The sequence below is a fragment of the Copadichromis virginalis genome, linkage group LG20 (assembly GCF_057382275.1).
Source record: "Copadichromis virginalis isolate Kocher_CV1m ecotype Utaka linkage group LG20, C_Virginalis_male_GT1.1, whole genome shotgun sequence".
NCBI lineage: Eukaryota > Metazoa > Chordata > Actinopteri > Cichliformes > Cichlidae > Copadichromis > Copadichromis virginalis.
This window is the reverse complement of record NC_140637.1, coordinates 21,266,357-21,400,105: the sequence shown is the minus strand read 5'-3', so window position 1 is coordinate 21,400,105 and position 133,749 is coordinate 21,266,357. Positions and strand designations below refer to the sequence as shown.

At 41.2% G+C, this 133,749-nt stretch overlaps 5 protein-coding genes and 1 long non-coding RNA gene across 11 annotated transcripts; 3 read left to right on the top strand and 3 right to left on the bottom strand.

The window, feature by feature from the left end:
• Nucleotides 1-13,411: 13,411 nt before the first annotated feature.
• On the bottom strand, nucleotides 13,412-66,385 carry fgd (faciogenital dysplasia). 3 transcript variants are annotated; one of them, XM_085443711.1, is made up of 19 exons: nucleotides 66,051-66,385; nucleotides 33,019-33,189; nucleotides 30,696-30,897; nucleotides 29,814-30,426; nucleotides 26,771-26,860; nucleotides 24,708-24,844; nucleotides 23,749-23,905; nucleotides 23,409-23,547; nucleotides 21,604-21,662; nucleotides 20,952-21,098; nucleotides 20,762-20,854; nucleotides 20,575-20,654; nucleotides 19,362-19,392; nucleotides 18,653-18,754; nucleotides 18,122-18,175; nucleotides 17,280-17,381; nucleotides 17,030-17,155; nucleotides 16,073-16,213; nucleotides 13,412-14,986 (listed from the first exon to the last, which is right to left on the bottom strand). In XM_085443711.1, exons 1-19 carry the CDS (start codon nucleotides 66,070-66,072, stop codon nucleotides 14,741-14,743), a joined length of 2,712 nt encoding a protein of 903 aa, XP_085299837.1. In that variant the 5' UTR covers nucleotides 66,073-66,385; the 3' UTR covers nucleotides 13,412-14,740. The 3 variants fall into 3 exon arrangements, with proteins under 3 accessions (XP_085299837.1, XP_085299835.1, XP_085299836.1); XM_085443709.1 differs by lacking the exon at nucleotides 66,051-66,385 and adding an exon at nucleotides 35,151-35,436; XM_085443710.1 differs by lacking the exon at nucleotides 66,051-66,385 and adding an exon at nucleotides 35,151-35,436 and having other exon boundaries at nucleotides 17,280-17,378.
• Nucleotides 66,386-71,029: 4,644 nt separating this feature from the next.
• Nucleotides 71,030-111,092, bottom strand: LOC146684743 (protein bicaudal D homolog 2-like). Of its 4 annotated transcripts, XM_085443142.1 has the most exons (12): nucleotides 110,853-111,092; nucleotides 95,134-95,346; nucleotides 86,590-86,742; nucleotides 85,536-85,750; nucleotides 85,207-85,453; nucleotides 83,202-83,459; nucleotides 82,857-83,060; nucleotides 82,179-82,727; nucleotides 81,551-81,702; nucleotides 76,786-77,041; nucleotides 75,061-75,129; nucleotides 71,030-73,348 (listed from the first exon to the last, which is right to left on the bottom strand). In XM_085443142.1, the coding sequence occupies exons 1-11, from the start codon at nucleotides 111,090-111,092 to the stop codon at nucleotides 75,082-75,084; spliced, it is 2,535 nt and encodes an 844-aa protein (XP_085299268.1). In that variant the 3' UTR covers nucleotides 71,030-73,348; nucleotides 75,061-75,081. The 4 variants fall into 4 exon arrangements, with proteins under 4 accessions (XP_085299268.1, XP_085299267.1, XP_085299269.1 ...); XM_085443141.1 differs by having other exon boundaries at nucleotides 71,030-75,129; XM_085443143.1 differs by lacking the exon at nucleotides 75,061-75,129.
• LOC146684744 (uncharacterized) lies at nucleotides 108,506-110,920 on the top strand. Its single transcript, XR_014917065.1, has 3 exons — nucleotides 108,506-109,394; nucleotides 109,479-110,657; nucleotides 110,862-110,920. It is a non-coding gene; the product is annotated as an uncharacterized LOC146684744 (long non-coding RNA).
• Nucleotides 111,093-115,333: 4,241 nt separating the features above from the next.
• Nucleotides 115,334-118,669, top strand: ptpdc1b (protein tyrosine phosphatase domain containing 1b). Its single transcript, XM_085442731.1, has 9 exons — nucleotides 115,334-115,385; nucleotides 115,821-115,986; nucleotides 116,133-116,213; nucleotides 116,325-116,443; nucleotides 116,520-116,657; nucleotides 116,759-117,762; nucleotides 118,027-118,209; nucleotides 118,305-118,415; nucleotides 118,525-118,669. The coding sequence occupies exons 1-9, from the start codon at nucleotides 115,340-115,342 to the stop codon at nucleotides 118,654-118,656; spliced, it is 1,980 nt and encodes a 659-aa protein (XP_085298857.1). The 5' UTR covers nucleotides 115,334-115,339; the 3' UTR covers nucleotides 118,657-118,669.
• A 51-nt stretch (nucleotides 118,670-118,720) lies between these two features.
• On the bottom strand, nucleotides 118,721-123,416 carry fbxw12 (F-box and WD repeat domain containing 12). The gene is made up of 10 exons (XM_085442729.1): nucleotides 123,188-123,416; nucleotides 123,069-123,106; nucleotides 122,796-122,962; nucleotides 121,548-121,672; nucleotides 120,916-121,122; nucleotides 120,666-120,830; nucleotides 120,287-120,497; nucleotides 119,619-119,800; nucleotides 119,349-119,479; nucleotides 118,721-119,205 (listed from the first exon to the last, which is right to left on the bottom strand). Exons 1-10 carry the CDS (start codon nucleotides 123,284-123,286, stop codon nucleotides 119,106-119,108), a joined length of 1,425 nt encoding a protein of 474 aa, XP_085298855.1. The 5' UTR covers nucleotides 123,287-123,416; the 3' UTR covers nucleotides 118,721-119,105.
• Nucleotides 123,417-124,078: 662 nt separating this feature from the next.
• LOC146684740 (protein Wnt-7a) lies at nucleotides 124,079-133,398 on the top strand. Its single transcript, XM_085442730.1, has 4 exons — nucleotides 124,079-124,419; nucleotides 125,020-125,246; nucleotides 127,751-128,022; nucleotides 131,408-133,398. Exons 1-4 carry the CDS (start codon nucleotides 124,349-124,351, stop codon nucleotides 131,888-131,890), a joined length of 1,053 nt encoding a protein of 350 aa, XP_085298856.1. The 5' UTR covers nucleotides 124,079-124,348; the 3' UTR covers nucleotides 131,891-133,398.
• The last annotated feature ends 351 nt before the right edge of the window (nucleotides 133,399-133,749 follow it).

Here is a 133,749-nt window from a genome sequence, read left to right as displayed (position 1 = left end):
TCTGCACAGGCTCACCAAAATTGGACAATAGAAGGACTGGAAAGATGTTGGCTGATGACTGTTGATTTCTGCTGCAACATTTGGATATTAGGGTCAGAATTTGGCATTAACCACATGAAAGCATGGATCCATCATATCCTTGTGCCAAGGTGTGGGTGTTATTTTCTTGGTACATTTTGGGTCCTTGGTTGAAAATTGAGCTAAAATTGAGCATTAGTTAAACACAACAACATACCCGAGTATTGTTGCTGACCATGTACATTCCTTTATGTCAACAGCATAAACATCTGCTGGCTGCTTCACTGTACTCACAGTTCACTGTACTCAAATGGCTTAAAGTGACCAGATCTCAATCCAATACAGCACCTTTGGGATATGGTGGAACAACACACACACACACACACACACACACACACACACACACACACACACACACACACACACACACAAAGCTGACCCACATCCTGTATTTAATTCTATAAACACCCTATAGAGGCTCAGAGTTTCACTTTGAATTGACATTTGAAAAAGCAGAACTGTTCTCTCTCGGTGTACTATCATTCAGAACTCTGATCATGCATCAGACTGTTTTGCTGTATTGGAACGTCCTTGTTTACTTGAGCACATCTCCTCAGACGCATTGAAAGTCTTTGTTCAGACAGCAGATTGCCGCATCATTCATGGATAATGCTGCAATTACTGAAAAACTTACCATGTAGAGAGGCCAAGATTCAGAAGAATCGGTCGTTATCTACCGATTTTCAGGTAAAGAATTTCTTGCCAGAAAGAATTTTTTTAAAAAGTGCAGTTCTTCTGGGGTTATTTTTGCTTTTCTTTTTTGTGCGTGCCTTTACATCCTTCATTGCTATCTGCACAATATTAGAAGCCTCCACCAAAAAAACAACGACAACTACTTTCTCTTTTAAGTTTTAAATAATTCTTTATACATGAGTGGAGTTCAGCCCCAAAATGTCACAGATGGTTACAGTGTTTGTTTGTGAGTACTGAATTTCAATAAGTAGATAGCTGACGGAAAGAGAACGTCTGAATATGTACTTCCACTTTAACAGGGACCAATTAAGCTTATTTTCAGCTTCGTGTTTTATATTCAGACTCTACGAGCAGGTTATGATTCACGTACTGACCCTGGACTGTCATCTAAGCCCTCTCCCTCCATTTAACTTCCTCAACTTCCTTCTGATTGGCAGCCTCTCACAAACAGAAGGGCCGAACAGCTGGTGGTGTGGCGGTTGGTGCTCACTGCGTGCCTGAGATGACTGAATCAAGGATATTTGCTCTCACTGACATCATACAGAGCCAAATGCAGAAAAATCAATCTGACACTCATTTTTCAGTGTTGTCTGAAGAGTGAGATTACTTAAAACTTTGTTCTTGTTTAATACAAGCATCCACCGCTGGACAAAAAAATAATCAAATGTATGGCAAAGCAGACTGGCACTTATATAGAACCTTTGTACTCAATTTGAGTACTCAAAGGACTTTCTACTACACTGCAATAAAAAATGCATTATTTATGTCTAAGAACTTTTATCTAGCTCTTGATTCACTCCAATGGATATAGCTGGGTTAACTTGAAGCTCTGTGTCTTACCCAAGGATATATAGACACAGACATGGATCAATCCGCCAACCTTCGGACTTGTAGTTGACCCGCTCTACCATCTGAGCTACCTCTAGTAACAGAAGCTTTGCAAAATGAAAACCATGGAGCGTCTATAGCTGAAACACTTATATTTTATATTCAATGGTGATTGAGGACATAGGAGGTGACAACAACACAGCAAATGAGAGCATTTTGAGAAACTGATCTGAAACATTTGCTACAGCAACAGTAAATTGTTCCTGTGTGCTCTTAGTTGGTACAATTTGGACACTCAGGGCCTTCGGCTTTTTTCTCCACACAGGCTTGTGTTTTCTGTACTCTGCAAAATCCAATAACCCAGCAGGAGACCTGCTAATGAAGCTTGGAACAGTCAATAATGCCTCCTTTTCTGCATTAAAAAGAATAAAGCTAATGATGCCAAGTGTCATCATTGCTGTCTGTGTGAAGAAGTGGAGCAAAGATATTTAAAAGAAAGAGTTGGGTGCAAAAAAGCGGTCTCACAAGAGTGATAGATAAAGATGAGGCAGGCGGGAGTGGTCAGCTCGATGTGTCTGCCCCGTCCCTGACACAGTGACTCTGCTAGGGGGTAACCACTCCATCATTGGAGGTAATTAAGTATAACAGGAGGGGCATCATCTCCCACTGCCAGCGGCCCCATCAACGCTGCTCCTCAAACCAGGCCACATATGGCTGGAGGTCTGGGCAGAGGAGACCAAAGGTGACCTCTCTGTGTGTCCTTGGTTAATTCCTACAAAATGCACCCAGTGAGGCACTAATGTGAGTTGCTTGGCTACCTGTGAATGCCCAAGATATAAGTGAGGCTTCATCTACACAGAGGATGAATGGCTTTGTTTGAGATGTCTGATATGCAAATCAAGCCCTCTAAAAGCATGAGTCATTATACAAAAACAGCAAAACAAGGTCTGTTTTGGAGAACTGCAACACAAGGCTTCTAAAGAGAAGGAAGAACTTGTTTAGAGGCCATCTAATATTAATGTCAGAGTCACGTTAAAGATGAACTTTTTTTCTACCCTGCTGTTAAAGCTATATGGCTGACTATCCTTATCAAACTAAGTAGCGACTACTTCTAAAAGGACATCTCTCTCTCGCACACACACACCAATAGTCTGTCCATAACATCATTAATGCTGCTCTCGCTGTCGTCTGTGTCTGTAATCTCTTAACAAATCACTTTTCCTGGCTGGACCGACGCCATCACTGACTGGGCAACACCATAAATCTGCACCTCTATACACTCGATGAAAGACAGAGGGGAAAATGGAAAGAAAAGGAGATGGGAAATGGGTGGCAGGTAAGAAGAATGACACTTTTGGAGGAAATTGAGTAGATCAAGCATTTCTTTCTTTCTTCAGACGTGCACAGCGTACTGCAAGGGATACACGTCCACGCTGTGTTTCTCAGACACCAAAGAAACGACAATATTTCTGTGCTAGATTTGAGAGACAAAATTCAGGGATTGTTATTATAGTAGGGGTGTTGACTCCTTTAAAACCTTTATACTTGCACTGCGCACTCTGCCATATCCAATGGTGATTGTATAAGTCCACAATATTAGACTTTGGAAACCAGCACTGAATGACAATCCAAACAGATTTGTTTTCTAGTGCACATGCAAAGTGCAGAAATGTGCAAAACACATTTCTGCACACAAAAACACATTTTTTCCTCAGTGATTCACTTATGACACATCAGTGCAATATAGCTGGTGTCATTTCTTAAACAGAATAACTTGTAGTTCCTTACTGTTGCTGCCCAGACTCTACCAGATGAGATTTAAGAGCCGGCAAGGATGACTTGAAGTTTGATGCCGACCACAGATGGAAACCAACTGGGAGGCAGTGGAGGAAAACAACAAAGAATAAAATCAAAAGGTGTAATTTCCTGTGAAATTTGAGCAACTGTGAAACAGAATGCTTATGATCATGGAATAACAACCCACACGAAAAAAAGGGGAAAAATTGTAAGAATTTACCTCTGCAAGTATTACAGATTTATAAGCTGTGAGTCATACTGTGATTTACTCAAAGTGTCCACTTTCCAGCTTCTCTCATGCAACACAGTGGATTTATTGAATTTCTGTTGTATATTTCCACAGGAGAAAAATACGAACAGGACCCACTTTCATGAGTAGACAGAATATCAGAGACATATAAGTCATACAAGAGAAGCATAAATATTTACTGTAAGTTTTCCCCAAATAGAGACGAGGCAAGCAAACTGAAAGAATTTCAGCAGACATTGAATATTTATATGTGTACTCCAGATCTATTTTTGCAGAACCACAACGTGGCCACATGGATTTTTATTGCCTTTATTGCCTTGAATGTTATGTTTTTTAATATAGTTTGTCGTACAGTCTGTGTATGTGATCTGAAAACAGTTTCATATTTAGACAAGAAGGACGTGACATTTACAGTTACACTCACATTGCTTGTTAGATTCATACATTCATTATATTTATCTTTCAATTGTAAGCTTATACATATAGGGACATAATAAACATAATTCTGTCCTTCACATGTCCTAAAAATAGGTAAATACATGATGATGAACAAGAACACATGATGTATTACACCATGTCATTACTGATTTCACAAAAAATTAGGCCAAAAGATGCAGAAACAATGTGGAAAAACACCCTTCCTCCTTCCAGAGGAGTCCACGGGGTAAGTAGCACAATTGATTGACTCTGCAAGCCTCGGTAGCACCTTAATTGTTAAAGTTGATGAAAGTACAATTAGAAAAGACTGAACAAGTATGGTTTGTTTGGAAGGGTTGCCAGAAAAAAAGCCTCTTCTCTCTATAAGAACATGGCAGTTTGGAGAAAACTAAGTACAGCATATCAGCACAAAAACCTCATAACTACTGTCCAGTGTGGTCGTGGAGTGGTAGATTTGGCCTGGTTTTGGAGCCACAGGACCTGGACACCTTGTCTAACCTGTAACATGTAAAACTTCAGAAACTAAAGAGGATAAACTTTAATTTTACCATAACTGCACATCTTCCTATAGCTCTAGAGTTACTGAACCTGAAAATCCAAACCCTCCCAAATCCCTTTCATCAAAGAAGGGGAGACCTAAATGAGACCTAAGTAGAGAAGAAGAAAGCATGAACTACATTTTATTTGTTTTGTCACTTTCCCTGCAAATTCTTAAAGTACTTGAACATCCATGTGTGCCAGACAGTGTTAATAAGACTGGTGCAGCCTGGGCTGATTCCCACTGAGCCATCAACAAGGAGCAAACAGCAGGGTAGCCCAACAGCGCTGAAGACATCAGATCAATGATTAGAAAGTGCAGTGAAGGTGACAGGAATGCATGTACTGACCAGAAAAACATCAGAGAAAGAAAAACGATAAAGTACTTTAAAAGAGCGTGAAAAATGGACATCAGGTTAAGTGAGGTGAAGTGTGCAGATGGTTAAGTGAGTTGAAGTGTGCAGATGCATCACTTTTTGTTTCATGAAGAAGGAACAAAACAGAAACCAAGCAGACAGGGCACTCAGTTTGATAACGGAGAAAAGCATTTGATACGAGGCAGTCCATGGCCTGATGGCTCCACTGGGAAATTTATTTACTTCTTATCTTAAATTTGGTTCAGTGAATGTTCATCTTCTTCCATTCACGAGGCAAATCACGATCGCTACACATTATTACCGGGGGCATTTTAGCAACATGGCCTCAGCAAACCTGTTATAATAATACATGATGTCCACACAGATTGCCAACCTGGGCATTGAGGATTCACAGTAGATACACAGCTTTTGTAAAAAGGCCTTCATACTGAATGTCCTCTTCAGGTTGATAATTGCTAAAGTATTTCCTGGAAGCGGTTCTGAAATACCATTTTTATTTATTTTAAATAAACACAGTACAATACACTATTATATCTGAGGACATGTAGGTATTTTGTTTAGCAGCATCTCACTTGACCCGTTCTCAAAATGATCCATCCTGGAATGATTGCTGCCTTTTTTAAATACTTCTTTATTTCTTTTAGTGATATTTAGATGCTATTAAGCTTCATGTCACTTCACAATGACATGTTCTGGGAAATGTATAAATAGGATATTCAGGTCTATTGGCTTACATCATTATTTATCTGACAGCGAAGAGCAGACACTGTTATGGAAGGAGGTCAGATGGGTTGGACCCTTCATTAAATGTGCTCATTTAGGCTGCGGTATAGTGTTTGCTCAAGGCAACACACATTTACATGTTGCAGTCAGATTTGTTTTAAAACTGCAAAACCTGGGAGAATAAAATAGATATCAAGTTTGCTTATTAATGAATATACAAAGAGTGTACGGTACAATACTGTGCAAAAGTCTTGAGCCACCCTTCCTAATAGGAAAGTTCTTACTGAAAGAAAATTGGGGTGATTGTGGCTCAAGAGTTGGGAGTTCGCCTTGTAATCGGAAGGTTGCCAGTTCGAGCCCCGGCTTGGACAGTCTCGGTCATTGTGTCTCTAACAACTTGGAAAGTCAATGGCACTTATCCCTTTTATTCTTCAACACGGCCTGAATTATATAATTTCTTTCAGTCATCTTCGGGAATAGTTCTCCTGGCGTCTTCTTTCTGTGCTTTGTCAAAATGACACTAGTTACACAGAACTACCCTCACTAGCTCAATAATATTGAGGTGTGGACTCTGGAGAGGCCAACCCCTGACTGATAGCATTTCCATTCTGTGTTTTTTACTGCTCTGGGGTGTGTCTGAGATCATTGTCATGCTAAAAGATAAAGTAGCTGCCAATCAGATGCTTTCCAAATTGTATTGCATGGTGGATGAAAATCTGATGGCACTTTTTTTCTTCATAATTACATCAATTTTGACTAAATCCACAGCACCACTGGCTGTTTTACAGATGGCTGTGACACTCACTGTTCTACCTCTGTCCTGACCTCCTCCATTCATAATGTACGTACAAATTTCAAACTTGGACTCATCACTCCATCAGATCTGTTCCCATGGATTGTCGGGGCAGTTCTTATGTAGTTTGGCACATCTTAGCCTTTTCTCCCTGTTTCCTTTGCTTAAAAATGGCTTCTTGACAGCCGCCCTTCCACTGAGACCGTTTCTGTTGAATCTTTGGTGACCAGTAAATGGATAAAATTAAGGGCCAGATGTGTCTCTCAGGTCCTGTGTCAAGTCTTTGCTGGATTTTGTCCCGTTTCTTAAGGATATGACTTTTAGATACGGTTCATTTGCTGTAGATAGATTTTTAGGCCTGCCTCTTCTTCTTTTGTCCTCCATTTGTCCATTTGTCTTCAGATGTTTTTTGGGATACACAGCACAGCATACTGAGATATGCCAGGATTTCAGCTGACAGCTCTTTGGGAATCACTTTCTTAATGTAAAAATACAATTTCAAAAACTGCAATTTTGTAAATCGCCTAAAGATAGAATTTATGATCTGCTCTTTGCTAAATTATTTACTGTGTGTAGATTCAACACTGATTCAGGTCAGTGTTAGATGGTTTAACAAACAAACAAACAAACAAACAAACAAAAAACAACAATAAATGAGTGAAAAAGTAGCCCCTGTCCAAAGAAAAACTCAGAATGACCTTGAAAAAACCTGGAGAACTATTAGACGAAACACCTTTTTCTCCTTGGAAGCAAAATATAAAGAAACTAAGAGTGTCTCAAGTCTTTTGAACAGTACTATGAGTTATGGTACCTTATAATGGAACACTATAGATCATGCAGTTACTCTGAGGCTATTCTGGTTATTCACTTGAATAGAACTCAAATTTTTATCATCAAATCCATTTAATGGCTTCTAATTAAACTATAATAGTAGGATGACTAACCCTCTCCAGTGCTTTTAAATCTGAACAGATTCCTTTTATCACCCACCTCCACTCAGGGTGTGAATAACACAAAGAAAGATGTTAGGTGATGTACTGTTACTATTATGAAGGTCTCTTCAATCCTTATCACGAACCTTGCGTCATTTCAGTTTCGTTGATTAAAAGCAGGTCATTTCCTCAGGACACCTGGATTTTTAATTCAGAGAGGATGCCAGGGTGTGTTGTGCTCAGGTCAAGACTAATGGTTATGAGATTCTACTTTAACAACATCAAACTTCCAGAAGATTATTTGTCTGGCTGGTTGTTAAAAAAATGTCCAGCATGCATCAAGTGACTTTATTAAAGAAAGACCAAAATATGGACACAAGCAACGAAACTGGAGTAAAGCAAAAGTGCACATAAAGTTTCTTGCAACAGTCGCAACCATTTCCTTTACGGGAACTGAGAGCTGTCTACTTCCTTTACTTCAGATAGAAGAAAGTTTCAGTATTTGCATTGTACGTGGGTGGCTCTGCAGAGAGCGATGGATGGTACAGTGCAGCATGTTGCAAAACATGGGTGTGTCGAGGCTCAGTCTTACCCTAACCTTATCAAGATACAATCAAAATAGAATACAGAATGATTTGAGTGGAAAATAGAAATCAAAGACAGAGAAATTTGGCTTCCCCCCCCCCCCCCCCATATTACTGTAAAGTTTGAATATGACACCAACAGATGCACCTACATATTCGTGAAATCCAAAGATGTTACCACAGTACAGTCGCTAGTTTAGCATGCCAAACTGAAGTCCGGCAGTACAGCTAGTGATGCATCGTCTGTCATTGGCTGAAACTATGGCTGCAACTGCTATATTTACAGTAGCAATAAATCAAATAACAATATGGAAACAATTTCTCTATGTAGAGTTGAAGGGGTTGGAGTTATGGACCTACTGAGCATCAACACCTGAATCTGTTGCTGGCTTAGCAAGTTTGTGCTTATTATTGAGATGCACTGTCTGCAACTTCACTTTTTTTTCATTCACTCTCACAACTCACTGTGTTATTTTTGCTTGCAGCAGGTAAATGCTTCGGCTTGAAAGCCCTGAAAACCTACTATACCCTACAAGCTCAGATGGCAGACAAACACAGTTAGAAAGTGGATGATGAACAAAATGTAGTATTTAAATCACAAAGTGAAACGAGAGTGAGTACTGCACAAACAATCATCAGGTGGATGATAACGCCGATAACGTTCTTACATACTTTATATATATGTACTCTAATTTTAGAGCTTTGCTAACAAATCACATTTTAACAAGATGTTTCCCAATGTGACACATATGGTCATCTGCTCTTCACACAGGCTCCAAATACAAAACAAAACTAATTAAATTATGAAAAATAAGAATCATTCTCATAGATTTTGGACTAAAGTGTTGGAAACACATGCTGATCAATCACATTTGACGATGCTACCACCTCTGCTAAAAAGAGAAGAGGAGAAAAAAGAAAAGAGAAGTAAAGAGAATTGAGACATGTCATCATTTCTATGTGAAAAGCAGGTGTTAATTTGTTCTTGTTGTTCTTTCCCCAAATAGCTGGTTCAGAAGGAGCGTGCATTCAGAGGTTTGATGGTACAACATGCAAATGTTTCTGGGCCACGCAGATGCATGTTCACACACATGCTCATGCACACTCACACAAACAGCTGGTAAGAGGCTTACGCTCCAGTGGCGTATAACAGCTTTCCCATTAAATTCATTCTCTTCAGCTGTGATGGAAGAGGAACAAACCTCAAAAATCTGTGGTCACAACCTGAAACCTTGAAAAAAAAAAAGTCTCTCTTTGAAATGTTCAGATTCTATTTGCTCTCAACTATTACATTTCGTTTTTATACTTTTATACAGCAACAATGGCTCCGATCAACCAACCTTGTCTTTTGTGTTCAGTCAAAGAGGTCTGTGCCCTTGATGAATAGAGCCATTAAGAGAAGCCTTGGGGCTTCTGTTAGAGGTCAATTCGACATGTTAAAGTTCCACTACAACCTTGGCAGAGTCAGCTGTTTCTGGCCAACGCAGATAAAGAAGTGCGAGAAGGAAACAGAAAAAAAAAAAGTCAATTGTCAATTAGGGTGGTTTGTCATCCACAAACAAATTGAATCAAACTTAGGCTGTAATCAGCCATAACCTCACATTGTATAGCTGAGAAAAGAGCAGTTAAAATAGGTTTTCAAAGAACAAAAAGTTTAGCTGGAAAGAAAAACAACACACAGAGCAGGAGAGAGGCCTCTGGAGGGATGATGAGAGCTTATCTCAGCATGGTCTCCGTCCTGCAGCACACTCAGTACCCACCCTGCTCCGGTCTGTTCTAGATGTACAGCATGTAAAACTATGACAGAAGGAGCAGTCAGCATTTTGCTCTCTATCTTTGCACCACAGCTCACGGCTCTACAGAGAAGCCAGCCTTCAAATTAATCATTTTGACACCTAGTGTTGACTTGCTAAATAAAGAAGTTATGGTTCATACCCTCATATCAATACCTGTCCTCTCGCCGTTTTTTGTGAATGCGCACATCAATAAATTTATGCTTATAAGAAACGCTGGAACTAGTGTGGTGGCTTCAAAATAGAGACAAAAAAGAGGGGGGAGGGAGGTTAAAACTGAATCAAATCAAGATGTAGAAAAATGCACAAAGGCAGCTGCAACAGCTTTTCTACGCTCGTTCCACGCCTTCTTTTACACACACACACACACACACACACACACACACACACACACACACACACACACACATCTGAGAGTTGAAATCACATGCAGTCGAAGCACCCCGCTCTTTCAGAAAGTTAGATTTTCCCATATCCCTTTTGCTCTTTGCACTTTTGAGGCAGACATAAACAAACAGAAAAAGTATAACTTGCAGATGCTGAAAAGTTCTAACTCCCTGCATACTTCTTATTAAGAGCGAAGTCAACCATTAAACCAGATAAATGACAATAATCTGTGTGCTGATACTCAAACAATGATCACTCTGTACACGTTTAACTGATCTACACCAACTTGCAGCGAAATAAATCATTTTATCTTTTGCTTCTAGGTTATATTTTTGTTATTACTATAATTATTAGAGAGGGCACACCTTATGCATAGTTACAAGGACATAACCAGACACAATAATCTCACAGCTGCAAATGACAAAAAATACCTGCTATTAAAAACTCAGACGTGACATAAAATTAAAGGAAAAGGTACATGGTATTATTTGAAATAACTTGAATCATTTGTGCCACATGCACAAATGTGTGCAGCTTATGTCTCTTCAAGGTCACTCATGTTGTTGTTTCTGCTCTAAATGAAGTGAACCTGAATGCAAAACAAGCATATCTGAGTATTGAGAGACCGCAGATCTGTGTGGGTTAATCCCACACAAGCATCTGAAGAGTTTACAGAGTTCTCTGATTGTCTTGTTGATGCTAGAGTTCAGAAGAGAATGATTGGAAGGCAGCAGTAACCCAGATAACCATTCATTACAACCAAGGTGTGCAGAAGGTCATCTCTGAATGCAGAAAAGAACAGGAAAATTAGACAATAGTAGACTGGGAAAATATTGCCTGATCTGATGAGTCTGATGATTTTTAATTTCTGCTGTCAGAATTTGGTATAAACAACATTAAACCATAGGTCCATCTGGCTTTGTATAGCATCAGTTCAGGCTGTGGGTGGGAATATGTTCTTGGCACACTTTGGGCCCTTTAGTGCCAAATGAGGATTATTTAAATGCCACAGCCTACCTGGGTTTTGTTGCAGACCATGTTCATCCCATAATTACCACAGTGTATCCATCTTCAGATCTTGCAGCAGTATAATGCGCCAGCTCAAATCGTCGCAAAGCTGATTCGTGAACATGACAATGAGTTCACTGGACTCAAATGGCCTCGATGTTCACCAGATCTCAATCAAACGTTGATCCTTTGGGATGCAATAGAACACGATATGCAGACATCTGAGGAATGTTTTCAGATCCTTTTGAAAGATTAAGGTAGTTCTGGCTACTAAACTTGCCAACTGATACAAGCAGGCGGCACTTGTGGGCAAAAAAGTGCAGTCTACTTGTCTGTAGATCTTTTTTTTTTTTTTTCTATCAATTTGAAACAAAAGTAATAAGATGACTCTAAGGTACTTGGATAGCTTTCCAAAGTGAGAAGATGCTACAGTAAAGAGAATTTAAGTGCTGTTATCATGCTGACAACTGAGTATATTACTGCACACAGCAGGCAAACTGGGGTTTTTATGTGGTGTGCTTGAATTCATGTGGATAGAGGCTTTTGTTCCACCAAATGACAGAGATGTGTCTTGTTTAACAGTCTGAATCCAAATGGAAACGCTCACAATAACTCTGTGCCAACAAGGAAATTCAAAGCAATCACAATAGAGCATGAAAAAAGTAAAGGGGGAGGTTGAAAAGCCTGAAACATTAACTTTGAATGTTTCATTAGGAAAGTAAAGTGCTTCGGGTATCCTGGCATGATCTTCGATGCGTTTCTAATTCAAAAGCAAAAATGCATTCACACACACAAAAAGCGAATCTGTTCTTTGCTTCTAAAGCAGAAAAAGAAATCCAATCAAATCATAGTTTGAATAGCTCAGTAATCTGGTCATGGATTACTGAGATATTCAATCTGTATGTTTAATCTGTGTTCCAGATAAATCCTATAGCATTTGACATTTCGATGAAATGTCAGAACTGTAAGACTGTAAGGGTTGGAGCTTTCTTTGCCACTAGAAATCCTAAACTCTTTCATCAAGGTGCTAAAAACATTGCTCTGAGATCTTGGGTCATATTGACATGATAGCACCACACAGTTGATTCACATCTATGATGTAAATCTCCTGTCCCACCACATCCCAGAGGTACCCTACAGGACTTACATGGTGGCTCTGGAGGCTAGTTAAATACAGTGAACTCACTGACAGTTTGAGATTATTTTGAGATCTTGTTGGAAGCAGTTATAACAAGATGAATACGCTGTGGTTATAAAGGAATGGACATGGAGAAGTAGGCTGTGGCGTTTAAATAATGCCAAATTTGTACTAAGGGGCCCAAACTGTAGCAAGAAAAGAACTTCCACTCCATTACAGCATCACTAGCAGCATAATCTGCAGCATCTTTGAAAAAAGACGGGATAGATTCATGCTTTCATGTTTTTTTTACACCAAATTCTGACCCTTACCGTCCAAATGTTGCAGTCGTAATCACGACTCATCATACTAGAAGTGGTTACAGTCTTTTACTTTCCAATTTTGGTGACCCCATGCAAACTGTAGCCTTAGTTTCTCTTTCTTATTACTTATCTGAGAGGAGTGGCACCCAGTCTGGTCCTCTGCCGCTGTAGCCCAAGCAGCCAAAGGTTCAAGGTGTTGCGCCTTCAGAGATGCTCTTCTGTATATCTTGATTGTAACAAGTGGTTATCTAAGTTACTATTGGTTTCCTTTCAGCTTCTGTCTGGACATTTTCTTTTGCCTTCTAGCATCACGAGGGCTTCTTTCCTCAGAGAACTGCAGCTGACTAGATATTGTCTCTTTTGTTTTGGACCATTCTCTGTAAACCTTAGAGACAGTTTTGTAGAAAAACAAAGATCCCAGGAGATCAGCAGTTCCTACATTGACCAGCCCATCTGGGACCAGCAATCACACCACGTTCAAAATCAGATTAAACCAGGTTGAACTTCAGCAGATTATCTAGACCATTTCTACTTAAATCAGTGCATTGAGTTGCTCACATGTAATTGGCTGATAGACATTTGTGTTAACAACCACTTAAACAGAGTACATAATAAAGTGGCCAGAAAGTGTATGTGCTAGCAGTATTTTGTGTGATATTCGTGTGTTATTGGTAACATTTGTAAACATATGTTTTTCATATATGTTTTTTTCTCCCCCCTTTTTAAAAAAGAAATAACACAATACTCAGGACATTAATATCTTACTGGACAGTGTGGTACTGAATTAACCACGTCTGTTTATTGATGATGCTTTTCCACTGTGCACAAACCATGTTTTTAAAACACTCAATGCTGACTCTGCTTACTTACAGTACTACAAGAACAAATTCTGGAGCATAAAAAGAGGGGCAAGGGCAAGATTTCATAGCAAGGTACATAAATATGAGTGAGTTTACATGCAGAAAGAGATCCGATGTTGCTTTTCTTTTCTTTTCTTTTTTTTTTTTTTGCTACTTTTGCTTAAAGGCTGGTGCTGATAGGAGCGGGGTACGGGGGACAAGGCAGAAGAAACAGTTTTACAGTACAGTACTTGGTTTTCATCACATCACCAAAAAGGGAGAGAAGCAGGCAAATGGTTGCAGTGTTGAGAAAGAGAGACCTACACATAAAGGGTTTATTTAGTACGTGTACAAGTGGAGTTATCGAGACACTGAACCTGCAGCACAGTGTCAGAACTGAAGCCCTGTAACTACTCTTTCATCTAGACGAGTCACGAAGATAAGAGAAGTGAAATGTGGTCACTCAGGCTGAGATTAAAGGTCACAGAGTCCCACGATAATGACGGAGAGGGAATTTTACCAATGCATAAGAGACGAAAGGGTCTGTAAGACAGTGGGAGCATCAGGTGGCCAGCCACAAATGTACATATTTCTGTGCCTTTTAAGTTAAAATGTCTATTTTTTTCTTTTTTTTCCTTACATCACACTATAGTATACATATTGTACAATACCCAATAACCCACCACTGCTGGAGACAATAGAGAGGTGACATGGGTCCTTACACTAACATTCAATACTTAATAAACACTGGAAGGGACTCACGCTCAAAGACACGCATACATACATACATACACACACACACACACACGTCCGAACAAATGGAAAGACAGAGGTATAAATGTTAATGCTTCACAACACTATTGAATGATATACAAGGAACTTCATCTTTAAAAAAAAACATGTTTTTTTCAGCTATATTACAAATCAAGGTTCTTCAAAGCTGTTAAAAACACTGAGAAATAAAATGTACTAACCAGTGGCATTGGTTGCTTGGTAGGATAGTCCTTACTTGTGTGTGGGTGCGTGTTTGGGAAATACATAAGGATGGAGAGAGGGGAAAAAAAGTAGCTGTGTGGTAAGAAAGATAAGTTTGAAGTGGCAAAGGACTCAGTGGTCTTTATAAAGAAAAAAAATAAGGAAAAATAAAAAAGTGCCAAGGTAAAGTGATTTCAAGTAATGTGTGCTCTATACACAGGAGAGGGAGGGAGGAGAGTTGGGGAGTCCCGTGTCTCCAACGTGTCCACTACTGGCTCTTCCTGTGTTCAGTCAGGCTCGTCGATGCCTCAGCGGAAGCTTCTCCACGGGCAGCTTTGGAGAGGAAGTCCACCCACTTGGCCTGAAGTTCTTCATCTTGGGCACTTAAGAGCAAAGTTTGCTGAGTGTTGCTGAGCCGGATTATGTGTTTGACCTCCGTTTTCTCAGCAGCTGCAGAAGGTGCTGGGCTCACCTCAAACCCAGGGAGAGGTACTGGCCGCGACCCCTTTGAGTCCTGCAAAAAAATCGTAAAAAATGAATATAAAACATGTCAGTCAGAGAAAAATTGTATTTCAAAGTTGGTTTCTCTTGGGCAAGCCTTCCTTTGAGGTAAGCGAACCATACTAGAAATAATGAAAATGACAGCTTGTCTCTTCAGCTGTAAAATTTTCCAACAGGCATGTACAGTAAACCCAGCCCTCCTCTCTCCCTTCCCCCTTTTTCTTTCTGTATAATCAGGAAATGCTCATCCAACTCCTATTAATCCTAATCTTTGGAATGGCCGCTTTCTGCGGTCAGATTGGGATATTAGTCTTGGAAATGAAACCCTGGAAGGCTTTAACAGGCTGACTCCTTCTCTGCCATTATGAATGACAAAAAAATAACATTTTACAGCAAATCCTTAAACTTAAAAAAAAAAATTTAACATCTGAACTGAATTCTCTCAGTTAATTATTTTTAAACAATATATAAATATATGGACATGGATGATGTGTACAGAGATAGAATGCTTGGGTAATCTTTTTCAAAGCAGTCATGTACACCACTTGTTTTACACATCTCATTGGGATGTTATAAGGAGATTTATTGCTCCACCCACAGCCAAGATTTCAAGGAACTGCAGCAACTCTGAGAGCTGAGAGACTTCATCTGCTCAGCGCCAACTAACACCCACTTGCACATCTGACAGCAGTTATACCTGAGGTCAGATTCAGGATAACCAAATCCCCTGGCCCAAATCTACACAGCACAGACAGTGACAGGGACAGCCTGGCACATGCAGGATTGGACAGATTTGACTTGCACACAGTCAGTGATATATCCTGGTGCTACACTCTGCAGATGTCCCGCTCCAATCCGAGGAAGGAGACAGGATATATAGCCAGATGGGCGTAGCAGGAGGATTAGCAGATATATAGGACGTGACTAAAGCACTCAGGTTATGTGTCTATGTAGATGAACTTTTGCAATTTACTGTCCTCTATTTATACGATGCCTATCTATGAAAAATGTGCAAAATTATTTCTAACGAGGGGAAAAAGAAAAGTTAATCAAATATTTTTTTATAATTCAAAGCATGTTGAATGTATCCAACTCCTACCTGTCCGCTGCTTTGTAAGTACAGCACCAGTGGCTCAGCCTTGGTCACAGCAACCCACATTTTCATCCAGCTCTTCCCTTTCTCCTGTACTTGGAGGTGGCCACACAACAGGCAGTTCTCTGCCGTTAGAGAAACCTGTCTCTGAAACACACACGAGACCAATCATCAAGGACTTCCTCATTTTACTACTGAGCTAATTATTGAACTAAACAGAAAAAGATGCGCTTTAAAAAACACGTGTAAAAGACGTATTTATTATATTTTGGACACTTAATCTGATGAGGAATGACAGTGCAGTTCTTCTACTGTTCATCCTTATGTAACAGCAATGTAGGACACAGTGAGATTTGTACAGGGACAGGTGTTAAAGCTTCTGCTGCCCCTTGTCTAACCTTTGTACAGCCTACAGCTCCCTCATGTGGTGACTAATCTCACTACAGATGATTCCCCACTGGGATCCTTCAACAGAGACACGAGAGGGAATGAACCTGAATCACAATACTGTTTCACAGTTTCGTCATCGCTATAAGTGGTTAATGTCCTGTCAGCTTTAAGGTGCAAATACTCCATCCGACTGTACATCTATCCACAGACGGACAGTGGGACAGGGATACAGACACCTGAAGCCGCCAGACTGCGGAGTCAGCAGAGACGACAGATTCGCCTTAAGCCGAGATCTCATTATCATATTAGTCATCAAAAAGGGATTAGCTGATCTTTCAGTGTGAATGTCTTTGCACATGTACGTGTGCAACGTGTGTAGCGGTGTGTGCATACAGCACAGTAACTTAAAGACAACAGTACAGGAGTAAAAAGGCACTGCAGCGCTTTCTACTCTTTGTTGCCAGCAGCACAGTGTGGCTCCTGCCAACACTGAGCAATAACCTATTGGCATGAGCAAATGCAGCAAAAAAACTATTATTCATTATGTGTGTGTCTGTATTTTTTTGTTCTAACCTCAGGTGCAGTTTTTCTTCTGTGTTCACCAGTACCAAGGTTCTCTATGCTGAGGCTGGCTTCGAAACATTCAGGACACACTCGGCTCGTTTTGTTGTCCATCTTTGAACACTTTGCACAGATGGCCTGCAGAAGGACAGAGAGCGAACAGCAGACAGTTATTTGTCTAAAATTTCCACTTGTTCCACCACTTTTCTCTCCATCCCACCAAAAACAACGCCCAAATTTGTCTCGTTCCATCTGTGCTCACCGCTCCGCAGGACTTGCAGTGATGTTTGCGCTTGGTGAAATTGAAGCTCTCGCTGCAGCCTTTACATGTCTGCTTCTCCTTCTCCTTTTTCTTGGAACTCTTCTGGAAAAAAAAGGATTGTGTGTAAAGGCCTTCAGCCTGCTCAGTTTCAGCACAGGCGAAGCAAAAGGAATGTCTGACAGCTTGTCCTGCTACATCCCGTGTTTGTTTGGCTTTCTGTCTCCCTTTTCTCCCTTCTATTAACAAAGATAGGGGGCATACACCCACTCAGACACACGAAAATATCCACACAGATTGTTGTTATAGATACTACATATGTGGGATGAGGAGTAAAATAAATCTCTCCCTGTTTGTATAGATAACAGAAAAACTTTTGATTTTTGAGATTAGCATCATCACATTTGCTCAGCCTAACTGTAATGTATGCTTTAGCATAACAAAAAACACTTTGAAAAACAAACACAGCTAACGAGACTATTGTTATATCTAGCAGCATTTCTTTAAGGACATTCTTCGACTAATTTTCCCTTTTAGTAAACATGAATTTACTAAAGCTCAGAGACGCTTGTTGCCTTTTTGGAAATGTAGTTTTACTCTAAAAACTACAAAAAAACATTGTTCACTGGAACTAGTGTTTGACTTTGTTTGACTCATCCTCTTGGAGTCTGCCCAAAGTCAGTCTCACTCCCTTTTGCATTCACTAGACAACCATCGACAATGTCCTGAATAAGAGGCAACTACTTTTCTCTCTCTCTGGCTTCTTACAGGAATGAGCTATGCAGCACACTCAGGAGCTCATAGAGGGATCAGGACTGTGTTACTTTTCTGTAAGAGCATCTTACCCTTTCTTGTAGTCTTTCGCCATCAGAGTCGATGGATGTGTTCGACCAGAAACCCTGAGGAGGAGGACATGCACAGTGAGCAACAGTAGTTTAACCTTGCAGTCAGCCATCTCTACCACTAGGTGTCAGTCTGGACCTTCTGAATCTGGTCCTCTGGCTCGTGTCACTACATTTGGCTTGGGTCCAGCTAAGGCCAACTCAAAGTGGGTCAAAGCACATCTATGATAGTTTTGTATATACTTTGAGTTGGGCTTTCCCTATTAGGTCATGAGAGATCTCTGTGAGAGGAGACTTGCAGACTCTACACGCGGAAATGGCGAGAGCTGTATGTACCCGAACATGACAGGAAGGTTAAGTGAGCGTATTGTCTGTATGATACTACCACATCCATAGAAGGAGAGCTATTCAGGCAGACAAAGGCCAGACTATGACAAGCTTGTTTGGTGTACCACTAGTCTCCCATGATTCATTGCCAAGGATGACCGACTGACTGATCAATGAAGTGCCTGATGAAGGCGGAGTGAGACTGACCGGTGACTCCGGCACGTGGTCGTCTTCCCGGGAGAAGGAGCTGTTGAAGGCTTTGAACGTCTTGCTGTTTTGTTTGTGTCGTTCAATCGTGGCCTGGATAACCTGAGAGTCAGAAGAGATTTACAGGAAAGAGGAGGAATAATTATGAGTTGAAAGAGGGAAGGAGGAAAGCCGTCTTTCTTTCTCCTGCCTAACTGAAGAACAAAGAAAGCATGTGTGGTATGCTGACTACCCTGACTGTGCTTCAAACAAGTGACAGCGGCAATGACATCAGAGCTTAAAAAGTATCACGGTCCTAATGCTGGAGTCTCAAGATAACTAGTTGGCTAGTAGTGTGCGAAAACCTTTGCTTCTTTTTGCTTTCCACTGTCTGTAAACTTTTGGAGTGGTACCAAAGCCCCTCCTTAATCTTCACATACTGAAAAAAAACCCTCTGCAGTTTCTCCAGTTGCCCATTCCCTGTTACAGCCTGCAAGATGTATTAATCAGCTTTACTCTGCTGTAATAGGCTAAATGAGCAATAATGAGGGGCTTTATTAGAGAACATAATTCCCAAACACTGCATGAGTTTGTAGAGGAAATCTCTTCTAATTCTTCTTTAATAAAACACAACGACCAAAGGCACAGACCAAAAATGCTGCAGGTACATGAGAGGCACAGACAGTTTCATATGCATGCAAGTGTTCTACTTCAAGTGGGTGAAATTTACCTGAATCCAGTCTTCCTTCTCCTCAGCCGTCCTGTAAAGTTAAAGCAAAATATGATTCGATGATTTCACCCGACTAGAAAATTCAGGCCATCACAATGACTGAATAAATATTCCCAAATAAGCGCAATTCATTGTGCACACAGAGCCCCAAAGAGTGGAAACATGAGAAAATAACAAGTAAATAGGGCATTAAATAATAATAAGCTAAGTTCCCAAAAGAGTTTTGTTCACTGGCTAATTTAAATACTTGTAAAGAAAAATACAAATAATTTTAGTTACAGTTACATTAAGGCTAATGATAAGTTAGCAGTCAGAGTTAGCTGGCCACAAGCTAACCAGCTAAGTCTGTTGTTTTTCTTCAAAATCAAAGAAAAGTGTTAAAGGTAAATGCTGGTATGTAAGCCTAACCCACTGATAGGGTTAGATAAGTGACTAAAACAGTATGCAAATGATCCCAGCAGAGAAAGATGTGTATTTAACATGTATATGTCTCAAAAGTCTAGTTTAGCCTATAAAAAGATCAGTTATCAAAAGGCAAGGTAACTGCAAGCTAGTTTCTGGTTATCCAATTGCAATACAATCCCTGCAAGGTTTTCAGAAACAAACCTCTGGGGACAGTGGCGTGCTTATGTTGTGGCTTTTTTGCTACATATGGATGATAATAAAAACCTTTTTGGGCCATAAAAACCATTTTGATCAGGATGACTATTAATCAAATAGGAGAAGAAATCATACATCGATAAAAGTGCACTTTGAAGTCGGACAAGAACTGCTGCAGACAGAGTGGATGACATTATTGGTTTAAGCAATTCTGCTTAAGTGAAATTATGACTGAGTAACAACAAAATCACAGTGTACCATTCTGAAATGGACAACTGCGATGGGATTACATTTGATCCATTTTGCGGTTGATGGTTGTAACATTCTTGTTTAACATTTGATCCGTTCCAGACTTTTTTGTATTTATTAACAATTTAAATCCCAATAGAGGAGAAAATGGTGCCTAGGCTAAAAACACTGGATTTTTCCTTTAACATCAGCAGCTATTGATTTTGATTGGTTGAAAGATTATATTTTTGAGACTTGTTACTCATGTAAGTAATAATAACACAGTTTTGCATTCTAAAACCATATGAAGTGCTTTATTTACAGAATAACATCTTCATTTTTGTTTAATATTATGTGGCTCTGAGGCTGTTTCGCATATATTTACCTGGCTTGCAGCTCCAGCGAACGTCGCTTACCGATGATGGCAAACGTGTGAGGAAGGTTCTGCTTCACATTCTCCTGCACCTGGGGTCAAAAAGCAGAAGAATGCCACTTGCAGTTGGTGCAACAAGTGAACAGTCACGGGAGAAAAAAACAAAAGCTAGAGAATAGGCTGAAAAGCAACATTATACCTCCATGCCAGCAATGTCAATCCTCTCTCTGACACTGAACTTCTGCCCCATAAGTCGGAGTTTAGGCACACAGTATAGCACCATATTGTTGAACTAGATCAGAGACAGAAATAATGAAGTTGATGAAGAGGACAGATCAAATAAAAATCTTCCTTTATTTGATATTTGTCAAACTTAACAGGGATCTCACCAAATAGAGGTATCGGTCTTGCGCTGTCCCGTTTTTGGCTGACATCTTCTTGATATGTCCTTCTTTTATGAGCTCATTGGCTGGGTTAACTATGTCCTCCTCTCCTCCAAGCCTCTCATAAACCTCCAACAGTTTGTGCATCTTTTCCTAAAAACACAGAGCAACAGGAGGAAGCAGAAAAGCTGAGAAGATACTCGACAGCGAGAGGATAGATGGAGCTCAGCACAAACATTTAAAGGGTAATATATTGTTATCACATACAGTTCTTACTCATTCTTTTTCAGCAAGGTGGAAAGTATATATTACAATTCTTTATTGATTCACAGATGCATGTGTCTGCTTGAGCTGTTTAAAGAACATGAAAGACATCACGACAAGACAGAGGAAAAATACGAGGAGGTTGGGTGTTAAAAAAGTCAGTCAGACTTCCGCGAGCTATGAACAAGAAGGCAGGAAACAGCAGCTTCCTGTCTGTACCAATGCAATGCTGCTGACTGACTGTACCACATCAGCTACTCTCTTATTGGGCAACACATTATCTAGTTCCTAATCAGCCAAGTGGTAGAGTACTGGAAAGAGTTGATGCATAGAAGAGAAGATAGCAAAAACATAAAAATAAAAGAATGACTCAGAGCATCGAGCAAAGCCTTACCATTTTCCTGATTGCTGCATTGGAGTGGTTAGCTGCGGTAGAAATGAGCTCCAGTGCTTCTGTAATACACATACGTGAGTAACAAGAATTAATAAAAACAAATCATCTTATTAATATGCTAAGACTATCAGAGAAACTGATATAAATCTCTAACAAACACAATTGCGCGGCTGTTCCAGTACTACCACCTTAAAAAAAACACATACTCTTAACATTAACCACACAGTGTGTTCTAGGCTGGCTTCCAGCCAGTCAAGAGTCTAGTACTAATGCCTGCGAGTACCTGAGTCAGCCATCTTAATCATAACCTACATAAACAGAAGAGACACACAGGCGGGGGAAATGAGGCCAAAACAACTGTGATAAATTGCTGTTCAGCTGGAGAGGATGAGAGAAACCTTTCCACAGACTCCAAACAACGCCGTGTGGTGACGTTAGGGATTAGGTAAATGGATACAGGGATGTAGGAGGACATGAGATAATGTAATATATGTAATCGGTTTCTGCCAGGCTGTAGTTGAAACAGCATGAGGAGCACTCTGACCTTTGTGAAGTATTGTGGTATCATACTAACATCTATGCAGAGACGTAGGAGGCCTATGTCCTACCTTTAGCTTCATAACACATTCATTTAACTAGTTATTCTAATGATTGTCATCATATAAGATCTGGTTATTTTGTACAAGGACTTTTTTTTGCTATACATGTATACCGATCATCTCAGAAGACCATCAAACACTTAAAGTGTACAAATCATCACAGTGTTGATAAATTATAGCAAAAAGCCCCCTCCATAGTTTTATCCTAATCTAACCCTACATATGTAACGCAATAGTGTTCAATATGACGGAAATTAAGTGCAACACTTCGTAATTCTAAAACTGTGATAACACTAAGATATTCATTCTGCGCCATAAGTGGGTTTTAGCTGCGCAGAGTAAAACTAGAAAAACACAGAGGGATGTCTTCAGAGCGCCCGTGGTCTCAAACAGCTTGTTTTCACATTTACCACAAGGTGAAGTGAATTTTGGCTCCTTTTGATCAGTCGAGTGGTTTTGCAGTTTGTGCAGTCGACAGTCGAGGGAAAAGAAGACATTTGCTGTGAAAACAGATACTGGCCAGTTCCTCTCACCTTCCCTCCTGTCCTTGTACAGTTATGGAGTCGAATAACTCCCAAGTGTTCACTGCTGTATGAACTGGACAGGACATATTTTTGCTTTATCTGCACTTTTTTTGTTTAATCTGCTCATGTTCTTTTCGTTTTTTTCCCTAGTGACCTTTAATGATTTCATGGGCTTTAGCTGAATGGTACTTTCTTGTGTTATTTATTTATTCTTCTGTTCTGAATCCATATTTCTGAGTAAAGTTAAACTGTGTCTGCCTTGAGCTGAATACTCATCAATGGGTGGCGTATTTCATACAACAAGCGCATCTTTAAAATGTGTTTTACATGAAGCTTTAGATTACTGAGGAAAGCAAAGACACAGCTGGGTGGATTTCTCTGTGACCTGGAGTTTATCAGTCGTGAAGCGTAAACGTGCGAGTCAGCAGCAATAATAATGGTTTGCATTTATACAGCGCTTTTCGAGACCCTCAAAGCACTTTACAATTCCACTATTCATTCACTCTCACATTCACACACTGATGGAGGCAGCTACAGTTGTAGCCACAGCTGCCCTGGAGCAGACTGACAGAAGTGAGGCTGCCAGGGACACAACGACCAAGACAGACAGAGCAGGGGATCGAACCGGTAACCTTCCGGTTACATGATGAGCTTCCCAACCCCCTGAACCCCGGCAACTCACTTTCAGCATCTTTTCTGTCGAGAGCATCATCGGGCAACTTCTTCAGGTAGTCTTTGAGCAAGAGCTCATAGCGAGGAATCCTTTGGACTGGCTCTAACATGTGGTGCTGCAACGTCAGATTCCCACACACATCCTGTTTCTGTTGGTTGAAACAAAAAAACAAAACTTTAACTGATTAATTCAGAAAGAAGACTTGTTAAATTTTGGCTAAAACTCCCAAAATTCCTGACAAAACTATATAAAACCCAAATAATCTTTAGATATGTGTGATTGGATGTTCTTTTCCAATACATGCTGTTGAAAAAATGTAAAAACAGAAAAAAAAGGAGCAGAGAGAAACCTGTATATTCTGAACGACACTCTTAAATTGTGACGATCGCTGCGTCCAGGTGTTGACCAAGTCCATGGCCCGGTCAAAATTCTTCACATACTCTCCATACATCTTCATGAATGGAGCCAGTTTCTGGAGGATGTCTCCGATGCGTGGTTTGTTTTCCCTAAAGCAAGAACATGCAAACAAACGGATGATTCCAAAACAAATTTCCACGCCAAGGTTTATATCAAAAGATTGTTGCAGTGTTTTAATTAAATGCAGATTAGTTACTTCTTCATGCAAATGTATAGACAGCTCTACAGATGCAAATACATCAAGTTGCAGCTTTGAGGGAAAATTCCCAAAGCCTATTGGGAAAAAGATCACACAGTTTCCTACTAAAGCAGGGAGGAGGTAATTAAAGGGTTGCTTTAGCAGATTCATTTCACAGATCCATGTTAGAACCAAGAGAGGCTGCACAAGCATAAATACTATAATACTGGGGGCAATTACATCACTCATAAAGAGACACAAACAAAGGCTCATAACTAATGAGAGTAATCTCAAGAATTTTATTGGGGCATTACAGAAATTAATCCTCCTTATGAATTTTCTTCCTAAGGTGCACTTTTCTGACTTGATGTCCTTTGTTTTGTTTGTTTTTTTTCAAGTTTATTTCAGCCAATAAATTTTAATGAGTTAATGTGAGGGGAGCCATTATGTGACAGGTCTCCAGAGGAGTCATTATCTACCAAGGGTGGCTGATGTTGGCATAATATCACAGACTGGAAGCAGATTTCCTGCTTATTGTGGGAAAAAAGGAGAAAAAAAATACCCTCAACCTGTAAGTCTTTATGAGACGCATAAATACACACAAGCTAAAATCAGACACCGCTGAAAACCTGACAATAATGACCCCCAACGGCTCATCTCTTCACACCGATACTTAAGGAAAGCCACCGAAATGCCGAGTGTTTAGTCCTCACCATTCATCAGTAATCCGTGTCTTGAGCTCAGGGAGCAGGAACTTATCGTGAAAGCAGTAGATAGAAGAGATGTTGGAGAAGATCCCAGTAATGACGTCCTGAGGGATTCCAGCCTCGGTGAGCTTTGTGCAAAATACCTGCAGAGAAGATATTTGTATATAAAAACTCACGCTAAGAACACAACTCGACTCAGCTCGGCTCTGTTTAAGTAACAGGTATGTAAGCTCAGGCAGAAAAATGTCCGTGTTGTCATATGTATATCTAAGTGTGAATGACATCAAGCTAAGATTACTTTTCTGCAGATCTGCTAAAAACCAGATAAACTACACTATATAATCTAAACTTTACTGATGCTTTTTCACGCCTGGAGCACCAACTCGCTGAAGATGATTTAGTAGGCCAAGGTAAACGGCTATTAATGCGGTGGGTTTGTGGGTATTTAAATGTTTAGTATGTAGAAGGAAGGAAGGAAGAAGAAGAAATAAGGAACAAAAGGTCTAATGAATGATGTCATAGAATGCATGATGAGGAATGTAGTATTCAAAGGTTGGGGAGGTTGACTGTTGGTTGTACATAGACACGCGCTGTAAACTTCCAGGTTTGAGAAGTGAAGTTGATGTGGGAGTGCCAGCAGGCAACTGCATGCAAAATCTCAGGATATCTATATTGCGCTTATTCTCTTGTGTGTTTTTAAACTTTGTGGAAATGTGACACTCAATGACTGACGAATCAATAATTGACTATCAATACTGTTGGCTTAAAAATGTTTCTGTCCAATTAAGCACTATTACAGATCGACTGATTTCACTGGGGGAGCATCAGCGACAGATTCTTTATGTGCAGGTTCAGCTTAATAATCGAGCACATCATTCGCCATGACGCTTGTAATAAAGTCCAAATCACTGCATCCAGTTTTGCTTCCTTGACAATCGCAGTAACCGGTATGCACTGATGTATCCACGGAAACAAGTTTCATGTGAAAGTTGTAAGACAAAAACAGGAAGTTAACCATAAAAGCGTTCTGCCTTCAGTAACAAATAAACCATAGCTGCTCTGTGATAGGGCAGAGATCGTCAACTCTACCACATGAGCTCAACAAAGAGGAAGGCGACTTAACCACTGGCAGTGAGCACTCGTCATAGATGCGACACCACGCTGCAGGTAGAGAAAAAACTGCAGATACACAAAGAAGCCAAGAGTGTGAGGTCTAACTGGGTGATAAAAATTAAGAGCCGCAATGACTGGTTTGCGACTGAACATCAGCCAAGTATTTTGTGTTCCTGAGGTCCTTTCACTTCATTATTTTAAGTTACGTTAATATAGAACATCTCTGGGTTTTAGATTGGCCAGTGCAAACTGGCACAAAGGCTTATTTTATAGAGGAGATTGTCCAATAGATTAATCTAGAAAATAACCTTGTAAAATTAGAAGCTGGGCAGAAGTCAAGTAAGTAAGTAAGATCACTGAGTTCACATCTTTTTTTTTTTTTAACAGCGCGATTTATCAAAAGTCTCTTCTGAAGTTCTAAATGTTTTCTCTGAAAGAACACAAACTATATTCACTGGTAGATACAAAATATGATTTTTTTAAACGACCAAGGGTAGACAGCTATATCAAAAAATAGCTGTCTAGTCATAAATAGAGCCAAGGGTCAGGAAACACACGCTCTGTTCACAGAATCTAGACAGAAATATAGATCACTGCGTGGTTTGCAACACACGACAACCTACGTGCCTCCTTTAACAAACACACACACGATGCACACTCAGGCTTGCGGTGACGAAGCACTCTTTATGTTGGACATTCATAAATATAGTCCACATGCACACAAACAGAGGTGCATTACATCTTACAAGATAGCACTTAGAGCGCTCTAAGTAATCAAGCCAGCAGAGGGTTGGTGTATAGTGGATCTCAATCCCAGCATTAATCCAGATTAGCTGTAATCTCAATCGCTAGCAACACTAGCACTACTAGGCAACAGAAAATTGAACCGGATACAAGAAAAACCTCGCACAAAGCCAGTAACAGATAAAGAGACACATACGAAAGGAAAGCATTACCTGGTCGAGGAGATTGAGTCGTTTCACGTAGGCCTCTTCAGTTTGGAGAAGCTCTTTGGCAATATTCAGGAGTTTCTGAGCTTCTGAGCACTGAGGGGAAACAGAAAAGCAGCAAAAGATTACATCTAAGGCAAAAGAAGACAAACATACACGCCAACTCCACCATATTTGAGAAGTTTTCAGACAGTAGTCAGAGGTGAAAGAAAGCTGACACCTTGTGCTTTAAGTTATAAATAATAATGTGACAAAAACATACGTTCAAAGATCATTATCTATATTGATCTTTGCAATATAATGTGATATAATTCACCACAGCCACCCAACAGGTTACACTGCACAGCTACTGCCAGAGAAGCATTTTTATTCAGTGTTAAAGTAACCACTGTTACTACTTCCTACCTGAATAACCTTTATGTTACACTTTCTGTAAACACTAAACAACATTCGTAATATATAGTTGTATTTATTTATTCATTCTTACCCTTTTTTACCCCGCAGTTATTCACTGTGCTTTTTGTATGAAACCACTAACATGGGATAGCTGCTCTCTTTTTAGCACACAAACACGTGCATCGGCTTTATAACCAAACTGTGTGGCAGAGAGAGACCAATTATTGAGTTCCTTAAAATTCAAATATCTGTGTTACTTCTTCATTTAAAGTTTAACCTCACGTGAGTGTGACACTAGGATTCCATTTTCACATCCATGTGGTAAAGGGAGAAACATCCTTTGTGCTCACCTTTAGTATCAATTCGCGACATGTACATACACGATTATTTTGTCACATCACTGCCGCTTACGTCCCAACGTTCAAAACACTACTAGGCGATACGGAAACTCAAACCCCGTGTTTGTCTCACCATGTGTCACCCCTGTGATGACCGGTGAGGGTGTAACCCACCTCACACCCAGTTCCTGCTGGAGCTGTTGCAGCACCCCTACAGCCTTTGAAGCATCAACAGATAGAGCTCATGGCTGGCTTGATGAGAAGTAGCAGCAATGCTTGTAGGAAAAACAGAAGTGTCTGAAGGGGATCTTGGACTTATGTAAAAGCCCAAAATATTTATGCTTGTGGCTGAGGCAACTATCAGCAGCGTCTGCAGCAGATTACTGTAAACTGACATTCAGAATGTGTTATTTTAGTCACTGGTTTAGTTCAACAGCAGTAAATTATGAGATGTGCTAATAGCTGCTGCGGTGAAATTGAAGAGCCCGGTTTCCTCTCTCTTTCGCTTTGACTTGATGAGATGAAATGACATAAAAACACTGCAGTAGTTCATCCTTGTATCACTGGTTCAACACACACTGAGGTCACAAAACACTTAGCCTATTGCGACAATGCGGGTTTTGCAATAGCTGTCTTCAAATTAAAACAAGCAGCATCACATTCATTTAAGCCGAACCCAAACCTGACCTTAACCAAGTCTTGATGTAAAAATTATAGAATTTGTGCTATGGGGAGTCGTTTTTTGCCTCCCAGATTGTGACTGTGCAAAAAAACCTGAAACCTTGACCCTGCAGTAAAGGGATCTTAAAGCTTTGTTCTCGCTGATGGATGAAAATACTCCTACTCATAAAGCAGGAAGGAATACTGAATCGGTTAGTATAAAAATGATGTTGCACATGTGGTATGTCCTTCACAGTCACCATCAGAGCAGCTCCATCCTTCCAGCTGAGCTCCAGAGACATGGAGAATCAATACCAGTGTGCACTGAAGTTGTTTTGATGACCTAAGATCTCACTAAGATAATTCAGCTTGGGTTTTTCCATTAATATGTCACTCCTCTGTACTCTTACCCTGGCACAGATGGCAGGGGAAAACTCACCAGAGATTATGCTTTGTAAGGAAATCTAACAATGCCAAATATTACTATGTGAACAAAAGTGAAACTCAGTTTTCATTGTGTGCAAAGAAGAGGGCACACAAAGTCAGCAGAACTTGTTTTCAGTCACTCTTGCACCTCACATCACTAAAAAAAACCACATCCTCTGTCAAAAGGTTGTCATTATAGAGCCATCAGCATGTCAGCTGTGCTGTTAAGACACATTCATGTAGACACAGAAAGGCTAACAACCACACATGCACACACATAGATCAACACACCCTTCCTCTGCACAGCGATGCTGGGATCAGGAAGCGCTGAAGAGCACAGATACCTTTTCCCCAAAAGGCTGCGGGTGTGGGCAGATAGTTCATGTTTTACAGTACTGACAACAGCTGAGGGGAACAACTACTGCTGACATTCATGAGTGCAATGCCACATAAATCTACTGTCTTAAAACACTCCTATCGGTTCCTAATGTCTAACATTTCTGGACTTAGCCCGAGTAGGAGTCATTGGACAGCTTCGTCTGTCATCACCTTCACGATCACTTCTTCTTTTCCAATATTAGTATATTTCATGTCTGTGATACTGTTGTACTATGATACTTTCACAAGCTGCTGGATAGAACAGGAAGCACTGACCACACATTTAGACCACAAGGAAGGGTATGAGAACTATCTGAGGTACCTGTGTTGTTTACAATCGATACTGTACTGGGACACAAGTGAAGAAGAGGAGAAAGCTGAAATTTTAGATCAACTGTAGGAACACTCTGTCTGTGCAGTCTTTGATCTGGCAATCAAAACATGCTTTTGTTACTGCTCTTGGGCAGCTATTCAGCTTTTTTTTAAATATGTAACACAAGAGTCCCTTTTAGCTACAGCTCAAGTCATTTGTGACTGGCAAACTGAGGCTGTAATAGCATCTAACGTTTCATGCAGAAGTATTCTTTGAAAGTGTTCACCGAGGCTCAGATAATTATAGACACACGCTACTTTTTTCCATTACACGAACGGCAGGCTGAGATGAAGCTTTTAAACTCGTGGGACGTGTGCTTCGATTTCAACAAGCTATCAGAATTCCTCAAAATTACCACACATCACCTGAACTGAACGGTGGAGGCTGTAGCGAGCCGGTGTCTGTATTCAGACTTAAAGTTACGGTCTTTGGTACGTGTGTTTATGACCTGCTGATGGTGAGCGAGGGAGGTACTCACTTTCTGCGCCTCCGAGTGTGTATCTGTGAGATACCCGATCTGTGTGTCTGTCAGAGAGTGTATCTCCCCACTGCTCCCCTCATCTAAGTCACTGTCCTCATCCTGCGTTGAGTCTCGCTTGTTGTCCAGTGTAACGCAGCAGGACACACTCTCTGTCTCAGTGACGCTGTCGTAATTATCCTCCTCGTCAATGACATCCTCATTAGGGAACACCTCCCCTTCCACGGTGCACGACGGGCTGTCAATGCCACTGTCCCGGTTGGGAATCTTCCCGTTCTGCTCTGAGGAGTCCGGATTGTCCAGAAGTTTGTGGGATGAACCTTCATCCCGCCCCACGTCATTGAGGCAGCCATCGTTCTGTGTGATGTCATTCACTGCACAGCTATCCATCACAGGATCACCGGTGCCGTCGATGCGCATGGAAGCCAGACGCGAGAGATCAGTCTCGTCGTCAGTCCGTTCAAAGTTGCCAAGCGCAGGTTTATCCACAGGGAAGGAGTCTCCTGCAACCTTTGCCGTGGTGTCCTGGCTGCAGGAAGTGATATCTGGTGCACTGTCCATTCTCAGACACAGCTGCAGCTGTGAGCGTGGAAGCACCCCAAGGATGGGGACCCTGGAAAAATAAAAACAAAGAAAAACTTAGTATCACATCACCTTTACAGATGTGTATTACATCAAGGATCAATACTTGGGGCTGCACAGCAAAACTTTAATTTCTTGTTTCCTTGTATCTACGTCTCACTGAAAAACCAGCCCACATCTTAAACTGCTACAAAAAAAAAAAAAAAGGCTAACCTGAAACTTCTTTTAGAAGACAAACGATAAATCTGCCAAACTAACCGGTCTCAGTCTAAAGCCAACAGTCTACATTTCTCAGCTTACCTTGAATTTTCAAACCTCTCAATCAGCAGCCCAACTTTCTGTGCCTCTCTCTGCGGCTGTGCTCCCTGGCCAGGAGGGGTTAGCGTAGGCTTTGGTTTAGGTGGAAGAGGGGGTGCTGGCAGAGGCCTGGAGGGTGCCGGTGGGATCCTCTTAGGTTTCTTGTCTTGCCCAAGGGCGAGCAGGTGCGCAGGTTTAGGGGGCACTACAGATGCGCGAGTCCAGACAAAACAAGAAAAGCAGAGCAAAAGAGAAGCATGAGGCTCCAGACAAGAACAAAAGCAATCAGGTAACAGGAATAAATCCAAGGGAGAAAACCTCCATAGCTGTGTCGCTGGTTCACTTAGTAAAAACTTGAGATAAAACACAGAAAATACAAAAAAAAAAAGTCAGAAGAGACAGAAACGTAGCAGCGCAGTGGGGCAGGACGAAATCAACTCTGAGCGTCAGCGATCTGCAACTTCCTTATTTCTGAACAGGATGCTGAGAGCATGTGCGTAAGCCATTGTGGCTCAAGAAAGATGAGAAAAGAAGAAGGAAAAAAAAGCAAGTGCAAAAATGACAGTGCTCTCTTAAAAATATATGCTACACTTAATAAACACTTACATTATAGGCCAACTTTACTGACATATCTGAATTTTTTTTCATACATTTCATTTTAGGAAGCATTTTTGTCAGAAACCAGGAAATGTGCTGATATGTTACAGTTGTTAATTTCAGCACTTCCTCCATCTGTGTGGGCCACTGCTGATTAGAAAGGAGCAGACTTTTCTTTATGCAGTAGTAACAGTGCATGTGTTTATGTGCGGTGAGCTGTCTCCTGAGGATGATAACATATAAAGATGTTTCAGTTTCATCAGTTCATCAGAAAGGCAACAACTTTACTTTATATACTTCTTTTTCAGCCAATATTGAGTATGTTAAATAAAAGTAAGGAGTAAGCATTTTATGTATGAGTGGGAAACAGAGGATACAGCATCACCAACAAACAGTTGGACAACCAGTTAAACTGTAAATTAATGAATGTTTGCAAATTAAATTTTTAATTAATAGTTTAACTGATCCATTATTTTAAACCATTATTATTAATGTTGTTCACTGTAGCTGCAAAAAAACTCACAACGTTTGTAAAGAGCAATCCAATAAAAAAGGGCGAAAAAAGAAAAAAGGGAAAGTGCTACTTGCTTCTGCCATATAATTCATCAGTTAAGTGATTCAGCATGTTCTGCACCACCAAAGCTTTTAGGCCAGAGAGATCTACGTCCAGTTTTAGATTCTTCTCTGCTCAAAAACTGACAGAATTACGACTTCCCTTTCAATTCAATTCTCCCTCCCGTTGGATTAGCTCGGAGATGTCAGTGAGGAAGTTCATCCTGTCAGGTGGGAAGTACTGTATGCATTCAAATAGAGTACCAGAAACTGTAATTGTGCCCAAGTAGCTCATAAGTCAGGCGAATGACAGTCAAAGCACAGTACGACTAGTTCTATTTGCTAAACCTCTTTAATATCGCTTGCATTTTTAAAAAAACAAAACATGTATTATATTTACACTTTTATGTGCAGACAAGTACATGGAATAATATGTTTTGACTCTTCATCAGCTAACTGATATTTGATTTCAAACAGCTTTAAAGCAAGAATATGAAATGTAAACAGGTTTGAAACTCCTAGCCAGCAAATCTGGTGCTAACCCATGAACCTCTGAGCTGTGTGTGACTGTTTTCAGCACTGCAGTCCAAGTTCAGCCATTTTCAGCCAATGATCTTTACCACCAGTATCAATTCATGAAAAAATGAGAGGATCTTGAAATATCAAAGCTATTCTAAAGGGCGGCTGTGGCGCTTTATAAAACCTTGTTTTTTCCTTGATCAGAAATCTTTCCTGATAAAAATGCTAATCAAATGATCAATTTTAAATGATCAGCAAGAATTTCTCTTGCCAAAACTTTGAATAGTTCAGAGCATTTTTAAAATTGGGGACAGGTCTGTGGTGTGTCCTAGTATGTTTCCCAGCGACTCCCTAAACACAACACATGTTCATATTTAGCATTCTTCAAATGGTGCCCGATCACAAACACTTGGGAGACACTGCCCTGCTTTACAGCAGCAGCAGCAGCTCTTGCAGAGGTGACCTACTGAGCACAGTGAGTGGCAGAGTGAGGTCAGGCAGCTGACGCGTCCCATGTTATAGAAAAGTGTTTTGTCAGAGCAGAATAAATCACGGCTCGATAGCAGGGGTCCAACCTTGCAGCACCTTTCAATTATAATGACAGCACCGATGTCAAAACTGGCCTTCAAGGGGCTGTGGTGTGTCACTGGATTTTTACCTTGAGGTTTCTGAGCGGTTAGTGTTCTGGGCGAGGTGGGGGGCTGAGGCCGCGGTTTGATTGGAGGCTTGTCGTGACATGGTCTGGGGGTCGGACCTTTCTTTATGAGCCTTGGAGAACACAGGTAGTCCACTGATCCACACTGGTACTGCAGAGGGGAGGCAGGGAGATCTATATATAGAGGAAAAGAAGAAAGACAATCTTAGGTATTGATCAATATAATAACACACATCTAAACACAAGGAATAATCCTGCGACAGCGATGCAGTGGTGCGTGGTGACTACTGCGGGTGAATGACCTTGCGCTTGGTGTGCTCCACGGCGTCGCCCTCGGACAGATAGCATTGGGGCCAAAAGAAACTCTGCAGCATCAATCCTAATACAAGGCCTAAGGCAGCAGAGAGCTGCAGAGCCTGCAAATTGGTTTCTCTTCACACTCTCAGACCTGTAACTGACTGGATAAATCTAATTTTCTGTAGATGCTGACTGGACATACATTGTGCACTTTTTAAAGCAGCTAAGTGACTTCCAAGACCCTCAATGTTATCAGTTTTTGTTTATCTCAACAAAGTCAATCAAATCAAAAATGGAAGGATTTCATCTAAAGTTTTATATTTAAAAAAAAAAGTCACAAATATTTCTAAAATAGCTGGGCCCTGTGCGTGTTTAGCACTATGGTTACTTCAGCTGCAGGTTTTTGTGCAACAGTGCATTTTTAAGCCACAAGAGCAATGTATTTGGGTGCCACATCGACATGGTTTGAGTTCTGTGGTGCTCTGTGTGGCTTTAGCTATATAGGCATGTATTTTTACATTTACATATAGTTAACTGTTAACTGTCAGGTCGCTTTTGGCCTTTTGTTAGATGTGAAGAGCAAAATGTTTCCTTTACACTTTCACAAATCCATCGGGATCATCAATTTGCCTTTAAAACTTCAAAATGCAAAATACACGATGCAAAAAATCTTTAAAGGACGAGGTGGTAATGTTATCACACATACACACATATTTCCATTACATTTTGACAAAGATATGCTATGAATGCCAACTCTTTGAAGTCCAGTCAAGAGAGAAGAAACAGAGTGTTTGCACTGCTATTGTTTGCGAGCGTGCATTTGTCTGTACCATATGCACTCTACGAGGTTTCATTTGAACATACCACAACAGCCTTTTTTGCGCCGTTATTATCGGAAGGGGGACAAAAAGTGCAGCCCCAGAGTAGATTATGATAATAGCTATGCATACTACAGCCACACAGCTCTGTTCCTTCAGGCTCATGGATTCGATCAAGTCACACCAACTTTTGCTCGACTGGATTACAGCCTAAAATTGCACCGAGCCCCCACAAGAGCCTTGGCACATCTAATTTGGTGTTTTTCAGCTGCGCTTCAGGCAGTGGAAGGAAAAAAATTCTGTCAGTAATGAGTCCTGTTATGCTGTCTGCCTCATGTGGCACACTGCAGGTGTTCCCACCATCTTTGCACCAGTGGAATAAGAGCAGGGCAGGGGGAACAAAGCAAACAGCTCCCTCAGCTCCGTACAATAGATGGAGAACACGTTTTCCACACTGAGGACTGCGGATCAGTGCCTACAGTAGGTAGATTTTGAATTTAGTTAGACTATCTTTGCATCCGGTCCCTGGCAAAAGAAAAACTGCAGGCCCTTCACAGTGGTTTCACCTAATGCCATCTCTAAATCAGAGATGACTTGCGGGCTGAGTCAGAGGAAAAGTCCTTCAGCCAAATAACTGCCTGATGAAGAACACTTTGACCCAAGACTGGCTGTGGTCTTTGCTGGGAAAAATAAACAACAGTGCAAGACAGAGGCATAAGGGCCGGTGCCTATGGAAACTCAGTGTAGCTATGGTTACCTGAGAGCCAAACCTGGCCCTCATGTCAAACTGCTTAACACCGAAAGAAACTTGACAACACAGCAGAGCGAGTAAGGAGCTGACACTCACGTTTTTTTTCCTTAATTAAAATCTCACAAACCTCGCATGAGTACACAGGAAAATATGTAAGCAAATTCATTCAGTCTAATTATATCACACAACGGTGTTCAAGCCATTACTAAAACAAATACTTAGAATATAAAAGAACACACAAACAGCCAAGAGTGCCATAAATACATTACCTTGCGTCCTATCTTTCCGTGTCAGATATCCAAAGTCCAAAGAGCAACTGAATGTAAAAGTCATCCACACAGCAGTGTTTAAACCAAAATAAATCCTGCCCTCCCAGTTTTCCGGAGTGCCGTGTGTGTGTGTGTGCGCGCACGCAACTGAGACTACTCTTTGTGGCCAACAAACACAGACATACACACCCTAACCAGCCCTTTAAAAGCCCAAACCTGCATTATACCAAAACACGCACAGTCACCTGTCCTTTCCCAGTGGTGTTAGAGGACCTGCACCTGTTTGCTCACCTGACAAACCTGATACTAACAGCTCCTCCCGGGGCCAAAATGACATGATTATGTGTCACTGTGGAATCCCGGAATCTCAGCATATAATCTTACAGTTTGCCCACAACACAGGAAACTTTGCCCACAGCGCACAACTCGAAAGACAAGGGTTAGAGTTAGATAATCAACAAAATCGCCTTTTTGAGGCAGTCACCTAATTGATTTGGACTCAAGAGACAATATTAATAATGTATCTATCTAATTTAGTGAGAACTTTGTAAAAACACAAAGGAGAATAATGAGCTCATTAATTTCCTTTGCTCCCCACACAGTAACTGAAGAACAAATGAACAGCACGATTAGAAAGAAATTATATGAGAACATTATTACTGCTACACCCTGAAGGCTGTGCGTTAACATGGCAACCTCTCCCAGCAAAACCAACAATTAGTCACTGTAAATCTTACCTGTTCTTTCATGGTTGTGATGTAATGCAATCTCAGCTTAGGACTGTGAGGACTTTGAGTTGTAACTTCAAAATACTGCTTCACAGTATACACCTACACAAAGTTAATGGTTGCCGTGTACCTTATACACAGAAATATTCGGATACCTTTAGGTACGTATACTGACACTTTGATTTTAATCAGCAGGAAGCATGTAAGCGTGATAAACGTCCGGGATTGTGATGCTATCATGAGAGAAAAACCTAAGGAATGTATTTCTTGTATTAGCACGTCACAGCAATGTGTATCAGTCTTTGTTTGATTGCTTTTGCCTTTTGTGTAGTTAGATTGTCTCTGTTGTATGACAATTAATCAAATTATGAGTCTTAAGGTGTGTTTACAACGTTAAGTAAACAAGGTCAAGAATCAATGCAAGCTTTCAATATTTGCTTTTAATGCTCAATGCTGCAGACATATTTCTTTTCAATACCGAATAACATGGATACAAATCTGGTGACTGTTAAGTTACATACAGGAGATGTAGGTTGACCGTAGCACATGAAACAAATTCAAATGGAGACCGTAACATTGTATTCTCAGGTGGATGATGAAATGAACATAATGTATAAGAAAGTAACAGAAAATTGGGATTTAAAATAAATTAATAAAAAAAACATAGATGTTAATCATCGCTGTACATGCGACATTTCTAGTTTTTGTCACAATTTTCAGTTTAACTACCACCTTACAAGCAGTCGGGGGGTGTTTGCAGATAAGCTGGGATCTTCTGTGTAAACTACAGCCACTGTGACAATATGCTAGCAACTAAAACAATCAGGAGGATTGTAGCAGCCTCTTTGTGACCTTTTTTTACCTAGCAACTGCTAGCAAACTCCAGCAACCACTCAGCAAATTGTCTGTGGACAAACATTTTTATCCAACATCCAGTGGTTGCCACGGGGTAGCCGACAGGTCATTAGGCCTGTACGGCTGAAGCCTTAAACTTCCAAACTTTCTCTAAGTTCTAATTTTCAGACTTAAAAAGATAAAATAAAATTACATATCTAATCAGACTAGGCCACATCAGTAGAATGAGTTAGTATGCAAAGTGAGAAACAGTGGGGCAAAGATGGTTTAGCTGAGGGACACTACATTTTGCTATTTGCTTTGTTATCAACAACTGATGATGCGATGCTCTGAGCATTTTAAAAGTTGCATGGCAGCAAAATTTAATGATTTTGAGTTGGACTTGTACCTTTCAAGCTGTGTCTCTGTCTCCCTAGTTGGGTGTGAGCACAAACCGTAGTATAATGTGCTAGATGTGCTCATTTTCACCAGGGATACTGAGATTAGTACAGAAGCTTGTTTCCACCACTGAAAACAAAAAACAGAGCAAAACATTTTCTTTACTCTCCATAAATCAAACCTTCGAGATAGACATCTCAAATTTTCACCGTGCTAATTCAAAGTTCCGAGAAAATAACTCAGAACTCTCTCCTCTCTCCATTTTCCCCAAACCCCAAGACACCCAGGTTCAAAATATACACAAACACGCACAAGGAAAATGCACAGACGTAGCTACCCTGTCAATCACCTTCAGCCCCGAGGCGACCCCCACAGAGTCATTTATTACCCATCATCCCAGAGATGGATCGCTCACAGTCAGCAGAGTCTCCCCACTCAGACAGCTACTCAATCAGCTCTCCTGTCCACAAAGCAACCCTGGGTAAGGAAGAGCTGACAGCGCCACTCTGATAACTTCAACCAACCACCCGCCCAGTTCCCCACCAAGACGTGGCAAGACATCCAGTTTGGGTGGTGTACCTCATTATTTCCTATGTCACCATCACATTTCTTAGCTTTTCTGCCTTCATTATACCCACTCTCTTCCTTTCCTTCTGTCTGTGTCTGTATAACTTTCTTTCACTGTCTCATTCAGAATAATACTGGTTTTATTTCCACCGTGTTACCCTGAACGACTCAGCCAGAGAGCAGCAAGCTCTCATTAAACGACTCTTAGATTTATAATGAACTTTGAGCCACAGAGCCACTTAAATTCTTGGCTTGGACAGGAACACATTGTCTTGTAGAAAAATAGCAAGGCTAAGAAAACAAAGGAATTTTGCTTTGTCTCATTTCTCCCTCTGCCATACCAATATGTGCTATGACCTTGATCTACTTTTCAGAAATCAACTTAATCATTAAAAAAAAAAGAAACAAAGATAGATAGAAATGTATAGATGAAGACAGAATTTAAATACATGTTGCAGCTGGGACACAGAGGGACTGAAATAAAGAAGGTGACATGTTCAAAAAAGAAAATTAAAGCTATAAATAACTATAAAAAAAGTATTTACTTTTCTAGATATAAGAAACTGGTTGAAACGACACTATAAAAGGATAAAAACCCAAATGTACAAACCAGGAAATTAAAAAAAAAAGCAGAGAGAGAAAATACTGGTGTGAGTATAACAGCAGCTGCCCTGGGATCGACAGTAGGGCAGATCTCAGTCTCTGACAATCACACAGTAACGAGGGCCCAATTCTATTTTCACCACAGGCTTTATTAACCCACACACATCTCCACATGCACGCAGTCATACACACACAAAAGTACACAAGGATCAACAGCTATCCAATCATATACAGCAGCATCTGGCTACAGCTTAAAAATCTATATTCATCTTCTCCTCATCATGCTCTGTAATGAGAAACAATCACATTTTCTTTGTCAACCCATCAGTTTTTTTAACCTACTGTAGAAAATATTTATTGTTTAACAATTAGCGGCACCCCAAGTTTCACTGGTATGGCATTAGGCACTGAGCTGAATTAGGTCAGTGGGCATAGCAGGCACAATGGCATGTCTCCCACACTAAGTGGGAAGATTTCAGCAGCTCCCACAGATTGTGATTTTCTGGGATGAGAAGACAGAGAGGCTGAGAGGTTAGAAAAAGGTTCAGCAGGCAACGGATTGCTAGAAGGTGTTAAAGTCATAGCCTCATAATCTAAGAGTAAAACTCACAAAGCAGTAATGAATTGGTTCCTATATTGTGCTTTTCTAGTTGACCACTCAAGGCACTTTCATACAATACATCTTCTTTGCCCGAGTGCTATCTTTCTAAGATTCACACTCCAATGAATGAGGTCCAGTGTCTACCCGAAGGACAAGTTGGCATGCAGAGTAGAATGGCCAGGGATTGAACCACTAACCCCTAGCTAGTAGATGACCTGGGTCACCCTCATCCTGGGTGAGCAAGCCTCACTTCCACTATGAACATAGCCACTGGACTTGATTTGATGTCTTGAGAGACAATTTGATGTCTCTTAAACCAAAGCAGGGGGAAATATATATCTATATAGATATCTATATCTATATATATTAGGGCTGCCACGATTTGTCGACTAGTCACGATTACGTCGACTATCAAAATCGTCGACGACTGATTTAATAGTCGACGCGTCGTTTGAAACTTTGTACGATCACAAAAGACGCAGGAATAAGTGGCAGGATTTAAGAGTGTAATAACGGACTGAAACAGAAGATGGCAGCATTGCATGTACAAGGATGTCAGCTACCGTTAAACCCCGAAGAAGAAGAAGAAGAAGAAGCAGCTGTGTCCCAGAATTCATAGCGCGGCCCAGCGCAGTTTCCAACAATGGCGGCAGCTAGTTAGTTTTAATGTTACTCTTATTATTCTTTCTGGGTCACAAAATAAACGTTTAACATATTTTCAGGCGAGAATGTAGCTGTGTAAACCTCAAATATCTGCTCAGTTTATCAGGACACCACATATTTTCAAAAGCGCTCCGACGTTTTCGGAGACATCTGTTACCCACTAGCTCGTTAGCGAGCCGGGGGCTAGGCTCACTAGCGCCGTGAGAACACCGGACTCCCCGCAAATCGTTTTCAAACCCACCGCCGTCTTTCGCTACTCAGGTTAAATATATATGAGTCACTTAGATAACTTAAAATGTTATTGTTTGGCTTTTTTTTTTTTTTAGTATTTTATTTGTTCCTGAGTAAATCAGTTTGTCTGAGATTAAAGTTATAGTTTTTACACAGCTGAATAAACGTCAAGCAGACAGCTGATTATCAGAAGTGTGAGATGCTCCAGAATATACTCCAGTGTCCTGTTATATTTTAGATAGCAAGGAGTTTATTAAACTTCACCGAAACAATCTGCAAATTTCATTAAAATTTAATAAACTATCATCTTGTCTTTATTTTTAGTTAGCACAGACCTTAAACACTTAAAGCTGTAAGCTAATGATAGTTATATAAGAGCAGATGCTGCTGGTGCAATAAGCTGTAGTTTTACGTCTAATGGATGATGATCTGATTAGTCGACTAATCGCAAAAATAATCGGTGACTAGTCGACTATCAAAATAATCGTTTGTGGCAGCCCTAATATATATCTATATATATCTATATACCGGTAGATATATATAGATATAGATTAGTGCTGTCAAAATTATCGCGTTAATTGTTAAGATCAACGCGAAATGTTTAATGCATTAAAAAAATTTAACGCTGATTTTGTTTTTTTTATTAATTTCCTGTAATCTAAGACCTTTAAATTCATGAGCACCTCTGGAGGAGGGGGCAACAGTGTGCTATGCTGGCGTTTGGCCTGACAGAAATGATTAGAAGAAGAAGAAGAAGAAGTGACACCATGCTACTATCTAGCTAACACTAGCTAACACACGCAAGCATGGACGAGGGCGGACTTTTGGGTGGAAAGTTTCTCTTTAAGAAGTTGCCTGATGGCTTGTTGGACAAAACGAGAGTAAGATGCACAATTTGCAACGCTGAATTCAAGTACCACAGAAGCAGTTCATCACTGGCGTATCACCTGAGAGCAAAACACCCAACTGAATCCACCTCTACGGGACCTCGCCAGTCTACGCTTCAGGAGTATGGTGCTTGTGGACGAATAACAAAAAATGTGAGAGAAAAGGTAACCAATTCCTTGGTTGTTTGGATAGCTAAAAACTGCCGACCAGTTAGCATAGTAGAAGATGATGGACTGAGAGAAGTCATTCGTGCTGCATCAGGAGATGAGTGTTGCCCTCGAGAGGAACCATTGTGTCGAGACTGCACACTTTGTATGGGGACCAGAGGGCTCAGCAGTCCAGCAAGCTTGTGCAAGTAAGGAATGTCGCTCTCACCGGAGACCACTGGACTTCGGTGAACAACGATAATTACTTAAAATATAAAGAATAAAAAAATGTAATTGGAGCCAGGCTATTAATACAGTAATTGAGATTAATCGCAATTAATAACAGAAAATTGTGAGATTAGTTAGTTAATTTTTTTTAATCTATTGACAGCACTAATATATATATATATATATATATATATATATATATATATATATATATATATATATATAGATATATATATAGATATATATAAATAGAGAGAGAGAGAGAGAGAGAGATATGCCTCTCATCATGCTTTTTAAAAAAACAAAAAAAACAAACTAAAACCTGAAACTGGCAATTGAGACCCTAAACGAATCAGTGCAGTGTTCACCATTATAACACATCAACTATGAAGTACATATATTTCCTTCAGGACTTCTATGCTATCTGATGATCTTGTTTTTGCCACCAGTAGAGTTGCCCCCTGCTGGGCATTAGAAGGAGTGCAGATTATTTGCACTTGGTTTCACTTTTCAAATATGGAGGGTAAATCCTTTATTTATACATTCTGTGCAGCATGCACAGAGCACTCAGAGATGTAAATATACTAAGAAAACAGGCCCATCTGTTTCCAGTTCCTGTAATTATACACTGTCACCAAGTGGAAAAAGCTAAACATAAACAAAGACTGAAGACTTAATATCGAAGTGGCATCCCAAACTAAATCAATCGTGCTTCCGTGTACCCTGAGAAATAAAAGAAGAGGCAACTGCTATCCCAACAGTTGCCTTTATTATGGCTAATAATATCGCAAGATGGTCACAGTAAACTACTTGTGCTTTTAGTAGATGCACAGTTTTAATAAAGTGTTAATTTCTTTTTCAATTGGAAGGTGTTCTGTCGTCTACAGTTGCAAGCAGAAAGAAAGTAAAACACGAGCCAGAGCTCCAGTAGTCATATTATTATGTATAAACATGTGCCTGAGTCTAACAGCATCCTTCATTTCCTGTTGTGTCCTTGAGAGCCAGTCTGAAGAAATGCTGAGGGTGAGATATGACACACTGACCTTTTTTGAACCGTGTGACTCAAGGCCAGTACAATCAGCAGTCATCTGTACCGATACGTGATAGTCACTGGAGAGCACTCAGACTTTACAGTAAGTAGCACAATGATGTGAGGACGTGACAAAGGGATGGTTAAAATTTTTCATCAAACATGTGATTTGACAGGACGGTTGCACGCCGGCCTCTCCATTTCACAGCTACTCCATGCTACGGCAAACACTCTACACAGACTTTTATGAGGCAGGGTGCAGAGAAACAAGCCTCTGTCTGACTGGATGCAGTGTGCTACTGTAGCCCAGAGCATTGCTGCAAAGAAAACAGCTACAGATTGGCAATTAGGGCAACGCACACACAGGAGAACAAGGGGGTTTACAAACCTGCCTGTGGAGATGACTGCCTAACTGTCCCAGAAACTACTGGAGCCTCACTGAAACCTACTGTAGCAGCTCTCAATGGGGGCTTTCACTGTGAAAAACAAAAACCAGGCTGGACTGTCTTCACAACAGTACAAGCAAGGTTTCACAGGAAAGCCCATCTTTTCCTCCCAGTTTAAGTATATTCGACGCATATTTACTGGTAGAGAAAATTTCAAGAGAAAAGAAAAATACTATTTCCAGTGCCGTGGGGGATGGGTAAGTCTTTACACATAGGTCTGCTCCTTGAGTCACCAGCACCTACAGTCGGAGAAAGCATTTTCAAATTCAATGATTCCCTATTTTACTAAGGCCACACTGTCTCGAGTATTGCTCATGTTAATCTTCTGGATCAAAGCTCGATCGCCCCTCATTCTGATTAAAGGTCTCTGAAGCATCAAATCATTGATTATTTGACCAGACATTGATACGTGGGATTAACCAATCATTGTGTTGGACAGGACCAGTCACAAACTGCTTCAACGGCTGACAGCACGATCGTTGAAATGATTGACTGCACGTCAATAAATGTTGAGCACAGCGTCACTTGCAGCAAGGAAAAGTATCCACCGTTTGCATTCACACCAACAAATGTGCAAACGTACACGTCAAAACATGCAGGCTGTTCTGCCCAGTCACTTAACTTTATAGAAACCCATCTGCAGTACGCACCACAAAATTAGTCTAACACTTAACTCATGTCAACACTGTTACCATTAAACTCTGATCTGCTAAGGTTTTACAGCAGGCTGCAAAGCTTTCCACTGCAGCCACAGAAACACCATCAGGGCCAACCAAAAACACAGCCGACCAAAACGTTGCCTTTCCCAAATAAAATGCAACACTCACACCTCACATTTCCACAGAATTACACCTTTGGAAAAGCCAGGCCCAACAAAACAACAGAAGGAAGTGGCGCATGCAGAGCTGGTTTACCGAAACCAGCTTTTCCAGCACGTATCATATTATGCACGTGTGTGATGGAAAAAACAAGTAAAAGCAGGAAATTAGAGTGAACAGGGGTCCACTATTTTTGTGTACCTAAATGCGTCCGTTATTCCCCATTGGCTATTTTAACTACTGAACAAACCACGGATGATGTGATTAAGCAAACACTGTCTGAAGGTATTTAGCCAGCCATCACCTCAAGGCACTTTAAATTTTAAGGTTGACCCAAAATAAAATACAGAGAAAACTACAACCATCAAACAACCCACTTTGGAGAAGCACTTGGTGATAGTGGGAAGGAAAAACTCTCTTCTAACAGGAAAAAACCTCAGGTAGCAGTCGGATGGGGGTGATGGGGAGAAGACAAGACAAAACACACTGTTGCCAGAGATTAATAATAACTAATGATTAGATGCCAAGTGGTGTAAAAACATTCTGGTAATTCTGTAAATTTATTTCATCTGGTTCGCAACATTGTGCCAAAATGTAACCATCGTTCCTTTCAAATCTTTCCAACACATGTATTTACATTTTACACACTGGGCCACAATCATATTACTGCTTTTTTGCCCCCTGTTACAGCCTCTGTTGTCAAAGTGATGCTGCACTAGTGGGTGAGGTGGAAGGGTGGCCACAACACCACCCTGCATCTGTTCCAGGCAGGATGGATGTCAGCATGCGGAGAGGAGTGTCTATCAGGCTGCTGACACATGAAGAGTCCCAGAGCGGGACATCCTTGCCCAGTACAGGTCAACCTGTTACCCATTCTGATTCATTCCTGGTTGGTCTAAGGGCTGGGTTGATGAAAAAGAAAGGATGCGGGCGTGGAGCTGGGTGTAAGCCTTATCCCCTCCCTGTGTGCTGTTCTTCTGTGCACACTGGACTCTTCCCAACATACACACACAGAGACAGAAAGGTCACCGCACATTCAACCCTGACACATCTTCTTTGACGTAAGAATCATTTTCAAAATGTCACTTGGCTCCTGAAAGGCAGCGTCAGCAACGGGATCTCTGGAGCAAGAAGGATCCGAGGCAAGCAGCTCCTGTCAGTCTGCCCGAACCTCGAACACAGTGCCTCACACTAGCTGGCTGCAATTTCTTACTCACTCAAATGTGAAAACTGAGAATACTTTTAAATGCCAATGAGAAAGAAGCCTAAATTAACATTTTTTGTGTGAGAAACCTTGCATGGAAATTTTAAAAAAATGAAAACAAGCTGAAGTTTGTCAAGGGCAGAAAAAGCTAAGACATGGGAGCGAGAAGCCAAGACACGCCAAGAGCCACAAGCAAACGAGTTCACACAGAAATGACTGTACAGGGAGAGGCCTGTTATAGAAACCAGGTGTACACTAGACAGACCAATAAAGGCTCCTGTTTCCTCTGTAATGGCTCCAGAATTTTTAACTTACAGCACAGCACTACAGTGCTCTGATCCGCATTCATTTACCCACACAGGAGACAGGAGGACCATTAGGACCAGCTTCTTGTACACTGAGCTGCTTAAACCCAAACAGAGATGCTGGCCTGCCGCTGCATGCGCACACTTTTCAAAGCTCTTGTAAATCGTTTACCAAGATTTTTGCTATAATCCAACTGACCCTCTGAGCCTATATTGATTTACAGATAACAGACTGTCTCCTTTGGCAATACAATCTGCAGTCCTTACAGTCTGCGTCGTGCTTAACATGCAAGTCATGAGCACACAAGACATCAAAGGATCGCTTCATGACCTTTATGTATACAAAATGCAAATCCAATTAAGGCTACAGCAAATGATTTTATAAGCTTAAATGTACTCATTATTTCCTGATTAACCCATTAACTCTTTAGCCTATAAAATCTCTCTACAACATCAAAAATCAACTTAGTTATTGTTCAGCTTCATTACTCAAATATAATCTCTGTAGACATTTCCACCATCAGCTTCCACTTGTTATATGTTCTCTTTAACATTAAGTATCTCTGTGCTGACAGGAAACAACAAACTACAATCCATAAGAGCTCCACACACTTGAAATGATCTACCCCTGATAGCTGTCATATTGTATATCCCATGACGGCTGGATAAATCAGAGCCTTTGTTAAATCTGTATAGAAAGAGCTGCAGAGAATCACCACTGCGCGCAGCAGGTAGCTCTAGCCCACCTTTCATCCGTCACGTCTGCTAAATGCTTTAGTTTTTCTGTCATGGGGTGTCTGAGGAGTGAGGCAAGGAATCATCGAAGACAGCCCAATTAGCGGGCTGCTGTTTCTGCAGCTTCCTGTGATTGACTGGCCAACATCAAAGATTAACCAGAGATGTATAAAACAACCCTTTTAAATAAAAAACAATGTTGATCTAAATTTTTAATATAAGATCAAAATAATCATTTCCACATTTCACTCACTTTATCTGGTGAGAAACATGAGTCAAGCCAAATGACATACAAAAATGGAAGATCAAAAAGAAAAGCTCACTGTCTTGAAAATTACCATTTATGGTAGCTCCCACACTTACTGCAACCATGAGTGCACAGGTACTGACTCTGCATTTTATGAGGAGACATTAACAACCCCCTCCGAAGTTAATATGGCAAGAAGGGATTCACCAAATCCCATAAAAATATTTTAAAAAGCTGTCTGCTAACAAACATCTATGCAAGCAAATGTGTATGTGTACCTTACATACACTCACACTATGCCTTGCAGGAGAAAATCATTAAATATCTCGTTACTGGCCTCTGGAAGCCATCTCATCCTTTCCACAGCAGTAGGAGACAACTACAAAGACAATTTAACACTGAAGCCTTTTGAGCTTTTTGAAATACCAGCAGGCCACAGTTAGAGGCAAGTGGCCTTTTCTCCTGAAGGAGGTCAGAGTAAAAGATGCAAATATTTCTCATAATTGAGTTTAACTAGGTTAGAATGTTGCTTGTTAATGTGTGCTTGTATGCAGTTTCTTTCTCTTCCTTCCTGTGTGATGCCAATGTCTTGTACAAAAACAACACACGCGCTTCAGTAGAGACAAGAGAGCGCCTAACACTTTCCGAGTGACTGCCCCGACCAAATGGAGAAGTAAAACACAAACGCACACAGGCATATGCACGCGAAGGAGCAAGGACACACATGATACTAGAAAGTAAAACGCTTGTGTCTCCTTACTTCCAACCTTAAGAATGTAAACAAACTTTTAAACTCAAAGTGAAATATCACACAGGAACTGAGCTTTATTTAGATGCCTTCATGACACTGACAGCAGTACACTGATCCACCCTTATCTGATCGCTTGAAGCTGATTCATATAATTATACATTACCAACACAGGAAATACCATCACCATCTAGACCCTAGGTGCCCCAGAATAAGAGGAAGTTGTGGGTATAATTACTAGGGTGATGAAGTACATTAATTAGGCTGACTGTTGAGCATGGCATTTGTGTGTGTGTGTGTGTGTGTGTTTTTCTGTTTGCGTGTGGTCTGGTCAGTGTCACCACAAGTTCTCCAGCATCTCTGACCAATATAAGGCGCTTCCTTCCTCTTGATTTGACCAATAAATGGAGGAAAAACCACAAGTATGATGCTGGATTTCCCAGCTCTGGGATAAATAAGGCAGGGCCTCATCTTTATCAGTTTACATCGACATGACACAGATTACATAATCAAATTTGCTTCACATTAGCTTCACTCCGGGACAGGGAAGAATTTCCAACAGGTGTACAGATGCAGAGATACAGAGATCAAATCTAATGACTTCCACAGAATGGCTGCCCTCACAGTTACAGACCCACCCCTGTATTAAATACTTGTGGACACTGTGGGCTGAAAACCTTTCCTTTGGCTTATTTCTAGAAGTAAACCTAACCAGACACAGGAAAATGGGTGAAACATGACTCACGACTTTTTCCACTGCCCAGGGGTTCTGAAATTTTGCCTTTCACACAAGGACACACTGTGTGTGTCTTTGTGCGTTGGCCTTGAGCAGTTTCTACATGTCAGCCTAACCATAAATATCAGCTTATGGTGCTCACAGCTCCTGTACGCAACCTGTATGTTTTTATTGCGTCAATGTCACAGAGGAGCAGATTTGGCTAGTTTTTACCTTTGACCAATCCTCAAGCAAATAAAAGAGGTATGCGTTGGTTTTAGTAAAGCATCGGCAGCTTTTGCAGTGAGACTGTGTTACTTTGAAAGCGCAGAGAATGACATAGAGACATTAACCTGGAAAGAAAATATAGCTGCTTTCACACATGAAGTTTGGATAACTTTCAGAGAATCAGGTCAGGATAGTTTTTAGTTTTTCTGAAATGTAGCACACAGCAGAAAATAGCACACTACAGGCCTATTTACACAACACTCAGTTTGGTTTAAACCCAGTCACACAGGCCAGTACAGAAGCCACCTGGCAACGACCGGTTGCTAGGTAAAAATAACTGGTTACAAGTGTTTTTAAATGGTTGCCAAGTGTGCCAAGCAAATCAGCATATTTGTAGAAACAGCGGGCAACCGTGGTAATCTGCTAGTGACCAAAGCAATTGCAAAGCGCTCCTCACTACAGCACCATATACCTCTTTGAGCCTAATTTCACCTAGCGATCGCCAACAACCTCCACCAACTCTAGACCTCTGTGACTGGGGTCTAAACCCAACCAAGTCAAAGTCTCCATCCCCATCTCCGACAACTTTCAGAGCCTTTCAGTTTCTTGTTTCTCTACTGACAGCAACATGAATTACAGGGAGTGAACCCTCATCCTTTGATCATTTCCTCACTTGTCTGCTCATTTTAGAAGTTCAAGCGTAAAACTAAAAGAATTCTAAATATACTTCTATAAATATGTACTGTTAAAATTGGCTTTCATTGCTATTTTGCCAACCTAATATGCAAAATTACCCACTTCAGGATTCCAGTACCTACCAAAGCTGAGATTCTACTTGTCTTACTTACACTTGAATACATCTAATCACCATGATTGCATTGATGAATGAAAAGCCTGTTTTTTGGACTAATACCACCACCAATCTAAGCGGATCAGACCACTCTGACACCACTCAAGCCTGTGGTGAGCCAGGAAATGTAAGCAGCTGTGCAACACTGTACTACAATACATACATGCCAGGCAGACTACATGGCTGCTTGGCTCAGCATCATCCCATTGATCTGGGTCAAGGGGTCGTTGATTAGACTGAGTGCGGCAGTCTCTAGGCAATGCCACAATGTCTGCCACACACTCAGCCTCAGCTCACACAGCTGCTACCAGTCGTCATAGAAACACTCAGACTCCCCTTTCCACAAGACACCTCCCCAGTAAGCTTAATTATATAGTTGCGCAAAAAAAGAAAGAAACTGAATACAAACAGAAACATATCAGTGGAAAATAACAGACATCATACACAAGGCGCTGTCTGGGCAATCTGTTAAGCTTTAATCATCTGGGAAATTATTGTCATGATGCCATGTAATGACATCACTGAGCTAGTAGTGGTCATCACTGTGTCACTTCATCCACTCCTTCAGCGAGCTTGTATTAACTGGAACTTGCCAAATTTTCAGCTGAAAAGTCATTTCAGTGAAAGTGATTAAAAAGGACAGTAATATGAAGTTGGCAGTGTTTGTCGCTCATTACATTATTCACCTCATATCACTTGTTTGAGAAGCCGGGGGGCTCATCTCTCACTCCTAATTACCCACTGCAGTTTGGATGAAAGAGAAAACCAAACAAACTCGAACTGAAAAACACACATATACTGCCTTGCTCTCTGAAAAAGCACTGCAGGGTATCCAAGAAGCAAGGCAGCAGAAATTCGCTCCCAATGTACGTACTCAATAAAACATGCAGTCTTGCATGTATATTTCAGAGGGCAGCGAGAATTAGCCCACATTCATCAGACAGCTAGAAGCCCATGCACCCAAACATAACCCAGACTGAGTTTTGGTTGGGAGGAAAACACATTAATTTTGTGAAGCAGCAGCAGCAGCAGAGGCAGCACCTGCTACACATACAAACTAAAACAAAAATGTAAACTAAATGCTGAACAAGTGAGCTCATGAATTAATGTTTGCTCCCACAAAGATATACACATGACGAAGCGACATCAGTAACTCACCGGCTAAACTCAGTTTGCCATCTACCTCCGATGTTTGCTCAGTTTTCGCTCTCTGTCTGAAATCTCTGTCGCTCCTGCTGTGTGACAAACATATGAACAGTAAAAAGCAGAGTCCGATCTGCAGCAGAGAGAAGTCTGGATGTTTTCACGGCGCTCTCAGGGAGACGGTGTGAACGTGCTGCTGCTACTACTCCTGCTCCCTCATCGACTCTCTCCAACCACCACGCTGCCTCTCTTACTCATCCCTCTCTCTCCTCCTCTACTTCCCTCCCTGCTCCTCCTCCTATTTCTCCTCCTCCTCCCTCCACAGACTACAAACGCAGAGAGTGTCAGTGGACCCCCCCCTCCCACCCACCCAAAAAAAAAAAAAAAAGGAAAGAGATGCGTTCCTCCTGTCCTACGCTCTCCCCGTCCTGATCCCCACACCATTCACAGCAGTGGGCTAAACAATGCCTCCGCCGCCACCGATCTGAAAGGAAGCCAGGAGCACTTCTCAACACGCAATAATACCTCCCTAACTGTCACCATGGAAACTAATGACGGCCCGGGTTGGTTAGGAGGAGGAGGGCTGGAGGAAGGGGGGGAAAAACGGGGAGATGGAGAGGGAGGGGAGAGTTAAGTGAGAGTGGGTAGAGTGGAGGAGGGAGAGAGAAAAAGAAGCAGCCGAATGAAAGATGGGGGAAGTGTGTGTAAGTATTAGTGGGTGTGCCTGTAGTAGTTCAATGAGTGTGTGAAGATATAAGTGAGCTCAAGTGAAGGGAAGGTGAAGGGAGGATATTCTTCAGATATTTGCTGGAAACACGAAGGGGTGTGGCAACAAACACATTTTTTTTGCTAATGACATTAGAAAATGATCACAAAACACTCATAAAAATGTTCTTTTAATTGCTTGATTTATCCTGCAAAGAGCCCAAATGCAGAGTTATTGAAATTTTAATGATATTAAACACAGAAAGGTAGAAAATATTTAGATTTGTGCATTTCTATTCTTGTTTAAATTACTCAAACTGTTGCTCGAACTGTTCTACAATGTTTTTTCCCATGTAAATATTTTGGATTTTCACTCACATCTGACAACCTCAAATTATCCATTATATAAATACTGTTATGAACTGACACCTTCAGCACTATTGCAAAAAAAACAAACCCCAAAACAAACATCATCTGTATTTCTGATCATTTGTATCTCTCGGGGAGCTGCTTTAACCACAAGTCTCCGGGGAGTACATCCGTGTCCCTGCGTGACTTCCCCCCACAGACATGTGGATCACAAAAGCTGCCAGGATGACGCGCCCAAGCTGCTCGAACCCTCTTCATATGCACATATAATTACAACCACCCCCTTCCTCCGTGTCTCTCCGTGTTCCCCCTCTACACACTCAATAGTTGACATCAGCCTGAAAGACGGGGTGACATTGCCCGACACCGGCTGTGAACCCACAGACAAATGCCACCGATAACCATGGAAACACTGTTGGAAAACCCTCGATTTAAAACGATAACAGGGCTTTAGAGCAGAGTGTGACGAGAAGAGCGGAAGAGATGGTGAATGTGAAAAGGGGGATGGGTGTCTGAGTTTGATTTAAATTCAGAAAACGAAGGGTTTTACAAACTGGAGGAGAGTGGCTCAGAGTGGGTTAAAATAGGTCCCGATTGATCCTCTTGTATTCATGGTGAACGGGCAGTAAATGCATACTCCTTTGCAAACCGACTCACCTCTAGCAGCTTATTCTAGGCCACCTCTAGCTGAACTGGGTGAAATTCTCAGCATAGTGAATTATGCATCACGCTGGACGCTGGAAGAGGTAATGCTCTCCGTGGCATTAACATCCGCTGCTCAACCCAGCAGACCTGACGAGGTGAAATCTTTTCACAGGAGGGAAAGAGCAGACGGGGAATCAGTGCTGCAGCCACCCTGCAGGGCAATCCGAAAAGGGGAAAAACCCATTTCAAATTAGAATAGAGCCTTGCCTTTGTGGGTTATCTAATGAGGCATGGTGCTCATGCCCCCTCTTTACACCAAAGACAGGAATGTGAGCTGTGTGTTAGGGAGGAATGTTGAACCTCTCGCCATCTTGCTGCGATTTTCTCATTAATCGAAGGCTGAATTCACAGCTCAGACCAGAAGCTGCTTTTAAAAAAGGAGCAAAGAGACGACTGATTTTCATTTTATAGGCTGGAATAACCTCATTTAGATAGAGATGAATTCCCTTGCATAGGATAGTGATACAGCAAGCTGGCACAGCTTTTCTTCCCTTCTGTCACCCTTTATTACATTCACTAATTACAACAACAATCTTTTTCCATCTGTCCACAAAGAGGAACCTTTGTGTGATTATTTAGTCTCTGTCACACATTAAAAACCACTGGAATATTGACAACTAGCGCTAGTCTAAATCTTCTTCGCTCTACTGACCTAAACATAGCATCTGCCACACACATCTGTCCAACAGGATGACCAATAGCCTAACACACACTCCACTCCATCAGTGTCTTACTGGAAAATATCACTCAACTGAGTATATTCAAAGGAACATAAGGATGTTTTTTGTGATTTAATAGGAAAAACATGAAGACCAGCGAGGGAGACGAGCCCTACAAATCACATGTATGTTTTTCTTCTGGGCTGTAAGAAAATGTAAATGGGAATTAAGTTGTATACAGTAAATGCAGAGTATTTTTTCCTCATTAATTTAGTATTGATGTGATTGGGGTTTTTTTTCAGTTATTTTACATAATTAAAATAATTTCCAGTGACGCATCTGGTAGGCATTTATTTTGTAGTTGTTTAATGTCAGACAAGGCGGTATTCCTATATCCATGCACCTCAAGGAATAGAGGAATTGTCACAAGGAAGATAGCTTGCCATGATTTAAAAAGATAGACAAGAAAAGATCTCCTATTAAGGAACACTGAAACATACTGGACTGAAAAATTGTAGGTAAACTGTAAAATAACAGTTTAACGCTGCCAAATCTAGCTACCAATGCTATCGTCTGTGGACATACAGAAATTTGAGTATGTTGTGTACACTCCTGCAGTTCCCCACCTGCTGATTTCTACAAGACATCCACAAGAATGCAGTCAACAATAAGCAAAACAAAGTATCAAAGCTGTTTGACGGCCTGCCAAAGTTCTGTCAACGTACTTTCAAAGGACTGCGCTGAATTTAGTCTGCAAAAAACACACACTGATTTTCCCCATTCTTTCTAGCACTGACGACAACGCGCACACTGAGGACTTGGCCCAGTTAGAGTCAGAGAGGACTCGGTACACCAATCTACATATATAAATCAGCATATTTTAAATAGTTCAGATCAATCAGTGAGCTGTTGCCATCATGGCACACTTGATTGCACCCTGCAGATGGTAGCAGGAGGGAGGACACTGTAGTGTTGTCATGGAGGCAATTCACGTTCCACAGCATGTTGACCCGACTCCAGGATTTTTCCAAACAGTCCTCACATAGAAAAACAACACAAGCACATATGTATATGAATAAATCTACCCCTCACCACTAGCAAACTATTAAAAAACACACACACAGGTGTGAGAGTTTGAGCTGAGAAAATTGAAATCTTTCACATTCTCACGTCCCTGAAGGTCCTGCAGTGCCAGGAAGACACAACAACTAGAGAAATCTCAGCAGAAGATAGAGGTTGAGGAAGGACACAGCGTTAGTCTTCCGCTGTTACTGATACACATTCACCTTGATGCGGTAAGCCTCCGGATCAGCTTTCTCAAAGGGGAACTGCACTCACAAAGATTCAATAGAAGGATCAATTAGAGCTTTCAGATTCTAGTTATGAGTACAGACAGTTGAGCTCATGTGTCAGATTTTGTTGGTATACGTCACTTAGCCTTGTTCAAAAGCTACTTGAATGGGCATTTCCAAATATCTGTTAGATCAAATACTGACCCTGAAATTCACCTTGGCCTTAAGTCCTTAAACATCCTCAAGCAGCAACAAAAAAAAATCAAAGAGATGTTTTAAATTACTCTAACAAGCGCAATGTCATCCCTCCTCTCTTAGGAGTCAAAGGCTCTCTTTAAAGAAGAGCTCATTAATATTTCACCCAGAGGAGAATCTTTTAATTCATTATTAATATTTAAACTTATCTCCAGGAGTGGAGAGGTCTTATCTGAATTACAAAGAGGCTGGAGCCCAGCATAATCCATGTATCTATGTTAACCCCCCACCACCACAGACAGAAAGACGATGCACTAGAACAGCTGTTACATTCTATTAAGACTGCAGCAGATGGAGGTGGGGAGCTCTAGAAAGTATTTTTCTACGCTGGTCCCATGATGTCTGAGGGTGCCTGGCCTTAGGGCATGTTAGCAGTTGTGGGTGCACAGCAAAGAACGAAGAAAAAGAAAAAGGCGAATAGTTAAGATACTACATTCCCAAAATGAATGAAAATAGAAAAAAAAACCTGTAGGGAATGTTTATGCTAAACTGGAAATGAAGTCTAAAACAAAAAAGTAGAGAAATAAATCTATGATTTAGCACCAGCTTTTATTAAACAATATTGTTGCACTTAAAATGTTTTGTTGTAACAGGTTATGTAATAATACAAAATATATTAATAAAAATTAAGGCAGACCAATATAGGATTGTTAAGACTAATGTCGATATTAGGTGATATTTGGTGACTCCAGTATATCAGTCGATACTCAGGAAACATGAGCCAATTTCCCTAATATTCATTCTGTTTTATTATTTAATTACTTATTTACAATTATCCAACTGTTCTCACCAAATTGCTGAGTCTCCTCTGGTGGACAAACTACGCAACATCAACACTCAGCATGGCTGAAGGGTGTTTCTCCTTTATTTGCTTTACCTTTTTCATTTTCATTCCTTGGTCATTATAAATGTTATTTCTGATGGGACTTCATTGTGTAGTGGTTTATACATTTGCCTGACCCCAAGAGCTGCATCAGGAAGGACATCTTGCATAAAAAACTGCCAAATCAAATATGCAGAGGTAACTGCTGTGTGATAATATCAGCTGGTATTATCGACAAATCCATCAGGTTTTAATACAGATAATACTGCAAGAAGATAGAGATTCACCAACTGTTTGATGACATTTTAAAATCTGTATCATGGCAACATTGGATTAACGGGATTTGTCACTTTATTAGTGCCTATATTTACATAAGTATATAACACAGGGTTGTGTGTTGGGCCTGTGATGAAGACATCATTATGTTGCTGTAAGTGCAAACAAAGCCTCCCAACAATTGTCAATGCATCTAAAAATAAACATCTGAAAAATGTCTTTAAAAAAACCCCTACATTTTAAAAACAAGAAAGGAGAGATGCTTTAAAGCTTACCGGTAATCAACTTCAACAAACATTCATAACATTCTGGCCATGTAAGATCAATAAACAGTGCTGAAAGACGTGTGATTTGTTTCCAAATACCACGGCAGTTACTTCCATTGTGCAACAATGCAGTTCGTTGTTCAGGGTGCATGTCCTTGATTATGGTCTTAAAAGGTGTGATGAAAGCGTACAGCCCTGTGATGGTTTGTAACTATTAAAAGGTGTGATTGTGTGCATGTGTGTATATTAGGATGCAGTGCACACGCAAGTTTCTATCCACCCATGATGGGTTTGGTCATCTGACGAGCTGCAGGCTCATCTCTCCCTACAGCGCCCAGATGGCCTGTGATTATGCACGGCTCAGTAGAGATTACAGTGCAGCAGAGATAGAAAGAGAAACAGAAAGAGTCAAAATAAATAGTTCAAATAAGGAAAAAAGTTGGCACAAAATGAAATGAAAACATGAGGTATGTGAGGTCAGACAACTAGAGGGAGGATGATGATGTGGTGCAACTAGCTTCACCAGCACAACAAACATGCAGAGCAACGTCACAAACAACCTTGTTGCCAGGCATAAAACTGCAAAAATATGAGCTCCATTTTCAAGATCTGCATTATGTGTGTGCGTGTATGTATTTATGTCAAATGAGAAAGTCTCTAGCATGCATTAAGACAAGGGCATTTGTCACCAGTAGCTGTATGACATGATGGATTGTGCACGTGCAAGTAAAGCACAGCCAAAAGGGCGATGTGAAAAATGATCCATGCTTCACTGAACCAACACCATTTAACTCTTGATGTGTTTATCGTTACAGTCTCACCTGGAAGATAATATGTCAAATCTGCTCATCAGTTCTGTCATTTAGAATCTTACAGTTCAACTGCCTCTTTGCATGTTTGTGACCCAAAATATGAAGCAGTTATTTACGTGAGAACCAAATATCTGGAGATTGCTAACTTTAATACTACGATCACCAACAGGAGCGAGTGACCTGCAGAATGCAAAGCATCTGCAAATTCTGGTTGTGAATGAGTCAACATATTTATACCTCAGCTATCTCAAACACTGAAACTGAGAGTAGCACTCACTCAGTCACATTTCTTCTACTGGATTAGAGACAAGAATGATGCAATCCTTCTCTGAGTGTCATTCAGAGAACCGAGCCCACAAGCTACTTATTGTAATAGGGTTGAAGCTTGTTGTGGTTATGAGAGCTTTCCCAATAAGTGTATTGCTGGCACAGTCTCCCAGCTGGCAAACAGATTAGCCGAAGATGATGCGCGTCTAGCTGTTTCGCTTTTTTTTTCACCGGCTGAACGCAAGAAGACATATCAGCGGGGTCACGCTGCAGAAGACCAGCATGTGTGTGGCGCTCCTAGCTTAATGAGACTCATCATTCACTGTTGAACAGCAGCACCGTGGTAGACGACAGTTTAACAATCCAGAGTACACACAACTCATATTTCAAGGGTCCTTTTGGAAGAAATTAATTACAACAACTTTGCTTCGGGCACCTAAAGCAGCCTACAGAGAACACGCTTTTCAGGGAATCAGTTGACAGGCACGCTTGCTTGCAGATGTGCGCACACATGCAGACATGCATACGCAAAAACACAGATGCTGAGCAGCCTGAGGCGGCTTGTTGTTTTATTGCATTTTGACCTTTCAGGATCGCTGTAAATCTAGTGAAGAGCTTGTTAGTGAATTAGGGATGCAACACCCCCCCCCAAAAAAGTCCCCAAAACAAAACGAAAAGAAATGGCAAAACCTGAAATAACTGTTTGACAAAGATTATCCACAGCAGGCCACAGGAACAGGAACCATCTGTGTGGATGTGGCTCTCATCTCCTCATTAGGTGCAGGGTGTTATGACTGTCCTGTGATGAGAGCTGAGGCTGGGTGAGGCATGCTGGGAGAGGGCAGTACAGTTAAGTGCTCGTAAACTCATCAGTTCAAATCCCCGGGTGATGTTTTCAAAACAAAGGCAGGGCCTAGGTGATGCATCCTACCGCAAGGATGTGAAAATTCAGAACTACTGTCGAAAAATGCAAGTCATTTCGAACTGCAGCCATTAAAGCGGCAAGGCGGAGCACGGATATTGCTCCAATATCACAGTGATATCTTGTTTCACAAAGTCATTACAGAAGCAAAGCACTACAGCAAGATAAATGGCCGACGGGCAGGGCAGACTACGATAGAAGAAAGGAGAGGAGACAGCCGAGAATCAGCCGGCTGTTGCCAGGGTGACCTTCAGTGCGAAGCACCTCGAGGTCACCCAGAACGAGAGCAGCTCCGTCACTAGAGCTTCAGATCTGTGTAGAACCCGCAGACAGCGTAGACAGCACTGCTTTTATATTCATGACCTGAATCTCCAAATATTAGACATATATTTATTTTTAGCATATGTTCCCTAAGACTGTAAGTATTAGAAATGAGAACAAATACAATATGGTGTGGCCCAGTAGATTCCAGCCCATCTGGCTTATGATCATTTTCCATAGCGACTTGGCAGGCAGGTTGTTTTAAATACCTTGAAGATCTTACAACAGTACTTAGCCTGTCTCGGTATTCAGTCTTTTCTTATAAGACTGACTGACTCAGTGATGATTACATATGTGCTCTGTCACAGCCACATGATCTGCTGTAGGTCTTCCTGTTTGTCTTGTCACTGAAGGGAAGTCTTCATAACTCTGCTGAGGTATTTAGGGTTATAGCCATGATGCAGAATGAATCCAGAAAGACAGGACCTGCTTTTTGCTCTTTTTTCTCCCCACAGAATAATTTTTTTTTCTCTTAAAAATACATTTAAGAAATAAAATTATCACATAACAAGCAAAAATTCAGACATTATGAAAAAAAATTCGTTGTTTATTTGTTTAAATCTAGGCTGTAGAGTATGGTTAGGAAATGCTCTCTTCTTAATCAGCTCTGGAGGTCGCCAGGAGTAACTTAACAGTGCCACCTAGTGGTACCACAGCAGTTGTGCACTCAGTGTGGCAACAATACAACGTCAAATTTGCGACATTTTAAAATTCGATCTTAAAAAAGAAGTTACGAAGAAAAAGCAGCTTTTCCTGCTTAGTTTCATTTCTTTGGTGATATTTCGAGTGACAGGAGGGCTTTGAAGGCAGCCGGGTTTCGCTGGGGCAGACACGTCTGCAGTCATAACAAATCATCACACAAAGCTGTTTGAGTGAAAGCAGCATCTCTTCTCCTAACAGACAGAAACACTGTCATAACAGCTGGGGTCACGACCCTTAAAATGCATACATCCAATACAGAAAGGCTCCAGACAGTACAGTACTTTCACACTTGGTATCGCCTTATACTGGACTAAATAAGAGCCCTGTTCAAACAGCCGTGGCATCCAAAAAGGAGCTACTCTGTGACAGTCTAAGACTGGTAGTGCGGAAGACAGTTGAAGAGAACAGAGGCAGAAAAAGTTGACTTTTTTTCTGCTGACTGACAGGCCTTGAGGCTGTGTGTGTGTCTGCAGTGTTAAAAAGAAGGTGTTAGAATAAAAAAAATTTTAAACAAGTCAAATAAGCGTCTGCTCTTAGTTGCAGAATCTTGAGCTCGTTCTAAAGGACCAAAAATACACAGGCTTAAAGGAAGGAAAAGGAAAGGGAGAGAGACAATGGTTAATAACAACAGAAGGGCAGAGCAGAGGGGGGTGTAGGGTGGGAGGGCACCCAGGGGAGAGAGCATGGAGAATTGAACACAGGCTGTCTTTGTTGGCTGCAATCAGCAAGACTTAGGAAGACATTTACAACATGGTTTATGGCGACGTCAGGTGAATGAGTGTGTGTGTGTGTGTGTGTGTGTGTGGGGGGGGGGGGTTAGAAGGAGGGTGGGAATTGTTGAGGAATTAAATTAGCTGAAAGATCAAGGACTGCCGGGTTTCCAAAAGATATACAACTTATTTGCTTTGCTAACCATTCTCTAAGGCACGTCTGTATTTTAGATTGATTTCCAACCTTCAAGTGAGCCACTGGTGTCATTTCACTGGGGTGCAGATTTCAACATCTGGAGCTTTGAGATGGGAAACGTATACACGTGGAGCCCACGCTGATGGTCATTAACCAGTGCACAAACACAAAGAGTTATGGCTCAAGGACAAGCAGCAACCCTGTAGTAGAAGAAATAACCAAACTCACATGTCCTTGTTTGGTTATTGATTGGCTTATTTTTGCTTCTCAGCAGCAGCGTCCTTGAAAGCACTACCACAGAGAGTTTTTATAACAGTCCCTGCTCATAACGAAAAAGGGCCAAATAAAGTAATACAATCCTGGGAGGAAATAACAGGATTCAGTGAGTTTCTGGAAAATCCTTATACAATAGAGAGAGAGAAAAAAATCACTAGTGCATCCCTAAACTGGACTGGACATTTTAAATAAGGTTTAACATAATCCCGAAAGCTGGTCGTATTCAATATTTTGTATTGTTATTTTGTTTAAGGAGGGAAAAAATACCTAAACATTTAAATTATCCAATTTAGATGATCTCAAACCTTCCCTTCAAGGTCATCTTTCCATGCACCTCTAGACCTTTTCCACTGTTTTTAGATTTCTTGCATGAGTTTGAGTTTGGACTGAATCTTTTTTAATAATATTGAAAAGAACAAATGGTGGGAAATGCATTTCACAAACTCATAGATGCTCTTCTGCATCTTTACTGTCTTGCCTTTCTATCAGATCAAATCAGTCTCGCCATTTTCCTCTGACCTGTGGCATCAACAAGGCATCTTTGCCCAGAGAATTGCTGCTCCCTGTTTATTTTCTCTTGTTTGGACTGTACTCTGTGCGTCAAAAACCCCAGCAGGTCAGCAGCCCCTGAAGTACTCAGACCAGCTTGTCTGGCACTGCCAACCACGTCATATTCAAAGTCACCGAGATCTTCTCCACCCTGGCTCTCAGCTGAACTTCAGCAGGTCGTGGTCATACCTACATCCATACTGAGTTGTAACCACGTGGCTCAAAATTTGCATAAACAAGCAATTGCACAGGTGTACCTAATAAAGTGGAAAGTATATCCCTAGTTGGCTAATTATAGCAGACCAGTACATACTGGCTGGGCTTTGGAAAGAACCAGAAGCAGCCAACTGCTCCAAACAGGTTCTGAATTTATATGTTCAGGCCGGAATCGTATATTTTAGCAAACATTGCTTGAAGAGGGCTGTTTTCAGTTGTTAGATTGGTAGACAACAGAATATTGGCTATATCCATTTTACACCTTCGACTGAACAATTGTATCCGAATGCTGATGCTCACCATCTAACCTAGAGGTAAACTCCACCTGGCTCTCTTTCTCTCCCTCCCTGCTCCTTTTTCTCCCCGCCTCTCTCCTCTCTAGATACCCTGCCTCGCCCCAGTGTGTACAGGAAGCCACAGTTTCATAGAGGTTGCTCTTCTGATGATCAGAGGAGGAAAAACACAATGCCTTCAGTGTGCTAAAAAGGAGCTCCACTCATAAAATGTACACACACACATACCACACACACCACACACACAAAGGGAAAGAAATATAATGGAACATGCTTTTACTATTAAGCCTTTTTTTTTCTTTCCATATGACTTTCCCAGGAAAATCCCCCTCATCAGGGTAGGTCCAATCCAGACAGACAGCAGACGGGAGAACAGACAAAGATACAGATAGACACAAAAGGCTTTGGAGGAATGGACCTCCATTCCTTCTATTCCTGTGACTGAGACAGACATTTTGGGTGAGTCAGCCTACTGTTCTAGGATCATATCTCAAAGCAAAATTGCTGATTTCAGATAATTTTTTTTCTTCCACTTTGAGAGCGAGCGCAGAGTTAAACTCAATAAATCCCGCACAGACACACACATACACACTCTCAGAAGTTTTTCAGACATGCATCTGGCTTGCATACAGTTTGACACATCAAGATTAGCAGCATGAGATTAATTTAGTCTCTCAGAATCTAACATGGCACTTGTTTATCAAGTGACACCAAGTTATTCTACTCATTTATAGAAGGCCTCAACAGTTGGTACCATTTAGGAAAACTAGGTCACTTCCGCCTTCTGTGTGTGTGTGTCAGCCAGACTTTAAGCCAAGAGACCTCCAGTATAAACAGTTTGTGCAGGAAGAACTGCTACTCTGATCAGAAACATCCTAATACCAAACAGAATTTTGACTCAATACTCCGACTATACTCACTATCAAAGTGCAGCTCGCTCTCACTAATCTCTAAACACTCTCTGGAAGCAGTGTGATCCCATAGTGCAACATCTGTTAATTATTCTACTTTCACCGGTAAAGTAGGTGGATACAATAATGCAAACACAAACAAAATTATCTCATAAGTAATAGTAATTAGTAATAGTACTATTAGTACTAGTTATAGAACTATTACCTCTCTGTTAAAGAGGGAAGATTTTTAAGCCATTTTCAGACCTTTACATTAACGTTCCTGAGAAATTCATTCTTACCTTTAAAAATGACAGAATGAGCCTGAGAATGAGTATGTGTCAGATTTTTGCCATAAAATGGAGAAAACATTATGCAGAGTTGCAAATTCCACCTGCTTTTAGCCTCTTTGTCTCTCGCTGCCCAAACAAATCATTTCAAATCAAAGGAAGCCTCAAAGCCCATCCTTTATGAAAAACACAAGCTTTCTCAAAACAGACTACAAAATCAATTCTGAACATCAGCGCATTTTAGCGTCAACAAAGCAAAAGAGGCGTGAATAATTCTCATGTAAGCTACGTTTCACCTCATTTACTTTTCTTAATAGCTGGGCATCTATCACAAACCAAAAGGTTGCAAAAGCAGAATCGGTGACAGGTTAGATTAATAAAATTCAGTAATAATGAGTTGAAATTGGGATTGACATTTAGAAATCATATTAAACACCAATCAATCACTTAATCAATTAGAGTAGAAAAGTGCCATAAGAACCAGTCCATTTACTATTTATAGACACTGAATTTCATTAAACACCTACAACATCATACACTGAGATCCACATATAAAGGGAATTTGCAAAACTATGCACTTACCACCATAATAGCAGCATCTTTCATTAGCCAACTTCATTATTATAATAACATATTTATAAATCACTAACAGGTTTGGTCGGGATCTAACAGACACTTTTTCCACATGTCAGACAGGTGAGCTGTCACGCACAGTTACATTATACAAGGTGCAGTTTGAACATTTGTTACACAGCAGCTGCACCCCTGAGTGTCTTTTGTGTCACTGCTCGTTACAGCTTTCTCTTACATAACCAGGTTTTTGGGGTTTGTTTGTTTTTTTGCTGTTTTCTTTTAGGTAGGTATTACTGTCAGTTTTTAACTAAACTGATAATCCAGTAAACACAACAAATTCAAAACTGCAAAGATATAACAATAAATAAAACTGGGACAGCTGTGGATTTTTTTTTTTTATTTACTAATGATTTCTCGTGTATCTGTAACTATGCTTATTCACGTAACAACAGTTCCATGATTCAAAACGCACCTTTCAAAGCAACCAGCCCGGAAATGACGGGAGAACCTGTTAAGCAGGAGCTTCAATAGAAGTAGAAAGTCTGTTCACTGTAACTAGTAACTATGAACCATACCAAAGCAAACCAGTTTCTTATCCCACGCAGTTCTGTTTAGATTCAATCAGGTTGTGTTGTGAAGTCACGATACTTTTGTAAAAGTGTTTCATGGGCTCTTGCTTAGTCACGCTTACCAAAGTCACACAAGCAAACCAGCTAAACTATCTTATCAGGTGTAAAGCTACACTTTCACACCATTTAGCAGTGCACAAAAAGCTGTTACTTATTCTGAGTGGACAGATGGTTTAATACAGAAGTGTATCTCTATGTGTGACTGGGAAAAAAAAACACCATGTGCAGATGCAACTTTAAATGGGTAATCCTTCATGTGATGTAGTGTAGGAAAAAAAGGCTTTCCAAAAAAAAGTGCCCGATTTAAAAAAAAAAAGGGGGGTCAATGGATTCTGAAGGCTCTTTTCTACTGACACACAAATGCAAAACTTGAGTGTCGTTTAAGCTGAAGTCTTTGCAACAGCGGGACCCACACATGACCACCATTAGAGAAATCAATGTGACACTCAGGCAGGCCGGGAAAGAGCCCGAAGCTTCTGCATGGCCCTGAAACTGAGTCATGCTGCCTTCCCCACATGCACACACACATACACACAGATAAGAGACATGGAGGAGTAGAGAGATGTAGAGGATGTGCTTGAGATTGGTTCCTACGGGAATACTATGAGTTTGTCTTTGGTTAGTATTAATCAGCAAGTTGTTGCCTTCATTATAAACAACCCCGTGTACACTGATAGTAGCTGCTGACTCCATCCAAATTCGTAAGACCCTGTCACATCTTTCGCAGATACATGTGTTAGAAACTGACAGTATGTTCGGATTTAGCTCCTCACTGTTCCTGCTGTGTTTGTGAGCTGTTATACCGTGAGCAATATAGATTAAGTATAAATAACCTTAAAGTTTGCATCCTTGTAAAGTAGCTATAATCAATTCTTGGATCAAATGACAACTTGTATGAGGCGTTTACATCCGTCTCTCGTTCTGTAACTGACTTATGGCACTGATTAATGGCCATGTCTCTCTTTTTGCAGAAAATGATGTTGTCACAGTGATCCTGACCTTCAAATTGTCCTCTGCTCTCTGTTTGAAGAGGCAGATGACCACCAACCACTGACCCCCAAAAGAAAGGGGAAACCCTACTTTAGTTTGTGTTAGATGGGTCCAAGAGGGGGACCTGGGATCAGGCCAACATATTATGATTTATGCATTTTCCCTATTAGAAATTTGTTTTAATCATATTCACCTATCAGTTTATGTTTTATTTCAAGTGAACATTTGTGGTCAAATGTAATGAAATTCCCTTGATGTTCGAAACAGTAGCACAGATGGGAGGTCACAGTGACCACCAAACTCTAACCGTCTCATTACTGAGGCCAAATTTGCCAAATTTGCCAAATTTGGAGGAATAGGCTCAATGTGCACCTGGAAAAGAACAAGACACAAAGACAGACAGCAGGAAAACACGAAGGCTACAGATGCAGATGTCATCAGCGCGTAAGGCGACATACAACCCAACTCAGACAGCACTTGTAAAAGTAGAAGAGATGTACAGCAAGTGGAAAATGTAAATATTGATATTTAATTCATGCCTGGAAAGTGAAACTCCTTCCTTGGAGATCAACAGCTAGTTCTAAAAAACCCTCTTGCTGTTTACATTCAATATATGATCACTAAAAAAATGCTGCTTTAGCTTAATTTTGAGGTTTTAGGCTCAATCTCACAATAACTTATGGCCATTCCCCCTTTTTCTTGCTGGGCAGATATAAATCGCACCATCGTTCACCATAACTCCTCTGCTGTTTGTTTATCTAACATGGAGGGGAAATGTTTACATTAGCCCAGACGAGCCCAATAGCTTTTGTTAATAACAAATAACCTAAACAGCCAGATGGAGCATCCAGCTGCCCTACGTGAACCACTATTGTCCTCCATCTGTGAGGGACACGTCCTCCCATTTTTCAACCAGACACGGTGCAAAGGGAGTGTAAGACGGAGACTGAAGTCTGTCAGAAAGGTTTATGGAGTTGGAAACAATCTGAGGACTGAGGTAGACCTCAAACTGAGAGGCACACTATCTATCCAACCGCAGTTTATTTGTGATGTGGTTTATTTTAATAGATTCTCCAACGATTTGATGCAAGCAGCTTCCAACCCGTTTGACCCTCCCATCATATAAACACAAAAATAAGCATTAGAGAGTGCACAGGCCGGTTGGGGTTCCCATGTGGAAGGAATATATTTTGGGGAAGTAGGGAGGGGGGAGGTATTTCATCTGATGGTAGCTGCGATGAGCAATAGAGCTGTGTGTGTTTTGATGGGGGCTGTTTAAGGCGGCCACAAAGTGGAAGAGCGGGGCAGAGATTGATCTGGGACAGTGTGGGAGAGAAAGAGGGAACTGCAAAATAAATAAATAAATAAATAGGGAGCAAGGCCTTGGGAGTGAATGTGTGTGGGAGAGAAACGATACACTGCTGGACTGCCGGAAAAAAGAAAGTCAGCCAGAAGGACAGCAGATCGATTCCTCCCCTGAGTCTCACAGCAAACACGCTCTTTTTTTTTCTGTCTGCATAGCTCACCTCTGCTGCAGCTCCATATCGTCCCATCAGCACTTCATCTCTATCATTCTTTCTCTCATATGCCCTCCCCCATACTCTTCTTTGTCTGCATGCTAGCGCTTCATTCCCAGGCCTCTGTGAAAGATCTTGAGATTTGCACGAACTTTGGCAGTAAACTTTTTGGGGTTGTTTGATAGGAATATGAAGTCTAATGCCCCAGATCTGTCATCTCCAGGCCATGCAAAGCAAAATGCATGACACAGGAACAATGATCTGGACACGGTGTGTGATGAACAAAAGAAAGAAAGAAAAGAAAAACAAATCCCCCCCCCCTCCTCCTCCTTCTTCTGATCGTGGTGAAATAGAAATGCAGGAAAGATTCTCAAAGGATCTCAGCATCAAAACATGGCTGCCCACACTGCAAAGAGGAAACCACACACTGTCACTCCCCTTAGGCCAAGATGTCCCTCTATCATCCAGCCACATAGCTGCACAGACAGACACACTTGCAACACTTTCAGATAGCAAACACTTCCCCCCTCCTCTTAAATCACATTCCTGGAAGAAAGTGTGTAGCTCTTATGGCCAAACACACACACACTACTGCAGGATAATAAATAAGTCCTCTTCTTATGATCATTATTAGAACGCGGTGTTTGATTTCCGGTCACTCATTACTAAACATACGTGTGTGGGATATTTATGAGAGAGGGGCGCGTCAGACAGGGGCAGCAGTGAGGTCACAGCTCCCTCACTCAAGGTTTGGCACTGGTTCGCTACTATTCCTGCCCTGTCAGCTCCAGTCTCCCATACAACAGAAATACCTCTTTTCAGTTATGCGGATAAAGTCGACAAACGAGCAAACAAGCTCTGAGTTTTGTTGTGGGGCTGATGCGGGCCTGCAGCTGCCCTGTTGACAGCTGGCAAAAGCATTCTGGTATTCAAACCCTGTGCGCAATACCAGCCGTAGCCATTTGGAAACAACTCTTGAAAACCGCAGAGGGTTAATAAAGACACAGAGAGGGAGGCTCGCAGTTATTCGTTTTACTCACCGGTAGCTGAAACTCCTTGCATTTTGCACAAACTTCTTCTCGCCTCTTTCTGTTAAAATCTTCTTTTTCTCGGAGCAACTGGCAGCAACAGCAGCAGCCGTGGATCCAGCGTACTGTGGGCTAAACTCGGAGGAGCGCCTGCACTTCAGAGCTTCACTTTTCCTGTTCGCCGACTAAAATAAAAATAAAAAAATACACACAGACCCACTATGGTGACTTCATGGTTTCTTAACAGACGCGAGAGACGTTATCCGAATCAGTTTTGCGCAGAACAAGAGGTTTATATTCCTCCACATAGTCCTTTCTCCTCCCTCTGACAGACAGAAGTCTCTCCTCTGTGCCGCTGGAAGAAAAGAAAATGCGCGTTCCCGCCGGTGCGAGGCGCGAGCACTACAACCCCATTCATTGAGTGCAGTGAAAGCTAAGCACTGGAGGAAAAAAAAAAAGATAATTTGATCTTTTTACAAACTAATCAAGCTTTTTGTTTTTTCTTTTTCTTCTTTTTGGCTCACTGTTTTATCATTTTTCTTTCTTTTTTTGTCCGTTTTTAAAAGTAGACCCTCTATCCTTGTGCATTTCACATGCCCTGGGACAGAGGCATGAGTTGTCACATGAAGCCATGAAAAGGATGAGGCCTATTTCAGTAGATGGTTCTGCTCTGAAATCCCCACATCTGCCTATTAGCTAGGAAATAGTTCCTGGAACATGAATACTAACTGGCACAGCATTTCCATGTCACTGAGCAGGCTTTCTGCTCATCTTTTAATTGGTTCAGTTGGTTTTTCTGTCTCATCAAACATCTGCTGACTCGGTGAATGCTTGTTGAAGGAAACAAGGAACCGAAGCAGAAAACAAATCATGGATCTGCAGAAGTTAAGCTCTCATATTATAAGGATATTATAAGCATGCCCTAACTCTAAACCTCCACATGATACAGTCGATGAGGAAAGGTCACCGGGGGTGTCTGCAGTCTGCAGTAGTGAAATATAACTAAGAACATTTACTCATGAAGCACATATGTAGCTTGACTACTTTTTTCCTTCAACACCTCTTACTCTTGTACTTGTACTGAATGTCTAAACGTTTCAGACGAGCCAAAAGATAAACACGTCTAATATGTAAGTAATGAAGCGAGAAAATAAGGGTAACATTTACTCATATCACATCCATGAGATTTATCTTAACTCCCTGGATACCGCCCAACCCCTGTAGGCTGAAAAAATGAAACTGCACGAGCTAGTAATGTATTAATATTGTGGGATTATAGTAGTATGGACTCATTTTGTGCTTAACACATACACTTTTAGCGCATCAGTGTTGCTTCTCAGTGATCATTTTGATTAATTTTTTTATTTTTCCCTAATTTTCAGGATCCTGTAGCGAATAACTTTCCAGAGCCCTCGCTCTGTGTTTCTGTGCAGCCTCCCACCCACGTATTTGAAACTTGTGTCTGTTCAGCTACGCACCATTAACCCCTTTTAAGGCCACTGTTGGTGCTTCACACTTGTCACGAGCCTCAGATCCACATAGACAACAGCAGGGCTTCTAATGATAACACCTCTTTGTCTGGCTGCTTGCCAGGCAGAAGGCTGCTTCATTGACCTGTGCTCCTCTCTAATAAGCAGTGAATACACATTATATTTCATTCCTCTCTTCCCACATGTATATGACCTCTGTGACGACACTATTGAGTCACACATTTTCCACTTTTCGGCTTTCCACTTTAAAGACACAAGAGCAGCAAAATATTCTTCTTTTACTGTAACTTTGTACGTTTTCTTTGCTTTAGAGAAAAGTTCTGAACATGTCAGTGCAGAGTCTAAAAGGCCAAGTGTTTTGTGGATGACTGGATTTGTGTTTTTAAATAGATCGGGGGCCCAGTGCCCCCTGGGTGCATGGGGTTGCCTGTCTTTCGGCCTGTCTGTCTGTCTTTCTAGGGCATGCTGGTCCATAGAAAATAGAGCACCAAACAGTCCTCTGGGATACATCCTGTGCTCTGCTTCCCCGGGGCTCCTCCACTCAAAACCACAGAGCAGAGTGAAACAACTGCATTCAGAGAGAGGGAGGAAAGAGGAAAATGAGAGACTGGGGGAAGTGAGAGACAGAGGAGGATGTGAAAAATGGCAATTAGGATGAAGAGAGGAAGAAAAGCAGAGTGGCAGATGAGCAGCCAAGCAGAAAGCTTGGTGCGAAAGTCAGCATAGATAAGTGTGACACGAGCTCCACAGAGCTTTTTACACTCATCTGAAAGTGCCGTGGTATAAATGTCCCAATCACATGATAATCACACTCCAGAATTGGGTGCCAGTCGTCATTTGTTCACTCTTTTTCAGGTGCAAATTAAAGCCTGGTATCGATTGAATCAACACTTCATTGTTTGACACAGGCGAAGCTGCATTTTTTGAGACCACACCAGCAGCTGCGTGGAGATACTACAGACAGATCTATGAGTCACAATAGGGAGGACGCTCACACCCTGCATCCAGTGTCAGGACTCAGGAATTTTTGAATTCATCGTGAAGATGAGCTCACACTCCACAGGTCATAAATTGCTTAAGATTCTCGCTGGTGTTATTTCTCCTCCGGTGGGGTTGTTTAGAAATGTGTTAACGTGTGTGTTTGAATCCACGCGAGGCGTGTGCAGTGTTGATGATTGCCGTTGCTCTTTCAGACCAGCTGATCACAGCTCTCTGCTCCTTCAGGCTCCACATGGATTCATCACATGACAGCCCCGGAGCACACTCATAAAGGAGACTCTTTGTAAGTGCAAAGAAGCGCGCCCTCTCCCCCTTAAGGCCTGCAGCTCTCACAGTTACTGGAAGAGTTACAGTTACTCGGTCAGCTCACAAAGACGTCAACAGTTGTAGCATGGGGACCCCAGGTGGTGAATATAGATAGTGCATCAACTGAGTAGTGAAAACAGCTGCTCTGCTGCATGAATCCTTCTTCATCCTGGGTATAATCGCAGCAGCTGAGTATTAATAGAACAAGACTGATGCCATGTAGTGACCCATATTTCCTCAGGCAGTGGGGGGGGGGGGGGGGGGGGGATAATGGAAGACTGGCACCAACAAAAGCTCCACTGTTACTGGAGTGATGTCATTGCTGACTTCTCCCGACTGGCTATCATTAATTCTCTGATGCTGAAAAATCTGCAGGACATGAATGGTAAATGATAGCACTTGGTTTAAGTGTACTGATTCACATCACTGTCTTTTAGTGACACAACTAAGCATTAATAATAACTTATTTCAGGTTTATTATATATAAACCTGAAATCAGTATATATTATATATAGGACTGACAATGGGACAAAGCTGTAGGGTGGACTGATCAGTGATGCTTTACTTTTATTTTGACTCAATGTAAATGATTACATTTCCTAAGTATTGCATGCAAATACAAATTCTAGGTGTGTCTACTTTGAGGATTTATATTTTATGCCTCTTTATATTTCCAGTGCACTTATTCACAGGCAGAACTTCAGTGCTTCACGCTCCTCAAAGGAAGAAGAAGACTAAGTAATTGCTATATCACATAGTCATTTATTGTAATTTGCATACCAAAACCTACACATTAATGCATAGCAGCCCCCCATAAATAATAGCAAAACACTGATATAGTAAGTAAGTGCTATAAATTTACTGTTAAAAATGCTCACATTACTTTTAATACATTTACCAAAAAGGTAAATGGGTCTGCATACTTTAGTTCTGATAAAAGCAGTGGTGGAAAGGACAAGAGTAAGAGTATCTCTGCTTCTGCTGTCTTAATTTTCAAACGGTGTAGGGCACAAGGCAAACATGCTACTGCTAAATTGCCAGCGTTTTTTTTGGTAAACTGTATCCAACGTGTCAAGATGATATTCCACAATTTCGTAAGGCGAAATAAGCTCGTAACTCTTTCTAGACCTTTTATTTGGATTAAATATTAAATGTCTATCAGAGACTTTAAATGAACTACTTTCATCAGAAAGTAGGAATGTTTTGGAAGCAATCTGAGAAATGCCCACATAGCTCTAAAGGAGGAGAATGAACAATGACAGGAGTGTGAGAATAGCTCTAGAGAGAATCGGATGTTTTTCTAAAATGATAAATAAAAATAAATATTTGAATATTCTAAAAGGAAGAAATACAGAATTAACCAAACCAGAAGAAAAACAAAATAAAGAGAGGGAGCCTTGACTTAATATTGACAATAAACTTGATCTGGGTGGACAGAAAAGATGGTTTTAAAGTACCTAAGAGCATCTGAGCTTTCAAAGTATAGAATTTTAGCCCTCTTATTCAGAGGGTCAATCTTGTGCTTTTTCACTTCTTCGTTTGGAGTAATCTGCACATTCAGAGTGCTTATAGATGAAGTTTAAAACATTCATACAACATTTTGACCTCTAAAGTGAATGGATCAATAACAGTTAGTCCATCTATTTATTTGGTTTCATTTGCATAAATAAAAATCTCATTTTTTTCCCCTTTATTGTCATTAATGTGTGTTTAAATGGCATAAAATAACATTCATACTTTCCTCTTGTAAATCAACACCAAGAAAATAACAGCAGTTTTAATTGAGCAGAGAGCCGGCCTCCAGAGCCTCGACAGGAAATGCTGGGTGTACCAAAGGTCAAAAAAGAAACTGGGACCAATCAGTGCTTGGGCATATCTCCAGGAGGGAGGGACAGTGGAGGGGGAGAAAGAAACGGGAAATGGAGGGGGCAGAGGAGGGAGGGGCAAGGTTTAAGAGAACAGACAGGGTAGGGATGGGGAGGAGGGGGGGTTTTGGTGGAGGTGTTTTTGTGCATTGTGTGAAATGTGATCAGGTTCCTGGAGCCGCTTGGACAGCTGGGAAGTTCCCCCTTCCCCTGGCTTCCAACTGGGAACGCTATGAGGAGACTCCAGGGCTGCAGACCACATACTTCAATGGTTAACCCTTTCATCCGCTTCAGCTGTGGAGCAGCTATAAATAACAACACTGAAACACGCTGGAACTTAAGTCACATTTATTGATTTTAGCCAGTATGACTACCCTTACACAGACATACCATCTCCACTAGAAAACAAACAAAACACTTTCATAGGATTAGTTCAGCAGTAATACATCAGACTTAACTGGTCCCCGCCCCAAGCCCTAATTTTTTATTTTCTCTCTTTTAAAAACACCCCGACAAAAGTTTTAACATGTTTGTTTTCAACTCTGTGTAAAGGTCCCATGACTGAGAAACATGCATATGACGTTTAGCTGTAATCAATATGCCACTAATCATAATGCACATTATTGATAAGAATACAGTACTGCATGACAGTTCAAATAAATACAGGTGAAGTCGTTATTTCATATAAAGATATCAAACTCTCATTATGGATCAATACTGAAACACAATATGACAATATAAAGTTTGCACAGCTATTTTTTGTAGTATCACAATGCTATCGCTTCCAGCAAACAGAAAACTTTCTCTTTTTAATGTAAAACAGTATCTGAATTGCACTTTTTTTTGTTAGCTTCTTATCCATATTGGTAACTTTAACGCCTCAACAAACAAGCATTGGCTATAATGGCACTATTCAAGCTTGTTGATGCTAATCTTGTTTTCTGTTTCCTGAAAACACCATGCTCAAAGATGATGTAAAAAAAGATTCAAGAATAAAAAAAACCAAAACAAAACAAACAAAAAGTCAAATTAGACAAAAGTAAAGATAAAATGCGCTCTCTGCACATTTTTAACAATACTATTGATATCACATTACCTTCACCAAACAAAGCTAGAGATACATAGATGTTTCCAATAGTACACTGATCTACCCCAACACATTAAAGATGCTTGGAGCACTTTGTTCAATAACAGGAGGCCAAAGGGATCTCTTTTGGTTCCCAATGTTTGATAAAATAAAATAAAATAAAAAACTTTTCTCAATACCCCTGAATTTCTCGAGGGGATCACTGACCTGCAGAATTCAATACAACTTGAGTTTTATTGAGCTAATTTCAAAACTATCACCTCACTCATGCAGAAAAGGGGGAAAAATTCCCTTTGCGCTTATTGCTGCTCACAGTCATTTTGAACCCAAAGTCCTCACCTATATATAAAAAACAGAAACATAAAACACTAGTCTAAGATTCTCCCTTGAAACAATGAAAGGCACTACTGGTCAGAAACGAAGAACTAAAACGAACCGAAAAACAAAACCCCGGCTCTCGCACGGCAGCGAGAGCCATGGCCCAAACTGCACATTTCTTAGTTTTTTTTCTTCTTCTTTCCGATTCTTTTTCTCATTTTCAACCTAAACGGTGTACCAAGATTTGGCACAATAAACAAAGAGAGAATGAAACAATTCCAATTTGGAATTTTAATTGTCGCAGTTGCAAAGAATTCTGAAAGCCAGCGATCCCGTTTCAGTGGAACGCCCTCGGTAAGAAGCTAGGAAAAGCACATATCGTCGTCACGCAAATTTTTCCCAAGACACAACTTACCTATTTGAGTCAGAGCGTTGTCAAGTTTCATAGCGTAATTTTTGAACTATTCCTAGGAATAATAAATACATGAAAAAACCCCAGAATTTGATCACCCTGGATTTTTGTAGAGAACATGGCAGTAGAACAAACATATGAAAAATAAAAGCAACAGCATAACACGATGTAACAAAAGGATTTTAAAATGATTATTTGATGGATAAATTCTTGAGGACAGAGTCATCATAGTACATTTGTGGTTTGTGGAGCCTTACTGTAGTGCGTATTGTTTAAATTCAAATATTTGAGGAGGACTTACAATACTACAGTCCTCCAACCTATATTGGATAACTCAACAAACCATTGTACTACCATGCTTTCCTATAGGTTAATAATAGCATGTTATAATCCTATAAAATGAAAGTGCACAGATTAACAAAACGATAAACTAAAAATAAGAGATAAAACCAAACAAAAACAGCTTGTTGATTAAGAAACGACCACATCTCCCTTGGCTTCTCAATAGAGGATTCGGAGGGATTGGCCAATTACAAGCCAAGAAGTTCACTGTACTTGCGAGGCAAAAATGGCTTCCAGCAGAGGCATCCACAATTTGGACCAAGTGTGATCCTAATGTGCATAACATAACAGAATTTTAAAATGAAAAGGGGAGGACAATTGATTCAAATTAAAAACCTGTGCTTAACGTTTGTACTTAGGTTTTTGCCGTTTTATTTTTCTTCAAGTCCAAATAGCCTAGAGTAGCGCTAACTCGTTTCGCCCAACTCAATCAGCAGCGAGAATGGACCTTGTGTTGGTACTTCGTCGTCCGTGCAGAATTACTGAAATTACTGCAAAAGTGGAGAAACAAACAAATAATGAGCATCATTAGCACTTGGTTTTGGTCATTTGAGAGCGACTGTTTACAAGGTCACAGCAGCGGAGTCCACGCAGACAAAGTAAGATGGCGGCTGTTGGTTAGTCAAAGCAACAGAAAGCGATATTAGGAACTTTAAGCCGGCCAGTATGGACATTTCGTTTCTGGTGTGAAAGCGCATTCACTGCAAATCATCCCGCAGGTGCGGTTAGGAAGCCAGTGACTCACGAGTACCATGAACTTTCATTCATAGGACAGAGCTGAAGCCACATCTCACCACCAAAGGAGATGGGTCTTTCTCATTAGCCATGCAAGTAAATGAAAAATGGGTTATGCTTTTGACATGCAGGCTTACTTTTAAATCAGAAACAAGATGCATCATGAGAAGTAAAACTTAGAGGTGATGTGGGAGGAGCCTGCAGGCAGAGGTAGGAGGAGCTTTGCCGTTTTATTTTAGGTGGCATATTGCAATGACACCAAAAAAGCCAGACATTGATTTCAAACTAGATCGAACCAAGCGGGGATTAGTCTATCTAAGGAGAGGGGATTCTAGTCACAATCACATCCTGCAATCATCTACTGCTCAGTAAATCCACATAACCTATACAAGGGATACGGTTGGGAGCTTAACTAATTTGAATCAATGTCCTCTGGTTGAGCGAGCAACCAATCTCAAGGTTTTTTTTCCTCCAAATATCAGCGGGAGTTTATCCCTCAGAAAAAGAATAAAGAAAAAAAATATATCACGGGGTGTTTTTCGCTATGCCAGCCTATTCTCATGTCTCTAAGTATCATGGTAGGATCTTCCAATTCCTTAAATTATAAACTTTCCCAAGGAGATAAGCATGCGTAACGAAAAGCACCCCTGGATTAGATTCCCCATCCAGCCACACATCTGGCTTTCTTCACCAGCACGTTTAGCTTTCTTATCTCCTCTCTCAGGAGCTGGTTTACAACACGATTAGTTCTCCCTCCTCTACTCCCTAAACCTTTTTTCTCAGCGCAAACTGATGGAAACAGAATATACCGCACTTGTAAGTTGACTGAACTTCAAACATAGGAGTGACTGACCTCTAAGGAGGCTGCGCTTTTTTTCTTTTTTCAGAAAGTGTACAATAGCCTCGTCTCCATGCTGTGTGCTGCGGCTTACGGATGCGCACTCAAGCAGGGTTGACTGCGGACATAATTCCCTGTGTTGAGAGGAATAAATGCCCATTGTATATGCATTTAAGAGGAAGGAATACTGTAGTAGAAACCTGCAAGATTATAACCTGAACATGATCCTATTAAGAATATAGAGAATTTTATATATAGCTTATTAGTAGTAGAAAATGCTATTTTTTTAAAACAAATCTTGCAGGATTTCCTCACATCAACCCTGCTTTTAGCATCATAAAACTAATGTGTCTATGATCCACAAGCGGTACATGGATTTTATTAAACACAAGCCCCACTTAAATTTTGCCTATTTGCGTAATACTAGCTTGCAAGGGGTTAAAGCTATTGTCAATACTAAAACAGTACGTTGCTTTGTCCTCACACACCAAGCAACCCAAGAAAACAAACAAGAGAGGCCCTTCATTTCAATGGTTAAAAACCTTGTATACAAATGAAGGCCCTTCATCGCAACACTGAGATATAAACACAGGCAAAATTCGGAAAACACATCGTATGCGAGGACGTTACCTGACAAAAATATTCCTCATTCTAGTTAAAGGGTGAGTGGTGATGCTGGGGGAGCAAGCTGCTGACAATCTACAAGAGAGAAGGTCGTAGTAGCGACCGAGCAACGAGACACAGATTAGAGACATTAGGAGAGGACTTTTTTTTCCCCAGCCACATAACCACATAGAAATTATTTGACAGCTCTCAGCAATCTCGCAAACAGCGGGGGGCAGGGGATGGGGGGGGGGGGGGAGTGAGAAGGAAAAGCATTAGCTCAGCTGAGACGCAAGGACAGGGCTTTACATCAACAAATAGATAAAAATATCAAGCGTTTGGGGTCGACAGGCACTTTTGTCGAGCGGTCGGTTGGATTTGTTTGCAGATTTATTGTCCGGATGTGTGAACAGTTTCGATTTGTGCTCTTCAAGGATTTATTCTATAGAGTTTTTCTTTTTAAATCCTCTCTGATTAAAACTATATTGTATCTCTTTTCACAGTGAGCATTATATCCATTTGAACAGAAGCAGGAACCTGAGGCACCTATGCTGAAGTGCACTTAATTTAGATGTGTCGATTTGTCAAACCTTCTTTCTCGTAATATGGCTCTGAATGAATCCTTTGCAACATAATGGGTCACAGGGATTAGACAGCCCTCTTGTATCACACCAATTAACTCCTCTTTTCTATTAAAATTAAAAAAACAATGTAGAGCCCTGTAGTACAGAGTTTTGTCTGGTACCACACACCTAACAACAGAAAAACAGTTAAAAAGCTCTCAAGCATTTTCAGCTGCAAAGCCATGCGATTCTATTGACCCTATAGTATTGGTGTGCTAGCGTCACAGCTTTAAAATTAACCTGAAATAAACAGCTGTGGTCACAAGTGCTCCTTTTCCGCCCAAACAACTTCATTGACCCACTTATGATTTTTTTTTTTTGTATTTCTGTGTAAAATCATATTATGCTCCCCTAGCAAAAAAGCAGAGGGAGCTTGCATATTCTAGTTCCTTTTTCTGGTTGTAAACATTAGAAAGTGGGCTGCCGGGCACGGTTCGGTCCTGGGGGGACCAGGACGGAGAGGCAGAGGAAAGAAGGGGCCGTTTTATTTATTCGGAAAGGAGCACCAATGCCGACAGACAAGCCAAAGAACAGAGGATGTCAAGTTTAGTTGTTAGAGCATCAGAGTGACATCATCTTTACACGTCTCCACCTCAGCAATGTGTTAATGTGACCAGGAAAGCCACTCCGGGGGGCCAGAACAAACAAGCACAGAAGCTGCCAGCTTTTACATCATACGTACAGCACTATGACAGCGGAAAGAATAGACAACCCATAATATCCACAAACCCCCCAATATAACCAGGGCCTTATAACCCACATGCCATATATGTCTACTACAGTCCAAACGTCTAGTGCACACTGTACATACACTGCATTCCCCTAAGCGTTTATAGTAGCACACACGAGCAGCTGGTTAGTAACACATCAGCCCCTAGAGGAGCGCAGGCTGGCCATGGAGCTAAGCGAGCAAGTGGGGCTCTTTAACACGAAGGCAGGGAGGGTTTCGGCCCGTGAGCCCCCTCCCCTCTGTACACAGCAGTCCCATGCGGACGTTTCTGCCGCCTCAGTCGCAGTAGATCTTGTACTTCTCGCTGCAGAAGACCACGGGGCCTCCCAGGATGCCGCTGGGCACAGAACTGCTGTGCTCTGGTCGGCCCGAGACAGAGCAGGTGAGACTCTGACTTACATGCGGGTTGTTGGTGGTGGTGGTGGTGGCGGCGGCGCTGGCGGTGGCGGCGGCCTTGCTGCGTGCTTTAGCACGGCCTGCGTTGCCTCCCCGACGGGTCTGCTCGTGATCAAACTCCAGATCTTCCAGGCGCTGCGTCAGGGCGAGCTTCTGCTGGATAGCCATTCGCAGCAGAGAGTTAAGGGTTTTCTTCTCGTCCTCTGCTGCGGCCAGCTGTCTCTGCATCTCATCCAGCTGGGTAACATACTCATCACAACTGCAGGAGAAACACAGGCAGAAAAAAAAAAAAATGTCAGATTTGTTCACCGACTAAGAGGGTTTCCTGTGACATATCACAAGAGGGCATTTTTGTGATATTACTTAACATGAACCTCATGCCGCACCTCAGATTTGATTCACTGACAGAAACACTCAGACACACATTCAAACCCACACATCATAAACTTCCTGCTAGTGTAATAAATTAGCCACCAGCAGGTGGAGCCCATGAGCCACAACATGAAGGCCTGCAAGACTGCCCAAGCTTCTGAAATATTAACCTAAGACTTCACCAGCCATTTTGGTCCTCTTCAACAAAGTCCCCCCAACGAACACATTTTCAGCTCCACTTAAAACATTCTGCAGCTAATTTGCCAGATATAGTAACAAACTCTCACCGCACTTCCCGTCATTTCATAAACTGAAAATTAAACCCATACTTTTTATTTGTATAGCTGCTGCTGCTAGAGGGTATGATTTACATTCATGAACAGGTGAGACATCTGAGAGCAGCTTGCAGCGCCTTGGGATAATATGAATGTATGCACAGTGGCAGTTGAAGACAGATTACATACATAAGGGATGAAATCATTAGCCTACAGGTCAAAGGGAAGATTATTTCTGCATCACCTGAGAAAAAGGCAGGAGGGGAGCGACAGAGGAGAAAAATTAAGACGGGGAAGAGAAGAATGTGGTTTATTGCTCTGAGGTGTAGCTGTTCACACCTGATCTCCAATTTTCCAGTTTGAATGAGACAGCATAACGTCTATGCCTCCCTTGCATCTCCCATCTGTGTGTGAAATAGCACAAGATATGAAGTCTGTCTACTAACGCTCGTCATCACCGGGTGCTGCACTGCGGCATTATCACCTGTCTCCCGCTGTCCTTGCACACGTGTTAGTGTGTGAGTGTCTAAAGCTGGACAAGTATAAAAAGTGGGACACCTGACAGGATTTCAAGGTGGGGGGTCCATATCGCCACTCCCCATCTGCTGCTGTCGTGCTCCTGTTTCCTTTATCCCCTCTCCTGGGTCTTATCATTGCCTTTCAAGCCTCATCACTTCCTTGCTACAGTCTCTCTCTATCTGCCCGAATCAGTCACTTTCTCTCTCATCTTGCTCATCCCTGTTTTCTGTGCTGCTGACAAAGCAAATCGAGTGACATTCTTCAGTAATGACTGACAAACCTATTGGGAGGGAAGGGCTGAATACGTTAGTGAGCAGCACTTAATTGCCCAACCGTACAGCACCAAAGTTCAGACACAATTTAACTGTTGGGCAGCCTCACCTAACTCACTTTCATTTATTTGAAATTAATTATTATTTATTTTTTGTTAACACCCTAGCCTGAAGCTATAGTCTGCAAACTCTTTTCTCTACGAGCCGTAACTGTCATTACCGATCTGTTCTGTTTTAGTCAGTGTTTAGCAACTGAACTGCTGCTGCAGAAGCGATAAATAAATAACATAAAATAAAAAAATTCCATAAAAATAATGCAAAGCAAGCAAATAATCTTTCAGTAGGTGAAGAATTTATCAGCTTTTTCTTTAAAAAAAAACAACAACAAAAAAACCCAAAAACGTCTTGAAGGGAGCATCTGCAAACAGGAAGCGCAGATGTTTTTGCTGCGTGTGGTGCTGCACGTGGTGGTGGGCCATGTGAACCCTGGCCTTGCCAGACCACCAAACAAATATAAACCATGGCCCCCTCCTCTTGTGTATGCAGCTTGATTCCCTCTGGGACACACACCCAGACAATAGGGATCAGTGCTACCTCATTAAACCCAGTATGAGATTTGGGAACAACCCGGGAGCAAGAAGCGAGCTGGTGCACCTTCAGACAGTTCAGTCACTCTTGCATAGGGGTGGGGGGCATTTTTCCCGGGAAAAAAAGAGGAGTCTATTCTAAGCAGTGGGTGGATACAATAGGAGTCTTTTTGCCCTGGTGATCGGGAGTTCTAGCACAATAGCCGAAGGGGGCCAGGAGGCGACGGCTGGCCTTTTGAGCATTAGGAATCACAATATTCACACTCTGACAAACAAGCGCATTATCTACATCTCGCTGTAATGATTTACAGTAGCTGCTGACATTTAAAGGCTGTGACTACTAAAACATTCATAACCAATAATTTCCCAATAGGACACAAACACACACATTCAAAACGTGGTCAGCTGTGGTCTCGTCTAGAGCTTGATTGGTCATGGTGGTATGGATCACTCACACACACACACACACACACACACACACACACACACACACACACACACACACACACGAGGAGGTACTTCTTTAACAAAACAAAGAAAGTTAAAAGGGAAAACAACTAACATAGAACCAACACCAGAATAGCCAGATAACTGAAGGTGTACATTTTACAAGAAAACGTGATTTGTGTAAATGTTCGGACAGTTAATCAGCGAGAGCAGAAGGCACAAGCATGTCGAGGCTTGTCTTAGGAATGTCGGAGGCAGAAGCTTACTGTTAACATGACACCAGATACTGCAGCCAGAGAGGCACACATACAGGAGGGGACAGTGAAGCCCATATACACGCGTGATAAACATTCCTGTGTTGCTTTTGTGAAATAAACTAAATAGAATTACTCCATCCTATTTGCCATTTCTGTTAAAACAAATATTGTTTTGTTAAATTGGTTTTAAAAACAAAAATGTTAATAATAAGTCTGGTGTGTCTTTTAGTCCTATGAGTATATTATGTGCCAATTCCCTGAACAATAAGACCATAAAAAGCCCCACATATTCTTTCACTTCCACTTCATCTCTCTTCCCCTTTTGTCAAAGACTATACATCATTTGAATCCACGAGTACACATCTCAGAAATCCTCCTTTGCAGACTTTGTGTGAGCAGTGATTATCTTGAAAAGTGGAAGAAAAAAAAAACTATCAAACTAGACTCCTGTAGTGGGTTGTAACTAAAGGCCTGGTCCTTCCTCTCTTTCTTTTCCACATGACAAGAGAACCGGGTGTTTGGCTGTGAGGAAGGATGGAGGGGGAACAGGGGATACAAAGAGGGGGGGAGTGTGGGAAACTTCATTCCGGCGAGTCCCCCTGCCTCTCAAAAGAGTCCCCTGACCTAACTCTGTGTCATATAAGACACAATTTACATACCAATACATGAGTCCCATAAACAGTGAATGTAAATCATACATAGTGGTGTGGTGCTGGAGCAGAAAGCCCAACAACATAGTCGGTGGAGCTGCTCTGGGCATACGGAGGAATAAAAACACATGGACTGAAACAGGAAGTAAACAGGAAGCTGTGATGTGCTCAAAAACATCTTAACCCTCTCCGGCAAAACAAACTCAAAGAAAAAAAACATGCAAATATGATCTTACACTTCAGCTGCTCTCCTCTGACACATGACACAACTATATAATACATCCTGCAGCAATTTAGCTCTGCAGTATATACAAAAAAGCCTGTGGCGACACGCCTATATTTGCAGCCGGATGAGTTTTAGAACTGTTACTAATTGATTGGGCACTGCAGGTATATGGAATTACTTCAGCTACTGCACTTCAGCGATCTGTATTGAATTTCTGCATGGGTAAGACGAGGGGTGCTGAGCTGCCCACACACACTCCCTGCAGCAATTATACTCTTCATTGTAAAAACTCGCCTCTCCCTACCCTTCTCTTTCCCCTCTGCACAGCTTGAACTTTGCTGTGGAATGTAATACAGCTTTAAATGAAGGACAGACTGCCTCAGCATCTCTGCAGTGCTTTCTGGAATATAGCTAATATTTACAGGAAGAGCGGGCATCATTGTTTTAAATGAAATTAGCTATCAAAAAAGCACATCAAAGCACAAAAATATTGTTCACACATGCACATGTGCACACCCAAAAATAAACAAGCAAGCAGCTCATGAGTCCTTAGTGTACTACGTGTTGAGGGGTGAATGTGTAATTCATCCCAATCTGAGGAGGGATTATGCGCAGAACCTTTGACCGGCTTCTCTTTGGAATCAGAAAAGATTAACATGCGTGTTGACCCATCTGACAGACACACACACCAAGTCACCGGTCACAAACAATGGTTATCCACATTAGGCACCTTCTGTTATTTATAGTCTGAATCTGTACAAATAGAAGGGATTTCTGGCTATGAATGAACAACACAATAGTGTACTTAAATATGTCATGTTTCAATATTAAAAATAAAGCCAACATATGGTAAACATGGATTACGTTATGACCATAATCTTATCTTCATGCTACCTGGTTATATTGTGTATGACCTTTGTGTGCTGCATGTGCGGCATTAATAAGAATGACACGTGTCTGTGTTACAGCTGTAGCATAGCAGCACAGTATGGAATTCATGCCACGACTTGCTACTGTCACAACCTCCTCTGGAGATATCAAATAAGTAAAGAATTTACCAGGTTACAATGTTATGTCAGATAAAGACTTTTGTGCTTTTGATGGCAGGATGTAGATAAAACATATTTTCTTGACCATCATGCAGGTGCTGGCACGATTCTTACCGTGTGGCAAACATAGCCCGGAGAGAGGAAAAGGTGGCAGCGTCCTCTTTCAAAGCTTTGAGCTCATTCCTTAGTTTCATCATGGTCTCGGTCACCATTGCCTTTTCATTCTCATACTTGCTCTTCAGGTTGGCCAGAGCCACTTCAGCTGTCTGTGAGTTGGCAGAAAGAACAAAAGGGTCAAAGCACCTGGAAGAAGTTGGGGTATGCTTGCTAATTCTTTTATTATGGCGCATGATTTCAGCTGCTAATGTTCATTTTAAAAACCCTAGCTGTGCGGTTTATGAGTTATTTTCACATCTGTGTTCTAATGCACACTGTGTAGCCACATGCATACTTCAAATGGCTACCAAACAACTGCATACACACTCCGCCTCTGGGTTATGGTTCTTTTTGCTTTGTAAAGCTGTTCTCTGAATCTAACCACACAAATACTCGAGGCAGCTGTCACCATACAGCCGCTCTCTCAACCAGTGTTTGTTATAGATCTAGACTGTAAAGAATTTGCTTCAGCAGCTGAACACACCCAAAATAATTCCCCCTACCTCTATTTCTAACTTTTGTGGACAATGACAAATGTTTGTATTGAGAGTACTTTGTTTACAGACGCTCAAACAGATCAACCTACCTGCTTGTTGGCCTTGAGGACAGTGCGCAGGGTGGCAATCTGTTCCCTCTTGGTGCTGAGCAGGGATTTCAGTTTGAGGATCTCCTCCATGCAGGCTTCCTTGTCCTTGTCGGCCACAGTGCCCAGCTCCAGAGAAGCAACCCTCTGGCGTGACAGCTCGGTGGTGCGGTCCACTGCCAGCTGCAGGTGCTTAATCTGGTCTCTGATGATGGCAACCAGATTGTAGATGTTCATGGGCTCGCGTCGGTGGTCAGACACAGGAGAAGGCAGGGAAGAGATCGGGGAAGGTGCTCCATCGCTCAGGTCGGTCTTACTGGGCTCAGGGAAGAGGCCCTTGGTGAGCAGGATGGGAGAGCGGCGGCCGCGGCCTTCCGGGCTGCTACGACCACCCTTACCCTCTTTGTAGAAGTCGAGCATAACGCGGTTGGGGGTTTCGTTGTTGCACATGCAGACATGGTTGTAGAGGGTGGCCAGTTCTTCACTGAAGGTGACCAGCTCATCCTGTGCCACACTCAGACTACCCTGAGACTCGCCTGCCACGTCACTCAACTGAGAACACACCAAAAAAAACCCCAAAAAACCCTGCATTATTTCACTACAAAAAAATGAAAAAGCTTTTTTAAAAATAAGGCATATATAAAAACATCAAAAATAAACATGTCTAGAGAAACACCTCACCTTGCGCAGCTCTTTCTCAAGCTTGGCTTTCTCTTCTCTCTCTGCATGGCTGGTCTTCTCCAGAGTTGTCAGGTTCTCTTTAAGTGTTGTCACATCGGTTGCCAGACGAGTGCGCTCCTCTTCGTAACGTGACTGACAGGCCTGGTATTCTGCTTTCAGGGTCTTCAGTTCCTCCTTCAGCTCTCCTGCCTCTGACACCGCAACCTAGAGAAGCAAGATCACATGCGAGTGTAAATGAAACCCAAATGCACGACATTTTTCGGACTTGACCCTATTTCGTTTTCCTGCAGGTTTCAAATTTAATTTGACATTTTGCGCTGCCTACAACGACCACGTGCCATTTACCTTGTACTTGCACTCCAGGATCTCAGGTCCGTTGATGTCAACCTCATAATAGTCTACATCTTCGTGGCTATCGCGTTCTTTCTCATTATCCAAAGCAGACTGGCGCTCCTTGCTGGCTTGGAGCTTGCGGATGGCATTGAGGTTCTCTGTGAGGCGGTTGACCTTCTCCTGATGCTCTGACAGAGCACCGTTCGCCTGCTCTAGCTGTTTCTGGGAGTCCTGCAGAGTGGACATCAGGTTGACCTTCTCACGCTCCATCTGTGTAGAAATGCAGAGACACAATTAGCAAAAGGACCTCGCCCTGTAACACATGCACTTTTGCAGTTTTTGTTAACTTGCTAATCTGATGAAGGACTCATGTCTTTAAATCCTGTTATATATCTGGATTGTCTATCATGTATGTATGAGAGGAATATCGCTCGCTAGGTCTGACATCAGAATCAGGATGACCTTGACAGTCTGCTGGACAGCCTGGGTGTGTCATCTTACACAAAGACGCACACAAAGTTGTGCTTTTGCAAGCACTGAGCTATTTCGGAATCTGCTCTGTAAATAATATTAAAGTATCATGCTCATCTGCATGCATAATTTATTATTTCACAATAGCTCGTGAAGATTCATTTCTAGAAGTGACTGCATGCTTTACCAGATCGGCTTGTTGTGCTCAAGAGCACTCCTTTATTTACATCAGTGGTCACATTAAAAACTTTTATGAGACACCAATGCTTGAAATAGTGTTTATGGGCAGTCAGCATAGCAGTGGCCATCCTTATCCTGCAGAATCTGTCGTAAATGCTGAATTGCCAAGGACTAATAAGTTAACTTCCAATGAGTGGACGTTTGGGATTTATCTCTAAAGGAATAAGAATAGTATGAGTTAAGACACAGGAGCAGCAGAGTTTGACTAAATGAGAAGGAATGTTTTTTGTTTCCTCTGCTCTGATTGCTGCCAGGAATCTGTGGAGTGATGTGTCAGAAGGTCTTAGTGGGCTGAATAATATGTTGTTGGGTCATATCAAACATGGGATTTTGTCACAGTCTGACAGTCTGTCTATTACAATAAACAGCACTGTGGTGGCTTCAAGTTCCCACATTAATCCAGCAACCATATTTATGTTTGATGAAGGGAGAAAAAAAAAAGACTTAGGCATCAAATCTATCCACTATCCACAGGTTGCTAGTATTTTCTGGTAACCATGGTGCCCAATCAGTTGTGGCCTTGGACTCATGGAGTGATGATCAAGCAGATGGCAGGTCCTCCGGTGCCACCACCCGCCGCCTTGGGGTCACACGGAGCAGGATATGTGTGCGCGTCTCCCTGGATTAACTTTGCTGTAAGGAGATTTAGATCCCTGCAGCAGACTGGGGCACGATACAACGCTCCGCTGTAAGATCACCTTCCGTTCAACCAAATATACACTGAGATTTCAGGTCAGCTACACCCAGTTAACACTGAAGGAGTCCATCCCCACAGCCCTCCAATAAATTCTAGTGTAAATGTGACAATTTTTAACTTGTAACTTGTAAAAATGTAAAACCATTTAAAGATGTTTATGAGTGTTTGGGAATTAATTGCATTTTATACAGACATATTCAACTTTTGCTATTTTGCCAACAAACATAAATAGAGTGAACAAAATAGGATTATTTGTAAAAAAAAAACAAACAAAAACAAAACAACCCAATCAAACTGAATTTCAAAAGTTGAACATTATAACTTCCAGTATTGCTGAACTATCAGATTACTTTGATCTAAGTGATGCTAATAAACTGGCAACTGTGAACAGTCATAGTTCAAAGTCTAAAAAACCACTTACATGAGCCACTAAACAGGAATTGCATGTCTTTCGTTCTAGCGTTTCCTGGTAATAATTCAGTGTGTAACAGCATAAAAATGATTCACACCCAATAAGAGAAATAAGCTGAGAAAGCATTGCTATGAAAACAGACCACCGTATATTGTATCGTGAGCAGAAAACACAAGCTCTCATGCAAAAACACAAACCTGCATCAGCTGCTGTTTGAGCTTCTGGATCTCTGAGATGTTAAGTTCGCTGAGCAGGTCATCAACAAGGCTGGGAACAGGACGGAAAAGCTCTTCTTTCTTAGGCATGGGGATCCGGTTGTCGTCAGTGATGGCATTGGCCAGTTTGATGAAGCCATTCTCATATCCGTGGAGAGCCTCGTCGTTGTTAGGTTCAGTTGCAGCATCGTCGCTGAACTTGAGACCATCCAGAGAAATGCTGAGAGGACTGAAGAAACAATGTGGAAACTGTATGTTATTAAGAGCTTCTCTTGTGAAGTGTATGAGAACCTGGTTTCTGTTCCATTTACCTGTTGTACAGAGTGTCACCAATGTTCATGTAGTGGGAAAGCTCTTTCCGCAGGGACGCCTTCAGCTCACGCTCCGTCTTGATGGTCTCCAGAGCCTCACTCAGTTGACGTTCAGCAATCTCCTTTAGACGGATGGCATCCTCTAGCTGGCTGTTAAGGAACTGAGTGTCCTCCTCTAGGCGACGGATCTCATGCTTCAAACCCTCAAACTCCACCTGGGAGGACAGGAAACCACTATCACGAGTTTCAGAATCACAGAATGCATATTAGCAGCTCCAATTAAAATGAGCCATTAAGCTGTAAAATTGCTCAAGATAATGTTAGGTAAGAACACATCCATCTGATTCTCCTTTTAATTTAGATTTTAAAGGGAATTTGATTTGGGAATCCTTTTCATTCCCTAAACAGCAGTAATATCTGTATAATTCATGCCATGTCTAATGAATATATAACACTATCCAAGGGGTTAAGAAGAGGATCAAGAGCTCAGGCATAAACAGCATCATCAAGTGGAAATATCCATGCTGTAAATATAGCTGCGCTTTATGTAAAAAGAGGATTTTTTTTAGCTTTCATGGCATTTGAATAAACCCAGGAAGTGTTTTGTACCATGATAGACTCTCTGATATAGCTGCTGAGTCTTTCAAATGCTCCCACAGCAAGACATTATGGGAAAACAAGAAGAAGCTGAGGATGATTTTAATATCACACTTAAATCTGAATGTTAAAGCGCAAAGTTTTTGAGCTTGTATGTAAGAGGGCTACTAAAATCCAGCATACAGTTAATGTATGTTGACAAAGTAGGTGGTATGCCTGAAGCCACCAGTGTAATTAAGGCTAATCTTTTAAAGCATCTGCAATATAATGGAAAAATATTTTTAGTTCATTTAAATATGCCAAAGAGTGAGCTTCATGATAGCAGTGAAGGCACATTTAGTTTATTTTTGCTCTCATACCCATCCCTTTTCATTTTGCTAATATAATTCCACCTGTAACACAATTTAAATGATACATGCTTGTGACATGAACAGCTGCAGTGTTGCTCTCTTCTCACCTGACTTTGCTTGAGCATGGAGACCTGCTTCTGCAGTGAGATGTTCTCTTCCTCCAGTTCGGTGTAATCCTGCAGCAGACGAGACTCCCTGAACTTGTACTCCTTGATGTCATCGCGCAGCTGATTCCTCTGGAGCTCCACCATCTGGCTGCTCTGTAAAGCCAGAGGAGATAGGCAGAGAGAGAAGAAGAAGAGCTGTCAATGACCACTATTTCAATCTTCTTGGGCCAAGTGTGAGAGATGCCAAGTGACTGGATATTGTTGCTTTAGTTTAACCTTTTGTGTCACGTGGGCTCTTTAACACTTTAAGAGCGCCCATCTGGTCAAACTAAGTGTGTGTGTGTGTGTGTGTGTGTGTGTGTGTGTGTGTGTGTGTGTGTGTGTGTGTGTGTGCGCGCGTCTCTTTGTGTTCGAGAGGGAGGTGCCAGGTGTCTATCTGGGCAGCGGGCCACAAGTGTGCTTGCCTGCCAGTTCTGATGGCACCAAAGAGACTGAAGCCTACTTATCTCTCCTGGTGACAGCCTTTCAGTGGATAGAAAGCTCTGTAGTGGTCTAATTTTCTAAAGAGGAGTCTCATTAGGGTTGATTCCCTGTACGGAACTACAGAAGGACCATTTCCAGAACAAGAAATGGCAATGGTTATCTACATTTCATTGCAAAATTGTCTGATATACTGATATATGCTAAGTTGTGTCCCAGTAAAGCAAAATGCTGGTACAAAAGAAAAAAGAATAAACATGCAAAGAGTCATTATGTCAATAGTGTGATTGCTTAGCAATTATTGCATGATAGCATGATGTTTTCCAAATGCAGTTTGAGCCCTCTTTCTGTGTAGAAAAGGCACCATTAATTATATAAAGGGTTAGAGAGGTAAACGGCATGTCCTTCCCCCACGCCAACAAACTAAAAGCCATAAGGATCCGGTCAGCCCTGCTGAGCCACCCATGTCCTTACTAGCTTGTCTAATGCTTTTTTATTATTGCTGCTGATTCATTCCAAAGCACAAGTAACCTGGACTTAGGTGAGAAACATCACAGTTCTCAGGTGAAGTAAGTGGACACTCGCTAACAGCTGTTGGGCGCTGTGCCTTTTCAACTAAGTGAGCATGTATGCAAGTACTGGGTGGCAAAGGTTCAATCCACACACACCTGAACAGGAGAAGAATCTGCGTATATTTACATTTGTTTCTCAGAAAGACAAGAATAGCAGCCTCTACGTTTTGGATTTGCATGTGTGTTTGCGTGCTGGTATATATGTAATGCGTGTCCTTCCCTTGGCAGCGATAACCTAACAACAGAGGGACAATTAGCCTCCCAATCCCTAGCCAGGTGGCCCCTTCCTCTCATGCAGTCGTCATGTGTCCAAATCACAATCCTTGCTCTCAGATCCTTTCAGGATAAAAGGAGTCACTCCTGGGAGGTTTTCTATTTGCAGAATTTCTCATATCGGCATCATGTCAAAACTGAATTCACATCAGTGAGATTTGTAATGGAAGCAGAGTGAGGTAATAACACCTTTTAGTCCAATATGCACAGAAACCTTCAGAGAGAAATGACCTACAGGAGTCACACATCACTCATAACTGAGTACAATATCTTTATTACATAATGAAACTGTTTTAAAAGTAAACAATAATTCATCCTTCTAAAAAAAAAAAAAAAAAAAAACCTATCTCAATATTATGTCTCAGGAGACTATTTCTTGTGACTCTTTTTGGAAATAGAATTTACTTGCTTACTAAAAAAAAAATAACAAAGAAGTTACTAAATCCCCAATGATGACGAGTACACACACCCTGTCCTCTGTCTCTGTAATAATTAATCACTTTTTGCAGACCTGGGCTAAAGCTGACGTTCGAAGGTGCATTAAAATTCAACAGGGTTTTGGGCATGTCTAATGAGTGTGGGTGTTTGCTGTGCAAAAGCCCTGATGTCGGTGCATTGCTAAATAATGCATGAGCTCTGTCCTACCACTAAGCTTCTGCAGAGTGGTTCTGACTTCTGAACGAGAGCTAAATTAAAGCAAAAATAAAAAGAGCTTTGGAGAAATTCAAAATAATATTAGATTAAAAGATTCGAGTGTTTCATTAAGGCTCAGACGAGCTGTGTCAGCTGGCTTTCAGGTCACTTTCTTGTCAGGGTTATGTGCCTCAGCTGGAGGGTCAGTGCTGTTTGGTCCAAATGAATACAAGCTGCCGCTGAACCTGATTAAGATCCCACTCCATTCTGATTTAAATGCATGGCAGGGTCTTAACCTTTCACCTTGCTTCTACATCCTCTGCTACACTGAGCCCCCCAAAGACTGAGAACAGGGCAACAGCCTGGCTGTGTGACAGAAAATGTAAGTAAAGGCTGTGGTGGCCACATGTGTTCCTGCTACAAAGAACAAATAACATTTAACTGGGAGAGAGAAATGAGGCTCCCCGGGGGATGTTTTTGATAATTCACAATAATGTGGGTGTGTGTGGCTGTGAGGTGCGACATTGTGAAGGCAATTTGTGGTGCCGCCAAAGGAGAGCGGTGACAAGGCGCCGCGATCACAGGCTTAAGTGTGGTTTGTAACTGTTGTCACTACAGGTGACGTCTGGACAGCTGCCTTAAACAACAGCCGCGTACGCCCCCCCAAACACACACACACACAGAGACAAATGTGCCACTTTATGCAAAGTGGGTGGCAGCAAAAACACCAGGTTGTTCAGCCACGCTGCATCATTATAGCAAAGGCACGATATATTAGATATTTAAAACAGAGATGGGGTAGTGTGTGCATGTGCACAGACTACACACAGCAGAGTTGTGAACATTCAAGGTCATACAGTCAGGAGCGAGAGAGAGAGACACAGAGACGTAGAGCATCTTCCAGCTAGACAGTCTAAACTCTCTCCATTTCAAATCTCGAGCTTTCTTGTCACCAGTAAACTGCTTTTGACAGCATAGAAAGGCTGAGCCCACTTAAATCTCCCAGAGCTCGGAGCAATTTCCAAATGTGTTTTAGCCACTCTAACCTCTATTTATATGAGAAATGGTTCCATCAGCCAGTAAGCCACAGACGCAAAGTTTCCAGATTAACACAAGTGTAGATTAGGAATGTTTTAATGCTTTGTTAAAGGCCCTGCTGTGTTCTTAATAACACCAGAGAATCCAGCTTGCATTTCTGAAAAACAAAATCCATTTTTACTAGTCTCTTACCCGGGGTTTGCTTCCCTGAAAGCGTTGCCTAGACTCCCAGATGTCACAGAGCTGTATTATTTATATTACAGCACAAGCAGGCCTACTATGAATATATTTTTATCCTCTTTCTGCTCCTTCTCTTAACACACTCACTCCACTGACCTCAATTTCACTCTATATCCTCACTTTGCACATATTCATTTTTTCCCCCACAAACATACACAAAGTGCAGAGAAGCTCCCAGATGACCTGAAGCAAAGTGCACATCAGCTTAATAATATTTTATTTTTTTTACCCCCTTTCTCAGCTTCTTTTTCTGACACCACTGATCTGCATTTTGCACTAAAACTGCTGCTTTCATTTTCCAACCCTCACCTCTGCTCTTGCATCCCAGAATGCTGTAAGAGGCAGTGTGATAAACTTTAGCCCTATCATATCTTTCTATCAGATAAAACCAAGATCGGACAAGTTCAGTGATTATAAAAAGAAAATAATAAAAACTTTAAATGCCCTGCAGTCTCTAAAGTAACTCAAGGTCACGTCAGCTCATGTTTAGTCTAACTAAACTTGCAGCCAAAGCCATCTCTTAAGAAGAGACGAAGAATAAATCACAGATGAACTCAACCCCCCCAGTATAACTTCAAACACAGCAAAGGAAAAATAAAGCCTAAGGGCATCCTACTGCTGTCGACACCAAGAATGTGGGTGAAAGTAAAACTGCTTTTATCCTCCTTCCTGCTGCAACCAATTGTCATTCTCTTCATCTTACCCAGACTCCACTAGGGAGCAAAAACACAGCCAAGGTCACACTTTTCACTCAGACTGTGAAAAGCTAAAATGTGAATGGAACCTGGTGAATGAGTGGCTGGTGGTACTTAGCACAATGCGACACTGTGGAAAAGCCCACAGGGTGTACAGTGAAATAGTGTTTTTGAGGTCATTTGGATGAGAGTGCAGAAGAGTGAACAAATGTGTTTACACCCATTAGTTTAAGTGAACGTGTAGGCCAATGGGTTTGTTGTTGATTTATTAACATCCATTAATCTACCATGAAAACCCTGATTGGTGCTTGGAATTAAACCTTAAACGAAGAATGCATGTTCAAAGCTTTATGCCATAACTTGACTAAAAAAAATTCAGGCAAATTTATCTGCCATTTTTTGTCATAATCTTACTTGCCAACAAAATGTGAAGGTACCCAGATGCATCAGATGCTCCCTCAGAAAGCCTGAGTCTAGAAGAGAAGCAGCTAGCTAAAGTGATAATGTTGTTTCTCTAATTAACCCACATAATATCTGGAGGGTTTGACTAGGATGTAGATCACTTGTGACAGCAGTAGTAACCATGGCTTGTGTAAAAAGATCAAGGTCAATCTGGCTTGTATCTGTCTTTGGTGTCTTCACAGCTCTTCTACTACTGATTATTTTCTGAGAACTCATTTTTTAAACCTTTTCCTAGCATATAGCCTCCCTGTCTTGTCAGTACAGCAGGACAAGAGTCGATCTGTCTTGGCATTAATGTAAGAAGAAAAAATAGGGCAGTCAACACCAACACCGCAGAGCCCTCTTTGAGTCCTATTCCATTAACCTCATGTCAGATGATAATGGCGAACAAAGAGCATCCCCTCTTGGATCGCTATACCACTCAACTCTGATCTTACAATAATCAACGTAAAACTGCAGCACAGCTGTAACATCCTGCATCAAAGGCTCCGTTCTACTATTGCACCACTGAAAAGCATGCGTTTTATTTTCTATTTGTTTTAGCAGAGATCTTCAACCGGCTGTTCAATCTCATCTCATCAGTGCAGACACTTCCCTTTTCTTAATTCCCCACTACTCGGTCAGGTGTTTAATCCAGATAGTTAAACAGCACTTAAATTAAGGGGTGGGAGGTAGGCCGATGCTTGATGTCATTTACTGTGCCAATGAAGTGGAAAAACCAGTCATGTTTAACGTTTGAATGGCTTCCACATTATGGTAACAGATAAAACAGCACAACACCCAACTTATGAGTGAGAGAGAGATGGTTCAAGCATGTGAAATATCAAAGGACAACAATAGACCTGAAGTGAAAGCACAAGCAAGTGTGTCAACACAACATCCTGACTCATGCAAAAGAAACTGTGTACTATAAGCAATCACTGAAAGCACAATTATGCTGTGCTGGAAACACTCTACAAGACAAAAGAGCGAATAGAGTGAATTACACTGGTAACATTTTCACCCTTTTTTCTTCATCTTTGCTTGATAATTTCCTGAAAGGCATGCAACGGAGGTTCCCATTCTGTGAGGCATCGTCGGAGGCACATTCCTCTCATGACACGAGATTGAATTTAATGAAGTCATGCCTATTAGAGTGCGCCTCCCCACAATGGTACTGGCTCTTTGTGTGGATATAATCCTGTAGACTGCAGTGTAGCACTGAAATGTGTCTTATCAGTGCTTTGGGCTAACATTTGAGTCTTTGGCACGGAAGAGTGCCTGGTAGGCTTAAATGTGTGGCATGTAAACGGGCTGAAAACCAGCAACTAAAATGGCTATAAATGAACTGTTCTACAGAGAGGCAAAATCCATTTATAATGAGTGATGCTTCCACATTCATGTACTGTGATGCTTTTCTTATAGTTGAAATTGTGATTCTCATGCATTTTGTAATTCTTTAAGTGATCTTAATTCCACTCCAAATAAAACAGCTCTTCAGAGGAACCTTGTAGAATTGCAGGACTAAAAAAATAAAAGAAAATACATAAACTTCACTTTAAAACAAACACAAAGGCCTACAACCCAACTGTCAGCTGCATTCCATGAAAAAAAGAAAGAAAAATTGAGTCATTCAGTCACACTCCTTTCTCAATTTGATTAGCCATGCAGTCTGGGAAAAGCAGGACAGTCCTCAATTTTCCTTGGATTTAGTCCCATTAAGCGTCTCTCGTTCTCTAACGGATTTTAGGCCCCCTTGTCTTTCTCTCATACCATTCTTATCATCTCCAAGGGCTCTCCTCCTCCTCTCCCAGCCTACGCTTTGGGGCTAATTTGAAATCCAAGAGACAAAGGCCTCTTTCAGTCATGTCAGTCCACTCACAATGCCAGCCTCAGTGCCCAGGCTGCCTCTATTTGCCTGCCAGACACACTCCTAGCACCCACCAACGTACAGTTGGAAGGGCATCATTATCTCCCATACATGGTGTGATTTACACTCTAGACCCTTTTATCCAACCAATTAGAACTGTCCGGGGCCCATTGCTATGCAACAGAGTGTTTATAAAGGGAATGGCACCTGCAGAAAGGCCAAGGAGACCACCAGTGCAACACCAGTTACAGCTGTACATGCGACATGCAGCAAAGGCTGTATTTGCTTTTCTCTCAAAGATTCAACTAAAGATTTAAGAGGCATGTTATCAGTAATTATGTTTAAGCTGGAAACTGATGAATGAATGGAAGCTGGTGCAAGGTTTTATAAAGGGGAACTCCTCCTCTGTTACAAAAACATTTCTAGTGGGGCACATCTGTCTTCAATAACGTTCGAATTATACCAGTGTAGATGCAGAGCTGAGCAGCAGCTGACCTAATTATAGTGGAATTTAGAGCTTTCTGGAACTTAAGTCGTTGTGCGGGACATGCCATTTTTAAGTCTTTCACTAATCTGAGGAAGAAACACTGCTGACATCTGTGTCAAGCAGATGTCTACCAAAGTCTTGGGACTCAGGAGGGGAGTCCTTCACCCTCCCAATTACCAACTTGACCTGCAAAACAGCAGACTCAGCTAAATCTGCTGTGCACAAACACAACAAGATTAGGTGCCATTAGCTATCAGAACAGACAGAAACAAAACCAGACACCCTTAATATCACACTGCAGAATATAGGCCTATTGTTGAGTGTTGAACAGCGCTGGAGTGGAGATATATGTATGGAACGGGTATAGCAACACTAATCTTTCATACATCTATCGATCCACCTCCTGAATCCTATCCCAAGGTGTCATTTGGGTGAGTGGGATAGAACCAGCGATAGAGCTAACACTGATCTTTTAACTTTCAAAATGAAAAGTATTTTTGGAACCAATGCACTCCGAATAAATTAGAGTGTGCAGAAAGTGCTCTCTGACATGTGAAGCACCCAACCTAGAGCTGTGAGTGCAAATAAATTCCCCTTTCAAATCAGCATGCAATTAGCATTAGCATTACTCCGCTTCTTTCTTTGACACGAAGCCAAACTCTTCAAACAACTTGTGACTTAAGATTCCCTCTTTAGTATTCCTGCCTTGATTTGCCCGTCAAGGGAGCGAGGAGCTCGAATGGTGAAAGCTTCCCCCTGCCTTCCTGCCAGCCTCTGTTACTGTTTTTTTACTTTTATGTCTCCCGTCTTTGTGTCAAAAGTCCTTCCCTAAAGCGCAGCATGATTTAAATATATAGTCCACTCTTGTAATTTTAACCTCCTCACCAACTGAGTCACACAACATTGGACATACATGACCATTGGCAAATAACATGAGCTACATACACTATGTGCTGTGCAATTGTCTCTTCTAATGAGGGCAAATTAGCAGTGAGTATATGTAAATTGAAACAGTAAAAGTGGGAGACATTGTCCAAATTGGGACACATACAAAGGTTTCCAGAATTATATGTATGATAAAGTACAGGAATGTCCAAAGAGTGTGCTCAGTTTTGAGAAACAACTTCCTTGTGCTTCTGGTTATCAGAAAAGGGCTTGTCTAAGGTGGGGTTTTTATAACGAGTGATGTTTCTAATGAGTTAAGGCAGCAGTCCAAATAACTATGCTGTGTTACAAAATCCTTTTGTAACACAGCATATTTCCCATGGTCTCAGTATTTTCCTGTAAAAAAACAACTCCACCCTGGACTGCATTAGGTGCAAAGGACAACACATTAGGCTTAAAGGCAAGGTGTTTCTAGTCATTAGAGAACGTTTAATCTTGTCTTGGCATGTCAAAAAGCAGACTCTGCAATTACACCCTGCATAACAGAGGATTGGACAGCAATGTCAATCAAATAAAGGTACTGTAGGTGTACATCACAAGTCTCAACAACCAACTGAAACTAATGCAAAAATGAAAAGCACAATGATTACTCTGGAGAAAAATAATACCAGGATAGGGATAAATAAGAATATCTGTTTGTTTTCTGCAGCTTTTGCAGAAAGATAAAATGCATCAGGTGATAAATGATCAACAGACACCCTCAATGTTCTAAATAGCTGTTCTAAAAAGCAGGTTAGAGCAATACTGTTTCTGCAAGTTACTGCAATACTGAAGTGACGATTAGGGACATCTGATCAAACAACAAATCAATTTCAAAATTATTTAGAAAATAGAAACAGAACAGTGGTGGGATTTTGGTTCTCCCTTTACCTCTCTCAAATCTTGACTGATGGCATTAAGGCGTTCGTTCTCAGACTGGGTGTTGGTGAGGATGTTGCGTGTCTGCCGGAGCTCGTTCTGCAGTTCCAGGACTCTCTGCTCATAGTAGGCTTCCTTACAGGCCGACTCCTGGATCAGAGACTCTTCTCGGCTCTCTCCATCTGCCGCCACCTTCCTGTGGTTGGAGTAGGCTTGTCCAAAGGCCTGGAGATACAGTGAAAGAGGAGAGAGTTGCTGGTTTAAACTATAGTGTCATGGGGTTGTTAAGAATATTTAGAGATTTGTGTATGAAGCATCACTTGCCATTTTCATTTTCATCTATCAGGTTTGTGACTGACATAAGTTTATTTGTGATTCAACCTCTCCAGAGCGACAATGATCTCTTCTACTGTGGTTTAGCTGAGGCTCAAAAACCTCCCCAAAAATACTGCAGTTGCTCTGTAGAGATAATCAGTCAGGCTCCATCTGGGCTGCGTGATCCTGTCTTCCCCCCATTTCCTCCCCCTCTCTCCTCTGTTAGCTGCAGGATATTGGCCTGCATGTACTCTGCAGTGACTCCACAGATGGAAAAACCAAACAGGAAAAGTAGAGCAAATGCACTAGTGTCTGGGTGATCACGAGATCCTGTATTCTAATGCTCTTAATACCTTAGGAGATCATAACAGAGTAAAGAAAGGTCAACAGATATTATTTGATTTTGCAGACTGCATGAAAGGGATGAACTTATGAAGATTAAACAACTATGGAGAACTTACGAGCTAAAGCCTCTACATTCTATCAGAGGCAGTCTGCTTAAAGGTTGTGAATAGCAGTTTGTGCAATATGAAACAGACTGCTTCATTAATATAAGTGCTATATTGTCCCTAATTTGCTATAACCTCCAAGGCAGAAGCCACAAACACATAGTGACACGGCGACCTTTACTGCAGCTGAATCTAGGTTAGGCTACACTTTCACTTCTCAAAATAATCACCTCATGATTACAGATTTCATTTTCAATCCTGTACCCGCTGGTGATCGGATGGGCATTCTGATTCTCATCTTGCCTCACAGCTCGAGTGTAGGCGGTAATCTGAAATCACCTGAGGCACTGAATCTGACCTTGTTTGCAGCTGCAGCGCACTCTCTCCTCTCTCTGACTGCCTATACTGCACGTGACTAGCTGCTGCAGGATTTTCTCTGTGTGACTGTGTATCGTATTAATCCTAGTAATTCCTTTAGATAGAGGCAAATCAGGAAATTTGTATTAGTCAAACTGACCTACTTCCAGGATTTAAGAGGTATATGTGACTGAAAAACTAGTTTAATGGGTTACAGTGGAGCATGACATCATTGCTTTAGCAGTTTAGCTAGCATAGCTTTTACATTTCAGGAAAGATGATGACTGAAGCACAACTTGGCAAGAAATAATTGACAGTGTTTCATTTAGAAGCATCTCTGTTACTGGCTAACAAATGTAAATATCCTAATTTTCCCTACATTTCACTACAATCCCACCGATATTGTAGGAGTCGCCGCAATTCCTGTGAACTGTGCAGGGACAGATTACGGTCGCCATAGTGTAAGCTCATTGGTTTGATTGATTGATTGATTGATTGGTAATTTATTTCAACATGTGAACAATATACAAGTACATTTAGAAAAGTCCTTCAGCAAGATGAGTTAGTAGGGAAAAAACATAACCCACACATTGACTGACTATTTGCATTTAGCCTAGAAGTGCTCTGAACAGAAAATGCACTGTGAGAACAAGAAAAATACTACTCTGACTGAACCACATATAACCAGTGTTCATAGTTGTTCGCCTTTTATTTGCAGCTCTAGATAAAAGTATCACTTAAATACGTGTCTGCATAACTCCCCCATCTGCCACCTTTCTCCAAATCAAATCATCAATCAGCAGGAGGCTGTATTTTATTAGAAAGTTATTAGAAAAGACAGGATTAACCCAATCAGTAATCAGGAGAATCCCATCATTATAATCTTGATGCATAGGTTTTATTGAATAAGACTCCAATCAATCTAATCTACGAGGCCTGCCCTTCAAACACGCAGAGCCCCTAGTCAAAAACCCAGTGACCCAAGGCCTTTAATCTCCGCTCCCCAAGCGTGGGTTTAGGCTACTTTAAAGGAGGGCAAATTGGGGCTGCACGTGACCAAGCCTATTATCTCACAGTGAGCTGCCCACACAGTTTATAATTCATCTTTAGCTTGCCATATGTTGCAGTTTTATTAACACTGGACATGCGAATGTGGATTATTAATCTCTTAAAAGCTAATCAAAGACAGGTCTTTATTAGTGAGCTGTGTGGACTGGATTTCCTCACAGATGACTACAGCTAAAGGAAGAGCTAATAATTCAAAAGATTTATCCCACCACAAAACCCAGATGACAGCATACATTATGGGCTGGTCATACCCTAGGCTGGCTTTTAGAGATCTTAGTACATCATAGTGCATGATCACTGTTGATGATAAAGCTTCATGTGATTGAGGAACTGACAAAATTAGTCCAGTCACATCTGATTTTTGGTTTTTCCCCCCTCAGATGACAGTGTTGTCTGATTACTTCCTCTTACATTTCTCTCACCCTAACAGGATCTAACAACCCAAGTCATAAGATTAATGAAGACAGATGCGTGGGCACATGAAGAAGGCAGACTACTGAAGAAGGAAGCAAGCTGCCATGTTTCTAGTCTTAGACAAAGCTTATATCAAATTACTGGTTTCTCTGAGATGTTTGCATTTATGGGTTAAACTAAAACAGTCATCTGCAAACTTATCTTTCTCCAAAACAAATGTTGCTATGGCAGATTGTCCTCTGATAAAAAAGTCTTAGGTTTAACAAAGGCTGTTTAAACATGTTTGAACATGGCGAGATCACTGCCTTGTCCTCCAATCTGACCAAGGATGCAGCCTTTAGTGACAATGATTAGAAGCTGAGACAAATCAAGACTCAAAGATCAAATCACACCTCTCTGCTTTTTGATCTCTGCTCAGGATTCGCTAAACACTTGCTTCTGAACATGACAGCTACTTAGTAATCTTCAACGCCTTATGTGGTAAAGGAAGAATATAGGTTACATAGTTCATTCTGGTTTTCTCAGCCAGAATCCCGCTGCATGGGCTTCTCTAATCCAGTGAGTCAAGAGCACAAGGGAGATGGGCTTTGGGTCTCCATCAGGTAACAAACAGATCGATACAGCCGGTCTCAGAGGCCCTGTGGAGCAGAAGTACACATCTAAAATTCTATTTTCAGTTCCCTTCCCACTGGCGAAGAAAACAGTTTCTGTGGCATCAAGTAAGAACAACGTGATCTACAAAGATACAGTTACTGGAGACCCTCTGGAAAGGAGATTAAGAACAATAGGCTCCAAAGCACAGGGATGGATTTGCAAGGGCAGGAAGTCTTTTTGAAGACTTAGTAACAAAACCCAATTAGAAAACCAAGGACGGATTTGGGTTTGACACTTGTATCTCTGGTCCAGCTCAAAACATCTCATTGTTAAGGTTTTACTTTAGCCTCCTGGGGTCTTGCATTCTGGGAAAGCAAAGCCCACTGCAGGAAGAAAGGCAGACAAAATAGAGATGGGATAAAACTAAGAAGACTCAAACAGCTCATTTTATTTTCCAGCCACAATGAAACACCTTCCATTGTGCAATTGCATTTAACCGAATGAGAAATCCAACTCAACCTTTGCTCTAACTGAAGTTTCAGAAAACATTTAACAATAGTATTTTCTAGCCGTTGATGAACAATCTCAAAATCTTGCTAAATTGTGCCCGATTAGGCACAACAAAGCAGCTCCAGACAATGAGACTTCTTGTTTCTTTAGCTGTATTTTGGGGCTTTGGGGGCCAGTGGAAAACATTAAACAATATCACACTGTGTCATCTGGATCAGTTTAGTTACTCATTCTGTGCTGGAGTTGACCCTAGATACCAAAGCAGTGTTTCAGCAACACTGAAGGCTAGTCACTGTTAGCATTGTCATTGCAAGCGAATGCAGAGGAAGAGAGGAGAGGCAGGAGAAGAAAAAAAAAAATACACCAAATGGATTCTCTGGCCTCGTGAATCACAGCTCACGTGGAGTTGCAGTTTATAACGACAAACAGGCATGCTCCCCCCCCACCTTCCTGTCCGTCTCTCCATCTCCATTCACAGGCCACTGCACAGCGAGAGACTCGAAAAAGATAGATAGCTTCAAGGTGTGTGGAGATTCTATATTTAGCTGTCGGCTCTCAGCCGTTCATGCGATGGAGCATTGTGTTAAAGTCAAGAGACCTACTGGCGAAACAAAGTGTCTCTGCAACACGTACTGTTTGCGTGACCTAGCAGGCCGATACACTACTCTACATTTCACCTATTTGTGTGGGACATAATAGCTCTGTGTTATTTCTGCAACCGCATGTACAGTAAGGTACTGAAAGCAATGCAAATCATGTCAGGCAGTAGTGCATGCTTTTGTTCTTTTGTAAGCATTCACTAAATTTACAGAGTACATTTTTGCTAATCAGTGAACATTACACCAAAACCAGTGAAAGCTGCTATAATGAATGACAGAGTAGCTAATTATTTACTTCAGACTTTACTCTTCAGTGGGAGTCGGAGGGAAATGAAAAGACAAATTCACTTTCATCTTTTGACAAAAATCCACGGAGGTTATGATTAACTCTGCACTACTTTCTTGCAGTGGGAAGAGTTAATCTCCTTCCTGCTATCCTGACAGTTCTTCCCCCCCAAATCAGCTCTCTCTCTGTAAATTTGAACGTTGAAAAAACCAATTTTCTACAACCAAATAAGCAATAATGTAACAGGAGGTCTTGAATATGTAGTTGGCATTTTCATGTTGAACAGTTATATGTATGCAAAGCATTAAAAGTGCCAAGCAGAAGGAGCAGGAGGAGGGGAAAAAAAAACAGTGAGAGAAACGCAAACGAGGGAGGCAGAGATATTTGCTGTTGCCTGGCACAGAGCCACATTGATTTGCTGCATAGCACAGAGCTGTTGGGCTATTATTCACACACAGGTCTGGACAATTTCACAGCCTCAACACACATACGCACGCATCTCATTTCCAATTTTGCCAGTGCTCCTTGCAGCCAGCCATAACGCACCACCTGATACTCAAGCCATGTTGAAGCATGTTCTCCCAACTGAGATAGAGGTTGAACAGGCGAACGCTCCAGGCCTTATAGGAAATCTACCGAAACAGCAGACGGCTCATGTTTTCAAAGGACAGAGGCAATGCACTGTATGCTAATGGGAAAGGAAAATTCCAGAGAGATCATCAGACAGCAGAGGTCAAAGAAACACACCTGCATGTGACTTGATGAAATGCAAATTGTCATGAAAAGTGAAATGATTTCGCCTCAAGAAGAGAAGCAGCATGTTCTACCGTCATGGGACTAGAAGGGCGTGCACCTCTTAAAAGCAACCACAAAGCTGTGCCAGATTGTGGATCTATTGTGTTGCAGGGTAGGAGAGAGAGGGGGAAAAAAGAGAACGCCAAAGGGGATGGAGCCACTGGGAGTAGGTAGACACATGCAATTAAAGCACAAACACACAGGCCTCTGTGTAAGAGAAATGTACTAATCAGACTCATGAGGCCCTTTACACAGCTGACTGATCAAGTCATCCTCATTGATAAAGAAATATCAGAATAGCATAACTGGGCAGCAGGGGCTTAGTTATACTAAGTAGCTACAGAAATTCTACCAGCTTATTTTATGTTATAATGACTAATTGCTTGTTAGAGCTTTCATCATATCCGGCTGGGGAAAACTACATTTCATGTTTTATTCTGCCTTCACATTGGCTACCAATCCGAAGGAAGCATTAGAGATTCTGTGTGAAGTCAGTCTTCATCTTCAAACACGTTAATTTATATTCCTCAAACGTCTACGAAGACTGGACTTCCCATAAAATACCTTCTTTATGAAGTGAAACACCTGCAAAAAAAGAGCAAAACCAGGTTTGCGTTGCCATTACGCTGTCTGTGTTAGCCTGAAGGCTCAACACTATAGGTGTTACTGCCTGGTTCCTGTGTTATTACAGAGTAAAAATAGTCATTATGCCCTCGGCAGCAAGCTAAAGAACCTCCATCAAAGTGCAGCTTACTTTAGCTCTCAGTCAGTATACTAAAAAAAGAGTACACATAATACAAACAGGTACTAACTGATGAGAAATGAGAATTTTCATGGCGGTCATTTAGAGAAATGGAGTTGGATCTTTCCTGAAATGTCTAACGTGTAGGTCACTAGTTTTGTTTTGTACTCCACAATGAAAAATTTTCTGCTCCGTCTTGTGTGATACGATGTGTTAAGTGCAAGATTTAAACTCTGCTTTTGTCTTTACCATTTATTCTTAGCAGTCAATTAAAAACAAGAAGGCATTGTATGTTGGCTCTATTGTCTACCAACTAAATCTACTGCAGACTGGAAGATAAAGAAAAAGCCTCAAGGGAGAGCAGAGACTCAATAGGCTCTTATAGATACACTGCACCACCATATTAGCGCCTGAGCTGGATTCTGGATTTTTGTTTTTTTATCCCTGTTCATATCACTGCAATGCCCTATACGAGCACCAGCTCTCAGCATTCACAGCACTGATCATTTGCAATGCAAAGCCAACATTATCTGTGCCTGCTGGTTCCCTTTACTCCCCGATACTCATTCTTGATGAGATCTCCCTCGTCCACGTGCCCACACCCCAGAGGGGAGAGCTGTTGTTATGGTTACTATGCCAATTACAGTGACAGAGTGAGAGGCAGGTCAGTAAAGGCAACGCGAGGGGTGCCACTGACACAGATGGCTGTTTTAGAGCTCAGCCCGGCACAGCTTGCTCTCCTCCCTCTGGCAACAGTCGACACGCATGCCTCTCCAGTTTTGTCTGCGCAAAGAACATCCTGGTCTGATGTTGATTCGAATCAACCCTACAGATGTGTGCTAAATTTGCAATAATGATATTTCTGACAGTACTTAAAAAAAAAAGTAAAAAAAAAAAGCTTTATGGATGCTAGTTTCTTACAGGCAGCAGCATTTGTGAGCATAAATAAATGAAGCGCATTTATATCCTTCTCTTCCAGTAAGGTACTGTCACAGATGACAAATGACTCAATTCCAAGTCTTCATCAACAGTAAGCAATGAACACTCAATCAGTCCGAGTCTTCTTTTGGGGGCTCTGAGACATTGGTCCCTGTGGAACCTCACATATGATTTCCAAAAATGAACAGCCTCTTGATACCAATGTTCAGGGACAAGGGGAGCAGCTGGGGCTGCAGCTGAGGCCACGCACACAAACACAGATATACGCATGAATTTGTGAACTCAGACACCCGAATCTGAGCATGCTGTCTGCAAGGATCCAAGGTCAGGCTTAGAGAAACAAGGGGGAGGGTGAAGAAAATGTCAAATCTACTCGTTTGTGCATTTGCTGTCGAAAAAGCTTTACCATTACCAATAACCATTTATTAAAGTAATGCTATATGAAACAATGTGTTGTCCTATCTCACCTTCTCATATCTCTCCACTGGCCATCCCAAACCCAGAGGACTGTCTCTTGGGGGATTCTGGCCCTGCTCCTGGCCAGACAGAAACTAATGACCTCCCTTCCCCAGTTGCAGTAATTAAATCCTTTAAATGATTGTGAGTGCACGGATTCTCTCTACCAGTGAGGCCAAACCTTGAGTGAGAGCGTAAAGTCTTCTTTTTGAGGTCATATCAGTTTGAAAAGAATAAAGTGCGTCTCAGTATGCTAACACTGAGCATATAAAAGATCATATCTGTGAGCAAATGAAGACTAGATTACATACAATGCCTTGTTTTTTTACAGTGACAAGAATGCCTTCTTTTATTTTCCCCCCATACACAGCAAACCTTAGTTCTTCAACACTTAAACCTCTCTGACAAAGAGAATTCAAATAAAACTGAAAACCAGATAAGACAAAGCCCCTGAACGTTGAACAAATGCTGGAAAAAAAGAGCCTACAATTCTATCATAAGATACTGCAATAAACCATGTTTTATACAAAAATAACAGCCAATTAGTCCCAGCGCTTTTAACTCATTAAGCTAGCTGATAGAGAAACTCCTATTCCAACTAAAAGAGTGAACTGTTCCCTCAGGAAGCCCGTGCATTTCCCTCTCATGTCTTCAATCCCCATTTCTCAAGACTGCAGGACTGCTGAGAGACTGGCACATATCCAATTAAAAACCCACCTCTCTTTCATCTCTCCAAACCCAAGCTCTAATGTTGTCATTATCGTACAGCCAGCCCCCTGCCCCACTACACAGCTCCGTCTTCTTATTTCCCCTACCTTCTTCTATCCACTCCCTCCCCTGGCCAACTACGCCTGAGGGTTTCAAAGTGTGGGCACCAGGAGACTTGGGTATGGCACACTGGAACAGGAGGACCAGACCCACTAGCCTATTTACTACTGGGGGAATGAAGGAAGGGAGGAAGTTGACGGAAGTGATTATGGCGTGTGGGGAGAATGCAGACATGCTGCTGTTTCCTGGTGCTAAAGTTAAAAGGACGCCCAGGGTGAAGGGACGACCCTTTGAAATTGGGTTTGCTAATGTTTGAATAGATGGCCTAATAAAAAGCAAAGATGCTTTTCACAATCTGCCCTCTGGTTTACTTAATTTAAGTGAGATAGGAAGCACTACGCTGCCAGTCAGGGAATAACTGAGATGAGCAGACAATGCAGAATTTCTGAGGAACCAGAGAGGCGTGACAGTACCCATGCAAACAAAGATCTCTATCTGTCTAGATCTCATCCCTGATCTCGTCTTCGGCTGCTTCAAAATAGTGTGTCCTGGGACAATCTGCAGACAAGGAGCTGTAAACAAACTCCTCTTAAGCGGGAGGATATGGGTGGGGCATACCCTACAGATGTGTATGCAAGAAGGTGAATATCTTGGAGTGAGATTGGGGTATAAAGCCCCCCCATCTACTTGTAGCTATTCCAAGTTTGCTCCTGCTCTTCATTCAGGTTACTAAGCAAGAAGTGTGCACAACCACCTTTATGTCAACATCTTTTTTGTTAAGGAGTCCTTAAAAGGACATCAGCGATTTCAAATCTCATCTTGTTTGCTGTATTTGAATGAGGTTATAATTGCTGCTGTAAATGTGAAAATTTGGCCTTGGCCCGATAAAAGTTAAATGCTTCCAGTACGAGTGGAATTGTAAATTACTGTTAAAAAACACCGCTTTTGATCTACAGAAGCAAATAAAGATCGCCAACTCAAAAGGCTATTAAATTTCAATTCCTCTCTATGTTGCTGTGGTAATACCCTGATCCTGCTGAGAGGAAATGCTCCATAATGAGCACTGATGTTAACACACCAGTACAGGCATATTTCTCTTGATAAAGAAGACAAAAAGCAAATAAAACAATTCTTTAACATTTTAATTTTTTTTCTTGTCAGACAGGTGTGGCAGAAGTGACCTGAATTGTCCACTTCCTCTCATACACTAAGAGGTATCCGCTCTGATGGACAGCCATATTTCATATGCTTCCTATCCACTATAAAAAGACTCCTCGCAAGTAAACAGGATGTGGAGCTGGGGGGGCACGGGGGTGAGTTATGACTTCATTTCAATAGAAGGAAGAAGAGATTGGATAAAGGAAAGCTTCGCTTGTGCCTTATGATTTACAGCAAACCTGCACCCAAGATTTATTATCAAAACACAAAGCCATAAACAAGCTTTGGAAAGCGTTAACGTGTTTCATATGAGGGTGCCAATCGTGTCGACTGGAACCTTTAACAGAGTAGATAAGATTTGAGGGCAATCTGATCCACGAGTCAATCTATGGGCCCGTTTATAGGAATGACACAGGCAAGGTTTGTAATATAAAATCAAATCTTTGCACTACCCACATTCTGATTCATCTGTTTATATAAAACAGCATAACCTCGGTATAAATAAATATGACATTAGTCATACCTTTAAAAGCATGTTCAACAATTGATAGCTCTAAAGCTAACTAATATATCTTTCAGAAGGACTCTGTCTTGAATTTTAACAGTTTAAACAGCAAGGTTTTACTGACAGGAAACGTTATCCTTAAAACCATATTTATGAAAACCAAACAAACGAGTGCATTAACTGCTAACTGGGGTGGTTTTCTTTTATTTAGCTGCTGAAAATGTAAATGCGATCCGAGAGACACAATGAAGCTATAGAGCACAGACAAGAAGGCATGTAGGAGTGAAGGAATAAGCATCTATTGTGTTTCTTGTGCACATACACACAGACATCTAGCTTAGTCACGTGTATGCACACAGTGCTCTTTGTTGACAATTGGAATTGTTTAAAGTCAGTATGTAGTTCAGGAGACGGAAAACTGGAGACCTTTTGCCTGAGTGAACTATGTTGTATTGTCAGATGCATACAGTCACAATGACCTCATCTTCTGCATTTAGCCTGGGCTCCTGCCTGATCTGCACAGAAGAGCTCTCCAAAAATCCACATTTGAAAATATATACTTTTAGTTTCATCATAAGCATGACTATGATTATGATTATGATGAATTGCATATTAAGGTTTAAGTATGGCAAATATAGAGAAATGTTAACTTTACTGTTTTAAACTATTCTCAGGTTAAACTATTTATTCTATTTTAGATTACTTTATAACTTCAACATGTTTACTGTAGCCAAAAAAACAGAAAGTCAAAGTGAGGAACTTCAGCCGTGTAAACAGTCAAACTGCTAACACATACGCATGTTTTCTACATCAGCCCTTGCCTGATCAGGGCTTTTGAAATCCTCAATTTGCTGCATTTAAGCACACAGCACAAACAGACCTTTCTTTAAACGTCCAGGCCAAAAACATTCTAAACAGTTTACTCACTGAGGCCGAGAACAGCCATCCACTGCTGCTGTAAATGTGGCCTGTGTGCGAACTGTGGACGGCAGCTGATTGTATTTTGTTCAGAAGAGTTAGGGCCAAAAGCTTTTAAAATCATTCGTGATTAGAGGATCATTTTATCTAAAACTAGGGGAAATTATTCTTTTATTATATTGGCGATATAATATGGCTATCTTCCTGCAAAGCAGAAAGTAACATTAGTATACATTAGTGGGCCTTTCTTGTCTTGAAACATAAAAGATATAGTGGAAATTCCTTTGTAAATTTATTGTGTAGGTGGTGGTTACAATACTTTGCACTCCTTTAGAAAAACTGAGACTCAGGGAACAGATTGCCAGGCTCGACGGCACCCAGAGCACAGACTGCTCAGCTTGGCAGCCATTAGAGTAGGCTTATGGACCAGACGCAGCTGATGAACTACACAAAGGAGAACAGGGCAGCTCCCCAAGAAGACCTGACAGCCTCTGCGAAGCATTAACCCAAAAAGCACCTACCTGTGCCCGACAGTGGAAGCTGCTGAGTTTTGTTGGTCCTGGCAGACTCCCAGACTGCCGTAAGCCCTGCGCATAGCGGCTGGGATTCATCCTCTTATGCCCAGAGGGAAGGGGATTTGGGACTTTATTTAGTGCCATTTAGAAAAGATTACCCCTTAACTGCAGTCTTGCCATTGGGCAAAAGAAATTATGGCTAAAAGGGCAGATCAGAAACCCCCAAACAGTACTGAAAGGCCACATATTAGGTCCAAAATAACACAGATTGAAAGCCCATTGAAAATATTCAAGCTTAGAGAGTGAGAAACAAAAGGAATGGTTGGAGGAAATGTGTGAAGAGAAAAAAAGAAAGATTCTAAAAGTGAGAGACAAGCAGCTGGTGATGAAACATAGCCTGCATTGGCACTACAAATGAGAGCGACTTTATTTACGACTCTTCATACAAGGCACCAGATGGATCTGTGTCCACCTCGTATTTTCTACTGACGTCCAATCCGTATCCAACCCATTTAACAACACGGGGCTTAGAGTCACACCACATAGCTTTGTCTAGGAACATTGGTATATATTCTTTAGTGGTTTTGCCATTTCAAAAGGGACAAAACTGACCGATCCTTTCAAATGTAACTACAATGGGACGCCTCTCTCTATCGCTCCTTTGTCATACGCTGTGTCCTGCTGCCATTTAACCGTCTCTCTTCATCTGTGAAACTCAAGACCAGTTAACCCCAGTGAGCTGAAACACACAAAAGGGCAAACAGCCGAGCACAGAGAACCCGGGTTCGACCGACCTTGACAAAATTCAGTTTTCTGATTGTGTGGTTGAATTCCAATGCTGCTGGTATACTAGGAGGATAGGAACAGGGCGTCTGTGCAATTGAATGACGAAATGAGATCAAACTGATCTGTTCACCCTCACAATCAGCTGTTTTCCCCCTTTTTTTGTACAATAACTTTAGTGACTCCATGAAAAATTTGACCTTCATACTATTAAAATTTTTCCATGCAAGGGGCCTCGGAGCATATGAGGGTGGGTTCAGTATTTTTGAGCCCTAAATTTCTACAAATAATTCAGGGCTGAAAAACACATTAAAACTGCAAGCAGATCAGTTTTACACCTGAAAATGTATATACATTTATAAAGTGCAAAAAAGCCAGAAGGGCATACAAAACCTCTCTAGTTCTCCACACATTCACAAACTGTACAAAGGAAGCTGTACATTACTCAGACTGGAGGTGTGACATATGATGTAATCTGTGAGTAGCTTAAAATAAGTATATGAACAACAGTAGAGTCAGTCATCTTGTGCTTTTACACTGCTCCAGTTGGTATACTATCATTAACTACTTCACCTTGTGACTGAACCTGTGCAATAAGTGATAACTTGGTCAAAGTCCACACTCATATCTTTATTAGTAGCCAGGCTGCTTGTTAGATACAAATCAGCTGTTGACTGGTTTAGATACAACATACTGTGTCCCCCCCCAAAAAAAATTAGAAGAAAAGTAGCATAACCAAAAAGAAATGTATGAAAAAGATAAAGTCTGAGCAATATGATAGTCAAGGTCTCCCAGAGGCAGCACAGGGCATTGGGCCAACTGACTCACATTCATTATAATGCACCAGAAGATGAATCACTGCATCAGGCAGGATCATTTTGTAGCTGGAGTGCAGTGAGAAAACAGGAAAGCAGATGAGCTAAGAGTCCCAGGTGTACACATGATATACTCGCCAATAAACATAGAAATGATGCAGAAAACATCAGGAAGATTGTATTAATAAAATTAACCAATGCATGCCGGCTTCTAGTCCTTGTCCTGTGTACTATTCTAGCTAGCTCCAAGCTTATCTCTCAGCAGTCATCCACAAACGTACGCAAAAAGCAGAACCTGCTGAGGAATCGGCACGGCTGTTCAAATTAAGGCAAAGAGCTGGGCAGTTACTAAGCAACAGCAGTGCACGGGATTCCTCCATCTTCCTGCCTCAAGAGGAGTGTGTGTGTGTGTGTGTGTGTGTGTGTGTGTGTGTGTGTGTGTGTGTGTGTGTGTGTGTGTGTGCTGTTGAGGGGTTCAGGACTGGCTGTGTGACAGGGGAAATTTGCCTACACTCATGATGATTTCTCACTGCATTTTTTTGTCCTTGAGAAGGCAACGCAGTGTTATGAAGGCATTTCAGTTGCTAAGAATAAATCTCAATTGTTTTCTTTTGTATTCAGGTTGTGCTTGCCAACAAGCAAAAGGAGGTTTGGGGTAACTGAACAGAATCCTGTGTTAAGCAACCGTCTAAATATGCCAGACAATCCGAGTCGGAGAAAAGAGACTAACAATCCAAACATTGCCGCCTTTAGTGCAAATAGCAGCTGTGCACCAAAGAGAACGTGGCATTTATACCTGACCAAAGATGTGTGCTTTGGTCCCGGTTGTTGGAAAACCACACTGGTCCGTCTGACCTAAAAGAAAGTTCTATCAACGAGAGCGACAAAAGCAACTGAATCATATGATATTTTTCCTACAAGACAATATCCTGAATTATAACGTTGTCCTTAAAGTGGAGACTGACATAAACTTTTCATTTTACCCCATATCTTGTGCTTGTTACCCACTACCTAGTGTAGAATGGGCTTGTATTTCTCCTGTGATAGCATCTCTTCTGCCCTTCATATCCAGACACTAGGTTGGGAGTTGGGTATCATCTTTCAAAGGTTAACATCTGATCAGCGATCTGCAACCAGCATAACTCGACACTGTGGCAGTTTTCATCGCATCTCATTTACTGCCCATATAGATGAATGTTTGTGCTCCATTTTGAAAGAGAAAGAAGACCAACGATAATGTACAAGCCCAACCGATGCCTTTCTTTCCAACAGGCATAGCAGAAAAAAGTAAGAAAAATGTTTCTACTTATTTTTAAATCACTTCTAGTTTGTTGCCATGGCTACTCTTTTAATCCATTTTCTTCTATTCAGCGCTTTTAGCTGTCAGTCCATTCTGACAAAGTGATCCTCTCTTGGCAAAAAAAAAAAAAAATGCATGGGAAAATCCAAGCAGCAGTTGCTGAGACAGCCCAAAGACCTCCTCCTCTCTATTTTAACAACCACAAGAGAGTGGGCCACAGGAAGACAGGCAGAAACAAGAGGGAGAAGCAGAGAGCTGGAAAACATCTCTGCATGTGTCTCCAAATGCAAAGGAAGCAATGAGCAGAGATCTGGCAAGGCACTAAAGGGTTTATCACGAAGGACACTCTCACACATTTTAGTTGTTTTGCTTAGTGGAGGGGGACACAAGAAGAATCCATATTAAAGGAGGATGTGAGCAACTATGAATAAGCCCGCCTCAGTGCCGGAAACTTTTTTTTTTTACCATGAGTGGGCAGAGAAAGAAGAATGAGAGGTACACAGCAGCTGGAGGGACTTTTGCGCCAAACTGCTCTGAAGTCATACTTCTCTCCATCTAAAATCACAACGCAGTGACAAACTGCTACTCCAGCGAAGAAAAATGGACACGCTGTGATATGACGTTAGGGAATAAGTAGGACCACTGTTCAGAAAAACAGTCACACCCTTTATCTGACTCTCAAGACCAGCTTGAACCATTGCACTCAACATTCTTTCCATTCCCCCAAAGGGTCACAACTCATCTGGCTTCCTCTGAAATTTGTTCATCCCTCTGTTAAGCGGGAAGGTTCAAAATTCAAACGTACTCCCGCCTTTTCCCTGCTTAACAAGATATTCTTGTTTGCAGGACTCGCCTGACTACACAGAAAACTTTAACAAGCAATCTGTGGATCTCAGTGTTATTTCTAAAACAATGCACTGCTTTTATGTCTGGTACTTAACACAACTCAACAAGTATTGCTGAACTAAAAATCTTAATTGTACACTTGGGAAATCTGCTCGTGATAAGCACTGATTAGATAAACGTATGTGGAAACACACTGGACTTATTCTAGCTTTGAGCCAGACATGAATGTCTTGAAGAAGGGGCCTAAGAGCTGCAGCATAAATAAATAAAAGTGGCAGTCAAATGGGGAATACCCTGTGCTGTGTATGGAGGGGGTGGGGAACAGAAAGCATCCCTTCCTCTGCTTACAGTTTTGACCTTGTAGGAAGAGGCAGATGCCTGGCCTAATGACACATTAAATCACCGTAAGCCCCTATATTGAATATTATAGTGGCGAGTTTGCACATCCAATGAAAATGACAATGTGCTCTTAATATGTACTCTTGAATAGAATTTTTTATAGTTTTAGAGTTTATGTTAGGGGCCTATTAATCCTGGATGACATTCTAATCTTTACATATTCTGTGATTTTATTTCATTTGTTTTAATACACTTCCTACCTCTTTTAGCTGATCGAGCTCCTGTCGGACGGCCTCGTACTCAATCTCCAGGTCTTCGTACTGCTGCTTGAGCTGCTGCTTCTCTTCCAGTACCGCCAGCCCGTATTCTGCCGCCTGGATCTTCTCATTCGTGGTCTCACTCAGCTCCCGGGAGAGACGCCCGATCTCGGCTCGCAACCACTCCGGGCCGGCCTCCATCAACAGCACAGCGTCGGGGTATCCCTGCTCTTCCACGGACATGATCGCCACCGGTGAAGATCAACCAAGCTGATCTGCGACAGGATGATGTCAGGGCGTCTTCAAGCGGTGTAACCTTGAAGAAGGAGCGGTTGCTCAAATTCTTCTGTATTTAAATTGCATGATTGTTACGTTTGCGTTTCTTGTTGCCGGTCTTGTTTCTTTGGTCATGTAGATGACTCCGTTCAGTTATCTTCGTCAGCGGAGTCCGCTGTTACTGCTTACAGACGCTCCATCGTTGCGCTCCTGTGTTTTCTTCTCCGTTCTCCCGGCTTGTCGGAGCGACAGTGCGGGGAGCAGGAATACCAATTGCAAAGGCGAGAGAAAGTGTATGCAAATCCGGTTCTTACTTTCAAAATAAAGCACTGGCGAAGAAAAATAACTTCCCTACCATGTGTGATAGCTGATTTGTTTTGCCTTGTGTGCGTAATAAAAAAAGAAGAAAGGACAGACATATTTTTAGAGTGTATAAAACATATAGAAAATGATTGATGCTGTCACATAATATGCGCGTTTTTGTGCTTTATTTTGAAGATCATATTTCTTCTCTTCCGCTAGTTTGTCACGCTTGTTCAAAACAGCTGAATGGTCCGTTTGGTTTAATGAGATGCACCTACGCTATCAGCTGGGAAAACGCCCACCCGCTCCTACTGCCTGTCGGGAAATCTAGTACTTGTAGAAGGTGAAGCCAGCAAACTGCCCTGGCAATCCCACAAAAGAACTCGTTTCCCATAATGCCTTTTAGTTTGCTTATGTGGAGCACGGAAATCTTCATCCAAACCGTTTGTTGTCATAGAAATACAACAAACAGGCGGGCTAACTGCTGACCTGTAGCGGCGGACACATGTATATCTGCTGCCATCTGTAGGAAAAACTGAGTATTCGAATAAACGGTATAGGATGCTGACTCTTTTGGCAAAGCTACGGAAGAGGAAAAAGTGGGCACATCCCTTTTTTTTTCTTTTCCAGAATTTTTTTTTTCTTAGAATTCTGGAAAGAAAAAACGTGGCTCTTATTCTCTTCCATACAAAGAACGTGCCATGTACACTAAAACAAAACTAGCTATTTTACTACTTGCTTCATAAATGTAACTTTTTCCATTGATGTTTGACAGTTTGATCTTTGTTTTGTCTGTCCGTGAAAAATATCTATTGCCACTGAGCAAAGTGCATCCCTAGAGCAAATTTGCATAAAACAAAAGGCTTTGTACAGTAGGAGGGTTTAACTCCTATGACCTGATACAGACTTAAGAGCAGAAAAAACCCTCAGAAGTTAGTATAGTTAAAGTTCATGAAAATGCAACTGGAAAAAGACAGGATGTATGGCATTTTTGGAAGTGTTACCAGGAAAAGGTTTTTGCTCTCTAACATGGCAGCATTGCTTAGGTTTGCACAGATGCTTCAGAGAAAGCCAGAAGACTTCTGAAAGAAGTCCTCCTTTCAGAAAGAAGAGATCTTGATGCCCAGCCCCACATTTGCTGAAAACCAAACACACCATACCAGCAGAAATACCTCATACTAACTGTCAGCACAGTAGTGGAGTGGTGATGATTTGGTCTTGTTTTTCAGCCACGGGACCCAGACACCTTGCAGTCATTGACTATGCTGTCAAATGTGAGGCCATGTGTTTGACAGCTAAAGCTTATCTGAAAGCGGGTCGTGCTACAGGACAATGTACGAGCACAGAAGCAAATCTACAACACAAGGGCGGAAAACATTTTAAAAAATCAATGTGTTGCAATGACCCAGTCAAAGTGCAGACCTCAACATGATTAAAATGTTGTGGCAGCACCTCAACAGAGCTGCTCATAAATGAATACCTGCACCTCCATGAACCAAAGCAATGTTATTAAGAAGAGTAGGTCAAAATTCCTTTGCAAAGATGTGAGATGATATGGTGATAAGGTGATAAGGTCATGTATAAAATGTTTAGTTGATGTTATTGCTGCTGAAGGTGACCCACAAGTTATTTAATTGTGCGGTAGTCTTGGTTTTTCACAGGACTGCACAGAGTTCTGCAACAACCTTTTTTTTCCCCACATGATTGTATATATGATGGAAAATAAGGAAAAGCATAATAACGTCTCTTTATGTGAATGTATTAATGTTAGTTATCACCTTAAATACACAGAGGCACTGTACATAAATACATTATCTATGTTTTCTCAAAAAACTATGTGAATACAAGAAAACTGCATGTAATGGAGGATTTTATGGTAAGTTATTTCATTTTTACTGTGACTGTTTCTTCCATCCCCAGTATTCTTCTTCACCTATAAACCAGATTTGTAAGCTTATTGTAAATCCAGTCTTTAATGCTTGTGGCAGAGCTGGTTTCTGACTGAAGTGCACTCTGTTAAATTAACTTTTTCAGAATTGACTGAAAAGGACCTGTTATGTTTATGGTTGGAGATAAGAGTGTGTAGATTAAATCTAAGCATCACATGCTTGTTTGAAGGGATCACAAGACATGTCTTGTGTCGTGCAGTCACTTGTTTTGTCACTTGTGACCAGAAACAGTGATTTCATTAAGTTGGAACAGTATCATTGCTAGATTTAAAAAACAAAACAAAAAAGCAACCTGACTGATAATATTTTACTCCTGGAGGTGAAAAGTTCAATACATTTATGTGACAGCTTCTAATATTTTTCTTTACACTTGACTGTATTACTGGGATTATGCATTGATAATCAAACTCACCCGGATTTCGCCTTATTGACATTTGATGTCATGAATTTGAAACACCTTTCTCCTTTTTCCACTGTCACATGCTCAAGACCGCACAGGTGGATTTGGTGTATTGGAGTAACAGAAAATTTAAAAATGCATTTTTAGATGTTATTTAAAATATTACTCATTACTCGTATTGTTTATTTACTCACATAAACACAAAGAAAATAGTAAAAAGTAATATAAAACCTTGTGAAAATAGAGTGTTTATGCACACTGATGCAGCCATTTGAATGACAGTGGTGCATTAATATATGCTGAAAATTTTAAAACCCACTTCACACAATAAACAATTTTAGTTTAGATATAATCAAGTCAATAATGTTTTAGTCACATTTGACTGTGATATGAACAGCAGCATTTTACATTAAATTGAGATTGTTGCCTTTGCAGTCTCTTGAAAAGCTCCACACAATAAACTGATCTCTCCTCTCTAACCTGAAGCTAACCAGCTTTAGCAAGATAAGCCAATAAGATTTTACCAACTTGCTATGCCACTATGATCCTACTATTTGTCACAGCAGAGTTTGGAAGCTTAAGTGTACTGATATTAGAAATCTCTTTATGTCTGTTCACATCTAAAAATGTTCTTATAGTTAATAAAATGCATAGTCTACATAGTGCAATCCAGTTTGGTCAGGTGTTACGAGAATATTATGTGTGTACTAAAAAGCAAAATTTGCATTAGATCATTAGAAGGCAATGCAAATGTGGCTAGTGTTCTGTTGAGGAGTAGAGGCTCTCTTTTATACCCGTTCCTGATAAGATTAGTAGTCTAATCTGGGAGGAGTCAAGAATATCCTTACATTCAGGCTAAGGATCTTGTACACGTAACTAGTTGGGACACAATCTCTGCTTCTTTTCAAAACATATCACATATTTATTTATTCCCGGTCTGGTGGGATAGATAGATTCTCACAAAGGAGCACACAGGATCGAGGGGAACTTGTATTGCCCCCACAGGAGATAATCTGCGACGAATCAAATAAAGTAAGGCCACAGGATTGACTTTACGCAGAGCCGGGGATGGAAAGATGCCAGTCAGAGCTGTTGAGGTTGATGTCAGAAATGGTGGCACTAGCAGCTGTGAATGTTCGTGAGTCAACTGCTGAAGGTAAATAACTGATTTAATATTTTTCTTTTTATTTACTTAGTTTTCATTGTTCGATTGATTGAAGCTGTTTGACATTTGGTTCTTCTGCATGCTGGTTTTAAGGGGTAAGAATAAATTCTGTAATATGATGAGGTAAAAGGGGGAGAAAAAGCTAACAATGGCTGATGGTAAATCCTTTGAAACTGTTTAATATGCTTTACATTTGACTGCAAGTGACTTATGATGTTGATCTTTGACTGTTGCTGAAAACAGTTCTCTGTAACATGTTACATCTAAAAATATTTTGTTCTCTCAGTATCAGTCATACATGATTATGAGTTTTGACATCCAGTTATTTATGAGATACATTTTTCTAGAATCCATGATCAAGGCTCTGCTATGACCGTCAGCCTAAGTGACTGTTCATATGGCATCCCATGCAAAGACAAGAGGTGGATTTCTGATGGAATACAGTAAGTATAGTACAAATGCTGCAAACCCTTCAGTTTAATAACTAAAATGTTATTAACTGATGAGCTACAGTTGTATTTTTACTTCACCAATAAAGCCACATCAAAGTCATGCCAGAACAGTAGCTATTTTTACTGCAACGCGCTGATAACTTGCAATGCCAAACAAGGATTAAACACTTATAAGTGAGCACTGATGATCTTAACTATTTAGGTGTTACAGTACAGCCTACATTTGACAATCTCTGTGCTGTGCAACAGTTGTGTATTTGAGACTTCTTAAAGGATTTTGACACTATCGCTAATCAAATCTCTAATCAAATAACTCTGATTTACATTTAGAGAACAGATTTAAGCAAAGGAAGCTTAAAAGAAATGAATGTGTGATATTATATATTTTTTATTATTTTCCCTTTTATTTTTCTATAATAACTGCAGTCAGAGCCCCCAGATCAAAGTACACAATGGTAGGAGAAGCCATACGTTATGTTGTCCCTGGGCATATGCAGTGCTCAATCGGTTGTGGAGGTCAAGCCTGCAAGTATGACAATCCAAGTTATTGGAGTGATGACCAACAGGCCATTAGGGGCCTCTACTCATCCTGGTAGGCAATCTTTGTGCTTCAGTAGTTAATTTACCAGAATTCTCTGTTTGAGTTTGATGTTTTCAATTTGAATGTCTCTTTGAAGTCCTGTTAGGTAAACTGAGAAAGGTGGCTGCTATGTAACATACACTCCACTGTTGTTGTAGGATTACTGATCACCTTCTTGCCATGTCCAGACCTTCAACAGAAATCATTGAGAAGTATAACATTATTGATCAGTTCAGAAGGTATATGAAACTTTGCGGTCAGCAGTTTTCAACGTCTATCTGAGAATGCTCAGATAAAATAAGACTAATGAAGTGTTCTCTATCTCTGTGTGTGTGTGTGTGTATGTGAAGGAATGGTATTAAAACAGTGATCAACTTGCAGATCCCTGGTGAACATGCTAGCTGTGGCAATCCACTGGAGCTACAGAGTGGGTTTTCATACCTCCCTGAGGTCTTCATGGAAAATAACAGTAAGTGCTTTATGAAATTCCTGATTCAGCAGTGTAGAGTTCAGTAAATTTAACCAAAAACATTTTGCAATTTCAGTTTATTTCTATAATTTTGGTTGGAGTGACTATGGCGTGGCCAGCCTCAGCACTGTGCTGGACATGGTGAAGGTCATGGCCTTTGCGCTGCAAGAGGGAAAAATAGCGATCCACTGTCACGCTGGTCTCGGCAGAACAGGTAGCTTTGCGTGTAGTTTCCTATAAAATCTGTTTGAAATGGTAAAATCTTTCATCTGCACACTACACAGAGGTAACAAAATGTCTTTTCTGACCCTCCAGGTGTTCTGATAGCATGTTTTTTGGCCTATGCTACTAGAATGACAGCCAACCAGGCTATTTTATATGTACGTGCCAAACGCCCTAATTCCATCCAAACCCGAGGTCAGCTGCGTTGTGTCAGACAATTTGTTCAATTCCTTAACCCCTTAAGGAGTGTGTTTTCCTGTGCTGAGCCTCGATCCAATCCAGTTACTCTGTCCCAGTACCTGAACCGTCAGAGACATATGCTGCATGGCTATGAGAGGAAGGAGTTGAGGCACCTGCCAAAGATTGTTAAGTTAGTGTCTAGGCTGCTGCTGGACATTGCAGAGAATCGACAGGTGATTGAGGAAGATATTCTGGAGGCCCCTGATATCCATGACATTGAAATGTGTCTCAGCATTATCGAGAAGATGGATATTGATATAAAGGAACCCCGCTTACCAGGTTCACCCACTTTACCAAGACATTTTAACGAGCCCCCCATCTTCTACCATCGTAAAAGTCTGAGCTACAGTGAGTCCGACTTGAGACGGTTGGGGTCAGAGCTGAACCTTCTCACGCATCCTCTGACCTCCCTGTCACAGAGCAATATTGAAATGTTCATTTGCCTAGCTGAGTTCCCCGCTTCCCAGTCTCATGGTTGTAGTAGCAACACATCCGATACCTCCCACAACTCAACAGGCTCACTTTGGTGCGTTAAGAATGAGGAAAACCAAAAAGATGGAGCCATTCTGCTGAAGAAAGTGAAGAGGAAAACAATCCAACGTAGCGAGTCAGTAGGAAACAATGAACCTACCAAAAAGGGTAGCATATTGTCCAGATGGAAGGCTGAGCAGAGGGAAGAGCTAGGAATGAATGGGGTGAAATCTCAAGGTAAAGAGGAACAATCAGAGGTGCCATTTATCACCCTGCAGTCAGAGTTGTCCCTGGATTCCAGGAGATTGCTTGTGGCACAAGCTCTGGCAGTGGACCTTTTTGTCGATGGGCATGAGGAACACAACAGAAAAGTTTTGACTTGGCAGGTATTTAACTCACATTAGTATTAGAGTGGTGATAGCAGAAAAAGAAAGCATGCATGTAGCTTAGTTCCACAATGCTTTGTCTGTATGCAGTTCACAGCCACACCTGCATGGAGTGTTGTTCAAAGCCACTCCCAAAGCATTTTTGTCTTTGCCATGTATAGTTTTTTCCTGTGTGACAAAATAGTAATAATAATGATAGAATAACAGAAACCCACTCAATCTTGAAATGGATTAATACAGAAACACGTGTATTCACGTATGCAGGCAGAGCTAAATCAAGGAGGTGCATGGGAAAGGCTGTGCATGGAGCGAGATCCCTTCATCCTCACTGGACTCATGTGGGCGTGGCTAGAGCAGCTTAAAGAGCCAGTCATCTCTATTCAGGATGCCAAAGCCCTGAACCCCGACGAGACGGATGCTCAAACGATCCTAAACACACTCGATCAGGTCAGTGTGTGCAGTTTAAGATTTAATACAAAAGCAGTATCACATTAAATTGCTCCAAAGTGTTTAGTGTAATCCTCTTTGTCATCTTCTCTTAGGCCCCTAAAGAAACATTAACATGCATATTGGATTGCATGGCTCACATGCTGAAAATACCAGAGGAGATTGAAAATACATTCCTGAATCGTACTATCAAGGCTTTCACCTGGGTAACAAAAACCAACACACTGAATCACTTGTGATCAATTGAATAATTCAGTTCATGTACGGCTTCTAGTTTGTTCTGACAACTCAAGAATCACGTTTGTGTTTTAACAGGTGGATATTAATTCAGAGGACAGCAGCAAAGTGTACGAGTCCATGATCAGAGTCTTAAGGTGTATTCTTGAGGACATGAGATCTGCAGTAGAAGCAGATGAGACGCCCACGTCTCCCTTCCCTGTAACATAATATATAGCCACTAATCTATGTTTGGTGCACTGACACTGTGGAAAGACAAGGATGCTTTTGTGCCTTGTGTCAAAGTTGTTTAATGTGTAATATAAACATTTATATGTTAACCTGCCTCAGTAGATTCCAAATAACATAGTGAAAAACAGCTGATGAGAATACTGTATTCTTTAAGTATGCTGGGCCGTAAGCCTGGTCACATTCAACACATACCTCAGCTCTAAAAGCGTAGCGCTCAAACACAAATCTTACACTTATACAGACTTCTCACAACACAATACTACTGATGCCTTTCTCATAAGTACCACAGGGATCCTTAACTGTATTACTTTCATTTATATTATAAGCATAGTGCTACCAAAGAAAATGCATATAACAAAAAAAGAAATGTTGATCCCTCTAGTGAGTGGTGCAAACTAAATGCAGGCACTTTTGTGAGGCTGTGATGCTCAGGCATTGAAGGAATAAGCTTTTAGGACATCTTTTCCATCATTCCCTTCAACCGATGCCACAATGCTGGAGTAGTCACAGGCGACGTGAGTAAACCCTCTGGAACAGAGTATGGTGTAAATATTATGTGATACTCAGGTCATAATGTCAAAGACATGCTTGTTTTCAGTAATTATTGATGATAAAATGGCATGGATAGTGTTGATACAGAAGGGATACTAAAAGACCACAGCTTACAGTACCTGGACATTGTGTGAGAGCCTCCCAGTAAGTGGTATCGGCTCTCCAGTGTCAACCCATAGTCTCTGTCATTTTTCCAGGTTAGCACTCGTAAGGAAAGGTCCTTGGATGCTGTTACAACACGAAAACTGTCCTGCAACATGAAAACAACATAAACCGATCATTTACAGGCACTAATATTGTGAACTTTTCACAAAAATGGTATTATGTAAATCAAGAATTTCAGCAGCTAATGGGAATGTCTCTGAATTCCAAATGAGGAAACAGCCTACCACACATATGGAAGAGATTGGCAGAGTATGTTCTTTAAAGCTAGCAAGCATGACTCCTTTCAGTGAGTAAACCCATAGTTGTTCACCAGCTGCCAGCACTATGCAGTTGCTATCCTTGGCTGCTAGGAGGATGTTTGAGGACAAGGCATTCAGTGTCAAGGGGAAAGACTCGACCTGCTGGACTAAAATGTAAAGGAGACTCAGATTACACTTGTACAAGGCAAATATTTAAGAAAATATAAGAAAGTCTAGGCTTAACATGTGGATCTAAAATTACAGCAATAAGACTGGTACATCATTTTTTCCAGTTGAAAAACCGCCTTTAAAACAGATCTGTGGGTGCGCTGCTTTCTGGTATTTCAAAGTTGCAGTGAGTGCTGTACTTGGCATGTCGGGCTTTTTTGTCCCTGAAACATCACTCACCAATATTGTGTTCAGAAACAAACGTAGATACACAGTTTTCTTTAACACTTTATTCTAATTTACTTATCTTATATATGTGTTGAAATCATGGAATTTTTATTATTCGAGGAAGTAAGCAAAACTCAAAACGACAAATACATCAAACTGCATATGTTCAAGTACCTGCGGTGGCTGTAAAGAGTTTTCCTTTTTGTGTTTTAAAGTCTGACTTTTACTAGTTAGTGTGCACATATCTGAGTCCTCACCTATGATCTCGGATTTGTACTTAGTCTTTTTCATGATGATATCAAAGATGGTTATATCATTTTTGTGTTCGAGGTCGTTGTGGTGAAGGACAGCCAGTCTGGCAGGCTGGGTGGGTATGAAGACAGCAGCCCGGCACCCAATGACTGGCACAGACTGGCAAAGGGGCTCTTCATCCTCCGACGGAGAGGTCAAACTCTCAGTGTAAAACACCTAGCAGAAAAAAAAACAAAACACAAAATGCAGAACTCTATATCTATAAATGCTTTTGACTACTCCAACTGTGCAACATATATTTTCTACATGAGTCACTTATACAGAGGTAATGTGGTAAAATAATCAGCGTACAGCAGAGCCGCTGAAGACAATATAAACAAATACCTTTGGAAAAAAATCGTTATTCTCCGTAGTTCCAGCTGTGATCCATTTCTTGTCAGGTGAAGCGAGGAGTATGTTGACACTAAAGGTGTCATACACTATAATACTGGACTTTTTAGTCAACGAAGGACCTGCTAGTGTACACACAGATCCCTGACCAGTTCCAACCTGGAAGGCAATATAATAAATCTTACTTTAAAATGATTGTATTTCATTTTCTAATAAGAAACTTAGAAATGCTGTGGTTACTTACGGTTAGAAACCAATCATTGTCTATGTTGTACTGTAGCAGTGTACAGTGTGATGAGGAAGTAGAAAAGGAGGCCAACTCCTGGCCAGTTTGGCCTTGCCAGGTCTTAATCAGGCCCTGAGAATCTGCTGTGATCACAACTTCATGCTGTTCATCACTTAAAATCTTCATCAGAGGACTCTGTACAGGACTACACCACAGGGGCTCACCCTGAGAAAAAAAAGGGTGCAACTGTGTGTTACTGCCTAAGTGACAAACATTTCTCCCAGAAGACTTTCAAACAATACAGGAGAACCGTCGGAGAGATTTTGGCTCAGCAATAAAGATATATACTGTTACAGAACAGTACAGCACGTGTAGTATTTCTGCGTTAACTTTGTGGCACTGAAGATCTAAAAAACAAACAAAAAAACCTCATGACTTATTAGAAATGTATCCTCCAAGCTTCAGTACGGACAGAAAAGACCAGGATTTGACACATAATGTTCAGATTTGATATGTTTCCTGTCAGAAATTCAATTTAAGTCAGAAGTTTAAAGCAAAGGCGATATTTATCTAGCTGAATGCACAATTTATGTTAAGCAGATAAAAATAAGACACTACTTTGCAATGGTGCAGATACTTCTAGCACTGACGTTTTGGATGTTCCATGCTCGGACCGTCCCATCAGAAGAAGCACTGCAGACTGTGGCGTTGTGGCTCCAGAAATCTGGAAGCTGGCTTGAAATTGCCTTTAGGTAAACAAACCCCACAACCTGGCCTGATGGAAAGGAAAACAGACCACAGACAAAGAAAATAGACATAAAGAACGGCATGCAAGCCTGAATTGTCACATTTTTGTTTTGCTATTTTTTTTAACTTATTTTAATTTTGGTTTTATTTTTAGTTTGAGTTAAGTTAGTTTCTACAGATCAGTTGCTAATTTGCGTTTCGCAGTTTAATTTTTTTTTAAAATAAACAAAGTTAGAGTATTTTTGTCTTTAGGGGTAGATTTAATAATAAGCTCATAACGGGTTTTACGTCACAAATGTGTGATTAACTGTCGACTTCTTTGTGCCTATTTTGTTGACAAATAAAGATAATTATAAACTGTATGTTTTAATAACATTCTCACAATCTGCAGAGTTGTGTATATTCTGTCACTCCATGGTGGCAAGTATGTTGTTACGTTTACTTTTTTTTAATGCAGCAGTATGCCGGGGCAGCGGGGTGAAAGCAGCTGTGCCAGCAAACTGATCCAGATGACCAGGAAGGCTGGTCATCTTCTGGGGGTGGAACTTGAGCCTGTGGCGGAGGTGTCTGAGAGGAAAATCCTCAGCATCATCCGCGGGCTCGCTGCTCTGATGCAGGACTGAGCGCTACAAGGGAGCTTTTCCAGCTGTGGTGGTTACTGGATTATCTGTAATTACTTCTTACCCCATCCATTAATGACACTTTCTCCCTTTTACACCAAGGTTCTCATATATGAGATACTGCACTGTATAATCTTTATAGTTGTACTCCAACTGTAAGAGTTTGATCCTTTCCAGGCTGAGATTGGTAAGTTTGAAGTGATTGACAATCCTGGCTGTCACTATACTCAGAGTTTGTTTCTATTTTTATTGCATTGAGCATGTAAAAGGCACGGACATTTTCCTCAGCAGTCAAGATTAATACAAGATTATTTTACGTTTATTTATTTCCTTTTCAGCTTAATTTCATTTTTCAGTGTTTAAAGTTGATTCCTGATATTTATTCATTTACTCCACTTTCTTTCTTTTTTTAAAAAAAATTGTTGTTAGCTAAAATATTTTACCCTCCTTCTTTTAGTTTAGTTCTAGTTAACTATACTAACAATGATGTAAAGGAGACTCCAGTGACGCGCACACACATACAGACCACACCTGTGTGCCCCCTGAGGCTTTTGCAGGTATAGCCTCCTGTGCGACCTTTCGTCATGTTCTTCTCCAAGTGGGATCGTCGCAGGAAGTATCTCTTCCAGGAGTGATTCGCCTGTTCACTCCCCAAGACTGCGAGGTTACAGAAACCCCAGCGCTGCAGACACATCCTCCTGAGGAGAGCACACAGTCCAATGTTTACATGCGCGTTATCACGATTTCCACGCCCATCGACTTTTAATATCACGCTTTATGTTATAAAACTGGCAAACAAATCACCTCCATAACCAAGGAGTCTCTGCAGCTTCATGCCAATCCTGAAATACAGATTTGCAATCAGACACAAGTCACAATTTTTGTTATTTTGGCGCTACTTCCGCATGGTGGACACTCCTTACCTTACACACACTTGAAACATTAATTAAATCTTCCTGGGTAAGAAATGTAAAAATTTGAATCAGGCAGTCATCGATTAGCTGCGGTTCACAGGAGTCCATGGTGGCATCGATACGGCGTTAAACAGATATTCCCGCAGAGACTGCCTTTATTTTTTCTCCTCAGTAAGTTACAGAGAAAGTGCGACAGCAAACGGGTAAGCTACGGAAGGAATCCAGGGACAAGGAGGGAGAGTTCGCTTTAACCCGCAGTGTCCTCGCTGCACCACCAGATGTCGCCATCATCAAAGACAGGCGATCCACAGAGTCTGGGACGGAGACGCACAACAGGTTGCGCGCACCAGACGCATTGTGCGTGGACAAGAGACCGGCGAATTCTACTTTTGGGTTTAAAAAAAACAACATAAATCCACATACAAAATTCAATAAAGGCGTAATTTAACCGGGGGTTGTCAAAAAGAGTTGAGAGAGTGGGCTACTCTTCAATCAGATTCTCTAATCGGTTTAAAAATCTGATCTTGGCTTTAATCAGGATCGTTAAATATTCTTCTTTTTACTTTGCTCCTCTTCTTTTTGGAAAGTGTGACATAAACATAGTTAAATGCAGTGATCCAAAAATGTTAACCTGGGCAAAATAAAAGTAGAAGGCTTTAAAATGAGTTAACGCGTTGAGTTATTAATATCGCCCTTTAGGTAAACCCTAATCAGCCAAGGTGAATGAAGAAGAGAGGAGTGTGCAGGCTTGAAAGCGTGTGTGTGTGTGAGTGTTTCTGTTGAGATTCAGCCCTGGCGGGATTCTTCAGCAGGGCCCCATGGCTCCTATGAACACGCCCCAGATAGATGAAGCAGATAAATATCCAAGACCTGCGGGTAGTAGAGGAACTGTGAGACAGAGATAATCGCACTTGCTCACCCCAAGAGTTACCTGTGACACCCTCGCAATGACAAGAGGGCCCGGCGATAGGGGCCACGTAATGGGATTTTTGGATGATACCCTAGTCGGTGATTTATAAAAGTACCGAAACATCTGCTGCTCTTTTTTATGCTTTTCGTGACTTTGGACTTCCTCTGGAGTTACCTGAGTCGTGATCGACCGGAGCGTAAGGGAACCGAGTGATTAATCAGCTCCACGAATCGTTGCATGAAACTGAGAGCTGGGCCGAAATGAGTCGGAGAACACGACGCTGGATTTTAAGAGTTTTACTTTGCCTGGGAATTGTTTACTTGAAAATCGGGTGAGCAGCGTTCATTTGAGTTCTCATCAGTTGCCGTAAGTCAGTCACAACACAAAAGACTTTAAAAGCTGAGGACTGGCGGATTTTTAAATGCTGTCGGTCCTTCAGAAACCACTCCTGAGCCCCGTATTTCCTCAAAAGCAGGTAGAAGCACGCAGTTGAATAAATAAAGCCAGCGAGGAGCGTGGACTTACATGGCAGTTGCTCTTATAAGTGAATCACGCTTTCTTTATTATGCCTTAATGATCATAAAACGCATACATTCATAATAGTTCAAATGATATGAAACTGTAGGCTACTGTAGGTAAGTTTCAGAAATACTCTTGCGGTGCACCTGAGCTCGCACATATGATAGAATCTATTGTAAAGAAAAACAAACAATTATGTTGATTCCATCTCCTCTTGATTTGGAATTACATAGTAAAAGCATATTTAATCCACACGGACGTGTTAAATGCTTGGAGTATTACACCAATTTATAACACCAAACAGGAACTCGGGGTGCATCTGTTTTTAGACTGTTATGTAAAATAAAATTAAGCTAACAAAGCTAAGAAGCTGATGGCTGCTTTCTCAGTCATATCCATCTTCCGTTTACAGTGGTTTCTCATCGGTGGTGGCCCTAGGTGCGAGTATAATCTGTAACAAGATCCCGGGTTTGGCCCCAAGACAACGGATTATCTGCCAGAGTCGCCCCGATGCCATTATCGTCATCGGAGAGGGAGCCCAAATGGGCATCAACGAGTGTCAGTTTCAGTTCAAAAACGGGCGCTGGAACTGCTCTGCGCTTGGAGAAAGGACTGTCTTCGGAAAAGAGTTGAAAGTGGGTATGTTGCTGTCTGTTAACGTTTGCTTAGCCTTCTCTCTGAAACTTTAGTTTTCCTCCCAACAGCAAACACAGTGTATTAACCACCTTTGCGCATTGTGCGTAAAACAGCCTTTGTATTTGGCTCTTTTTATGATTTACCTCCAAAAATTGACATGCATCACATATGTGTGTGTGTGTTCACTGTCACCAGTCAAGCACCTGCACATCATAAATATGAAAAATCATCTGTTTTTCATTAATACATTGTTGGATTTATACTATCAGGAGTCATTCACATCTGGGTTAGTCTTGCGCCCCACGTTTCAATGAGTAGGGCTCTCCGAGGTATCTGAGTCCAGCATGGTAACAAAACTCTTGCCACTGTTGGCAGCTTTTCTTTTCAGCCCCTAGAGTCTCTAGAGGCACATTTCCACTGGTCTTTATCCTTCTAGTGATGGGTGGCTCTCACTGTAAGGATGTCGGTCTTACCACGGGTATAAGTTACAGTGAGGAATAGCCAAGAGGAAAGCAAGACATGAAAGTACTAAATAAGAGAAACAAATAAATCCAAATCGAGTTCCTGCAGCTGGAATAAAGTTTCCTGTAAAGAGGGATGAACTCCCTCCAGGGGATGCTCAATTATCTTTGAAGTTTTGTGGCTTGTTTGCTAAAATGGATTAAAGATTATTAGATAGTGGAAAGGAAAGTGTTTGCTCAAGACTAAAGGCATTTTATCTTATGATGCCTTTATGGCTACAGGTAGTGGAAGGCTTAGAACAACAGAGGTGGCTTTGTCAAACTTTTTACCTAGCATTAAAAAACATGAAATATGTTTTTGTTCCATCCCCAGCTAAAGATAATAAAATTTAAAAATCACAAATAGCCCTATGCACAATGGTTAGTAGCTTGGGCCAGCTGTTGGAGGCTGCTGCTTTGGAAAGAAAAGTTTATCTCTTCATGCTTCTAAAATGAAAACAATGCACTTGACAGTCTGTCCCCTTTTGAATGAGCGCTTTTAGCCAATCCAGAGTTTTGGTCTGTGTGTCCAAAAGAGGAGTTTAACTCTATTGCTTGGACAGCCGTACCAAATAGATTGGTTTCACTGATCAGATTTAGCTTAGAAGATGAATGGTTGTAAATGAAAACCATTGTTGATCCCTGGGCTGAGTGGAGCTGTGTAGCTTGCTATTGTTCTGGAAGCAACAATTGGAAATGAATGAGCAGGGTGACTGACACAATGTTGACGCAACGTGCACTAGATTTGAGACAGTTTAGACCTCGGCTATGTTTGCACTTGAACTTTGTAGTTGCACTAGTCTGAGATGAGGAACATACAAAGAGACTGCATAGTGAGAGGCTGAAGTGTGAGTAAACTGGCACTCCTAGTTCAACACGTACAGGTTTTTGATTTTTTTTCTACTTTCTTTTAAAGATCTTCCTTCTGTCATTACAAGGTTATGAAGTATTCATACCATCTCTTGTGGTAAACCCATGCACTCAGAAGTGGAGGGGAAAAATTAACAACGGTGCACCCAGAACTGACTACCCCGACACACCTTTTTTTTTGGCTCTGAGCCCATCAAGTCTATAAAAACGTCCAAATAATTGATGCCTCAATATGAGTTTTTTTTTTTCAATGGCAAGGGCTCACATCCAAGTTGTTTATCAAAAACACGGCAGCTTTACGTAGTGAACTTGGTGGCTGGAGGAAGCATAAAGAAGGTATGATGTTTGTTATGAGCAAATAGTAACAAGAAGAGTTTATTTACACATAGATATGATGGATGATACACTTAGGGGTTTCCTGTTTGCATTATAATGAATCATAGATCTGAAACTAAAACATCATACTTGCTGATTTTGTTTGAGAATGCTAACATACATATTGGGAACATTTCAACATTGAATTGCTTTGTTTACATTACACTTGAGGTTTCAAATAAGACATTTAAAAGCGATATTAGACTGTCTCTCAGCTCGTTCGACTTGGGAGCTTTGCTTCAGGTTCTGTCTTTTGACTCCTGTCTGAGCCGTTTCAGATTAACCTTTAGTTATTTGTCGATATTTTCGCGTGTGTAAATGATTTGTCAGCTGGGCCTGGAACTAGATAACGGCAGAATGAAGATTCTGATGTGACTGCCTTATGAGTTTACACAGAATGTGACAGCTTCTAAGTGGATCAATAGCCCTTCCTTGCCGACAACTCTCTTATTCATACGGCTTTGTTGACGGTACGCCTGCAGACATTTTGGTTCACGGGCACGACAGTTTCCGGGTCAGGTTTCGAAACACTGTAGCCCTTGAGCGATATGTTAGTAAGACTGTAATGTAAGCACACATATTGTTAATAATTGACCTCTTTTTCCTATTTAAATAACCTCTTACATTCTGTGGTATTTCTTTTATAGTAAAGGAGAAACACTATAATCTTCCCCTCTTAATTAAATCTAAATGTGTGCCTACATTTTATTATTACACATCATTATCATAGTATTCATCACCTTTTTTTCCCCGCTCCCCTAGGCAGTAGAGAGGCTGCATTCACCTACGCCATCATCGCAGCAGGGGTGGCCCATGCAATCACAGCCGCCTGTACACAGGGTAACCTGAGTGACTGTAGCTGTGACAAGGAGAAGCAGGGTTTCTACAGTAAAGACCAAGGATGGAAGTGGGGAGGCTGCTCAGCAGATATCAGCTACGGCTTAGGCTTCTCCAAAGTATTTATTGACGCACGGGAGGTCAAACAGAATGCAAGGACACTCATGAACCTCCATAATAACGAGGTGGGACGCAAGGTAGGTAATTAGCAAGAGGACTTTGAAAAAGTCCTGCTCCGATCTCCACATCCTTTTTTCCATACTTAAATATAATGGTGAATTCATCTTAAGTAGTCTAAAGCTGGTAATGCTTTGATAGGAGTGAGTCAAAGCACTGAGCAGTGGGACCAAGCTTAAACAAGGAGTGGAATAAAAGATTGCTTTTAGCTGTCTAAGTGGCAGGGTTTGATTACAGCCCAGATCTCTGAACTGAAAACAGATTGACACAGTACAAAAAGGCATTAGCCCAGTCCCCCTCATGTTTTGCACCACTGGGACAGTATACAGTTACCTTTATGACAATCCCCACCCACAATTTCTCTGTTCGCACAAACACACATCAGGTGCAATGTGCATGCACATGCAGCTCGGGGCTGTTTACAGTTTAGCGATTGGGGCTGCTTGTCATTGGGTAATATTTGCTTCTATGGAGGCGTACTTTCTAATGCACAGGTTAAATTCACTGCTTACGTCAATTCTCAGAGTTTATTATATTTTTATTCACAATAAAATGCAAAAACAACCCCAAGCAAACAAATTAAGCAAAACATAAATGATCACAACATGAAAACATAATAGAAGCCAACAATATTATATTGAAAACTAGATTTTAGACAGTTTTTGTTAGAGTTAGTTTTAATTAGATGTTAATTTTAATCTTTTTTCTGTGCCTGTGTTTTTGTGTGGATGGTTGCATAACGCTGCAGAATGACAAAGAGACTCCAGTAGGTCTAGAAGTTGGAAACTGAGTGGAATAATGTGTCCAACAGCTAAGGCTTTGCCCAAGTTAACCCATATCCTCTCTCCCTCTCTGACTCTGCCAAAAGAGCCTGATTCCCACAACCGACACATTGAACGCAGAGGCTGAAAAGCCTCCTAACACAATAGTACCAAGCAGATAATTTTCTGCACCCATTTCAGGGCGGTGAATTCAGATTGGCTTTTCTGGACAGCTAAACTGCCTCCCAACGAAAAGGACTACTCGTGGATTCAAACTTTGAGCCGTCTCACTTATTTCCTATTCTTTCTGCAAATAAATAGACTCTCTGTTTTCCTTTACTTATGCTAATCAAAAGCAGTGACACTGAGCAGGAGCAGCGTTCACAGCTCCCTGGTCGAAGACGTCCACACAATGGCTGTCACAAGTGTTGGTCACAGGACAAGTGATGGATTAGGGAGTGAAGCCAATGTTTTTATGAAGTGGTTTGCTCAGGGAAAACTTGTTCTTTTTGGTCCTTGTTCACACGTCTGTATTTGGGTTTTTACTCCTTACAGTTTACTTGTCAAGAACACAGACACGTAAATTTCTCACGAATGGCTTTAGGAGACTGTATCGCATACCAAACACCTAGCATTTCAGAAAAAAACGGAAACTGCAATTGACCTTGTTGCTAAAGAAAACTGTAGTTTAGTCAATGGCACTTCTTATTGTCATCAGTTGAGGCTTTAGTCGTAATCCCAGTCACTCGGCGCCTTGTTGAGTCGCTCTTGACATTTGTGTGGTGTGTGTGGTAACTACACACACAGAGCCTGAAATCTGATACATTATTTTGGCTTCTGTGTATATGGTACCACACTGTTATGTGGTGGGGCTGTATTTAATCCCTAGCCGTACTGTATTTGTCAGTCACATTGTTTAATAAGCTGCACGTTTTTCGCTGAAGTTGAAGTATGGATTGAAACAGTTTTATGTAAGGATATGCAAGCATACACAGCAAATCCAGCATGTCCAAATTAACACTGTCGGATTTGATTTCAACACTATTAAAGTGTCTATATGGGTCCACACCAGAGAGTGTTAATTTAACTTTTTGGAGAGTTGGTACGTTAACTCTGATTTAGTGTTAAACACCAAATCTGTCTGGAGTTGATAATTTAACACTTGGTGTTAAGAGTTTATATATTAACTCTCAAAGAGTATTTTAGTTTAACTACGTAAGAGTTATCTTCTAATTCATTCTAAAAAGCGGGAATTTTACTGTTCTGAACTTCTAGAAATTTCTTTTGGAAATAAACATTTACTAAAAAGATGCAATGGTTTTTGAAAAACATTTATTCTGAACTGTGCACCACAATTTCAAAACATTTTCTGAAAGATGTAACAGTGTACATGTTCTCACTTTCATTAGAATGTTGTTTATCAAAAGGTCTGATATGGTAAATGCAAATAACAGCATTCTCATCACTTATTTCTTCAATACAATATGCATGTCCTTCATTCATCCCTTTGTGGAACTTCAATGCACTTCTGCTCTCCCCCATATTCCATCTTCACAAGCATATCCTGTGCGGAGATTGAATAAAAATTAGTTGACACTAATTAATGGCACAAATAATCCAGTAAACAATTGCAGCACAGTAAAAAAAAAAAAAAAAAAAAAAAAGGAATCCTCTTTGAGCCATTACTTGTGTAAAGTATTTTCCCAAAAGACAAAGACACAGGCAACAGGTAATACTGAACTAAATGTAAAACCTCAACCTTTTTAATTTTTACCTAAACCGTGTGCACAAAACTCTGGAGGGATCTATGCTAACGTAGAACCCAGTCAGGACGTCAGCTACTGCTGTTCGCTCTTTTTTTTTTTTATGGGCGATCATTTTCAGGCTTCAAGTAGCACCATTATACCAACATTTCACATTCTAGACATTGTTTTAGGTGTATTTGACCAAAGGTTTGACTGAAAATTCACATGCAAGCTTTTTTCAAGGCTGTGGTATTTGCCCGCAAACAATACCTTTCAGCTAGCTAAAACAGAATATTATGCTATCAGCGAGCAACATGGCTAATGCCTTTCACACAGCTTTGTCTCAACTCCAAAGAGCCACAGAAGTAAAAGCTAATAATAATAATTGAAACAATCTTTGAAAAAATGACTTACCAAGCATGGCAAACAACTCAAATATGTAGAGCAAAATGTTCTGAAACGGCTTCACTTCAGCTTCGATTGGAGCCGTGCTGGGGGCGGAGTCTGTGAATTTACTCTATTGGTGTCATAGCCCCTGTAGGAGTTCAGAGTTAAGAGGTCAAGAGTTAATGTTTCCATTGTAACACCTCCAGATTTGACAGAGAAACACTCATTTTTAACACTCGATTTTAACTACTATCATTTTACACCTCAGAGTTACATTAAAAGAATGTGACTCTGCTTAGAGTAAAATTAACTCTACTTTTGCAAGAAGACTATTAACACCAAAACATTTAACACTTTTGAATTTGCTGTGTAGTTTCAATTTTAATTACACACAAATTCTGATTGATTTTAATATGACCAGTGAAGTCATCATTATAGTACAGGAACTGATTGTAAAATAGTCATCACTGGAGTGTGTTTACTACCTTACTAAGCTGCTTTTCTGTGTCTAGGTGCTGGAGAAGAACATGCGACTGGAATGCAAGTGTCATGGTGTCTCGGGCTCCTGCACAACCAAAACCTGCTGGACTACACTTCCCAAGTTCCGCGAGCTCGGCTACATTCTTAAGGAGAAATATGCCCACGCCGTACACGTGGAACCAGTCAAAGCCAGCCGCAACAAGCGCCCTAAATTCCTCAAGATCAAGAAGCCGTACTCTTACCGAAAGCCCACGGATACAGAGCTGGTGTACATAGACAAGTCTCCTAACTACTGTGAGGCGGACCCCGTCACGGGGAGCCTGGGGACACAGGGAAGGGTGTGTAACAAGACAATGATGCAACACATCAGCGGCTGCGACTTGATGTGCTGCGGTCGGGGATACAACACACACCAGTACTCCCGGGTCTGGCAGTGCAACTGCAAGTTCCTGTGGTGCTGCTATGTGAAATGCAACACATGCAGCGAGAGGACAGAGGTGTACACATGCAAATGAGAATATTTATTGGATGGTGTGTGTGTGAGTCTGTGCGTGCGTGTGTGAGATGTATGCATGTGAGCGGTCTTGTTTTTTGTGTTTTAACGGACAACCTTTACAAGAAAAAAAGAGGCTGCTTTTACAGTCTTTACACACATCATGAGGAACTACTGTACTGCATATACAGTAAGCTAAAAATGAGGCACCATGATTCTTTTGCACAAAAGCTCTTCACCCCTCTTCTTGGACTGCTCGTTGGGATGTAGTGGCAAAGCATTGTGACAACCACTGTTAAAGGGGAAAAAAAATGTAGCCCGACATATGCGAGTGGGTGACCACAAAGGGAGTCTCTAAAATTAAATGTCAAGACTTTAAGCTACATGGACGTGTACCGACATGCTGACTGCTTGGACTTTGCCAATGCAGATAAATTATGGTGGGCGTTATGCCAGGCAGCACACACTGCCGTCGTTCCAATGCCACCTGTGCACAGATGAAATTAAGCAGCAATTTGGAATATTTAACATACTTGTATTTAGAGAATGAAAAGTAATTAATATTAATTTATTCTATAAAGAACTACTGATTTTGTCCGATATGGACACAAAAAACAAAAACTAAATGTCATGAGTTTATTAAAGAAATCCAACCTTGTTCATGGTTAAGACACTGGAATTGAATCTGTCTGGAATAATCTGTATTGCTGTAGACTAATGTTGTTCCAGATGAAAATGCTGTAGGCTGCTCAAATTGACCTTCTGACCTTCTCATGAGTTCGTCTTCCCTCTGTTTGCTGCTAGTCTAGAAACGTGAGGTAGAAGGCTGCACTTGTATGATGTACTGACCGTCTTCAGCGGCACCTCCACCTCACTTCAAGCTGATTTTGCTTAACTGGAATCATTGATCAAAAACAAACAAACAAACAAAAACCACAGGCACACTTTCCATGTTTGGTAAGCATTGGTTAATAGAGTATATTTTGTAAAAGCCTATTTTTATATGAATGTTTTATTTATATATTTTGCATATTCAAGGTCGCATTCTGACCCCGACGTCTGTTTTAATACCCCCGTGAAAAAAAGAAGCTGATATATGTAAGTTGGCCCCTGTTGTCGCTGCCATAGTTGTATATTGTAAGAGATAGAGACTGTTTATAAGTGTTCAAATGTCTGTGTTTACTGCATTTCATGACTACTACTGATGGAATACAGGAAAAGAATAACACTTACAAGACACGAGTTCCCTTATTTCTTGTTCACACATCGGTTTTTTATCGATTATGCCATAAAGAAATGTTCTGAAATAGCTTTATGTGGATAAAACACACTTGAACAGTTGTGATATGTCTCAGAATGAATCAGCATGTCTTAGTGAATTTATCAGTAACTGTAAATTAAAGAAAAGGAAGCCTAGCTGTCATATTGTTGCCATAAAAAGTGATGCAGTGAAGCCGTTGAACATTTATGGCTCTAATTACTTTAATTGCTCATAAAAAAAAGAATCCCTTAACTGGTAGTGCTTTTACTTCATCCAGATAAACATAACAGTTTGACATAATTATCACAAAATAAATATGTTTGTTAATATCACGCAGTTACCATGGCGATAAATCAAGGATTAGCACAATGTGTGCGATGCTCAGCAGAAACAGAGATGTTCTTTGAGAGGGGAAAGTTATTCAGGCTCAATTGAGGGCCCATCTCGCACACTGGGAAGGAGCTGAATGTGCCTCAGAAGAAAAGTGTTTGTCCGCTAATGGTAGGGTACAGGGGTAATTGATGAGACTGCTTGGGCGGACTGTCACAGTGATGACTTGCTCAGTCGGGGGAGTGGGAGCTGTCAGGTGATAGATGACTCGCACATCTGCTTCATTCACT

Coding starts and splice junctions, on each gene's coding strand:
- fbxw12 (XM_085442729.1), bottom strand. CDS start 123,286: ATGGACTCCTGTGAACCGCAGCTAATCGATGACTGCCTGATTCAAATT. Junction 123,107..123,187: donor ATGTTTCAAGTGTGTGTAAG/GTAAGGAGTGTC, acceptor TCTGTATTTCAG/GATTGGCATGAAGCTGCAGA. Junction 120,498..120,665: donor ATAACGATTTTTTTCCAAAG/GTATTTGTTTAT, acceptor TTTTTCTGCTAG/GTGTTTTACACTGAGAGTTT.
- ptpdc1b (XM_085442731.1), top strand. CDS start 115,340: ATGGCATCCCATGCAAAGACAAGAGGTGGATTTCTGATGGAATACA. Junction 115,386..115,820: donor TGGATTTCTGATGGAATACA/GTAAGTATAGTA, acceptor TAATAACTGCAG/TCAGAGCCCCCAGATCAAAG. Junction 118,210..118,304: donor TCCTAAACACACTCGATCAG/GTCAGTGTGTGC, acceptor ATCTTCTCTTAG/GCCCCTAAAGAAACATTAAC.
- LOC146684743 (XM_085443140.1), bottom strand. CDS start 111,092: ATGTCCGTGGAAGAGCAGGGATACCCCGACGCTGTGCTGTTGATGGAG. Junction 95,347..110,852: donor AGCTCGATCAGCTAAAAGAG/GTAGGAAGTGTA, acceptor CTGTATCTCCAG/GCCTTTGGACAAGCCTACTC. Junction 86,743..95,133: donor TCAGTCAAGATTTGAGAGAG/GTAAAGGGAGAA, acceptor CTGGCTTTACAG/AGCAGCCAGATGGTGGAGCT.
- fgd (XM_085443709.1), bottom strand. CDS start 35,214: ATGACTTTTACATTCAGTTGCTCTTTGGACTTTGGATATCTGACACGG. Junction 21,099..21,603: donor ATGCAGCAATCAGGAAAATG/GTAAGGCTTTGC, acceptor CTGTGTTTTTAG/GAAAAGATGCACAAACTGTT. Junction 20,655..20,761: donor TTGACATTGCTGGCATGGAG/GTATAATGTTGC, acceptor TTTTGACCCCAG/GTGCAGGAGAATGTGAAGCA.
- LOC146684740 (XM_085442730.1), top strand. CDS start 124,349: ATGAGTCGGAGAACACGACGCTGGATTTTAAGAGTTTTACTTTGCCTG. Junction 125,247..127,750: donor CGGAAAAGAGTTGAAAGTGG/GTATGTTGCTGT, acceptor CCGCTCCCCTAG/GCAGTAGAGAGGCTGCATTC. Junction 128,023..131,407: donor ATAACGAGGTGGGACGCAAG/GTAGGTAATTAG, acceptor TTCTGTGTCTAG/GTGCTGGAGAAGAACATGCG.